This window comes from Archocentrus centrarchus, chromosome 14, assembly GCF_007364275.1.
Source record: "Archocentrus centrarchus isolate MPI-CPG fArcCen1 chromosome 14, fArcCen1, whole genome shotgun sequence".
NCBI lineage: Eukaryota > Metazoa > Chordata > Actinopteri > Cichliformes > Cichlidae > Archocentrus > Archocentrus centrarchus.
Window position 1 is genome coordinate 36334349 of NC_044359.1, and position 121896 is coordinate 36456244.

Genomic DNA, 121896 nt, shown 5'->3' on the forward strand with positions numbered 1-121896 from the left:
CTCTCCCCCCTCAGCAGATGACCCCCCATCCCTGAGCCTGGTTCTGCTGGAGGTTTCTTCCTGTTAAAAGGGAGTTTTTCCTTCCCACTGTCATGACATGCTTGATCATAGGGGGTCGTTTTGACTGTTTGTGTTTTCACTGTAATTATTGTAGGGTCTTACCTTACAATATAATGTGCCTTGAGGTGACTGTTTGTTGTGATTTGACACAATGTAAATAAAATTGAATTGAATTGAATTACCCCTCCCAATTCAAGTGCATAAACCTAGCTACAGTGGCCGCTGTAGGACAGACAACCCTGGCCGCTGTTCATCTGTAGTCACTGTAGGCTGTCAGTCTGCTGTTTACCTCAGCTGGTGTCCATGTCTATTTACTCTGGAGGAGGCTGTAAAACTTGTGAAAGGAATATTTTATGAGTGAGTGAGTCACTTGTCACTCACTTCTGTCTGACGACATCGATTCTGAGGTGAGTTGTTGAAGATTTCCTGACCTTTTCTGTCAGTAGACGCTGCTGTTTTGGCCTGTGTAGGTGCTGTTAGCCGGCGTTACTGAAACCTTCTTTGAAGTGGACCTAACATTACTGGACTGGGACACTTAACGAATAAACTCTCATACAATCTGAGAATGTAATCAAACTGTTTATCAGAGGGGAAGTGAGGTAATGCCTAACATAAGATGGCATAAGAGCTAACTTGGAATAAGATCAATGATTAACTACATGCTAAGTATTGCTAAGTATTACAAAAAACTGACTTTGGACCTGCTATTATCGATCCAGTCACATCTCATGAGACAGCTAAAGTCCCCACTGTTCACATCTTAAAGCACACACTGCAATCCATTAAAAAAAATTCTTAATCTGCAGTAGTTTCCCCTGAAATCATCATGTTCCAGCAGGCTCCTGCAACTTCTCTTCTTTCTTTGCTGCTCCTGCCTCCTGATCCAACCACCACACCTGATTTTCAGGTTTTTCTCATTATCCTGGGATTCAAATGGCCTGCTGCAACCCCCACGCTTTCCATTGTTGCCACCTCTGTGGCGTTATCTTCCTGGTGTGTGCTAAAGCTGGATCAAGAACTGAACTTGCAAACTAAGAAATCCCTGAGTTGTTTTATCTGAGAAGTAAGGACTTACCAGAAAATCTAAACTGGCCTTCAATCATCTCACTTACCTGTGAATCCGCTGCCTGTCCAGCCTCCACTGTCAAGTTTCCTCCTGGAAACTTCAGCTGCCTCCCCTCCTTTCAGGTTCACACATGAATTGCAATCCTCTAATGTTCCCCTACCTGGTCTTTGTGCTGCGGTGCTTATCAGAGTGAAACTTACCTGAATCTTGATTTCATTCTGGCTTGTGTAAATACAGAGATTAAACTAGCATTGATCTTTTTATATCTTGCATTTGAGTACATTCATTCTTGCAACTATGACAGAAATACCATAGTTATGAAGCTTTGTATCATTTGTGTGTGCATGATATTAAATGATACTAAGTGTGTGTGTGTGTGTGTGTGTGTGTGTGTGTGTGTGTGTGTGTGTGTGTGTGTGTGTGTGTGTGTGTGTGTGTGTGTGTGTGTGTGTGTGTGTGTGCACAGCAATTAAATAATAAATAAGAGTAATGTTATTTTATTGAGATTTTCTCAAGTAAAACCACTTGATAAAACAGTAGGATGGTTAAAATTTACTTTGACTAAATGCTAATGTCTTTTTATAGGGTATGAAAAAATATGATGATACAGATAATTTGATAATGAAGTGTGTTAAAATATCTGTATATATTCTTGGGAAACAAGAGCAGAATAAACTGCTATCACTGCCAGTAAAGCAAGTATAAAGTAGCAAAAAGGCAGGTGTAGCTGTTTTATAGCATGCTGCGCTCTCAGATAAAACACAGCGTTGCTAAGCAGCATGGTGTTGCACTCGATGAGCTTTTTGTTCGGCACATCTTTATGGACATTAGACTTTAATTTCATCAAAAGTTCCTGAATGTGCTCACTGAGTCTGCTCCAGTAAAAACCTAACAAGCTAATGTTACAACAAGAAAGACTGGGTTTATTGAAACATTCATTTTACAGCACAACCTCCATCAGGTCTGAGATCTGATAACGCCGTGATGCTAATGTCTCACAATGCTAATGTCTCTAGTTAAGCTAGCATTTGCTAGACCACGTGCTAGTTTATAAAAATGAATTTAATTTGCTGTGAACAAAGATTAACAAAGCTGCTGGATATGAGCACAGATGCGTTTTACTTTGAGTGACTACAGTTAACTTACCTGCACATGCTTGCACAAAGTTCTTGAGATGAGTTATTTCCACATTTTTGGCCAAAGATATGAACCATGAATCAAGACTGCATAATTTAACTTTGTGTAAATGATTCAAAATTATTCAGTTGTGCACTGAGTCATGTGGGTCTTGTTTTTCTTGTTGTTGCTGCTGTTTTTTTTCTCCTACATGACATAGTTAAATTGTAACTAGTGAGGCATGATGTGCACTTTATCGTAACTGTGATTTTCTACTTCCTACTTGCCCACAAGACTCTTCTACAGATTTACTGTTCCAATATTCCAGGGGTGCTTGGCATAGCTGACATTGTGTCAATCATATTGGCTGTTGATATTTTTAAAGACGCCTTTGTTGTCACAAGGTGACTGCCTATAGCACAGTGTGAGTACTGTGCTTTCCACTGAAGTGACTGATATACAGCTACACAACTGAAAACTATCCATGTACAAGAAAATAGCTTGAACGCTGCCTGTTTCAGTTACCACTTTACATGAAATGGTTCATTGTAACTGATACTCAGCTTAATGATTCCAGTTAACTGGAATTACGTTAGTTATCATAACTAACATAAATTGTCCATTTCAGCATAGGCACAAAAGTAAAATGAAAGGTCCACTTATTGAGGATATTTTTAATTTCATTGATATTCACGAGAATACATACACTACAATATAAAGTTACAATATAAAGTGTATTGAGGTGACTGTTGGAATTTGGTGCTACATAAATAAAACTGAATTTCATTTCATTTCATTTCATTTCCTTCTGTTAAAAAAAAACACAATCTAGATCCATCATCATTTTACACTTGTAGGCCCATCTCAAAACTCCCTTTTATTGCAAAAGTCTTTGAAAAGGTGGTTGCACACCAGCTGTTAGACTCTCTGGAGGTGAGTCTGGCTTTTGTTGAGGCCACTCTACTGACTCTGCTCTACTCAGAGTGTCAAATGACTTGTTGATCTGCACGGGTTTCAGGAGAGTCTGCAGTTTTAAGCTCAGCCTTTGACACTATTGATCACCAAGTGTTGATCCACGGGCTGAAGCACTGGGTGGGCATGTCTAGTGCAGCACTTGAATGGTTCACTTCATATCTCACTCATAGAAGTGTCTCTGTTGCCACATGTACTTACAAATCATTATCAGTCCCTCTGTCACATGGTGTTCCACAGGGTTCTGTTCTTGGTCCTATTTTATTTTCATTGTTTTGTTCCCCTTTATATCAGCTTTTGAGATCATTTACTGACATTTATTATCATTGTTATGCTGATGATATTCATCTCTATATCACTTTTACTCCTTAGTGTGTTTCTGAAGTTTTAATTGTATAGAATTGTTTGAATTGCCCAAAACACTGGATGTCAGATCATTTTCTCCAGGTGACTGAAAATACAAGAGATCCTTATTTGCGTCCCTGCCTACCTGCTCCCCCAGATCATTAGAGATTTGGGTTCACTCTCCTGTTATGTTAATACATCATTAGACACCTGGGAGTGACTTTTGATGGAGACCTCTCATTGGATGTGCATGTTAAGGGAGTGGTTAATTCTTGTTTTCAGCACCTGAGGAAATCATTTTTATCCCATTATATTTAAATCTGAGATGGTTATTCATGGTTTTATTTCATCTCACGTGGATTATTGTAACTCACTCTTCAAACTTCCTTGGATAGTCTACGGCTTGTACAGAAGGCTGCTGCAAGGCTCCTTACCAGACCCTACAAACATTCTCATGTCACACCTCTGCTGATCTCACTTCACTGGCTCCCCATTAAATTTTGATTCTAGTCAAAGTTCTGGTGTTCACCTTCAGGGATCTGCAAGGCAAAGCACACACCTACATTAGTGAACTTTTGCAGGTATATGTTACCTACAGGACTCTCAGATCAGGGCTTATTATCCACCCTCAAATCTAGACTAAAAACTCGAGTTGGCAGAGCCTTTGCAATCGTAGCCCCCACTCTTTGTAATTCTCTGCGCTCTCGTCTGTGATCTGTGAGCTCATTTATGTTTTAGTTTATGTGAAGCACCTTGTGATTTGTATCTTGAAAGGTGCTGACAAAATAAAATTATCTTCAGAAGATACGGCCTTGTATAGTTGTTGAACCTTCAGCATATAAATAGTGCAGCCTGTTTTCATTTCCCACGTGTTAATTAATGCTGTGGTGGTGGTGGTGCTCATTTATTCACAAGGTGTCCTTTGGCATCTGTACTATGGCGCACAAGCTTATGCAATTTGTGAGTCAGGTCTTTCAGTCCCAACTTGTCAATAATGAGTAGAATTACAGTTGTGATTTTACCCCAAACCAAGATCTTGTACTAAAGCTAGAGCAAAGTGGAAGGTTGTTACTATCTGTGTGAATCAGTCTCAGATCAGACTGTGAAAAGAGCAAAAGCTTCAGAATTATTTAAACTTCTTTCTTTTTATCAAATATCATTCAGATTATTAGGACAGTGGTCTAAAATTACAGAACACAAGATTACAGACCTACTCACAGACTTTCTCCTACAGCCTCCTATGCTGACAGTCACCATTTGAGAACAATAAGGTGTGGCCACACTTATCAGGTCAGCTAGAGAGGCTAATGGTGTATTGAGCAGTGGACAGGCTGTGGGTCAAGAGGCCCTGGTGGTTCAGCTGCTTCACACCTGGGGTTCAGAGGGGATGAGGTGGGCAATCTAAGCACTCCTCTTCACCATGAGGGTATACACTCAAACCTCAAAAACCTGTCTCTACAACCTTCTTATGAACCCCACCTCCAACCAAACAACTGTCACTGATGAGGCTGTAGATCAGAAGACAGCAATGGCCGTTAGCAGTCCTTTGTTCATTCCTCTTAATGACGCTCCTTTGTCTTCTCACAGATGCCTGATATTTGGGAGAATCCAAACCCCACACAACCTTTTCATATTGCTGACTGTAGGGAGTCATAATGGTGTCTCATTTAAAACGATGCACAGCCATAAATCCCCATCATAAAATCAGGCACATGTGTTTGCAATGCTAACTCAATATAAAATATCCCAATAAAATTCATCTGCCTACCAATGGAAAAACCAAACAACTAAAACAAAAGCACCACTTTAAGATTGTGATTTATTGTTATCCTCTGCAAACTATATAAACACAAACCACTTATTTGCATATTGATTTGCCATTCATGAGATGTTAATGAGCTGAGAAATGTCCCTAATTCAAAAAGCTGTCTGTGTTATTTTGATTTAATTGGGTAATGGTGCGCAGCTGCTGGACATTTTGGACTGCATAAAACTTTCAGCTGCTGGAACGTAATTTTTTTTTAGCTCCATCGTGTAAATTTGCTTCATAAACGAGGCAGAAAAAGCTGATTTTGAAAGAGGTGATGCAGATTATTTTGGGTGCTTTTTGATTAACACAAACCCAACGAGCATCAGTCGTGTTAGCTCATAAAGAAGAAAGCACAACCCTTTAACTGAAACACAGTTCACAGAAGACCTCCCTAAAAATACGAATGGAGTAGCTTTGAAGCATTGCCGCTGCCCGTTCTTCCTCAGAAGTGCTTGAACTTGGATTCCCTCACCTGGAGACACTTCCTTTAGAGGCAGGGAAGCGTGACATGACTTTGGCCCTGACCCCAGGCCCTACCTGGGTGTTTTGTTTGGAGCGGGTGGAGATCAGATGTTTCTGGTCATTACACCACCCTTCATTATGTCTCCTGTCTCATCCAAACAAACCTAATGAGACAGTGTTTAATGTCCAGAGTCCCTCCCTGCCCCTGATCTGTGTGTGTTTGGGCGCACTGAGCCAAATTACCTCAACGTCTCATTCAGTGAGGGCACCTGGGCCCCCTTGTCGCTCGGGGGAGGTTAGCTCAGGATAGGGGAATCCACTGGGAAGGTGGGGGCAAAGCTGGACCCAGCTGGAGGAAAGTAAAGAGCTAAATGCTGATGGGGTGGCTGGGATGAGAGAGGCATTTGAGTTTCAGTATGAAGGTTCTTTTGTTTGAGGACATGTGGGAGAATCCAACATAATTGTCCTGTGGAGAATGCCAGAGCTGAGTCCAAGTCTGTGATTGCTTTAAGGGCTGGAAAACCCTTAAGGCTAGAACTCTGAGGAGTCAAAAACAAATTGTGAAATGTAATAAAATAATGTAATTTAATAATTTTGTTGTTCTTGTTTAATTTTCATTTTGTTGGACTTGCATTGAGTCTCAAACTGATCAGCACCGCACCGTGTGTGTCTTCTTAAAGTAATTCTGATGATGATGCCGCCCACAATGATGCAGCAGTTAGCAGTGGTGCAATATATAAAAATTTTAACGACATGCAGCAGAGCATGTCATTCATTTTTACCTCCTCACACTCCTGCACTTCGTGTTTTGCTCTGTTAGGTGTTCGTGGTCTCTCTGTTCTCCTCTTTTCTGTCTTCTCATTCCCCTCAACCCCAAACTGGCCTCCCTCCGACACCTTGGGATTTTTTTTCTAATATTTAAGTGAGTTTTCTTCACAATATAAACCACCTTAAGATGATTGTTGATGTGAATTTGCACTATATAAATTCAGCTGAAGTTGAAATCAAAATATTGTTCATTAGCGATGGGAGGCAGCATAGGCTGACCAGATTCCAGCAAACCCGGTCACGCTCTAGCGGGATGAAGGGATTATTTGTTTGGTACAGTGTGGGATACAATAGTGTTGTGGTAGTGCTACATTTTGATATAGCTGACTTTTAAAATAGTTTTACTGTTTACATGTGACAGTCTGCACCCACGTATTCTCTTCTTCTATCATAATTCATAAAATTACAATCCTTCTGGGGTGCCAGTTTAGCTCACAGGATGAGCAGGTGACCATAAGAAGCGAGGCTAAATGCAGCGGCTGGGATGAATCTTTTCTGTTTTGTCCATCACTGCAACAACTGCACACACAGGACACACACAGCCTGTGCACTTCCAGCACCCTGAAAGCCTCTGACTGAAATGCTCGATTTTTTTTACAACCACATGACATTTTTTCCCCCCAAGTCTGGAAAAATGCCCGGTGCTATTACCACAGCCTGTTGATCTGTATGATTGGGTGTGCTGCACAGTGCAGTAAATGCTGCTTATTTCAGCCACTGTTACCTTTTCTGTCTATTAATCATCTTTGGTTTTGAGTTGAAATGCATCCATATAAATTAGCTTATCTCTTTTTGAGACTTGCATGTTCTGTATCGCTTTGTCTCCCCATGTGAATAATAAAAGTAAAAAAATTTTTTTTAAAAATTAAAACTCTTTTATGCTTCCACCATTTTTACCCACCAATAAATAGTTTTACCTTTTCTTGTGAAAGTTTCCATCATATTTCGTCAAAATTCACAAAATATTTAACTTTGAATTTTCCCAGTCGGGTGTAGGACAGGTGCACTTAACCCCTCGTGTGCACAGTTTGATTGACATCAAATGGAGCCCCTGGGGACGCAGCTTCCTCTACTTTCTTCACAGCCACAGGATGAGAGCCAGACTTTAGAAAACTGTCTGTTGCTCAGTGTTGCTGTTTGAGAAGTTTTGAAGCAATCAAAATGTAGATTATATTATATGGACACCATTGTCAAACAAAGAATGTTTAAAGAGAGATCAATTTTGTAACAACTTAACTAGGTTTGTAACACAGCTGAACTCCAGCTTGGAAAGATAAGTTGAAATGTCCAAGTCATCAGCGCTCACCAGTTCAGTAAAAAATAGAAAATGTGCTGCTCATCTTCATCTTCTGTGACAGTAAAATGTGAAGAGCAAAGTGAGGGAAGTGCTGCCAGAAAGATTTCTCTGTCTTTCATCGAGTCCCAGAGTGATTTTGCTGCCTGCTAAAAAAGGCAAGTGGCAGAGGCCTGATTTCCACCGTGTCCTTCAGACTCTGTGTCTACTGCAATCAGTATCAGGGAGGCAGCTGATGCACTGCTCATTTCACACCTATCTGGTAATGATCCAATCAGAGCTCTGAGATGATGATGACACTGAAATGGATCAAGGATGTGAAATGGCTTGTGTGAGACCCACTGCTCCCTCTTCCCTATTCATGAAAAACAGGGAAGACAAATAGATAGAAACAGACAGAGCCTGGCATCAGCTATTTTGCTTTTTTGCTGAACAACATTCGTCTGTTTTTTGCACCATTTTGAATCTGGAGACATTTCTGATCTGATGGTACAGGACCATACTGAGCTGCAAGGCTATGAGAGCTTACGGGTGATTAGGGCTCGTTTAGTGCCTCAAGCATTTAATCAATAAATCAAACTGCACGATTTATCCACTTTACAAACAATTAATTAAGTTGTGTCAAATAATTTGAACAGCATTTTGCATTTGAGGCAAAAGATGATAATGGACTTAAATTTAAAAGCATTAAAAAGAGACAGTCAAACCTCGCTGATAAATAAGATTTTTTTACTATTTATTATGATTATTATTCAGTCATGCCCAGTGTTTTATGTTGCTTCAATTCATTGTCAAGTGCAGCTTGAAGTTAGTCCTTTCAGAGCCACACTGAAATGCAGAACGGTTGATAAGAACACCTGAAAATTGAATATGATGAGCGTAGGTGTTTAGTCATTCCTAATACATGAATATTACATTTCTGCAGGATGCTCCAAATCAGTCCATGTTGAGACTTTTGAGTCTGGCTGCTGTGTGAAATGTTATTTTAACGTGTCAGTCGAAACCCTTAAAGTAAACTTGAGAAGCCGTGCAGGCAGGTGCAAATTTGATGGTCTGATTGGTGAAAATGCCATCAAATTTAAGCTGACAGGCCACACTTTAACTTCATGATCATTGTGTCGCTGAGCACATGTAAAATAATGAGTTTGGAGCACTAAGTGGGACTGCACTCAGATATGCTTAAATCAAAACACTGGAGGCCATTCCTGGCACTGTCATTAACACTGAGGCTCGTGGGTAACAGATGTGGCCTAATCAAAGATGAGCATGGAGACAAAAACAAATCTATCACCTGGCTGAAGGGGGGGATTAGTCATGCCACCTTCAACAATATAAAAATTCATTTTGGATCCTTTCATATATGACTGGTTTATAGCATCTACAAACAGATATCATTTTTTTCTAGTCAACTACCATTTTATCATAGTCAGTCATAATGAGGTCAGTGACTCTGTACTGACAATTTCAAATCTGCAGTCACAGAAGACACAAAAGCATTTGTCTTATATGAAATTAGGCAACACAAATATAATTAGATATACACTCAACCAACGGGTAATCAGCAATCAGCAAAAAAGAGCCTCGCTATAACATCCTCCTCTGTCTCTGTCAAGCCTGTTTCTTAGCAATCAGTTACAGTTGGAAAAAGCAAATCCACCCTCCGATGATAAGCCCAGGATTATGATCGCTAATTACAAAAAAAGAGGCTATTCTAACTTTAAATTCATTAGGCATCAGCAAAGCAGGCGGTACTGAAAGGTGAAGTCAGTGTCCTGAAATGTGCAAATGAAGTCCCATCTCGTTAACTTTAAGTTATGTCTGTACATGTCCCCAGGAAGTAATGGCCCTCTCTTGATGGCAGATTAACACAGATCCGCACTGTTTTGTTCAGATGTGCTTTCAGGAATTTTAAAACACAGATGAGGCCACAAAAGACTTGACCTTACTGCTATACAGCGGGAGACACACTTTTCTTATTAGGACTTTCAGAAATTCTCACTCAGATAACAGAAATAATTAACAATGACATGCCAATAACCAATCTTCAGCAACTGAATTCTCTTAATGTAAAGGAGAGTCAAGTTTCCAAGACTTGTCAGCTATAGGCTCCAGCCCCGGCATCCTAGTTGGCCCAATAGTTCAAAGGTCGCTGAATGAAGGGTTTTGTTGTCCTGCACAGTCAGACTTTTAGAGAGCTCGTGCTGCCGCGGGCATTTTAGCATCACCAGATATCTCTGTTACAGATGAAGCTTCATTCACAGACTCTGCTGTTTAAACAGTGACATTAGGAGGTAACAGTGGCTCATGATCTCTGACATATCATCTCACATAGCTTGTTTCATATTTTCTTATCTGAGCTGACATTATTATGAGTCAAAGAGCCATAATCATTTCCCTGTTACCTAGAACTGAAAGCTCAAAGACTTTTCAAGCTCAAAAGTGCACTATGTTTATTAGATAGCACCAGCATTTCCTGTGGATTATTTGGAACTCATCATATTATCCTGACAGGAAAGCTGAAAATGAGACTGTCTGATGTTTCCTGTCTCTGACCTTTAATAGACAGCCAGCCCACAGACCTCATTCAGAGAAAATCTCACTGTCCCTTTGGACAGGTCAGGACCTAGTTGACCACACACACACACACACACACACACACACACACACACACACACACACACAAGCACTGGACAGATGGCAGAGCAGGACTGAATGACCTGTAGTCCCTGAAGAAAGCCAATCAAACACTGTCACAGAGAAGATGAAGTAAATAATGTCACAATCAATCAATGGGGCTATGAAGTGACCAATTATACATTCAAAATCCAATAAAAGTTCTTGTTCACTGCCCTGTGACTGCTGTGTCATGTGCACTTTGCCCTCTGGGTGCAGCTGTGAGGAACAGCACTCCAGGCTTAGATTTATTCATCTTATGTGCTGTGATTTAGTTTTATATAAACCCTAAAATTTTGAATCAGATATACTGGATAATGACAACAATGCATTAAAGATTGACTCTGACATTCATTCTTCCATGTAGACAATGAAATATGGCATCATTACAGCACAGACATTGTCTGTGTAAGAATATCACATCTGTGTACTATTACTATTAATATTAGCCTACTATATTAAACTTTCTTCCAAACCTTGCAGATCACATTTTCAGTAATGGAGAATAAGCATAAGTCTATTTTCAGATGGTCAGTTTATACTAAAAAACACTTTCTGAATGGCAACTATATTTTTGCATTGAATTAAAATGGATTCTGCACCTTATTAAGTTTATTTCTACAAGATACTAATAACGTAACAAAAACATTTATTTGTATGTCACTTATCAAAACCAGCGTTCCAAAGTTCTTCCCAGAAACACAGAACAAAAGAACAAACAGGAGGAAATGATAAAGAAACCGCTTAAAATAGGCAAGACTCGAGTGCAGTGTCAAAATAGGAATAAGATGCAGTGTGATTCCAAGAGTAATGAATAACTTAAAATTAACATAAAACTCGAACTCTGAAACGAATAAGATGTAGTTAAGCTAAGAATGTCAAAAAATATAAAATCTATACTAAAATGTATTTTTAACAATAATTTAAAAGACGATTCAGATTTGTTAGTGGAACACTGCAGCTGACCAAGCTCCAGGAGTGACGCACTGAGGAGGAGGAAGCTGCTGCTGCTCTGGATGCTGGAGGTAGGGGCGTGGCTGCTGTGATTGACAGGTGTTCCAGCACATTGAGCTGGAGCTGTCTGCAAGCTTATTGTCTAAAGTCAGTGTTTCTCAACTGTGTTTGTGCTGCTGGTGACTTCGGGGGCATTTTTAATGGAATTATTATATTTTATAAATATTATGGCTGGCTGTGCAGTACAGGCCATGCAAGTGTGTGTGAACCTGCAGGCCACAGTTTATGAATGCAGGTATCACCATGCTTGCTACCTTTAGCTGATAACTTAGCAGTGCGTATATGGAGCAGATATGGAGATGGCCTTTTCATAACAAACCCAGAACTCTAGCACTGAAGCTTAAAAATGCAGAGTCCAATGCTACATCCACAGTCCATGAATTCATCTTATTATTTTAATCTATTTAAAGCAGTATTTACTTTCATGGAAATGGTCACCCTGCTGCATGTGAATAATCACCAGTCAAATCTGATTTTTTTTAAAAATGCCTGAAAGTTTTGCTGACTTTTCCCCAAAATAAAGTTTTAAAAAGTATTTCCCCTGCCATCATTGCTGTGGTGAGACTAGATTCAGTTTAGGATGGAAGCGGTTTCAGTGATTTGCACTGTGTGAATGGCAGCTGGGGCGCTGCTGTGTGGGGTTTGTATGTTCTCCTTGTACCTGTGTGGGTTCTCTATGGGTACCCCAGCTTCTTCCCACACACACGTGAGATAACGTGGTGATTCTAAACTGGGAGAGGATGTGAGGCAGATCAGGTGCTCAGTGTGGGGAATAAAGCACTGGATCAGTGTGTGGTTACATGTGTCCTGTAGTCTGAAGGCTTTGAGTGGTCGGTAAGAACAGAGACGCTACAAAAACGCTTTTCACTTCCGTTATTTGAGAGCATTTCCTCTTATATGCTGTCTCCCTAAATAGTGCAAGTTAAAATCTGAAACGATGGGAGCACAAAAACACGCAGCAGCAAACTGTTAACACGTTGTCACAGTCTGCATGTTGTGAGCCACCTCAGCCTTCAGTCTTATATTTATAGAAGGGTTATTATTATTATTATTATTATTGTTGTTGTTGTTGTTGTTCGGCATGGCTAAAAACCAGCTGGACTGAGAAGCCGCTGTAGCCCGTGTTCTCCCTCCAGGATCCACGCCGTGCTTTTTTCGGACCGCAGCTCCGGACGTCACTTTCCCTCCCCTCCCCTTAGCAACAGAGGCAACATGGCGGCGCCCAGTAACACGGAGCATTCTCCAGAGATATCGACGCCGTTAAAGGTACCGAAAACCGAGGTGCCATCCCCTGAATCCGAGGATTTGAGTGACAGTAATCAATATCACTCTAATCCCTCGACGCCAAATCGCTTCTCGCCTTTGAACGTGAGCTCAGGAGCTGCGGGCCGGACGGCGGCCTCATCCTCCTCCAACAGCTTCACGGCTTGCCGAGGGATGTCGTGGACGCCCTCCGAGACAAACGCCCTCATCGCGGTGTGGGGTAACGAGAGACTGACGGAGGCGAGGATGCAGCAGCTGGAGGTCGCCGGCACCGTGTTCTCTGGTAAGGCCCCGGGTCCTGCCATGTACGAGCGGGTGTCCAGAGCCCTGTCGGAGCTGGGATACGAGCGGACCCCGTCCCAGTGCCGGGAGAGGATGAAGGTAAATGAGGTTAAGAGGATGCAACAATAGCTTTAACGTCACATGTCCACCCTCCATCACCGGGACCTGGATCTGTAGCTCAGACACTTGAGCTGGAGCTGCTACCCGTTAAACTACCGTGTAGCTCACAGGCAGAAGAATAAGTCCACGTTTCACTGTGTTGTTACTGCCAAACACACGTCCGGTCTGATGAGGCTCACCTGCCGGGGGCTGGCTGCAGTCATCCCACCTCCTGCAACCCTATCATACCTAATACATTAAATCGATAAGATTAGAGTATAATTCTTCTATCTATAACCTCCTCAAAAACCAGAAATTGTTTCCTTCATTAGAGTACCAACCCTTTAATTCATCTGTCTGCCATCTGACAGATGATAAAGGTTGGACACAAGTCATTAGGAAGTTGCTTTAACAATTTATAATAATGATCACTAATATATTATAAATTGATCATTAAACTTCAGGAAAGTTTTTTTTAACTTAAACAGTGAAGTGATAATAATGTTTACCGATCATTAGTAATGGTGCCATTGATTCATGTCATTATTTTATGTGATCAAAAGGTAATTTCATCAATACGTTTTCACAAAATAATCATATCAATGATGTATTCTGTTGTGTTGTATGTAACAACAAATCCACGTCCGCTGTCAGTGCACTCCTCTGCTCTAACCAGGCGCCACAGCTGCACCATCACTGCATTATTATTATTATTATTATTACTGTTTCATCACTGAGGTCAGCGCTGCCGCTGGCTCTGCTTTCACTGCTCTGAGATCAGTTACCATCTGCGCTTTGTGTGGAAACAGCTACACGCTCACTGATGAGCTTCCCTCACCGACCCCCTGGGCCAACAAGTGTGATACAGCAAACTTTTAATAACTTGTTTATCACGTTAGCAGTGAAAGCTTCGATATCCAGTTGAATCCAACAGCCGAGCTGAGCAGGTGAAGCTGCTCTGTGTCACCTTCATTTGTCATGATTTTTGAATTCCTTGTAGAGATGATCAGTTAACCATGTCACACACTGCTCGAGCCTTTTCAACTGTGATGTCTTTATTTTCATAAATACACCGCTAAAAAAAAAGAAATTAAAGAAACACTTTTTAATCAGAGTTTAGCATTAAGTCGGGTGAACTTTTGGGATATTGATCTGGTCAGTTAAGTAGCAGAGGGGGGGTATTGATCAGAATTTGGCTTTGTTGTACTTGTATAATACACATTTGTAGCTCATTGTGGGAATCTGTAATGCAGTTCTCAGATTCATTCAGACATTTAAAATGATTCATGTTAAATTCCTGTTTTTTGAAAGTTGCAGGGAGCTCAAGTCTTTGGGTCACAAACCGATTCCCTGAATCTCTGCAGCAAAGTTAGCGTGACCCGTAGAGCCACTGTAGTAGAACTATAACTGCTGGATTTATTATTATCAGCAAATATTGGCCATTTGGCGATCTGTCTGTATTGGCATTTATAACGACTGATAAATGTACATTTAAAAAGTAAATAAGAGAGAGACTGAGACGCATCCTTCAACCATGTTCAGGGTTGACGTTGTGTAGTTTGTCCACCAGGGGGCACTCTGCAACATCCCTGTTGGCAACACAAATGTTTGGAACACCACAAACACAACAACCAGTTGATCTGAGCAGAGACCAGCAAATTGTTAACAAGTAATAAATTATTAGGGTTATGTTGATTGGTGATTGTAAATTGCCCATAGGCGTGAATGTGAGTCTGAATGGTTGCCTGTCTCCTGCCCCTCACCCTATCACAGCCATCCTGAAAAGGATAAGTGGAAGAAAATGAATGGATAGGATCGGCCTCTGGCTTGGAGATGATGAGGCCTGCTTCATGCTGGGGCTGGATCAGCCTTCGTGCTGAGGATAGGCGAGACAGGTGGTGAAGCAGGCACTGAGGTCTGGACTGGGCCTTTCAGGACCAGGGACAGGTGTAACTGGCACGGCAGCATTTATCACGACAATATTGTGAAGTCACTGAAGGAGCAGTAAAAGGTGCCGTTTCACACACCCTTATTTTTCCCTGCATTCAACCAAACTAGATTATTCATCACAGTTTCCCTGATCAGAGTCAGTCTGTGAAGAATGCAGGCACACACACACACACACACACACACACACAAAAACATACCAGCTGACTGCAGAGCATGAAGTCTGCAGCAGGTCAGCCTTTGGTGACAGTGGGTAACCCTGCAGGGAGTGTAAAAATGTTCTGACATCATTATCAAACTCTGTCAGACAGATTAGGTAATTAAAGGAAACATTGCTAAATGGCATTGTTACCATTTCCATATTTCCATAGATAAGGCTTCCTGCTGCCAGCTGCTGTGTTCACCAGGGTGACAGCTGGGTTTTAAAATGTCTTAAATATGCATTTACTAATGTCTTAAATGGAGACAGCTTATTCTTAGCTTATTCCTTGCAAGACTAAACAGCAGCAGCACACAGTTTTCACCGCTCCACACATTGGGCCATCAGCTGATCCTTTGAGACTTTTGTTGTGTGTGTAGAAATGGTTGCAGTGAGAGATGAGATCTCACTGCTGCGCTGAAGAGAGAAACATGAAGCTTGTGATATCTGTCTGAGACCTGTTCCAGTACATAAACTTAGCCTCTAGTCCAGTTATTGTAAAGCGGTGCCCCGGTGACCACTTTACAGGTTAAGGTTCAGGCATGAACTGTGAACCACAGTTCACCACATTCATGTCTCAGCTCATCTCTCTCCCCTTATTGCATCAAATAAAGATACAAACTGTCCCAAACCACACACGCCAGGATGAAGAGCTGAGTAAATTCTGTATTTATCCTCCCTTCACTAACAGACGCTGCGGCGCTGCTACAGCCGTGTAAAGGAGCATGGCATTGGCAAGAGGAAGAGCAGCTATACTATAGAGCAGCTGGAGAAGGTGTTCGGTCAGGGAGGCTGGGACTCCCAGAGCTGTGCCCCTGTGCTCATTAACAGCAGTGGGCTGTATCAGGAGATGGAGTCTGATGGCAGCACCCTGGAAGACTTCTCACAGGAGGACTGGTGCAACCAGGTGCTGGACTCAGCATTCCAGGAGGGAGACATGGAGACGGGTGAGTCCTCTGGTAGCAAGCAGATGACAGAACAGGTAGGTTTGAGCTCATGTTTGTGCTTGTTTTTCCCTCTAGAAGAAATCCAGGTGCCTAAACACAGAGTCCTACAGATACAAGCGGAGCTGTCAGAACAAACACAGTAAGCCCGCTCGACTCGAGATGTTTTCACCTTTGCAAATTTAATGTTTGATGTCAAGTTTATGCTGTAAGTTGTATAAAATAAGTACATCTTAGTGCAATTTGAGGCGAAAAAACATTATTTTGGTGTTTATGAAATCAGTCTGCATACCTTCATCATTCTTTTTCTTCTTCATTGCTTTTTTTGATACTATGCACAGAAAAAGGGACATGATGCAGACGGTCATCCGTATTCTTGAGTCTGTGCAGCTTAAGTGGGAGCACTTTCAGACGTGGACTGAATTCTCACGGCTACACCTCTCCAACAAGCTGGCCATCTTTGCCGTGGGGTACAACACGCGCTGGCGTGAGAGCGTGCGTTACCACTACGCTGAAATAAGCTCGCAGGTGCCGCTGGGTAAGAGGCTTCGCGAGTACTTCAACCCGGAGAAGCCCGAAGGCCGCATCATCATGACCAAAGTTCAGAAGATGAACTGGAAGAATGTTTACTACAAGTTCTTGGACATTACCATCAGCGAGGCTCGTTGCCTTGAGCTGCACATGGAGGTGGACTGGGTCCCTGTGTCCCAGTCAAGGGTGACAGGCTGCAGCAGAAGCACATCCCACTACCTCCTTCCTGGGGACATCCCCAAAGCATATGGACTATACGCTGTTGGCTACGAGGCAGTGTCGTCCTCTGATGGCACTCCTCAGACCTCTTCCCAGAGTGATAGTGAAGACCACAGCTTACCTCAGAGTGGGTTAGAGAATGGGGCTCAGAGTCAGTCTGATGGAGAAGGAGCAGGGCACAGTGACAGGACTGGGGCTAAAGTCACTTACTGCTACCTGGGCATAGCCGAGGACAGGACCATACACCAGTGTCTCTTTCAGCACTTTCAGGGCTCTGGCAAACACTATATCCATGGTGAGCCGTCCGCCGTGACGCGTTTCCTGCAGGAGAACTGTCACGATGCGGGAACAAGTCAGGAGGACAGTGCAGGTGAAGACTCACCTCAGCGTTTTGCCATTTACATAAAATTTATTGAGGTGGAGCTGGACTTCCTCTCAGCAGGCTCCCTGGTGGAGTGCCTCGAAACTGCTGTTGGCTATTCCTTAAAATACAACAACAAAGAAACGTTGTAACTGCCCCTCAGTGTTTCCAATTTGTACTGTTATAACTAAGTTATACAGCTAACAAGGCAGCAGAAAAGGTGTCCTTAATAAAGCATGGGTGTGGGAAATTTTCAGGGCTGCAACTAATAATTATCAGTTAATTTTCAGACTATGTTCCACTGAATTGGTCGAAGTATAAAATGTCAGAAACTTGTGAAAGCTGACCAAGGAGACAACATTTGCTTGTTTTATTAAAGGAGACCTATTCTGCTCATTTCCATGTTTTAATTGTGGGACTAGAGCAGCTTTGTATGATTCACAGTTCAAAACGATCCTCGCTCTGGTATACTGGTGCAGTTCATCCACAGGCTCTTTTAGTTCCTCCTTCAGTCCTGCTTTCTTCTGATTGGCTGCCCTTCACAGACAGAAGGTTTGAACAGCAGACGTGTGGGATTTCTGTTCTCTCAGCCAGGACTGCGTGCCTGAGACCACCAAATGAAGGCTTTCCTGCTTTTATTGACAGCTACGTGAGCTGGATTATTTAGAGCAGCTTAAAGCCTTTGGCTAACAGGAAGTATTGCACATGTGCGGACCTCATTATTTGAAACTTTGTTTGATATGAGCGTCCGCCATTCAAAGAGTACGCCTACGACAGAATATAAGGAAAGCATAAAAGGTCTCCTTTTAATAAACTGTCCATTTGACAAATAAATGCCACAAAGTATCATATTAGGAAAAAGTTTAACCATCACGTTTGAAATTTTTGTTCAAAACAGAAGTCAGAATGATTCATTATTCCAGTTATTTTCTGGAGATGCGTCTGATTTTGTTTTGGTTTCAGTTGCTCAAGCTGATATTTTTTATCAAGTCTAAAAAGAACAGTACACAGTATGGAAACATAATGTGTAGAAATGTGTACGTAAACTGTCAGAGAGCTGGTGTGTGTACTGGTTATTTTAGGCTGATGTGCACTATTTGAGGATCTGCTGCTTGTTCAGTGTAGATACATATTGCCTCATCAGGGAGTGCTTGGTTGGCAAGGTGACTATTGCAGTATGCATCTGTCTACCTCAGTAAGATGTAGCAAAAATGGCAGCAACGGGACCACAGTGTGTATTTATTTTGAAGCTGCCTTTAATTTGACTGTCGCAGTCAGGACGTGAGCGTGTCTGAGAGTGATTACTGGTGGATTTATGCCTTATGTTTTGCACATGTAACAGGGCTGCAGGTGGGGATGCTTCAATTAAAATTTCAGGTCAGAAGCAAAGAGTAAATTTTAGCAAGATAATCCATCCAGTCACCTTTCCAGACAATATGCTCCAATGGCAAAATATATTATCAGCTAAGAATCTGTATTTATGGGATATGACTGAAAGTTAAAAAAAAAAAAATTGGCTCATAAACCTTACCTGATGTAAATTTGGCTGATTTCCATTAAAGATCATTTGATCTTAGTGGTGAAGCCGGCGAGCACATGCCCATGCTGCGGTGTGGGCAGCGCAGGTTTGAGTCCCGGCCTGTCACCAGCTTGCCCGCGTGTCTTCCCCCGTATCTCCCCCCATTTCCTGTCTCTCTACTACAGGGGTGTTCAACTCCAGGCCTCGAGAGCCGGTGTCCTGCAGGTTTTAGATGTGTCCCTGATCCAACACACCTGAATCAAATGGCTGAATTACCTCCTCAGTATGCAGTCAAGTTCTCCAGAGTCCTGCTAATGACTTCTATATGTGACTCAGGTGTGCTGAAGCAGAGACACATCTAAAAGTTGCAGGACACCAGACCTGGAGGCCTGGAGTTGAATACCCCTGCTCTACTACTACGAATGAAAGCCGCTGTGGCCAAAAAAACCAAACAAATATATATAATTTTACCGGGTTTTTCCAGACAGCTTCCATCATAGCTGCTATTTGTCGATCACTCCATGGAAGTCCTGTTTTAACCACATACAGTGTCCTGACCATGAACCTCACACCTGTACAGCAAGCAAACAACCTGAGTTTCATGTGGAGGATCAGTGGTGGTGATGAGAGATGGGTCTCCAGCTGTGACCGAGCAGTTCTGGGTCCAGTCCAAAGTTCTACTGTAATGTCCTGAAGTGTCCGAGAAGAAAATTCCTCAGACAAACTTTGGTCAGCAGCTGGACCGCTCACCAGTTTTGGATCCCTACAGTTTTATCCACTTGCTAGAATGAAAGTGAAGTTGAAGGATCTTTGTTTGGACACACTGGAGGAGATCAAGCATCACCAAGGCACAAATTCAAAGTGTCAGAGCAGGAGTGGTATGGAGTGATGTTGTAAGAGCAGCTATGCACCACTGATGGAAGCCATACACTTGACAGTAGTACAAAAATGTATGTGTGCATTGTTTTGCATTGCTGGTGTTGCAGCTGTGGAAAATTGATTATTCTGTTTTTTAGGTTCACAAATAATGTTTTATTGTCATACTTGAAGATTCAGAGTGTGCAGCTGCTTCATTACAAATTAAAGACATTATTGAGAATGCGGTAGTAAAATATATAAATTCAGAAGCTACAAGTATTTCTCTCATGTAACGGCCCCTCCTGACCGCAGTAAGCAGCGAGTGATTGTAGCAGGAGTGTAAGGCAGTATGTGCCAGTGAACGGTGCTTGAAGCATCTCTAGCTGCAGCCGTATCCTTGTGGATGATTAGACACACTTTTGAGCATATTGACAAGTTACTAGCACCTCCCACATGCTGCTCTGTGGAACACTAAATGGTGCCTGTGTTTGTGAAGTCTGCTTGCAGGTATAAAGCAGGCACAAGAGCACTGCAACAATAAGACTATGAGTTGAACAGGTTAACTGATCATGACCGATCCTTTCTGAACATGATTCCTGAGGCTGTGTGCAATGTGCCAGAAGAGGACTGTGTAGAAAAGAAACAGAGAATTCCATATTGAATTGATGTATATGAAATCTACCCTATATATAGATATATATATATATTTTATTGTCAACCAAAAAAATAGAAAATATCAACATCTGTATATACTGTATACTCAAGCAAATGAACAACTGCAAGTTTGCCTGAGCTATAATGCTAGTTTACACACACACACACACACACACACATATATATATGAGAAAATAAAGTGTTGTGGAGCATTGTGGCTTTAGCAAACATGCAGTGTTTATTTGTTTGGGTGCACAGTATACAGATGAATATGATATGCTCTGTTTTGCGTTTCATTGGCTGACATCATGTCTTGTATGTGATTGTTTCAAAGTCACCGTCTTGTATGTTTACATGTTTGAAAAACAATAAAGTGGACGCTGTCATTTTCCACACAGTGAAAATGGGTTTGTGTGTGTGTTTAAGCTTCAGGTACCTTACATCTAGACTATTAGAAAAACTGATTCACCAACGATTGACGGTTGAAGGATTATGAGGTTTATGTGAGATCAAAGAGTAACAGGCAGTGAGTTTATAGATAAATATCAACTATGTTTAATTGAATGACTGAATCTTGACTTTTTCTCTTGTGTCAGTAACAAACATATTTAGCTTCTGTTTATTAAGTGAAATATTTCTACATGTACTTAATAGAATTGTTCCATAGTTTGTAAAGACATCCACGTTCTTCCTCATTCTTCTTCTACCAGAAAGCTGACATCTAGAGACATTTCTGGACAAATTTCCATCTTTTCTTAAATGCTTATCCAGTTCAAGGTCATGGTGAGTTGGAGTGTATCCCAGCTGTCATAGGGTACAAGGCAGGGGACACCCTAAACAGGTCACCAGTCTGCTACAGGGATAAAACGTGGAGCTAGGCATGCTCACATTCAGAGCCTGTGGTGGAAGCTGGAGTACGCAGAGAGAACCCATGCAGACAAAGAAGGAACATACAAACTCCACACAGATGGATTCAAGCCCAGGACCTTCTTACTGCGAGGCATCAGTGCTAACCGCTGTGCAGCCCTGGACAGTTTTCCTTCAGGATGAACTGTAGTGACTTTCTCTGACTGTTTGTTTTGAAATATAAGGGAAAGTGAAGCAGTAGTGCATGCTGAGACTTAACATGTCATTCCCCCACGTGCCCAGGAGATGGCCATAGCTAGCTATTACTGTGAAACAGCACAGTCTGGTATTCCTGATGGTAATTTCCTGTCAGTGAGAAATAACATGAAGTGGAGTCTGCTTAGAAAAGTATGAATATGTGATGACATAAAATTAGTGACACAGGTGTAAACTAGCATGCTGAAGGAGACCAAACACAAACTGACACTGTACATGTCTGTGATGTGTATGCAAAGGGATAATGCCACTGACCTTTTGCAGAGAAGCATTTGAAACTGGGACAGAATACCTAGAGACTATTCAGTGTCCAATATCTGGAAACTACAGTGCCAACTGAGCATCGTTTCAGCTTCAAATAAATGAAAGTGCCTAATTAGAGGTTTCAATTTAAAAAAAAAACAAAAAACTTGTTTTATTTATACAGAAAGGCTCCAAATCATACTAGGCCTGTACTATGTTGTCCTGTTAGATGATCAAAAAAGAGTCAAATCATGCTTGAGGGGTTCTGCTGATCGTGGTCCTCATCATTCATTTTATTCCAATACCTAAATAACAGTCTAGAATAGAAGGAGTGATACTTGGGGACACATAAGTCTGCAGGCCTGTCACAGTGAAATTTGAAATGACCAAATATTTGCATGACTGGTGAAATTCCACAGCATTCCTGCCTCTCAGCAGCCAGGAAGGAGCGCCACACTCCATTCCTGAATAGCTATAGCAACTTATTGCAACTGCAACTTCTAATTTCATGCATTGTACTTAAACTGTTGGTAATGTTCTCCTTGAATATGAATCCGGTGCTTTTTCACTTTGTGTTTTTTTTTCCATGGATAGCTCCAAAATGTACAGTGAGACACTGGCTACACTCTGGGCTGTATCTTGAATATGAAGAATGGATTTGCATCTCAATATTTTGATCTGTAAATAACACACCATTGTGCTGTTACTATGTAAGAACACATCACGGATCAACACACATCAACACAATAAAGGATCTTGGACAGTCACACATTTTTGAGTTCCTCGGGTTCTCTGCAGCACATTCAGTTTAATATTTTTTGCTCCTATTACTCAAGAACAAAACAAAAGAATAAAACTCTGAACTGCACAAATATATATGCAGATAAACTGAGATACTTGTGGATTTATTGGCAGACTGACACTCTCAAAAACATGCACCTATGGAAAGCCTTCTATGCCCCACATTTATTTTAACTTCATAAAATATTATTTTTATAAATCAGTTTTTCTGTACTTCGTGTTTTATTCTTTGGGTTTGATTAGTAGGATGTGTGGACTGGATCGAGGCAGACGTGGAGATGATTAAGGATGCAGTTATATAGGCTATATTTGAGGGGGATAAACAAAAAGCAAAATGATGACAGAGGAAAGGACATTTCTTTCGTGCATGCGTTATAGGTAATTAATTGGAGCGAGCAATACGTTTGGCCTCCAGGTGTCAGGTTTGTTTACTTTTGACCAGCTCTTTCAGTCTGTTCGGATTAGCAGCCCAGGCCAGAGTCCAGCGTGAGCCTCTCTGCTCGGCTCAAATTATTTTTGCTCCTAAATAAAAACGGGCATGTTTTGACAGCGTTTGCCTGAATGCTGTAGATTTCAGCTGGAGGCCCAGATGCAGTTTACAACAACACAACAAAATCTCAGCCCCACAAGATTTGGACTCTGCTTCTTTGGATTTAATCACAGGGGTAACCCCTGTTCACCTCTCATAATTGAGCAGTCTGCCTGCATTAGCCTCACCCTTGTTGCTGAGGCAACTGGCCAACCTCAGGAAATGAAATAAAGGGGTCTGACCACCTCAGAGAGGACAGGTCAGTCTTTCCTTCTGCAACAGGATGGTGAGCTCACCTTGGGAATTCACGTCAAGCCGAGTTCAGTCTCTCCCTCTCTGCTCTCAGACCCATGCCTCTTCACACATGATAGAGCAGGAACTGAAGATTGAAGATTTTAAAGGGGAGACGAGGGAAAAGGATGGCGCTTTGAGTGTTGGGGGGAGGTGGGCTTGAAAATAAGCTTATTGTTAGAAAAGCTTGAGTCATGGTATTTAAAACTGGCAAGGTGTAGTGTTCCTGTCTAGAATTTTCGGACTCCATTTATGTTTATGTAAGGTCTGGAAAAAGAGAGAATATCCAGGTTTCTGGGCAGAAATTCCTAGTTGATGCCAGAGGTCAGACGCGAATGGCCCGATTCTTTCAAGCTGATAGGAAGGCAGCAGTAACTCAAATAACCACTCACTCTGAACACACAACACAGTGAGCCTTCATGCGGATGGGTTACAGCAGCTAGGATGGGTTACTGAGGCTAACTCACACAGGCTCACCAAAACTGGACAACAGTAGATTAGAAAAATGTTGCCTGGTCTGATGAGTCTCGATTTCTGCTGTGACATTTGGATTGTAGGGTCCATCCTGCCTTATAGCAACAGCTCAGACCGGTGTGGAGGATATTTCATTGGCACACTATGGGCCACTATAATGTGAATCCAGCATTGTGAGCCTCCATGAGTACTGTCACTGACCATGTCTATCCCTTTATGGACACATGCCCATCTTCTGATGGCTGCTTCCAGCAGGATAATCAGCAAAACTCAAATCATCTCAAACTGGATTCTTGAGCATGGCAGTGAGTGCACTGTACTCAAATGAACAGTGACCACATCACAGTCCAACAGAGTAACTCTGGGAGGTGGAGGTCCACCCCATAAATCAGCTACAACTGAGTGACAACATAACCTAACAAGGTGTATGTACATATGTACACACACACACACACACACACACACATATATATTTATATATATATATATATATATATATATATATATATATATATATATATATATATATATATATATATATATATATATATATATATATATATATATATATATATATATATATATATATATATATATATACACAGAATTTATGATATTCTGCTCACAAATCTTTATTAATTACGTTCAAACTGATCTTCAAAATAATGCTTGAAATGCAGCTCGTACACCTGCGCCCTGCGCTGAACCCGAGAACTGCTGGAAGTGCGTGAAGCTGAATTACACAGCCAGCAAACTAACGCTTACGACTCAGTGCTTTTGTTTCAAAATAAAAGAGAGGACTTAAGGCAATGCTTCCAAGAACCTTATTTTGTTGGGGTCTCCGGAAGCTGCGCTTGATATTGACGCTGAATCTACAGCTGTGACGCGGAGGTGGCACCTCTGTCTCTCTCTCTCTCTCTGTGTCTCTGAGGAAAGGACACGGGATGACAACTTGGAGAGTTACAACCGACTAGTCTCCGTGTCGGTAAGGAGGGAATTGTAGATGCGTTTAAAGGAGGACAAGAAGAGTCTTGGATGACCTTTAGTGTCGGGGCTGATCCAGTTTACACCTCACTTTATTCCCATCGCTCCACCAAGTCAGAAAAGAGGATTCGCAGGGCAGCGGGATAAGACGACTTCCACACCTCCCTCACCTGAAGTGTCCCTTACCGTCCTCGGCCAGCGCGTGGAGACTGAAGGAAAACCCGCTCGACAGACTTGAAGAGCTTCATTTGCCTGAGGCGCAGCGCTCATATAAGCCGGGTGAAGGACAGTAACAACGGAGAAGTGGCTGCACCAACCATGGGAGTCTCCACCACTACTTCGAGGAAACTTCCTCTGCTCTGCTTTACCTTTCTGTGCGGGCTCTCAGGTCAGCTTCCTCACCTGTTTATGGGATTGTGTTGGTTTGTTTGTTTGTTTGTTTGTTTCCCACCTGTTCAGGAGCGCATGCACGCCTTATAACTTTTTATTTCAGACCTTGAAAATAATGTCCCCAACAACACCACCACATTTTCACCCATCCTGTTAGCAAATCATATCGAAGCAATATAAAGTACATTATTATGAGAGTTTTACTGACGGAAACCCACTTTGTGCTGATTCGAGTCATAATCAGAAACCTGTAAGTAATGAGAGCAGTGGCTGCTTCTGGGGGGTTCTCTCTGTATGTGTGCCAGAGGATGAAGGGCTGGATTTCAAACTTAAACACCTGTTTGTTTTTCACGGGATTTGAAACAAGTGTGTTACACATGATTATGTCTTCCAGGGCAGAATAATCCCTTTATAGCTGCTGCAACACTGGCTCAGCCGTCACTCTCTCTAGCAATGTATTAAACTCCTACTTTCACTCAAAGCTGTACAGTACAAGCAGCCTACTTTTCCATCTCTTTGATTTAGAAATTGGGGCACGCTACAGCTGCACGAGTATTTTGCAAACGTTTTGGGGAGTAAGAAATGTTTAAATGATTCATTTCGGTAAAACTCTTTAATGGCAGTACCTAGAGGGGAGTATTTTTTTTTTTTTTTGCATTTCACAAAACTAGAATATTAATATTTCTTGAGTTTTGTACAATATCTTCTTCAGACAGTGACTGGAGTTCATATAAGGCACTTCCAGTTCAGTATTCATTCCAGGAACTGCTGAATGTTCATCAGCTCTTGTCTCAGTTTAACCCTCATCAACAACAGAGACTATTTTTTTTATGACAGTGATGAAAGTTTTTGCTCGGCTGCAGACTGCTCTCATGAGCCGCCTGCTCTCATATGGAAAAACAGGAGATATTTATTTAAGTTGCAGAGCCCCATCTGCTCCAGGTGAGTGCCTGTCACTTCTAGGAGTCAGGGTGGTGACTTTGCTCTGTGAGACATGAAAGCATGTGAGAGCAGCACATTTTGCCTGAGTTTGCGCTCAGCTGCCCGTAGAGCTTATGTGTGTTTTTTAGTGCTGTTGCCAAAATAATCACAAAATTCCTGACACAGACAATCTCAGGCTGGTGAGAGTCTCACTGAGGGAGGAGTATTACCTGAGTAATTTTGCACCATCCAGGTCCTCTGTGATGACACAGTGATTTAAGGCCTTTCAAGGAGTGATTGCCAGCAAGATGTCCAACTAATCTGTTTTATCAGCAGGCTAGGATTCGGTGTCACAGGACAACAGGAAGATACGAGCATAGTAGCTGGCCTTGACCTCAGTGTTTGACTCACCATCAATCGCTCTGCAGGTGTGTCCTGAAAACACTGAGCAGACACTGAGAGGAAATGTTCATGAATAGCAGCACCCTGTGGCAACAGGAAAACTGTGAGCTCCTTGAGTCCCTGATGTTAGAGCAGGAAGTGAGCAAACTTCCTCCCACAAACAAGATAGTGGTTCACTTAAAAAATCCTGAGCAGTGGAGAATGTTATCAGACTCAAAAGCAGCTGCTGAGTTAAAAACACATGATTTCACCAGTGTCCACCAGTATCCGGGTGGTGTACAGTACTTCTTGCCATCTAGGCTACCAAGACAAGAAGGTGATGGAGCCCCAAAGAATTTCTATGACAATATATGACCAGCACCAGTAGTGATATTAGCCAGTTTGCTAACAGATGCAGATTTCTTTGGGCAGCCGTTGCTGTTAAAACCACATTATTCGTTTTGTGGTGTTGTGTAGTGTTTAGGTGTGTTAAACTGTTGTATTCACTGTAGACGACTGTAGTGTTCTGTGAAGTCAGAGGCAACAAGTTTCAGATGTTCACATGTGTAATGGAAGGTTTTTAGATTCTGCTGCTTCTCTGTGTCATGATGACCTCAGTGAATGGAGCTGAATATTGTTTTATCCTGTCTCCATTTAATCTTTCAGATATGAAACATATTGATGTATTTTTGGCACAGAATGCTCTGATTGTATTTTGTAGCCACTTTGTTACAGAATACAGTTTTGTAACCAGCGTTTGAGGCGGCTGTGGCTCAGGAGGTAGAGCAGGCCTTCTACTAACTAGAAGGCTGGTGGTTCTAATCCCTGGCTGCTTCAGTCTGTGTGCCAAAGTATCCTTGGGCACGATGCTGAACCCCAAGCTGCTCTCGATGCATTCATTGGAGTTTGATTGTGTGTGTGAATGTTAGATAGATGTAGAGAGTGCTTGAATGAATGTGAGTATGATACATAAGATAAGTGAGCATGTCTTGCCTTTTAACCATTAACATTTGTCCTCAGTGCTCTTACAGTTTAAAGTATTTTGAGGTACAGCAGCTTGTTACAGATTTCACTTGTCTTCAGTGCCTTCATGTAATTCCAGACTGATTCTGTGATGCTGAGATCAGGGCTTGGCTGGGGCCATACCATCTGTTTGCAGGACTTCTTATTCTTCTTGTGGCTGAAGTTAGGCCTTTATGACTCAGGCTGGGCTCATTGTCCTGCTGCAGCATAAACCTTGGAGCCATTAATTCATGATTTTTGGTGAATTATTAATCAAGAATGACAAACATGCGATCATCACAGGTTGAGATTTTGTTGTCCTACATTATAGCAGATTGAATATTTTGGGTGTTTTGATGAAAACGAGGCACCACCTAAGACTCAAATGGATGATCTAGGAAGGTTTAGCATTTTTCACGCTTTCTAATCATCTGAAGTCTAAGTCATCATAGGCGGTAACCCAAACCTGTATTCTCAAGAAGGGTAAAATGGACTCTTTTGGAACAAATGTAAATCTGTTGTGTTGCGTGTCAGGCAGAATGATTGTTGTCCTTGTTCCCTGATTTCCACGAACATTTAATAAAAACAAAAGCTACACATTCTGATTGCCTCGGGTTAGAGCTGGTGTTAGCGTTAGGGTTGGGGTCATCACCGCTAACAACTTAGACCTCAGAGGGTTAAAGTAATCGAGACCAGTCATCTGCAAAGTCAGTCAAATTTTTCCTCACACATTTACAGTACCTCTGAGAAAACAATTATCTGCCAGCTCGACAAAAATCAGCCCGTGAGGTGTGCTGTGCTCTTCTGTCCTTCAGGTGGAAACAAGTAACACACACACATTTGTAATAGTAAGAGCATCTGAAACAGAATCAGGTTTACCATGTGGTGCATCGCTGGACTTAAACGTTGTCCTCTGTTTAATTCTGTGTTACTTTTCTTAATTAAATATGACACTTAACTTCCCACTTAGCAGTTGTATCTTTTCATATTAAGCTTTTCTAGCCTTAACAGTGTTTCTCAGTCACAGAAACTCATTAAGATCGTCTCAGTGAAATTGTGTTTGGGTCAGCTAATTTGATTATATTAGCTTAGGTTCAGCAGGCAGTGTGCCTGATTATTCACTTGTTTCTAATTGCTTAAATTAATTTGCCTTCTTGTCTTTTGCTCTGAGGTAAGTTGTGACAGTTGGCAGTTTAATCTTTTTTCTGGTCTTACGTCCATTCTCACCACTAAAAGTCCTTGTTGTGCGTATTTTGCCTTTTATCCTTATGTGGTATGTGGTTCACACCCCTGCATTCGTGTTATGGAGGCATCCTGATGAGGAACGCTGTTACAGATTCAGGCAAAAAGTCACCTTTAATGTCAGATTGCATGTTTCTGTACTGACACTTGTGTCCCCAACGTGGAAACCTGGACACTATTTCCAGATGTTTCCAGCACCAGTAAGATGGACTGTGTGCAATTGAAAGAAGGACTATTTTAGCTTGTCCCAGCATCAGCACTGTGCTCCTGCACTAGATTTACATGAGTACACACAATAATCTTAAAGCTTGATGTCACTTATCAGAGACCAGCGGCAGGGATGTATGAGCCGTGTCTTATCTCTTCACCAACTGCTGTACAATTACTCTTGTATTCTGGACACACCATCTGGCCAGAGAGAACATCTTCATTTGTTTTCCAGGTGTGTCCCGTGATGGACTTTAGTTATTTAACAAGGTCAATCCATACAAGCTTCAAAAAGCTCTGTTGGGAGGCGGGGCAGCGGTGCTCTCACTGCTGATAACTGTCAGTGATTTATAATAGTACGCGAGAGTGTTGCAATGATTATTAGTAGCATGTTTTATTTTAAAGTGGGGCCACTCTGGGCTCTGAACCCTCCCACTTTGTAAGATCACAGGTACTGAAGCTTGGTGAACCAGCGCACTTTATGTGTGACAATACAACAGTGTTAGTTTCAAGTTTCCTTCCCTGTTGTTACCATGTTAAAGCGTCATTTAAAAATGTGGTTTTTTTTACCTTTAGACAATGAAAAGCTGAGCCACGCAATGCAGTCTGTCCAACTTAGAACTATGGCTTTATCTCTAATTGCCTGTTTTTAGAATGAAACCAAATGGATGTGCGGCAAAGCCCCTTTTCCACTCTGAGCCGGGATTACAGTGGTCTGCTCATGTCTGTTTCCCCAGCAACTGGTGCAATTTTGATTTCAGGTTGAAGATTGAGGGATTTATCAGTACATAATGACACACATGCAACAGTACACTCTTTTCTCTTTTGTAAGGTAGTTTGTTGTCCAATTGTCAGTCTGTGCAAGTTTGCCAGTGCGTCTTGTAATCCTTCATATTTATACTCACTTGCACCCTGTCCAAAGCCCAGGAGGACAAGAACCTAAATGGAGATTAGTTCAGATTCAATCTCACAGTTTCACAGGGCAATATATCATGTCCCAAAAAAGCCACAGTGCACACTCAGTCTTTCAGCCTCTGTGCCATGAATGCAAGAAACAATGCATACAAGAAATATTCTTTTCTGTCTCTCTGCAATTGTTTTAATAATCTTTGTTCTCATTTTATGTCTTTGTCATGGTGCATGTCTTTGTGATCCTTATGACCTGAATTTCATCCATCCATTCTCTTCTGCTTATCCTGTTCAGGGTCATGGGGGGGGCTCAGTGTCTTGAGTCTAAAGGTGCAGGCATGGATTTAAATGCCCCTGCATGGCACACAAAAGCCTTCTCTTCTTCTCTGAATGTGGCATTTTTTTGTATGTGGCTGATCTCTAGCCACATGCATAAAATGTGATTAGTAGGAAGGGAGATGTACTTTCCAGCCACTGTATTCAAATATGGTGGGGCAACGTGGCGGGTTTCAACAAATCGCTCCTATGTATTTTTAATGGATTCATTAAAAGTTTATGAGAATGCGTCAATTTGTTTGAACGTGTAATTACACACTAATTTATGTAAATTTATCTATTATCTTTTTATCTATTAAATAATCTTAAAAAATTACTGACTGTACCTTTAAGTCTGCTACTTTTTGTTCTTATTTTGCACATTTTTTTTGTTTTGTGTCTGTGTTGTCATCAGTGTTGCAATGTAACAGAGTTACAGTTATTGTCACATGTGTTCTTACTTGGGCAGCACGGTGGCGCAGTGGTTAGCACTGCTGCCTCACAGTTAGAATACCATCTGAAAGGCCTGGGTTTGATTCCACCTTGGCCCAGGCCTCTCCCTCTCTCTGTGTGGAGTTTGCATGTTCTCCCCGTGCTTGCGTGGGTTTCCTCTGGGTACTCCGGTTTCCTCCCACATTCCAAAGACATGCGCTTACTGGGGTTAGGTTAATTGGCTAATCTAAATTGGCCATAGGTGTGAATGTGAGTGTGAAAGGTTGTTTGTCTCTCTGTTTTGGCCCTGCGACAGGCTGGCGACCTGTTCAGGGTGTAACCTGCCTCTCGCGCTATGACAGCTGGGATAGGCTCCAGCTCCCCCGCGACCCTGAACAGGATGAGCGGAAGCGAATGGATGGATGGATGGATGGTGTTCTTACTTGTGCTACAAAGGTACTTCAGTTACCTGCACGATGGGTGGACCTAACAAACCAAACCGTTTTCTTCCTGTGCACTTCCACTACAATGAGCTTCTTGTCCTTTTGTGCAGAGAGGAGAAAAATGCTGGAACATCCGTAACTTTTGATGAAGGGAGAGCTGGGCATTACTTTCATTTTTAATGCACGAGAGTAGAAGTAATTAAGTAACATACTGCATTACTTTTAAGAACAGTAACGAGTGTAATATGTGTGTGTAATACATTGACCCCAACATTGGTTGTCATTCTCTATAGCTTTGTTGTTTTTTTTTTTCTCTCAGTGGTCATTTAGCATGTCTCCAGAATTAATTTTCTTATCTTTGTGTGAACAAGAAATGTTAACATTCACTTCAGACAGACACTCTGGCATTGATGCCCCAATCCCAGCCTTATGCTTATACTGCAATTAAGTCTGGGGTCATGTAAACACCTTAATCTAATTATATTAGCGTAATTAAAGGCCCGTTCACGGGATTAGTGCTGTGATTAAAGAATGTGGAGCAGTGCAGTATTAGCTGCATTTTTAAGGGCTGCGTTGACCTGTAAAGACCATGCTCTGGCCGGCCACTGGAGGTTTGATGAGTTCAAACTCCTGCCCCACATTTGCCGAGTTACTACTATTTTTAAGTCCATACAAACAGTCATACTTTTAGTCACAATAGTGATACAGTGTGGGAAAGAGACAAAGGACTAATGCAGCTAGGCCTGTGTCATGTTACTTGGAAATGTGTGCATGGGGACACTTAAAGACGGGAATTTGTTCTCAAAAAAGAAAATGGGAATAGCAGATGATAAATGTACAGTGAAATGTGGTGCAACCATGACATTTACTGTATGTGGCAAGTGTGCCTTTCCTGGGTTTTCAGTGACGTCTCTTCTTCATCCATGGACCCAGAAGGAAGAAGACCTCCTTTCTGGGGTCATGAGAAAAGCACTTGCTGACTTTCCCAACGATCAGCCCCGGCCTGGGGACTCTTAAAGGTATAGACACCCAGACTAATTCGTCTTCTTCTGTCTTTTTCTCCCTGTCTCTACCTTTTATTCGTTCTTGACAGGAAACCAGGATAGAGTGACTGTTATGGTGTTGTTTTTTTTTTCCTGCTATGAGAGAACATGCCTGCAAATTCTGATGGCAATCTTGTGTGGACAATAAACACTTCATGTATTGTTTTGGAGATGGGCTATAAAAAGCAAGTTCTTTCCAGCTGATGTTTGCAATTGGAAATTCACAGACTCAGAAACCCTCTGTGTATACATAAATGTAAGTCATAGAATTTATTTTTAGAGGAATTATGTTGGTTTTTCTAGGTTCATAATAACAGTATGTGCTGTGGAATTAAAAACACATTGCAGACTGCAGTGTCAGCCTCATACCCACCATTAAATTCAGGGTTGCCTGTGATGCTGCTATAGTCAGGCTTTGACAGCATACTAACTAATGACTATTTACAGCCGAGGGAGCCACAGGAGGCTTATCTGGTGGTTCTTAAGGCCAGTCTGGCTGCTTTGCTGGGTATTCTCTCTCTACTACCAGCACATCGGCAGTCTGATGTAAAAAGCCACTAACAATTAACTGATAATTAACTAGTTCACTGAGACGGGCTCTGCTAATTGGTGAAAGACCATAAATTAAAGCTGTGTGTGAATACCTCTGGCTCAGGTTCAGATGGTCAGGATTTTCATTTCAGGCTTGTAAGTTTAGCTGAAAGCAACAAAACACTTTCAACACATTAACACACAACATCCGCGTGTAGAATCTGTTCTCTTTATGACCATTTTAGGAGCAGTAACTAGTGAGGCATAATCAAATAAATCCAGATGTGTTAGCCTGTACCTTAAAAATACGTGTCCACTCAATTCATCACATTTCACTTATGGCATACATTTATAATGCAGCAACAGCAAACCCACTGCTGAACTACAACACATCAATGAAAGCAGAAAACAGCATGCTTATCGCACAAAATGACATCATTTTGTAATCATTTTATTTGTTTATGCAGATATGTACCTATGCCTTAAAGGGACATCTTTTGGTTTCACTGCAGTGTGTGCACTTGCAGAAGCAGGGAGAAGGTAGATTACTGTATTTTAATATTTAAAAAAAAAAAACCCTCTCAGCTTCTTATAAACATAGTTGTCACAGTTATCTAATGAGGTTTGAAAGGGTCTCCTAAGGCCAAGGTTTGTTGAATTTTCTCAGCCCACAGGCACCAAAGATGGCGTACAAAGAGCCCTGACTTGGTCGGAGGCTCCAAGCCAGTCTACCCCACCGTGAGCAAATATAGCTTGCTTCCAGTGCTGCTAACAGATGTTGCAACCAGAATTTGTCAACAACCACACATGGTCTTGACCCGTCCTTGAGTACAAATAAAGGGGAAGTCAATAAAGCAGTGCACAGATGGGAATGAAGGCATGAGCTTAGACAAGATTTACCATGTTAAATTATTCTCAGTTGAAGGTGCTTAAGTGGGGGTGGGGGTTAGAGGTCGATGCTCTTGCAACTTTGTGGGCTCTGACATAATCCTGGTTTTCTTCTTGAAGTGTTAGGGCAGCTCATATTCACACTCTGTCAGTCATATATTCATTTGGGAGCACTGGTATTATTTTTTACTTTAATTTTCTTTCATATATCTCATCTGCAATGAGCCACCAAATGAGACTTTTTGTGTGTAACACTGCATGCAGGTCAGTTAGTATTGTGTTTTCCTCAGGGGACCAGTTTTCATGCTGTTCCCTTCCTGCTCTTATGGATGATGGTTTTCCATAGAAAGTGAGTTCTCAGCATGTGACTTTGATTTGTGATATTGTTGTGTTTAGGCACGACGTGGACTCAGCAGGGTTTCACAAAAGAATTTTGATTTGCAGGGGTAGCTGTCATTTATTTTCTATATTACTATATATTTTATATTACAATATAGTATTTAAGACTGAAACATATTGAAACATATGGCGCTCGCCTTGCAGCCGGAAGGTTGCAAGTTCGACCCCTCTCCCTGCGCTGTGTTGTGTCCTTGGGGAAGACACTTAAACCACATTACCTAACGTAGCGCCAGTCTCTGGCTGCACGACCGCAGATGCTCGTCTCTGGATGAGTGATCTGGAACGATCATTTCATTGTGTGCCTTGTGCGAGTTGAATCTAATCTAATATGCATTAAATCTGAATCAGTGACGTTTCTCCTTAAAAAGTGACATGCAATTCTGATTTATTACTTTATGAAGAAAAGTCACCCAGCTTTTTGCCCCGCCGTGCATTCTTTTCCCATTTCAATGTTCTTTTTCCATTTTTAATATTTACCAACTGTGATAGTGTTGCTTGTATGGATTTTTTCATTTGTGGGTATGTGTGTGCTGTGCTATAGTACAAGAACTCATGTTGGTACGGTCAGGGATGTAGGTTTGAATTAGTGCATCTCTTGTGTGAACTTTACTAAACCACATATCAGCAACACAGCGCTGGTTGCTAGCAGGAGAGCTAACGTAGCATGGAGGAAGCTAAGAGCAAAGCCACAGCAGTTTAGAAGTGTCTCACTCTCACTACTCCAACAGCTTTGATTTGAGTTTATGCAGCAGTTTTTAATTTAACCGCCAACTGGTCAAGTGAGTGAAAAACCGAAAAGCTGACACAGCGACCAGAGCAGTGCACATCCACATGCCGTGTGTGTGTGTGTGTGTGTGTGTGAGGATGGATGAGAGAGGAGAAAGCAGCACAATTGTAAACACAGGAGTATACAATAGAAATGAGACTAGGAAAAATAAATTAATTTATTAATTAATTCTTATTAATTAAATAATAAAAAATGACCAACATAAATACATTTTTAAAACTTGTAATTCTGCTGCCAGCATTAGTTGGCAGCAGAATTTAAATGTCTAGTCAATTAGTCACACAAAACCCTGTTACAGACACGCTTCTCACAGTCAAGCCCACAGTGAAGGAGTGAGCTCAGCTTCTGTAAATACAGGACAGATTGAGGTGTGGTAAGAAAGGGAGATTTTAATTTTGGATGATATGATCCATTAAAATCTGTTGAGATGTGCTGTTACATTGATCTGTATCATCGACTTGGGACATACTAACAGCACTTCAGTGAGAAAAGTCACATTTGAAACAATTTCTTGCAGCAGTGAAACATAGTTCGGTGAATGGGATCTGACTTTGTCCCTCCCTGCAGATGAGTAAATATACCTACAGGTGGATTCTGGGGTAGTGAAAGGGTTAAAATAGCAGGCAGCAGTGATACTGACATCTCAGAGGCAGAAATTCTGCAGAAATTCTGCAGCTTAAATAGACCAACAAACTGGGAGAGTGTGTTTGGTATATGACGTGAGGGGAGAGAGGTTCTGTGTATGACGCGGTGCAGCTGGAGTTGTTTGCCTAAACTAACTCGCAGTCTTTGCTCCATTAGCAGCTCTACGCATTTGCCCTGCAGAGCCATTAACACATTTCCAGCCATGCATCTTCTTAAAAACAGCCTCATCAATTCACGATTGCACAGAGCCTATCCCAGCTGGCACAGGGTGAGAGGCAGGACAGTCACCAGTCTGTTGCAGCACCTTACCACATATTATAATTGAAAATTTATAGTTTCATTTGACAGGGAGTTACCCTGAACTGATTTGATACCTACTGTAGTATATAGATTGCAACAAAGTAACCCATGTGTGTCTTGATCATTGTTTGTGATGCTTCACCGAGATGTTATATCTACAGAACACACGTATGGACAGACAGAGGCACTGACACCTGTGTGAAGAGAGCACTTACTCCAACCTTATCAAAGTTATAATTGCAGTGTCTCAGTGGAAGTCAGATGGAGTAATTGTGTAAGAGGTGACACCGGCAGCTATGTGGAAAAAGTCATTATAGTCACATTATTAAGCTGGAGCCTTCAGGGCGTCAGAGGCTGCACTGATGTTCTCAGCGAGGCAGAAAAAGTGAAGCCGCTCTGTTAGAAAGAGAGTGGGAGGAGCAGGAAGGGTTTCTGCCTCCGGTCTCTTCGGACACCTCTCAGGATTAAATATCATTCATCAGTTTGATGTTCAGTGCTATTTTTTTTTTTTTGTTAACATGACTTTTCATAATCCTCTGTCATCTACCGATTTCAGTGCTTTTCCTAGAATTAAACGTATCAGCACCAGAGAAAAGCTGTAAACTTTAGATGACACATAAAACATGCAAAAAGAGATGCAGAATTTTGCTTAAGAATAATCTGGTAGCTTATGGTTGTGTTGCATAATGCAGCACCGCAGTGACCCTGTTCTCCATTTGTATATCCGCCATCAAACAAAAGAAGTAAAACAACCAATAAATACAATAATCTGGGAAATGCAGAAAAGTGTGTGAGTGGAGTTCAGAGGCAAAGACTTTGAACCCTACCTGCATACGGTGCAAATATAGCACCGCGGTGCTTTACACCAGGCCCGTGGCAGCTCACAGCGGCACTCACATTCTTGGTACTGTTGGATTGCTGTGAACTTCAGCGCTCTGAAACTGTTCTGAAAGGTGCATTAAGAAAGGTGTCAGTAATGATGAGCACTGGTGTGCATGAAAGACTAGATATATATTTATGAATAATAATAATGGCCAATAATCAACAGTTCTGTCAGTAAGGTTAAACAATGTCACATCTCTCCTGAGGGCTCATTTGTAAACTACAGCAGTGGTCTCAGCACACGTAGAGCTCAGCTTCCTGTGGTGCTATGGCCACGCGCAGGGAAAAGCTCTGTTGATCACATTGTTTCATTGGTTTGTGTGTGTGATGTTCCAGAGGGCAGAACCTGCTGTTCTTCTGCCCCATCACTGCCCCACAAGTCATTAATAACATTTTGATGTTGCTGGTTATTGACAGAACAAGAATAAAATATTTGTTTATGGATCTCCTTTATTGTTCAATAGTTTTTAAGCTCACAGACAAATCCCTGTGCCTTTTATCAGCATTATTAAATCTTCCTCCCCCTCCTCTCTCTTCTTGCCCTTTTCATCTTGTTGTCTAGTCCTCCTCCTCTTTTCTTCTTCTTCTCCTTCAGCCCATCTCTCCTGAGGGCTGCAGCTCAAGCATCTCATCAGCATCAGTATCTCGGGTCAGCCGGGAGGATTAGAGTGAGGGGCTTACAATATCTGTGTAGTGTGCATGCATGTGTGTATGTGTTTTTGCACATATCATATATGCACATATTCCTCCTCCATTCTTTAACTTGGTGTTTTATGTCTTTTTAAGCCCACATAACTATAACTTTAGTACTGAGTGTGAGATATGTATCCAGCCCTTCATCTACACTTCTTCTTTTCTTTAAATCATTCCTCCTTCCATCTCTGTGTTTTTCTTCTTTCTTCACAACTCCTCTCCTCCCAGGGTGGTGCACACACACACACACACACACACACACACACACACACACAAAACTACTCTCAGGAGAGAGCTCAGTTGATGTCATTATCTCCCATAATAGCTCAGAGGTGCCCCCCCACACACTTTCTAGAAACCTCACCATGCTCCACCATATACAGCATAATTGCTCTTTATTAAAAAATATCACCTGCACTATTACCATACCCTGGACTATCTTGGCTAATTCACCTCCACACACAGATAACCATGATGTGTTTTTAGCTGCTAATAAACTCTTTTTTTTTTAAACGTGTAAGGGGATCTCCGCCAACACTGTCATAATTGGATTTCTCTTTCTTCATTTTCAGTCCAAGTGACAACAGCCCTCTGAGAAAACATGGTTGCTGTCATCAGATTAAGTGCCAAAATGCTTTTAACAAACTCTAATTCAGTCAAGTCCACTGTCATCAAAATCATTTTGATTTCTGCAGTAATTTGCAGTAATCTGCAGTAATTTTGGCAGCTTGGCTCAGTTTGCTTTTTCATAATTACACAGTGAAGTGTGTGTGTGTGTGTGTGTGTGTGGGGGGGGGGGGGGGGGGGGGGGGGGTCAGAGCAGGCGTCAGTGACAGCAGATACGACACTGACTATGAAGAGCTGCATACAGAAGGGTTGCAAAGTAGCAGTGCACATGCAGCCGTGTGCAGGCTAAAGCAACCTAAATATCGTGGTCTCAGCAGAGCCATCAGCTGATGTGGGCTTTATTGAGATCGGCTAATTTGTCAGGACACTGATGGTGATCAGCACAAATCACAATTAATTGGCAACAGGCTATTAAGATGAGCTAGCCAATTCTTTCAGAAGTAAAGATTGGGTTTAAAACTCTTTGAAACCAGCCTTCAAATCCGAAATCCTCCTTCGATCATGAACAAACTTTGCTACATTACAGAACTCATGGTCCTGCTGCACCCTAGCTCTTTTTAGAGGATTCTTACTTATCCTCATAAGGTTAGATGCAAATAAGTGAATATCATCCCTATCTCACAATGGTAAAGAATCCTTTTTACTTTACTTTACTTTTACTTTATGATACTTTATTGATCCCACAGTGGGGAAATTACAGTTAACAGAACACCCATCCAAGAGATAGGTGAACTGTGGCCATGCTGCCCCCCTTCTGGAGGCGCTGCCAGTTTTACAAAATCCTGGATCCAGATTGTGTTTTGGATCACCACCAACAACAAATTTTCATCCAAATGCATTCATAATATTCTGAAAAGTGCTATATAAGAACTAGTCCATTTACCATAAGTAAATGATAGATAGGTACAAACCATCAGGAGCTGCTGGATCGGTGATGCGTTGATGTGACAGTGCTGCAAAAAACGATTGTTAAGTTTATGGAAACTGGTATTTGGGTTTGAAGATGTTTTTCTCCAATGTTCGAGGGCAGAGTTTGTGTTTCAGGTCAGCCCAAACACGTAATTATGAAAATTAAGAAACACGTCATTCAAATTGAATTTGATTCAATTCAGTTTTATTTATATAGTGCCAAATCAGAGCAAACAGATGCATAATATGTAAGGTAAAGACCCTACAAGAATACAGAGAAAACCCAACAGCCAAAACGACCCCCTATGAGCAGCACTTGGTGACAGTGGGAAGGAAAAACTCCCTTTAACAGGAAGAAACCTCCATCAGAACCAGGCTCAGGGAGGGGGGGTCATCTGCTGAGGGGGGAGAGAGAAACAGGACAGAAGGCATGCTGTGGAAGAGAGCCAGAGATTAATAATAACTAATGAACTGCTGACTACTTTGTTAAAGTCCACTGTCCACCTCACTTCCTCCTTTGCTTTTGTTGATATTACTCCGGCTTCTAAGAGAATTTTAACTTTACCATTAATTTATGTTGTTTTGTTTCATATTATCATTATCAGATAATTTCTGATGTTAGGACAGTATCCATAATTGCTACAGTTAGGGCGGTTTGCCAACACATGTTTTGGGGTAAACAACTGAGGGGCGGTTTTATTTGGCACAATTAATAGCGTTTCTTTCCTCATAGCAATCCCTTTGCTTCTCGTATTTCTAAAGCATTCCCTTTGCTTTTAGTAAATGTCTGCTTTTAGTTGCTTTTGGTAAATCTCACAGCGAACTTAGATCAGCTGCTCATGTCCCGTTGGCCTCGCATGCAACCATTGTTAAGTGTGAGAATAGACAAGGGTCTGTTGCTCTCTGAAAGGCTCGATCAGTTTCCTTGCAGTGAATGTCTGACGGAAACTCTATTTTGTGATTCTCCAAGCTGAGAACAATGGTATATAAGCTGAAGTGCAGCCATGAGACAGGAAAGTACAGAGGAAATACTAACTGTAACAGAATGTGATGTATTGCATTCTGTTATCCTAAATGTCTCTGTTGCCTTTGCTGTGTCTCCTGCTGCCAGACACACACACACACACACACACACAGATACACGCTCCTCCTACTACTCCTTCATTGATCTCTGTTCTCATGTATCTGTACTCCTGTACACAAGCTGTGAAGTACAGTACAGCAGAGGCATGGAATAATATATAATCTCCTCTTCACATGTTTTGAAGAGGTGGAAGTCTCTGATCCGAATGCTAAACAGGATCTATCAGGATTAAGTCCAGGTTGGAGGCAGTTTAGCTTATTGCTGACTCCATTTCACTACTGGGAATTTGGAAGTGTTTGCTACATGAACCACAAAGTGACAGAATACTCTCATGTCGCGTTGCTGGGCCTTTTTTCCCCTCTTTTTTAGAAAATGCCAGCAGACAGAAAGCCTTTCAGCTGAGTGTCATTGATGTTTGGAGCATTCATTAGTGACTGGTCATTATGTTCACTGATTTCCTGAGGCCAACCATCCGCGAGAGTCCATTAACTTCAGACATTAGAGTAATTAGCCAAAGTGCTCACTTTTTGTGCAGATATTATCAATTGAAGGATTGTGTATGTGGATGTATGCATTGGTGTCCTGAAGCATTTGGGATTCTACATTAGGTAGGCAATTGACCTCTTGCTGCTATCTTTCTGTGTGTGGTTCCATATTATCCCAACAGAGCGACTCTCTTTCAGAGTGCAGACTTGCGTGTGGCACCGAGAGTTTCCAGGAGTAAAGTGAAAGGCAGAGGTTTCATCTATCGGCCCCCTCTCCTGTGGAACCGGCGCTCACTCAGTTTGGGTTCAGGATTTTTGATAAAGCTTATAATTTAACCATACCCTGAACCATGGGTCACCTGAACCATCCTTTAGTTAAGTTATCGTGAAATTAATTGCCTTAGTTAACCATCTCTTAGCCTCTGACTATTGGGGGACTTCCCATGATGCGTTGAGCACTCGTCCTGCACCTCCCACTTTTTACTTTCACATGTTATTAACTGTGCCTTCTCGCTGCTGTAGTTTGTGTTCTGTCTTGTTCTTGGTCTCTCCGTGCTCCTCTTTTCTGTCTTGTCTTTTCCGGTTGTGGCAGATATCCGTCCCTCCCTAAGTTTGCTCTCTTTCTGTTAAATGGGAGTTCCTCCTCTTCACTCTCGCTGAGCGCTGCTTATAAGGGATCTGCAGATTGTTGGATTCTCTCTAATATTGTAAACTCTTTACCTTGCACTATAAGGCACCTTGAGTTGATAAGGATCATGTCATCCAATATATATCCTTAAATGACTTCATCACACTGTCATGTGAAATGAAAATCTTCATTTGGAAGCAACATTTTATTTTTAAATTGGTCTTCATTCTCCCTTAATATTGTCGGACACCCGTGCTCGGTTTCCGTGGCACTCCTGCCACTTCCCTGGATGAGGACAGTTTGATTGTGATGGCAGATCCATATATCCCCACCCCCTCCATTGGCGTGCTTGTCTCACTTTAACACACACCCTCTGGGAGGACGAAAGGCAAGCCTCGTCTGATCCGTAATCGCTCTCTCGAGCTGCCCCCCCCGCTCCCTGTGCGCCTCCTCCACTATCACAATCATCTTGAGAATAACTTTACAGATTCCATTTAATAACAGCTTCGGCACGCATATGGAACCCACAGAGGAATACGAGCTTCTGTCTCATCTCCCCCTCCTGACACTACCTGTCAGTGAGCAAGACATCACACAGCAAGGCACAGGAGAAATGATCAGAACTCCCCTTAACCACCAAAACCTGTCGCTCATCTGTCTTTTACCTCTTCCCTGTGTTAAAAATAGGCCCAAGCTGTCAAGTGCCAACCACAGTTTTTTTTCCTTTCTTTGTTTCCCTTTCCCTCTTTTACTCCCTTGTTTCAACTTTGCATCATTTGCTGGCTGTAGCACTTTCCCTGGTCATTCGGAGCCATGTGAGTGAACAGGGCACAGCTTGTCAGTAAACTGTTTTCCCATTTTCTTCATGTCATTCACAGCTGTGAATGTCTGCTTGTCAAAGCGATATACAAAAAAGGATAAACAGAAGTCCAACAGGGTCGCGGCCCTAAAAAAGGTCCTTTTCTTCTTACATTCTACAGCTGGCATCACAACATTTCAAAGATCACAAACCAAAGATGATGCAGCTGATTTGGAGGGGACTGGTGTAAACATGCAGCTCCCCACAGATATAAAGTTGCAGATTAAAATAATGAAGGAATGTTGCTGCTTTCATCAGGATAGATGGTGATCAGACTGCCCTTCATCAAACTTTTGTTTATGTTTTTCCAGCAGAGGTTAGAAGGGGAGTTATGCAATCAATAGCTGGTACAGTACAAGCAACATGCAGAACGTTTGATAAGAATGGAGCCTGTTTTTTCTGATGTACCGAAGACCTTCACACAACGCTCGTGTACAGACACAAACTCATGCGCTCACACACACAGAATCTGGATCTTTGATTGTTATCAGTAATGGAGGGCTCGTTTATCTTCTCCCCAGTGTTTGATGAATGGGTTATGTAAATAGTTGATACTGAAAATGTGTGTGTGTGTGATTAAGTTTACGTGGCTTTGGAAATTAACTTTGCGTTTTTAGAGAAACATCTCTGCAAGGACCTTCAAATGTTTTTTGAACTTCCTGATTTCTTCTGTGGTCAGATTTTGAGAAATCCATAATCTCTGTGTTTTTGGGAAGGGGGGGGGGGGGGTTTTGTTTGTTTGTTTTTGTTTCTTTAAAACAAGAATTTCAGTTTTATCTGAATGTAGAAGCAGGAAATTAGAGGTCATCCAGGCCTTCATGTCTTTAAGACATTCCTGCAGTTTAACTAATTGATGTGCATCATCTGGCTTCATTGATAGATAAAGCTGAGTATCATCTGCATAACAATGAAAATTGATGCAATGTTTTCTAATAATACTGCCTGAGGGAAGTGTCCATCATCCATGCTGACCTCCCCAATGTGAACAATGCATGCTGCAAATGTAGCATGTTACACGAGAACAAACATTAACGTGTATTTCCCTATAAAAGTTTCACTGTAGCATATCACTAATATTTATTACTAGATGAGGTTGCTAATGCATGTTAGCACTTTGCTTGCTGGTAGATGGATTGGGCCTTCTGTTGGTTAGATGGTATACTTTCTTATTGTCAGGTGAGTAAATGAGAGTGAGTGAAGTAATTCCTCCCAGCCTAGTTTAACTCAGTGGGGTGATGTCAGCCCAAGGTTATGCATGCTAAGTTGGTGCATGACACAACCCAGTGCTTTTCAATAAAGCATAAACCCACAGAGAAGAGAAAACTGAAGACATAAATGGAACATAAGAATGAAAGTATGGAGTATATTAAATGTTGCAGTAGATGTAACTGGAGGACAGGAGAATAGGTGAGACACAGTGTACATTACAATTGTAAACCACTTGATCCTGCACATGGATGGCAAAATATACAGCAGGTGAAAAAAACAAGTGAAGGTGGTTGCTGTAAAGGTGGCTGAGGTTCATATCAGTATTGATATGGAGCCATATTACGTGGAAGGTGAGTAGAGGTCTGCAAATTAGTTGAGATCTGAGTAGTAACAGGTGGAGGCTGAATCGCATATTATGGACCTCCTGAATTGGTGGTATTGTGGGTTAAAGCTGTGGGTTGGTTGGGAGGAGGGTGGAGTTATATAGACTCCTGGGTGTGGCCACAAGATTGACAAGTGACAGGATGTGATGTATGCAGACTGAGGTGAAGTCAGAAAGGGTTTAAAAGGTTGACGGTACTGGTATTAGTCAACTTTTTCTACTGTAGATGATCATGGAGAGGTCATTGGATCTGTAGCAGCTGAAATATGAAGTATCAAATGGGAATACTAAAGTACAAGTACCTCAACAGCGTAGTTAAGTACTTTGTTGAAATCATGTATTTCCAGAGCTTTTAAATATGTCTTATTCTTATTCAGTCATCATGGAGATGGTTTAGCTGTGATAATGAAACCTAAATCTGGGACTCCTGTTATCCAGCACTCATATCAGGAGGGAGATGGTCAAGGATGATCTCTGGCAGTGGATGCGGTGGCCTCCTTAATCTTTCTTTGGCCATCCGCTCACTTCTTCCCAGAGGATGCTGTAAGCAGTTTTGGTGTTTTGACAGCTGATGTCTGATTTCAGTGTTCTCTCTGGAATTAGCCCAGGGTAGCAAGAGTCTTCTGTGTGATCTTAGATTTATAGCATGTATCAGATGAGGCCATGAATACAGTCATTGTTTACGACTTCTAAAACTTAAACATCGCACTTGCAAAATAAAAAAGTTTTGATATGACAGTGCTGTGATCCAGGTTTGGGTGGATTTAGGTCAAAAAAGAAATTAATCAGGTTGCAGAAAATTCATAAACTTGTTACAAAGAATGCTTGGCTGACTGTTGATTTGTTCTTAACACTTACTTTAAGATATTAAATATTAAAACATGGCACTGGATAAATATATATATATATATATATATATATATATATATATATATATATATATATATATATATATATATATATATATATATATATATATATATATATATATATATATATATATATATATATATATATATATATATATATATTAGGGGTGGGACTCGATTAAAAAAATTAATCGAATTAATTACAAGCTTTGTAATTAATTAATCGAAATTAATCGCATTTTAATCGCATTTCAATATTTGACATGAGAAATATTAATTTAGGTTTGGTTGATGAATGAATCAATATAGTACATAAGCTTAAACTTCAAAATGTTGTTTATTTTCCCACCAGTCTACTACACAGACCAATGAAGGGTGGAAGTGCTCCTGTGATAAGCAAACTCCTGAAATTAAAGTTAAGCATCATAAGTGGATAGTTTTATTCAACATTAATGTCTCACTTGTTATAGTTGGAAATTAATCATTCTCTCAGCTGTATTCCTTGATGTTGAAATGTGTTCTGCTTGTTTTAACAGCTTATTTTAAATTAAAGACTTAAAATTAAACCACAAAAAGGAGAAAAAGTTCGTTCTCCGTTTAACAGCTGTTTTTACACAGCTGTGCTTCACACTCACGGTTGCTAGGCGACATGAGCTACACAGAGGTGACGGCAGCTGATATGAAGGCTAGCTGCTCACTTCCGGCCTTTGTGGTGTTCGTGGGCTGCGAAAGACGTGGGCCGGGTCCTTCGCAGGATGCGGCCCCTAATTTGGACATTGTGCGTCGATATAATCTGTATGCCGGGAACTCGTGCACTGAGAAACGTTCCACGGTGCAAAGTGCGATTAAAATGCGTTAAAAATTTTAACGCGTTAATTTCCCCGTAATTAATTAATCGAAATTAACGCGTTAAAGTCCCACCCCTAATATATATGTATATATATGTATGTATATACAGTACAAGAGTAAGTAAGACTTTACTTCTAAACAGCTGGGATTCATTGGGAGTTTTGGAATTAGTGGATCTTAAGCACTTCTGGAGGTGACCTCCAGGTGGTTGAGCTGTCTTGGCAGAAACATAGTTCACATTTTACCTGAGCCAGAAGAAAGGTGTGACAGGAGCATCTTCATGCTGAGACAGAACGAGAGCTTTAGAAAAGGAGAAAAAGCGAGCAAGTAGCTGGATGAGAAGTAGGTAGATGAGGCAAAGAAAGATAAGGAAGATTTAGTCTGGAGTCGAGAGGTGGAGGGGAGGGCATGGAACGAGAGAGACGTGAGAAAGTGAAGGAGAGAATGCGTACAAATGAAGAGTGCAGCAGATAGGGCCAGATACTGAGCTGGAGATTTGGTGGTTTAATCGAGTCAGTGAGGATTAGAGCCGGATTATGTAGGAATTGTGACATAGCAGCAAATTAGCCTGGTAGCTTTAATCTGAGAGGCGGGTAAAGCCAAAGTACTTGACCAGAAGGCACTGTGTGTGTGTGTATGTGTGCATGTCTGTGTGTGATATAAAATTGGGTGACATTGTTTATGGTGTCAGTTAAAACATACTGCATGCATGTAGAAAGCACCAGAGGAGCAACTGGGGGGTCAAGAGCCCACACGTCACCCTCACCACCTCAGTCCCATGCCAGTCTGAGGTTCTCTGAAGCTTTTTGCTGATGGTTCCAAGGACAGAAATGCAGTTTTTCCAGTACATGCCAGTCAGGGGATTCGCACCAGTCATAAACCCTCTTCTTGTCCTCTAGACCACCACTCCCATAATGCATCATACAAGTAATCTAGTAAATCAGAAGAACAGTAATAATGAAATTAAAGGGATTACTAATATACAGACAATACAGTGTTGTTATGAGAGCAAAAGGACTCACTGACTGCTTCGATGTGGGTGAAAATGAGGTAACTAATATGACAATGACCTTATTGGCTTTACTCTTACTTCATCAGCCTTAGGAGTGAGAGGCAGAGTGAGAGAGTGATCCCATCTGTTAAGTTGTTTCCAGGACAAATTAAAGTTTATTTATTTGTTTATTTTACTCCATTTGAGAATGCATGTAGGAAACTCCCCTCGGAAAGCTTTTCCCTGACCGCTGAGCTGTAAAGGCTCAGAGACAGCAGAAATTACCATCCAGTGAAGACCTAAACAAAAGCGAGTAGTTCCAGTCCTGTGAGCAGTCCAGCCCCAATGAAACCTGATCAGAGCAGGTAGGTCAGGCACCCATGAAGGCAGAAACAGTCCAGTGAGTCTTCTGTAGCTGGTGTAATCAGCAATGACACGCTGTACACGCATACATGCAGGCTCGTGGCAGCTCCCACCTGAGTGTTTTATACACACACGCGCGCACACACACACACATACCTCTGGTACACTGTACTAGATTTATTAGGTTTATTGATTGTGAGTGAGAAAATAAACCCTTCCACCTGCTCACCCCAGCTGCTGCTTGTGTGTAAATGAGGACAGAGGGGTGCAAAGGAGAGATAACCATCAGACTTATGACTTATTAATATCTCAAAGATATGTGTAGTGTGCAAGTTCCTTACATAAGAGTTCATTTCCAGCCAGCAGTAGCACCTTGGACTTTATGCTTTGCTTTAGTCCCCAGAGTCGCGGCTGCCTTGTGTCCGTTTGAATTACAGTCCGTTCACCTGAACTCGGCACATTTGTTTCAAGCCCCAGTGCTGTGCTGGAGTCGCTAACAGGCTGCAGACATCTTCACATATTTGCACACATCACGACACACACTCTGCACCACGGGGGCTTGTGTGTAGTTGTTTTATAAGACCGTGTCGGTACTTAATAACTGCTCAACAAATGCTTTTGTCAGTTTGCTGTACCGATCATTTTTACCTTTGTGCAGGCAGAGACACTATTCTCCATATGTTGAGCCAGAAAAATCACTGCAGTGATTTTCTACTTACAGTATGCAGCATATCATTCCTTACAAACAGCAAACAACATGCGTTTATGCATATATAAATGCACAGTTATACTCATATTGGTTGCTGGTTGTGAAGCAGAGAGTACAGAACTAACCTGAACTTTGGAAAACACTTTTCAACAGATAAAGAAATTCTTCCCTTTATTTTTCACAGTGTAGCTGAGTTACGATTGCATTGCTCTGTGGACAGGAGGAATGATTACAGCGACCTCTCTCCAGCTGTACATGACAGATAAGCATTGTATTTAGGTAGACATGAAGAAAAGAGTGAAACTGCTGATAGAACTTTTTCTTCAGTTATGTGGTGTATTTCCAGCTGAAGCCATATATGTGATGGATGTGTAGTCGCAGGAGACATTCAGATGAAATCTCTCAGCTTTGGACCATTTCTAAGTGGGTGAAGAAAGTGTTGGAAGGCACTGCTGGCCTCCAGCCACACGTCCCTCACTTGAGTATGATCGCAAATTCTCCTTAATAATATATTTTCTTTATCACTATGATTCCTCATTCAAGGGATTGTACAGGGAGGGTGGTCAGCACCAAAAACTGGCACAGTCCAGTGTAGCTCAGCCTTTGTACAGGGGAGCTGATGGAGGACATGTTGATAATTATACAAGTTCTCTTAGACCACAATGCATCAGAAAAAACACACAAAATAAGACCAAAGAGCTGTGTGTAGTGCAGTTGTGGGACAGCTAAGCTACAATTATTACTCTTATATCTAAAATTTAATCTAATAGATTTAAAACCATTTTTTAAAAATGTTTCCTTCTTAATTCTCAAAACCAAAGTACATTTTTCTATCGCAGAAATAAGAAGCTGGCAGACTGCTTCATGTGGGATCCAGCTGTCATGTGTGTGTTGTCACAGTCGCCTTTCATGTGTTCAGGGCTGCAGTGTTTGTATGGATGTGTTTATGGCGAGTGCCATGCAAATGCAGCAGAGGACTAAGAGAGCTCGTGTGCTCACAATGTAATCTGACAGAATGTGGAGTTTTTCTTTTTCCAGCTTTTAACTAAGACACAGCTGAACTGCTGAAGGCTAGTTCACTGCCCTTCCCCAAAGAGTGCCAAATTTCTTTTTCTGGGCAGCAAATTCCTGCGTTCTTTTTTAAGGGTTCATCTTAAAACCAGGGCTGTGGTGTCCCAACAGGATGAATGTTATCCCGTGATACTCTATAACTGTATAAAATGAACATATGTGCTTGAAGCATGGATATAATGTACGTATATATCACAGGGCCTTGTCGTCTGTCTCTACTTGCTGTTTGTCTTCATTGGTGATTTGTTTATTCAGCAGTGGAGCAAAGTCATGCCTGCCGCACTTGGGACCCGCTGGGCAGATCAAGTGCAAACAACTGACTTCTGAGTCCAGAGCAGGATATCGCTATCACCTCCACTCATCGCATAATTAAAGCCCCTCCTCCCACCAGGGCTCCAGCGGTTCTGGACGATATGAGAGGAGATGCAGAGACTGTGAAGCCTCTGAACACTGAATGGCTTTTTTAGAAGGGACAGCGACATCCTGTTGAGTCCAGAGTGCTTGGTTCCTTGGAAGAAGAGTGTTTTGCATTATGCATGGCGGTTGTTATTTTCATCACATGGTGCTGTCAGGCATCATTGTTGTTCCTGCTCTGTCAGCACAAATTGCAGTGTGTTCACAGATTGCTGCTGTGGCGTCTACTTTAACCCTCTCCCTGTCTCACTCTCTCTGTTTCATTCCCTCTGTACTTTATTTCACCAGAGTATGGGAGCGGCGCTTGAGGACCCACTGGGTCCATTAACTGGTCCTGTCTTCAGAGTGGTGGCTTCGGGTTTGGGGAGAGGAAGGGGTTTTAAAATGTTGAGCTGGTTGTTGTGACAAAGTCGGCCCTCACTGTCAGACCACTCAAGAGAATGAGAGGGAGAAAGTGGCCCTGCTCTGGAGCACATGCATTATTTCACACAGCAAGTGACAGCCCAGCACACAGGCACAAATGTCAACAAACGCTGGGGTGTCAGCAAGAGGTGTGTGTGTGTGTGTGTGTGTGTGTGTGTGTGTGTGTGTGTGTGTGTGTGTGTGTGTGTGTGTGTGTGTGTGTGTGTGTTTCCAGCTTTATGTCATGGCCGCTGTGAAAGCTCCCAGTGTCCAGTATCCCTCACAGCCAAATAACCTGGATTAAGATCGGACCGGATTTAGAGAAGCTGTTCTTAAGGCTATATTTTTATTTAAAAAAAAACTGCATGTGTCGGAGCTCTTTAGAGGGCACAGATAACGTGATGCACAAGACAAGAAGCAGAAAGTCAGTGTTTGTTGTTCTATAACTTGTGTATTTCCTATAGGATGGCAAACGTATTTGTAAAAACTGCTCTAGAACTAACTGTGATAGTGACAGCTATCAGGACCTGTGCTGGTTAATAAAGTCCCATCACAGCAACACAATCCCAGCAATGCTCGTGTGGACCCACAGTGGACAGTTGTGAGTGAACTGTTGGGCTGTATGAACATTGTAAATTTGAGGGTTTTTTTTATTTTTCTTTGAGTGTCGTGGTTTACATCTTTGACTAACAAGCATTTGAATTCAGTTTGAATGTGTCTCTTTGGTCACTACACAACCAAGAAAGAGACTTGAAATAGCAGGAAATACAACCTTCTGGTAGGTACGGGGGGGTGGGGGGTTATTCCCATATTTTCTAAATGAATCTTGCCTGTTTGACCTGTGCTCACAGCTTCAACTAGTTTTGTCAGCAAATCCATCCCATGGTCTGATATTCACTAGACCTTGAGCACCACAGTGCTTCTATTTTCTTATTTGCTCCCCATTCAATTTAAAAGCTGCTGATAAAGACACAGGGAACTCGGCAGGAAGAGTGGGAAGAAAAAAATTGCAAGATAGAGGAAATATACATGTACCGAAAATCACATTCAGAAGAAAGATGGACGCTGTCTGTCTCACTGTCATTGCCGATTAGTCAGGAACGACTATGCGCTTTCATGCACGCCTGCTTAGATGTGTGTATTTGCGCACGTTGCCCTACTTGTGTGTGTTTGTGCATTACTTCCTAGCCCAGTTCCTCTCTCCCCTCCTGACATTCCACTTCCTGTCAGCCTGGCGCTCCCAGATAAGGCCTTCCACTACATTCTTCCTTCCTGTCGTTGCTCCCCTCACCATCCAACACCAATTCCAGCCCACAGTGATCAATCCCACTGATAACAGTTAACCGCCAAAACAAATAATGTCTTCTCCACACCTCAATACAAAGACAGAGGCTTGCTGGTGAAAAGCAGAATCTGTTGCAGTCGCAGGGTGGAGAAAATAATAACCCATGTTGAGCATATGGTGGAGAATGAAGTGACTCGAGTCTGCTGCTCGTACCAAGCACGGATCTCTAAGTTGTAATCTTTTGTGGTTGGTGGGTATATTAAGGTGCAGCAAGGCTTCAGCTCGGAACCTGAGCTAGCGGATGCTCAATCAGGGAGTGTTCATTTAGCCAGCATGTAGCTGGTGCCACGCCCCATCCTTCCTATAACTGAATCACTGCTGCTGAGAGGTCAGAGGGGTCAGAGAGTATTTGAAGCTGTCTATCTTTCATTTCTAAGTGTACAGGTTCTTAGTAACTGAAGCTTGACCCTATTGTCTGCTGCCCTGAGGGAGTCTAGGTGGCAGCGCTGGCTGTGGTGCACACAATGACTTGATTTAAAAAGAGGCTCTTACCTGGAACAGCATTGACTGCTTTAACCTTCCTCCTCTTTTACAATGGGATCAAACATGAGCTGTAAGAGAAGAGTGAGTGCTGTGTGAGGACTTGACTTGTGTGATGTTTCCTTATAGAAGAAAAAACAGGTGAAATGTATGAAGCGTGCAGCAAAATTAGCTTCCCTTCATTACTTGTTCCATAAGTCATCTGTAATGGCTTACAGATGTGCAAATGCAGATGAGTCTGGAACTTTGCTCAAGAGGATATGTTTTATTGTCTGCTCAAACAGTGTGCAATAATGTGAGTAATCTCAAATATTGCACCGATATCTTATTGTGAAATTTGGTCTATTTTTTTATAGTTTCTGCCAGGAAGGTTCTTAAGAAAGACAGTGGGGTGGAGGGCACTGTCATTTTCCAGTAAAGTGATGTAGTCATCAGCAACAGAGCACCGACTTATGGTGAATATCTTTTATTAATTTTATATCTTCTTCAAGCTGTTTTTATCGGTGTAAAATGGCTAACTTACTGGTTATAACTTTTGGATAAAACACATCCGGTTTGCTGAAGCTCGACAGGGTTCAGCTTAGGTAATACACTGACAGAAAACCAGGTCCTGACCCGTTTACAGCTGTTCTACATGTGTGAGGGTATAATGAAAAGCTTTTTAGCAGTGCTCCATAATTACACTGAAGGGCTTAAGTATTGATCCCAATAAAATAACAGTGCAACAGTACAAAACAGTGTATGAAAATAAATAAGATCTATGAATTTTATTGCAGTCGTGGCAATGTCATAATTACCCATTTAGCTGCTTCCAGAATTAGTTTGACTTCTTTCTGCCCTTTTGTAATGAGGTTTAAGTAAAGATACGGTCGCGTTTCATTCACAGAAGAACCTCATTTAGCAGAAAGTCATTCACATTTTGCCTCCTGCAGCTTAATGTTGTTGCCACAGTCGCCTTCTGTGTGTTCAGCAGACAGCAGACGGGACATCTGCTCATGCTGACAGAAAAGATCACATCATACCAGCTCTCACATAACCTCATGGGTTACCTGTGGGTCTGCGCTTCTGATTTTAAAGCACAGGCCACAAACTCTGGCCTATGAATCCTTTGTACTAAGACCTTGGAAACCTAACCTTTCAGAAAGGTTCCTTGCAGGGAAGATCGATTTCACCCTTAACATTACTTGGTAAGACCTACTTCAGCAGATATTATTGTTTTTTAGCTGCGCCGTTGTCCTGTGTTTTGCACTAATTGTACAGAACACAGATTATATTAAAAAAAACGGATAAATCTGCACGCTAAAGGCAAAGTGTTGCTGATGTTGCAGGTGAGAGCAGCGCTTAGAGTCTGCCAAAAGAACAGATTCATTTCTATCATCTTCAACAACTGATGGTTATTCCTGCTTAACATGGGCAAGAGCATTACAATGCAATAAGTGCTTTAATACACAGAAGTCATGTGACATCAACAACATGGATGCCAATAAAGTTTTGTTTAAGCTAGAAAAAAAGGTGCCAACTCTTATTTAAAGAGGTTTGAACACTTGGAGCATAAATACTGCATTCATACTTTTGAATCTTGTTAATGATGACTGACTTTCACTTTATGTTTAATGCTTGTGAACATATTCTTTCATGTAACTCATGTTCAAAGCCCGTCTCCTGATGTCGAGCTGACATTTGAGGCTGCCTGATGATTGATGATGCTTGGCAACACAAACACTGCTAATAATTTGTCACTTGGCTTCATTGGTGACACGTTTACTCTCGGTCACCTTTATTTATAGCCCGTTGCATAGTTTCGTCAGTTCCGTGTGTTAGCAGGTGGATGTCAGTGTACAGTTCGGTGTTGCTGTGTGTGTGTGTGTGTGTGTGTGTGTGTGTGTGTGTGTGTGTATCTCACACCTAGTCTGTCTGCCGCTGCCATCCCTCTGCTCCAGCTCCAGATGTGCGTGTATCTTTGGAGAGTCTTACCATAAGCACTGCTTTTGAACATTGATGGGATTATGAGTGTTGAAGCTTACCTCGTGCTTGCTGCTTTGCCATCTAACCCAGTCAACTGAGTGCAGCAGAGATGAGAAGAAAAACTACCATGCAAACACTTCCGTCCTCATATACACACAGGCCATATATATTCAGACTGAGGGGACTCATGGCGCAACATCTGAATCATAATCATAATTGGAAGGTCGGTGGTTCGATTCCTGGCTGCTCCAGCCTGCATGGTAAAATATCTTTGGGCAAGATACTGAACCCTGAGTTGCTCTCTGATGTGCTCACTTAGGTGTGCATGTTTGAATGGGTGAATAAATGTTGCATACAGTGCTTCGTGTGCTCAGGCAGAGTAGAAAAGCACTTCCAGTCCATTTGCTGAACGTTGATTCAGATTCAGTCCAAAGTGACTGACACCAGTTACTTAATTGTCAAAAAAGTTGCCAGTCTGCTCCATGTTGAACAGAAGGCCAAAAGGTGGAGTGTATGCTTCACAGCAGTTTGCATATTAATGCTCAGCAGGTAGCACTGCATGATGATAGAAACAGGAAGCTTCCACTGACTTTAGTGTTAAGCCGTGAAGATTTGAGTGTGAACCTATCAGAATTAGCTTGAATCAACACACAAACCTGTGGGTTCCCACACTGCAGAGACCTGAGCCTGCTATTTCAGAGACATGAGGAAATCCAAAGCTAAATGTTTAAAAAGAATATGTATTTTTTCAGAAATGCTTCAATTATGATGCAGATTTATACAAACATTTGTGGGAAGACTAGACATAAACATGACAAATTTAAAATTATGGAATAAAGTGCCGTATACTGTGTCACTTATGTGTATAGGGCCATTAGTGCCAGTAATGGCTGGCTTTATGTCAGTAATAGGGGCTATAGCATAATTATAATCTCTCTAGCAACAGCAATAATTTCAGTATAATTATAGGTTCATTCAGTGGGTTTGTTCTGTAATAGATTCATAAACTGCTGTTATAGCAGTAATGATGACCCCCTCCCTCCAAACCACCACCCAGCAGGTCACAGCAGCCACACGCAAGACACAATTGCTATTATTACAATACATTTTTCCTACATTATGTTATAGGGACTAATTATGATATATGAGTCACAGCCGCTCTTGAACTCAGTCACTGAAAGACAAACAGTGTTTGCAGGCCTTGACTTCAGACAGCATCAGTCAGGATAGTTATGTTTTATGTTCATTGCCAAAATGATTTCTGACAACCGCAAAATCCTCTGGACGCAGCGATAACATCACCGACTGAAGACTGACGGAGCCAAAAATGCAACGCCAGGAAATTCATTCTGTTTGGATTTTCATGAGTCTGATTTACTGTTTCTAAACAAGACTGGCAGCCAAAAAAGGCTATTATGATTATTTTGTTGCAGGCAGCACAGTGGTGCGGTGGTTAGCGCCACTGCTGCCTCACAGTTAGAATACCATCTGAAAGGCCTGGGTTCGATTCCTCTCTCTGTGTGGAGTTTGCATGTTCTCCCCGTGTCTGTGTGGGTTTCCTCCCACAGTCCAATGACATGCAGTTACTGGGGTTAGGTTAATTGGTGATTCTAAATTGCCCATAGGTGTGAATGGTTGTCTGACTCTCTGTGTTAGCCCTGAGACAGGCTGGCGACCTGTACAGGGTGTACCCTGCCTCTCGCCCTATGTCAGCTGGGATAGGCTCCAGTGCGGGGAAGTGGATGGATGGATGGATCTTTAGTTGCCATAAGTGTCAGTTTGATATTTTACTGTTTTAATATCAGAAAAGTTACACTTTAGTTAAAGCATCAATGCAGGAAGTACATGAAGCAAAAATGATTCAACAGTAAAATAACTGAACTCCACCTCAGTAGTCTGTGATGGTGGTGGAGAGCACTGCCTAACACGTCATTCCAAAACTCCCATAGGTCTTCACCTGGGGAGGCCACATAATTGTCATTTACTGAGTCCAATGAACACGGACACTATCAGCATGAAAAACACTGCTCCTGTCTTTATAGCTCCATACCCATACCAGAAATTTGTCATATTTTATTAACTCGTGCTTTATGTTTAAAATCTTAATCTGCAGTATGACTAGCAACACTTCCCAGCTTTTAGCTTAGATGCAGTAACAACAACAACAACAACAGTAATAAACTAGAAGCACTCAGAGAGCGCAAACCTCCGCCAAGGCCATAGGGTCACTGAAGCTGTAATACGTGTATCTAAATACTGTGAAATAATCTTTCATCTTTCCCAGACAACAATAACCCCCTATCCCGCAATAGTGAAGAATCCTTTTAAAAAAATTCCTGGATCCAGATCGTGATCCGGATCACCGCCAAAATCTAATCACTTGTTCCTCTTGTCATTTCCAACCACTCCACAAAATTTCGAAAAAATCGAAATCCGTTCATAACTTTTGGAGTAATCGTGCTGACATACAAACAGACAGACAAACAAACCAACGCGACCGCAAACATAACCTCCTTGTTGGAGGTAATAATGCATTTTATTTAAGGGTGCCTGTCGAAGCCTTCAAAGATAGATCTTTGGATGCCTCACAAGATGCATTCTTAGTTTATCAAGATGAATAAAGTTAAAAAAAAAACTCTAACAAGACCTAAATTCCAATGAGAGGTTTATACAAAAAAAAAAGGGGGGGATTCAAATCAATGCAAAATTTGGTGTAGGTGTCACCATTAGAGTCAGGATGAGATTAGACTCTCTTCCACAGTGCCCCCCCCCAAGCAGATGACCCCCCCTCCCTGAGCCTGGTTCTGCTGGAGGTTTCTTCCTGTTAAAAGGGAGTTTCTCCTTCCCACTGTCACTAAGTGCTGCTCATAGGGGGTCGTTTTTACTGTTGGGTTTTCTCTGTATTATTGTAGGGTCTTTATCTTACAATATAAAGCACCTTGAGGCGACTGTTTGCTGCGATTTGGCGCTATATAAATAAAATTGAACTGAATTGAATAGATTGGATACGTATAACCGGCAAACAGGGATAACTCCTCTGGTTGTATAAAGTCAGTAGGAAAACAATCCTTTACTATGACCTCAGTAAACATTTTCCTAATCTCTCAGTTGGTAGTTTTTTATGAAAAAGGAGGGTAAACAGGGAGTGCCTATCTTTTGATTTACAAGCCCATCGCTCTGTTACTCAGACCCAGCCAAAACAGTCTGAACAGTTTTAAAACAGCAGGCCTCTGCTTCAGGCTTTTCACAACAGGACCTCACTAACCATTCAATGTCATTGCAGTGGCAACATCCATCTTTTATTTACAGTATATGTTTTTGAGTCACAATAGAAGAAGGTGGAGAGAGAGAGTCAGTATTTCAGATATGCCGAGAGAGAGGATAGCAGAGATGGAAATGCTGAAGATTAAAGGAGCAGTAGCTTGAAATATAAGCACTCAAGAATCCTGTGCAAAAGCACTGTTTACTTGTTTGCTTCTGTTTTAGCTGGTAGCAATAAATCGTGGTCAGTAGCGTTCCCAGAGGAGTGAAGTGAACTTTACACTTATGGCCTGCAGGTGAAAGCCATACTGAATCCTCTGAGTGAGGAACACGTCAGGTCAGGTTTTCCTTTTGGCCGCATGATGCATCTGCTTGTAGATTAAAGTTTGTTCTTTACTGTCACCTCCAAAGCCGGTTACAGTAAAATCCAAATAGATAGCGCTTCTATCCCAGGTTTAAGGCTTTTAAAAGTTTGGCAAGCAGACAGTACAGAAAAGACAGTTCCTGACTGAAAGAAAATGAGCTTTGAAATCAGGTTGTTTAATACCAGCAACAATGCAGCTCTCTCCATTATGCTCTCAGAAGAATGAGAGGAGCTAAATCTGCTTCCAAGCTGTGAGGAAGGGTACCGTGTGCTCTAGATGTCCGGTTGCATATTTGCGTCTGAAATTTCTATCTTTGGCCTTCATTCCTGGCCCTCTGCCAACAGAGAGCTGACACTGAGCAAACTGCTATTTTTCCATAAACATTTCCTCCCAGTTCAGAGACTTCGCTTTATCAGATGAACGACCCTCTAAATAATCCATCCACAAGTGGCTCTTTGAGAGCTTAAATACCCAAAGGACTGTGACTCCTCTGTTTTCTCACTGTCTCAGCAGATAACCTCAGCCTTTTTATTGCCTCAGTCTTCAGGTGCTTTTCTTATTCTGAGGATGGATTTTCAACTTAGGAACAATTTATACAAAACATTTCAGTTGTATTTGGGCTGTAAAGAGCAAAATAAGTGTTTCCTCTGAGGACTGTGAACTTTTGGCTGTCACTTCCTGCCTCTTTGTTTTTGATGCCCCCCACCCCCCTCACCCCTCACCCTGTATGCTCTCTCTGGGATCGTGTGTTCACTAATTAGGATATGCAGTGTGTTCTGTAAGAGGGGAAGACAGGATGTTTTCGGTCGATGCTGGGGGTGCCTGAATATAGTACAGTACAGCTGAATGAATGTCTATCAGTCAGCTGTTAGTTTACCTATTGGCACTAACATCAACCAGCTTGACTAGCACTTTGCATAGTTAACTCATATTTTTGGGATACTAATTTTGACTTTAACAAAAGAGGCTTAAACTAAATGCTCTCACCAGAAAAAATGAACAGCAAAAAAAAAAAGATTTTTTAATGTTTCAAATCTGTGTGAGTGTAGCGTTTTTCTTTTTTCAATAAACACTCTGATCCAGCCCTTAATAAAGACCTGTCTCAGGCTCTGGTCCCATCACCAGGACTCATTTTCATGTTCTCCATATGTTGTCCACAACTGTTACTACTCGTAATGATAGAATCCAGAAAATACACTTTGATTTGTTGCTTGAATCAATGGTGGAAAAGATGACTTTCTTTTATCGCTGCCGTTTCAGGTCAAATTAGCACGTTAAGTTCTTTGACATCTTCAGTTAGCGCCACCAAATAGCCGCCCCCCACCCACTACCCTTCTGTGTTATCTCTGTGTCAAAACAAGATGAATGCCTCCTGCTGCAGAGCCCTTATCTTTGATTCTGAGCATCGTCCTTTCCTCTCTCCTTCCTTGCCTCTGTCAAGGGTGTGCAAGACTACGCTCTTAATTATGGAAAAACCCATTTTCAACACCAAAGAGTTACATCTTAAAAGATGTGCAACACTTATAATAAGCACTTAAAGTAAGATAGAAGCTGTAAATCCTAATAAGAGGAAAGTGTCAGAATCTCACAGTCCTTTAGGAAATTTAATGAGCTTGCAGGAAGGAGCCAATCATGATGATTAGAATCAGACTGTCCTAGAGCTGTCTTTACTTCACACACCTGATTTCTGTGGTTTGGCTCACTAATAAGACAGGTGGGTTTGTCTCTCTCTCACACACACACACACACACACACACACACACACACACACACACACACACACACAGACCTAACAATCCAAATATCAGCATCTGCTGCTGCTAGTTCTGAGAGCAGGGAGGCGGTCCTAATGCAGGGTGTGCATTGCACCATGGGAGGACCAAATGGCGTCATTGTGGACCATGTCCGCTCCTTCAGTGCCAGACAAGCTGCTTTCATTTCCCCAAAATCCCAGTCTTTCTTCTGCTCTTGTGTCTGTTAAAGCATATTGCTGTGCAGCCCGCTCTTCCCCAAAGGTCAGCTGAATTCCTGCTCCTCTCTTTGCTCTTTCTGATGAAAGCGTTTTGCAAGAGTTAAAAGTGAAACTTTGATCATCAACATATCTAATCAGTTTCACTTCAGTTTGTGCTGTCTGAGAGCTCTGTGCTCAGCTGGCATCAGCACGAATGCATTATGGATCAAGTGCTGAGATAACACAGCAGCTGAAGACACACACACACAACACACTCACTCCACACAGCATGTAGTAGAGAAACGTGCACATGTCTGTTTACACATGTAGCTGTCCTTACTTTTTACATACTTCCAACCAGGCCACTACATTCCTTTAATGGCATCCACACACACACACACACACACACACACACACACACACACACACACACACACACACACACACACACACACACACACACACACACACACACACACACACACACACACACCACATCATACCAAAATGTTTTCCCATGGATAAAAGTTGAAAAGTGAGGCTGAATCTAAGATTGAAGGCTGGTAGGTCTTTATGTCAACACACTCTTTCTCTCCAAGCTTTTTGCTCTCTCTCTCACACACACACACACACACACACATGAGGTCAGGTTATATTCTTGGTTAGAGGAGGGAGAAGTGTGGTGTGGAATAACTCTAGGCTGGATTCACCGTGTTCCCGTGGTGTCCTGAGCAGATCATGTCACCTTTCATCTCTCCGTACCGCCCAGTTTGAGGCCCTGGACAAATCAAATGTGTTTACTGTGTGTGTGTGTCTGTGTGGAATACTCTGAGGTTTGATATGCGGTCTTTTTCTGCATTCTGACTGCTGATGACAGTTCTGTGTCCTGCTGCTCAGATCTAAACATGAACACAGGAAATGTTACCTCAGGCCTCTGCATTTTTCAAAGTGACACTGATTAACCCGGCGAGGCACCACAGTCACATGCAAACCGACGTATATTTGTCCGTCCAGATGGCAGCTTATGCACAATGTCACATGTTAACTCTTAATTTGTTATATGCAGCACGAGTTCCTAATGGATTTATGCATGCTGGACTGGACTGTAAAGGCCATATTCCAGTCTGTACATGTTCTCCATTGGTTTTCTTGTCTGTGGGGGTTCTTATGAAACCTGCACTTGTGCTTTGTGCAAGTAGTTGCTTGTTTATGTGATGTGTTTCTGGGAACTGTCATAATGCTAAATTGGCCATTCATACGTCCAGCAAGGGGAGATTTAATAAGGATAACTTGTCACGCCTGCAAGTAATTGTGTTCTTCTTTTTCCTGGACCTGGCAAAGGAAAAAAAAGGAAAAACTGTTATTTGGTAAGCATATGCACTGGCTTGTAGTGTATTTCATTGTAAGCCATGTGTCAGGAAGTCAGGTGGAATGTCATAATTGAGGCCTTTAATAGATCTAGTTGGAAAATATTGTGTGAGTGTCAATTCGAGAAGCCAAGAACAATTCAATTCAATTTTATTTATATGGCGCCAAATCACAGCAAACAGTCGCCTCGAGACACTTTTTATTGTAAAGACCCTACAATAATTACAGACAAAGGTCCCAACGTTGCCCACTCTGTGAGGCAAAAGCCAGAGGTGGCAAAAATACATTCTGTAATTCAGCAGAAGTACATACTTGAGTTAAAAAATACTAAAAAAAATACTAAAATTTGAAGTACAGATTCAACTTCTTGACTCTAATAAAAGTGAAAAAGTACAGGCTCTGAAATGACCCCAAAGTAAAAAAGTAGCTCTTTGAAGGACATTTCTATCAGCTATTAGCAAAGCTAACTGAACCTCGTGCTATATTAATGTAGTAATAAAACAACATTATTACAGGGGAAAACGGAGTCATAAGAGCTTGAAAAAAAGGTGACTGGACTTCTTTAAGTCTTTGGGGACATTTCACCTTCACCTTCGATACTTCCCACCTCTGAAATACTGCAGTAGCATTTCTTTGAAGGCAAATAATTGTTTATAGTTGGAACAATAAATGTATTGTTCCAAATATAAACAGTACAAACGGTTATGTAAATGGTTACAGTTCAGCCTTAAGGGTTTTTCTATTATTCTTTATAAAACAGCATTTGCTACCCATAAGCAAAGGTCAATGAGTCATTATTCAAATATGGGAGTAGTCCGCCAGCTGAGAGTGTGTTAAAGGCTGTTGGTGACTCCAAGTGGACAACTTCCTGTCTGACCCTGAATCCTGGACTTCACTTTAATGCTACCAACCAAGACAAACAGACTAATCCTGGAATAAAGCTCCATCACAGCGCTATCAGCACGCCCAGCTTTTTCCTCCCTGCCGTCATCGACACAATGCAGAGGAAGTGTGTGTGTGTGTGTGTGTGTGTGTGTGTGTGTGTGTGTGTGTGTGTGTGTGTGTGTGTGTGTGTGTGTGTGTGTGTGTGTGTGTGATTGTATCTTTGAAGGGGTCGTAGGCTGTGATTTTTTTTTTCTTCACATATATACATATATGTATATTTTGGTGGATGATGTGAACGTTTCCTTCTTTTAAAAGGTCGTTCAGTCCTGCAGAATTGTAATCAGTGACAGCACAGTTATTTTCCATCCATCCATCCATCCATTTTCTTCCGCTTATCCGGGGCCGGGTCGCGGGGGCAGAAGCCTAAGCAGAGAAGCCCAGGCTTCCCTCTCCCCAGCCACCTCCTCCAGCTCATCCGGAGGGACCCCAAGGCGTTCCCAGGCCAGCCGAGATACATAATCTCTCCAGCGTGTCCTGGGTCTACCACGGGGCCTCTTCCCGGTGGGACATGCCCGGAACACCTCACCCAGGAGGCGGCCAGGAGGCATCCTAATCAGATGCCCGAGCCACCTCAACTGGCTCCTTTCGATGTGGAGGAGCAGCGGCTCTACTCTGAGCCCCTCCCGGATGGCCGCACTCCTCACCTTATCTCTAAGGGAAAGGCCAGCCACCCTTCGAAGGAAACTCATTTCTGCTGCTTGTATTCGCGATCTTATTCTTTCGGTCACTACCCAAAGCTCGTGACCATAGGTGAGGGTAGGAACGTAGATCGACCGGTAAATCGAGAGCTTCGCTTTTACGCTAAGCTCCCTCTTCACCACGACGGACCGGTGCAGCGTCCGCATCACTGCAGAAGCAGCCCCGATCCGCCTGTCGATCTCCCGTTCCCTTCTCCCATCACTCGTGAACAAGACCCCGAGATACTTAAACTCCTCCACTTGAGGCAAGAACTCGTTCCTGAGCCGGAGATGGCACTCCACCCTTTTCCGGCTGAGGACCATGGCCTCAGACTTAGAGGTGCTGATTCTCATGCCAGCCGCTTCACACTCGGCTGCGAACCGTTCCACTGCGAGCTGGAGGCCCCCCCCTGATGAAGCCAACAGAACCGCATCATCTGCAAAAAGCAGAGATGAGACTCTGAGGCCACCAAGGAAGAAGCCTTCCGCCACCTGGCTACGCCTAGAAATTCTGTCCATAAAAATTATGAACAGAATCGGTGACAAAGGGCAGCCCTGGCGGAGTCCAACACCCACAGGAAACAAATCCGACTTATTACCGGCTATACGGACCAAGCTCTCACTGTGGTTGTACAAGGACTGAATGGCCCGCAACAATGGGCCAGACACCCCATACTCCCGCAGAACCTCCCAAAGGACACCCCGAGGGACACGGTCAAATGCCTTCTCCAAGTCCACAAAGCACATGTAGACTGGTTGGGCAAACTCCCACGCACACTCGAATATCCTTGAGAGGATAAAGAGCTGGTCCAGCGTTCCACGACCAGGACGAAAACCGCATTGTTCCTCCTGAATCCGAGGTTCGACTAACGGACGCACCCTCCTTTCCAGCACCCTGGCATAGACCTTACCGGGGAGGCTGAGTAGTGTGATACCCCGAAAGTTGGAGCACACCCTCCGGTCTCCCTTCTTAAAGATAGGGACCACCACCCCGGTCTGCCAATCCAATGGCACTGCCCCAGATCTCCACGCGATGTTGCAGAGGCGTGTCAACCAATTCCTCCGTGAATCGCCACCTTATCGTGGTGGAGGGGTTTGTGTGTCCCAGTGATCCCAGGAGCTATGTTGTCTGGGGGCTTGTCCCCCTGGTAGGGTCTCCCATGGCAAACTGGTCCTGGGTGAGGGTCCAGACAAAGAGCGGTTCAGAAGACCCTTATGAGTGAAAAAACAAGGGAACAGTTTACCCTGCCCGGGATAGGGTTACCGGGGCCCCACCCTGGAGCCAGGCCTGGGGAGGGAGCTCGAGGGAGAGCGTCTGGTGGCCAGGCATTAGCCCGTGGTGCTTGGCCGGGCGCAGCCCGAAGAGGTTACATGGGCCCGCCCTCCTGCAGGCCCACCACCCGCAGGAGGTGTCGTAGGGGTCGGGTGCAGTGTGTGTCGGGCGGTGGCCGAGGGCGGAGGCCCTGGCGGACCGATCCCCGGCTATCGAAACTGGCTATTGGGACATGGAATGTCACCTCTCTGGTGGGGAAGGAGCCTGAGCTAGTGCGTGAGGTTGAGAGATACCAGCTAGATATAGTTGGGCTCACCTCTACGCATGGCCTGGGCTCTGGAACCAGTCTCCTGGAGAAGGGCTGGACTCTGTTCCAGTCTGGAGTTGCCCTCGGTGAGAGGCGGCGAGCTGGGGTGGGTATTCTTGAACTTCCCCCTGCTTGCTGCCTGTACGTCGGAGTTTTCACCGGTGGACGAGAGGGTAGTTTCCCTGCGCCTTCGGGCTGGGGAACGGGTCCTGACTGTTGTTTGCGCTTATGCGCCGAATGACAGTTCAGGGTACCCACCGTTTTTGGAGTTGCTGGGTGGGGTGCTGGAGAGTGCTCCATCTGGTGACTCCATAGTCTTGCTGGGAGACTTCAACGCTCACGTGGGCAATGACAGTGAGACCTGGAGGGGCGTGATTGGGAGGAACGGCCTGCCCGATCTGAACCCGAATGGTGTTTTGTTATTGGACTTCTGTGCAAACCACAGTTTGTCCATAACAAACACCGTGTTCGAACACAAGGATGTCCATAAGTGCACATGGCACCAGGACACCCTAGGTCGCAGGTCGATGATCGATTTTGTAATCGTATCATCAGATCTGCGGCCGTATGTTCTGGACACTCGGGTGAAGAGAGGAGCTGAGCTGTCAACTGATCACCACCTGGTGGTGAGTTGGATCAGGTGGCGGGGGAAGATGCTGGACAGACCTGGCACACCTAAACGTATTGTGAGGGTGCGCTGGGAACGCCTGGCAGAAGCCCCAGTCCGGGAGATCTTCAACTCCCACCTCCGGCAGAACTTCGACAGCATTCCGAGGGAGGCTGAGGACATTGAGTCCGAATGGACCATGTTCCGCACCTCCATTGTTGAGGCTGCTGCTCAGAGCTGTGGCTGCAAGGTGGTTGGTGCCTGTCGTGGTGGTAACCCCCGAACCAGATGGTGGTCACCGGAGGTGAAGGGAGCCATCAAGCTGAAGAAAGAGTCTTATCGGGCTTGGTTAGCCTGTGGGACTCCGGAGGCAGCTGACAGGTATCGACAGGCCAAGCAGAATGCAGCTCGGGTAGTGGCCAAAGCAAAAACTCGAGTGTGGGAGGAGTTCGGTGAGGCTATGGAAAAAGACTTTCGGACGGCATCGAAGCGATTCTGGCAAACCGTCAGGCGACTCAGGAGGGGAAAGCAGTGCTTCACTCACACTGTTTATAGTGCGGGGGGGGGGTGCTGCTGACTTCAACTGAGGCTATAGTCGGACGGTGGAAGGAATACTTCGAGGACCTTCTGAATCCCACTGACACGCCTTCTGTAGTGGAAGCAGAGTCTGGGGATGAGGGGGATGACTTGACCATCACTGGGGGTGAGGTCACTGAGGTAGTTAAACAACTCCTTGGTGGCAGGGCCCCTGGGGTGGACGAGATTCGCCCTGAGTTCCTGAAGGCTCTGGATGTTGTAGGACAGTTATTTTCGACTGTTCCTTTTTTTCTATTTTTTCTCAAACTGGAGTGGAATTTGGGTTCCATTGTTTTCTGTCTCCAGATAAGAAGAACCGTGTCAGATTGATGAGGCTGCCTTTTTTATCTGCAGTATATGTTTAATAAGAGCTTAAAGTTCTGTCATTTGGCAGTTATTTAGTCATTTCTCCTCTGCAGCAGTTCCCACGATGCTTCGATCAGATGGAAGGAAGCTCCAATTAACCAGAGCTGTCACTGTTCTTGCTAAAAGCTTAGCTGCTATCAAAAACCTGCACATCACATCATAAGCCCTGCTACGAAACATTAGAACAGAGAATTATGTCACAAACTGTGTGTTTAGCAGCTATGAATTCAGCTTTCTCAGTTCTAATGAGAACAGAAAATATTATAAGACCTGCCTTCTGTAAAATATTATGTCCTGATTATCTACATATGTGTGACCCCTCAACCAGGCATTTATGGTGAAAATCATTTGTCACACAATGTAGTGTGCAGGAAGATTTTATATATATATATGTGTGTGTGTGTGTGTGTGTGTGTGTGTCACAGGCAAATTGTCATTTTAGACTGTAGACAATGGGAGTTTGATTTTGTTGGGCATATAATTTCAGGTCAGTAGTATACAGTAAGTTTAAAATGTCAAATGTTAAAATAGTAATGGTAATTTATGACTGGTACATTTTCATGGGCAATGTGGCATTTTAGTCATTAATTAAAATGCCACATTGCCCATTGTCACACTATCAGCATGTTTTACACCTGGTCTCCTCGCTGTGTTTTATGAAATAAAAGTCACTGCGGACTTTTTTAGTATTAAACCAGATTACCATTTTCCCTACCTTCACAAAGAGCTGCTAAATATAACACATTAAACAAAATATCCATAGTGTGACAATGGATAGTTTGGTTTTAAAAATGCATCAGTGAGCACTTTGATGATACATTAAAGTGACAGTGTGTAAACCTTTCACTGTAATATGTCAGTAGATTGCAGATTGCTGTCAGCTCAGTTCTGCTTTCTTACCCCTCCCAGTTCAAGTGCATGTGGTCCTAAATCCGATACGTATCCGATCTTTTCAAATGCGACCTGAGTGTGTACGGCCAGGTCGGATTTATCCGACCTGTACATCACTGATATTCGACAAACGTCACTATTCTGCGTCCCGTTACGCAGACGCGGGAAGAATAACGTGTGACTTCCGCAAACACTGAGCGACATGTGACGTTATTGCGTCCTCTACTACGCATGCGGGACGCTTTCAGGTTCGTCTGCTGTTCACACACAGATCACATCCAAGTCGCATATATTTGGAAATGTGAACGACCACGCAAAAGAAAAAAAAACAGATTTCACAAAAAATCGGAATTGGGTCACTTCAGGCTCCAGTGTGAACGAAGCCTTAGTTACGGTGGCTGCTATAGGACATGTTTCAATCAGCCCTGGAATTTTATGCTTATTCTGTCAGTCCACTGTTTACCTCACTGTGCACCTTTATTTATTCTGAAGGAGGCTGGAAAAGTGAAGCTCACGACTGACAGACATAGTGACGTGAGTTGTTGAGGACATGCTGAACTTTTCTGTCGGTAAGCGCCGCTGTTTTTCCCACTGTTAGCTACTGTTAGCTGCTGTTAGTGAAACTTTATGTGAATATGGATTCTGACTCTTAGTGGATAAACTTTTAGATGATGTGAAAATGTAATCAAACTATTTATTTAAGTGTGATTTTTAGGGCACACAGTGTTAGCTTATAACCAGCTGTTGTTGTTTAGCCTGCCTGTTGTTGACTATCTGGAGATGAGAGAGTCGCATGTCTAATCTGAGGAAAATACAAAATTGTGACAATAATTGGGAACATGCACGTGTTTGTATGTTAGATCCCTGACTTCATTTCAGGAGATGAGGTTTGAGGTGAGCATTTATTAAGATGCTGATGGTGTTTCTTTCCTTCGTGTTTTCACTTCTTTGGTGAAGGGGACCCCTTCTCAGATCATAAAACACAGGTATGATCCTCTCATAAGTTAGCATAGTGAACTGTACACAGAGAATATAGGGCAGCTGTAGCTCAGGTCCTCCTGTCCATGTGTCAAAATATCCTCAATCAAGATTCTGAACCCAGAGTTGCCCCTGATACATCCATGTGTGTGTGTGTGTGTGTGTGTGTGTGTGTGTGTGTGTGTGTGTGTGTGTGTGTGTGTGTGTGTGTGTGTGTGTGTGTGTGTGTGAGAGAGAATGTGTGTTATTGGGTGAATGAAACTTGTAGTAGAAAAGAGTTTGAGTGCTCAAATTGAGTAGAAAGGCGCTATACCAGTGTCTTTACTGGAAAATCATGACATAATTCTGTCATGATTTCCATGACAGAATTATGCCCGTTTTTAAAACAGCGCTCTGCCTCAGGGCCCAAGGATGGCAATCATCCAATTTTGATTTTAAACCTTCCCTTGTCCACAGAGATGTCTCCAGATTCCTGGAAAGCTTTGATGATATTGCGTACTGTAGATGATGGGAAGTGAAAAGTCTTCACAATTTTATGTTAAGGAACATTATTCTGAAATTATTCCATAATTTGCAGATGTAGGTTTTTGCAGACTGGTGAAACTCTGCCCATCTGTACTCAGTCATACTGACCTGTTGCCAGGTAACTTAATTAGTTGCAAAATGTTTGTCCATATGTTTCTTTTTTCAGATGTGTTGCTACCAGAAAATTCAAAATAAGATGTTTTTCATGAAATACTAAAATATTGCAGTTGTTTTGTGAGATTTGTGAATCATTGCATTATGTTTTTATTTACATTTTATACAGAATCCTACATTTTTTTGGGATGGAGCTTGTACCTTACAATTACCAGCATGTCATAGGCACTCTGTGAGAAAGCCAGAGTACCTGCAGGAAACCCATGCGGGCATTTGGAGAACATGCAAACTTCACATAGAAGTAAAGGCACAGATCAAATTTGTCTATCACAGGTGCTCAGCTGGCCAACTGTTGAGATTGTACCCCACCTTTTACCCTTTCACAACTGGGCACCAGGATTGGTGACCCTAAGTAGTTAAGAAGATGATGGATGGATGGATGGTTCACCTTCTGTATTCCTGCTATTACATTCTACTATTACTATTATAGTATATTAGTTGGAGTATTTTACCTTTTGAAAATTGTTGGTTCACACATCTGTCAAATGATTAATACCAAAGCTGACTTCCAATCTGGCCACACTGATGCAAACCAGCGAGTGATCGTGGTGCACAGCCACTGATGACAGACTAAGTGTGTTAAAGTATGAGCAGTGAAGGGATCCAGGTGTAAACCCAGAAACCTGATCACTTGTATTCCTTTAAAAGTGACTGCTAACAATGTCTGATGATATTTAGCTGTAATCACACTGACGTCAGTGTTGTTAGCTTTAGTGTGTTGGCATACAAACACAGTACAGCTGAAACCTTTTAGTGTGTAAACAGTTTGGCAGGTCAGCCAAACCAAGGACATATTGTGTATAAGCTGAGTCCTCCATATAATTTACATTTGTTCATTCTCATTAGCCAACTAGTTTTTCACTATAGCCTCATTAGAGGCTATAGTGAATTAATAAAGTTAAGTAAATAAAATCTTACCATTTATAGATGATTTTGACTTTTGATTATTATTTTCTATAGATATGACAGTGTGGTGGTTACCATGAGTTCTTCTGGCAGACTGACGTTCTGCCATCAACAGTGATATGACTTGTTACAGCCAGCTTCCCATCAACAACCTTAAGGCTTGTTTATGAAACAGAATCATATCAGAAGGGAAATATGAAAGAACAGATTTCATTGGCTAAAGGTTGCTGCGATGAACACTTCATCCTTAACTAGTTTTTCATGCACTGCAGTTACAGTAAGCACTCTCTGATCCTGGTGACTTCAAGTACAAATACTTTAAAAAGTACTGAAGGTCACACATGCTGATACATGCTCTCAAGGACAATGCAGAAGGACAGCAGGAGAACATATTAACTGTGTCTCTTTATAATTAGCAGTCAGAACACAGGCTGCATAAGAATTCAGTTTGCATCCCCAGATGTGTTTGCAGCTGGTGATGGAGACGGTACGAGTCCAGGATCATGGATATGTATGGTAGGTAGTTTGAAGGCATATACATAAACCCTCCTGGCCTTTCACTATCTCTGTTCTACCAATTAAGGAGCTACTTTTGTCCTCCTCTCTTCTGTCACTCTCAGGGCATCCAGCCTTTTGAGTGGCTGGTAGTTTGGCTGCTGAAAGAAGGAGATGACACAGTCCTCTCTCTAGCATTCCCAGCACTGTGTGTCTGCTTTAATTACCCTGTGAGGAGCGGCACTCGCACAGTTATCAGATGATGAGCTCTGCCTCAGTCTGTGGCTCTGAGCCCTCGGTGTGATTGAGAAATAGTGTGTGTAAAAACTCTTAAATTTCTATTTTTCTGAGGACTGGATGGGCTGAGTAGTGAGAATCAGAAGAATACTTCTCATTTTAATGAGATGATTTGGGATTATTTCTCTGTATGTGAGGTGAATAGAGCAAAGCCATTGGTTTGGAGAGAGGGGACCTTTTTGCTTTGGATCTTCTTTGTCTCTGATTGATGGCCTGTTTTGAATGTTTTGAGGATACTGGACATCTTAAATTTAATTTTAAAAAACTCAGCATGGATTCACTTTTTAGTTTCCTCCTTGAATTTCTTCTTAAAGTATTCTAAAAGAATTTAGATCAGATGTTTGGACTGTGCCACTGCTTCTGTCTTTTTCTTCTCATCTTACTCACATCTATTATTCATGGTGCTTTTGTTCTTTCTGTGCATTAATGTGCTGCTAATGTTACACTTTACAAAAAGCCTCTGGATCTCAGTGGAACTGGCCAATACAATACTTAAATGTGGAAAAAAACCTCATTTTTCTGTCTTGTTGAACACACCACATCTGTTCAGTCAGTATCAGTAATAACCGTATGTGTCAAAGCGTGATTTCCTTCAAGTTTAAAAGCACCGTTGTGGGAAATACTGATACAATCGTTTGTTACTGCTTTGTTGCAGGCCTGGTGGATCATATTATAGTTGTCTGTTTTCAAAAGCAAAACTGCGCAGTTTTGCTTTTCTGTTTTATAAACAAAAATATTATTTATGCTGCCGTTTTTCTCATTTTCGCATATGCAGATTTTTTTAAGTTGGAGAATGCATCAGCGTTAGTCATACTTTTGTTGAAAATATGCAATATGTAAGTGCAGACTGTTCTTGTTGGTTAAGTTTCTTTAAAATATGAGCTATCACCTATTAATACACCGGGACAGGGAAGAGTTTACAAATTAGAGGTGAGGCCATGAAAGACGAAGTGAAAGCATTTTCCTCGTGTCACGTTTGCTGTGAATGTGTGAAGTGACCAAATTCAGTACAAAGTAAAAAGGGAATGTTAATGTGCTTGTTTTAGCACTATTATATGGTTTAAGTGATGAATGACTAAAGATTTGTATGCAGTGAAACCTGAGAATTATTTGAATGCATGTATTTACATTATTCACATGTGAAGAACATGTGAATGTTTGCAGTTATCATTATTTTTCCTCCCACTTTGGTCCCAGATACAAGCAGTTTGTCAGCTCGAGTTTATAGCTTGCTTTTGGACCTCATGAGGCAACAGCTTCAACCCTGGGTCACTAAAACATCACCTGTTAGCAGCTTATACTTGACTGCACCTGTTCTGGAGCAGGTTATGTTCCTGATCATCATGTTCTGGCCACTGCTTCTTCTTTTTTTTTTTTTTTTTTGCTGCTGGTGTCGTGTAACGCTGTGTGTGCAGGTGGAGACAGACACTGAAGACAGACTTAAACACTGGATCTCAGCTTTTATTGCTGGAAAACACAGGGAACAGACTGGGCAGGCCAGCAGCAAAAGCTAATCACAGAGGGAAAGCACACAGCGGGGGCAACGCTATGACGACATCACGACAAGAACAAAGTGAAAACACAGACAGTATACACACAGGCACAAGGACCAAAGACTTACCAAGATAAAACAGGAAGTAACCTAACATGATACATGCAGACTTGACACCTAGGCAGACTGACACACACAGAGGGGATCTAAACATAACTAACCACCCGACTACAACACAGACTGACATGAGACGGGGAAGCAAGTAAACAGGGAAGACACAGACACCTGAAACACAACACCGGAGACTTGATAGAGGAGGGATAACAGACACCAGCACACAGAAACACAGGGAAACCAGAAGAACCTACAAACAACTACACAAGAGGAACATAAAACACTGGGCTGCCGGCCCAGGACCAGGACAGCTGTCTGCAATGCAGTTTTATTGTTCTCTGCAAAACTGAGACCATTAAAGTCCTGTAGGCTACTTTTTATAAGCCTACTTTCTGGTTTGTTCTGTATTCTTAGTCAGCATTTTCCCAGCTTTCTGTCACTGACTGCAGCAACTGTGTTACTTTTAGCCTGGATTATATTTTACAATTCCACTTTGGCTTAATATTTTAGTTTTCACTTCATGTGAATATTATACAGCTCTAGACTTGTCAGTATTGATCATTTGATGCCATGGAGGGACTACGAAACTGCCAGTAGCTTCTTGGTGCCAGATACCAGATGTAGGAATCTTTACAGGTGTTGTCGAGTCCATGTTTGGGTGCTTGGACAAAGGACCTCCAGCATTTTGGGCAGGGCGGTTATAATCTTTTAGCTCGTTGGTTTTGTTTGAAGGAATATTTATGATAATGCAAAATACTTTAACACAGGAAACGAGGCAGCGTGAGCAGTTGCTGCCAGCTCCCCCATGTTTGGAATGAACACATACTGTATTGACAGGTATGTGAAGTCAGTAGTTTTAAGCAGTTGTTGAGAATGTAAGCCTAAGTTAATTTACAACTCTTGATATCAGCTGTTTAGTTGTACATATCAGACCAGATGTCTCTTGACAGGTGTCGACTATATAGACATATAGCACCGACAGAGCCAAGCTGCACCTTACTGCAGGGGAAACACGTCAGTAAGAAATAGCTCTCACAGTGTGTTTTTGGGACCAAATTAATGTTTTCCATTGGCCTAAAAGCATCTGCTACACCTCACATCAGCTTCTTCACATATAAAGGCAAACAGGAAAGACTTTCAACCGGATGGCATGCATTTATCTTCTAATCTGACTCCTCATCTTTAAGATTTTTGCTCCTACTCTATAGACAGCGGAACCACCAATCCAACCTCAGATCTACAGAAACTGATAGAAGCCTTATCAGGGGAGGTTCATCTCCATGAGAAAGAGCATGACATTGCATCTCCACCCGTCCCCCAGAGACAGGGTTCAGAGGGCTTCCATGGGGACATCTTTAGAACACTGGACTCCTTGTCACTCCTGATCATCCATATCCAAGATCTCAATTCCATCTTCTGCCACTCTTGCTTTCATGGAGTTACTTCTTCAAGTTAGACACTATGAACAGATGTATTTGATTGTAAGATGTAATTGCAATAGAGGCATCGCTTACCTTTGACACTCAGTTTCTCTTCTTCTGTAGCTCACTTGCTCTTGCACTTTACCCAAAGCAGCTGATAAGATGACAGGAAGCAAATGACCCACTCCACCCGTATTTCAGCATGAAATACGTTAGTTAAGGTCATCCTTATCAAAGCCTGCTTGGCTTCCGCTTTATCTACAGTGAGGCCTGTAGAAGTAAACAGGCATCAGTCCGAAGGGTTTCCTGTAATTAGCCGACTAGCACATGCAGGAACTCACACACTGCACACTATTTTCATCAAAGCAAAGACTCTGGCTCTGAGGTTCGACTGAAGCATCTGATGACAGTTTCAGCTGAGGTTTTAGTCATAGTGTCTGAGACTGCATTCACTTATGTATTTTTATGTCTGCATTTAACCATCATTTAATCCGGGGTGGCTGTGGCTCAGGAGGTAGAGCAGGTCATCTTCTAATCGGAAGGTTGGTGGTTCAATTCCTGGCTGCTCCAGTCTGCATACAAAGGTATACTTGTGCAAGATACTGAACCCCAAGTTGCTCCCTGATGTCGGAGTATGAATGTGTGTGAATGTTAGATAGTAAGCACTTGGCTGCAGATGTGAATGGGTAAATGCAAAGTGGTGGTGCTGCATAATAAACTAGACTGATTTTCCATTCACCAGGGGTGACTAACAGTCACTAATTGGCATTACACTGTAATGCCAATTAGTTGACAGTTGACAAGCTGTCACGGCCATGCAGGCAGACTTTGAATTCAACTGGATCCACTCACCCAGTTTAATTTTGTGTGTGTGTGTGTGTGTGTGTGTGTGTGTGGGGGGGGGGGGGGGCAGTTCTATTAAAATAACAAAAATTTAGAAGATAAAGCATCAAATGTGCAGTCTTTACTGTGGCTTTTCCCAAATATGTGCTGCACCATTGTTGTGCAGTGTTCTCCACCAGGCAGGAATTTGTCTGTAGCTCACAGAGAGCCTGAGAACACATTAACACAATCTATTAAAACAAGAGTAAAACACAGTGCTTCAGTTAGCGTAAAGTCTTGCTTTATTATTTTTCAAGTGAAAAAAAAGGAACTATTTTTATTTAGCTGATGCACGATGAGTGTTTGTTCAGATTTTGTAGGTATTAGTTTGTATAGAGAAAGAAAAATGATTAAAATATATACATAGTTATAAACTTCAGTTATACAGATCACTAGTTTTGATAGTTTGTACCTTTTCAGTGTTGTTATCAGCAGGACTATAGCACACAGGCACCATGTCACTATCCACCTTCCAGTGCGTTGTCTGCACATAGTGAAGGAACTGTAAAAGTACACACTTACCTGTTGAGACAGAAAGATGAATTAAAGCTGGTCCAGCTAACCATGAAACACCTTGTTATATCAGACTTAGTGAAATAGCACTATTAGATCCAGTGAGACCCATCCAGACCTCATTACTTCCTTCAGCGAACACGCTCCCATCTCCCATGCCATCAGTCACCATGGAATATTTAAAGCCAATTGTCATGAAGCCTGCAGAGTGGATTTCAGACCTGCCACAGTGGGAGAGATTGTGAATCACTGACCAAATTAAGAGTGAATGTTATGAATGTGATTCCCTGTGGCCTTGTTCATTTCTCTATTTTTCCTGCCTTTTTCCAGCTCTCCATACATTTTTTATTTTATTTTTTTATTTCCACTGTAGTGCACTCTCATTGGAATCAGGAAGGATTTCTGTCAGGAAATCTTCTTAAAGCAGCACTTGGCAAGATTTTTATGGTGGGAAAACGCCCATGTGATCAGGCTAAATCGTGAAGAGCTGCTCATCCACACTAACGAGGAGCTGAAAATTTGGCCCATTTTCCCCCAATGAAATGTTTGTGTCGGGTTATCCCTGCTGGGAAGTCTTGTGTGCAGAAGTCTTACTCCAAAGATTTGAAAGGATTTGGGCTAGGTGTTTTCTCAAACTTCTTAGCTTTAAAAGAAAACTTAGCCACTGCTGGGTTTTCTGATTTCTGTAAAATAGAACACTTTCCACAGTTGCATACTATTCTGTGATCTAGCTTTACATCTGTTCTAAATATAAACCTTGCCAGACCTCTTGTTGCTGCTTTAGCTTTAGTAAAATCTTCTCTGTCCCAGAGATTCTCCTTTTCTCTTCCTTCCCTTCATCCCGTCTGTGAGACATGCAGCAGCCTCTCAGTGGAGTCCCTTACAAGCTTAAAGCAATCATCAGAGAACCACTCCACAGTGACTCATTGCATTTATGTTTAAGCCTCTTTCTGTCATCTCTTCATGTCCACTGATCCAACCATCCATCCATCAGTCAGCACCTCTCCAAACAACAGGTCTGCCTCACTGTTTCAGCAAATCTTCTTAGCGCCTAAAAAGAGCCATTGACACAATGAATCTCTCCTTCTCTTGTTTTCTCCTCTCACCCTTTTTTTAGCAACATTTATTCTTACACTAGCCTTCCTCTTCATCCTCTTATCCACTCTCTCTCATGCCTTCATTAGTGTGATTCTTTGTTAGAAGCAGTGTTCCCAAAGGAGGATAGCCTACACATTCTCTCATCCCTGTCACTTATCTGCTCCATCCCTCTCCACAGTGACAGAGAAACTGATGCCTACACCTCCTCTCTGTAGAGACCTCTTTGCAAGGTGTATTCTCATTTCACCTGTATAAATTAGAGCTGCAGAAGCAAGAAAGCATAAGAGATGTCAAGGTCATGCACTTCACGCTATGACTGATTTTGATTGGTTGCAAAAGCTTTGCCATCTTTTATAATTGGTTTCACCTCACTGTTTAGCTTTCTGTAGCTTTCAGCCACGGGGGGGGTGCGACCTGGCAGAGACTAGCTGGTGAATATAGAAAAGTGTTCACGGTTTGTTTCTGTTGCTCCCAAGTGGCCTTAATGCAGTTAATTGACAATAAAGAATGAAAAGCCCAAATACTCAGTATAAAAAATGTATAAAAAACTAAAATCAGTAGGTTTTCTGAGGTCAGGTTCAAATTCTGGTAGCCTGAAGAAACTATTTCAGTAGTGAGGATTTTAATAAACACGCGTCATGTGCCTTGGCATCCAGGTTTCTGCTTTGGAAGGCTTAGCCAGGGCAGCAGTAGTGAGGAGCTTCATCTAAATGATGGTACTAATTAGCAGGAAGGTACTGCTGTGCACTACATTGATGCAGGCTAATCCATTATGCATGGCTCGCATGAGTGTGTAAACAGCTCGTTTCAAAATGTCTATTTGCAAGTGCAGTGTGGGGGATGAAGAGTGTTCATGTAAGTGGTCGTCGCTGCTAAGATTTCCCTCTTTTCATTGGACATTCATGTCAATAACACACACACAGGAACCCCATCAGTTTTTTATAATGTGCCTACACCTTTCACATTTCTACATGCCATGGTTTCTGATGAGTACACACACGCACACACACTGTAGGGCTGGCAGCCATGTCCCAGGTGCGCCTGTCCTCAGTGTTGGTTAAAAGGAGGATCATTTGAGGACTACGGTCTGAAAGGTGACCCTCTCCTCTAGATACGAGCAGTAGAAGTGTTCCAATTCAGTTGAGTTCAGTTTCATTTGCCAATTCATGGCAACAGCTGCCTCGAGGCCCTTTATATTGTAAGCTAAAGACCCTAAAACCCCAATAATCACACAATCCTCTATGAGCAAGCACCTGGTGACAGTAGGAAACCCCCAGCAGGCTAAGCACTGCAGTATAATTATGGTTATGGGATGGTTCAGGGTCACATGATCCAGCCCTAACTATAAAAAAGTAAAGTTTTAAGTCTAATCTTAAAAGTAGGCAGCGTGTCTGTCCCACCGAATCCAATCTGGGAGTTTGTTCCACAGGAGAAGGGTCTGATAGCTGAAGACCTGCCTCCTATTCTACTTTAGCATATGACTGTGATAAGATACTTTCTGCTGGCTAGTACCATGATTCAAACCATCCTCATTTTATAGGAGAGGCTGACATTCTCCAGAGAAAAGCTTTGATTACAGTAAACACAAATTACACACAGTCAGCTACTGAGGATTACAGCCTCTGTCATATGTCTCATATTTATCACCTACTTGAATGAATATGTTACACAATAAATAATAATAATGTCACTTAAATATGTAAGTATAAACATGTAGTTCAGTTATTATTTTTCTCATTTATTTCTGTGCTGCAGTTGTGTTTTGGCGCTCTGCTGCCTCTCTGTGGCCGTAAATGCACATTACATCTGACGGTGACAGTTCAGCTTCTCGTTTCATCCTTTAAAGCCTCCAATCAGAAAATCAGTTCTTATATCACATAATTAAAAGAAAGACAGTGAATACAAACATTTTGAAAGACTTAACCATGAAATATGGAATGTTGGTGCATAACCAAAACATATTTTCAAAATAGCATACCTGTTTCTTTTGACTAATTATTTATACAGGTTTCATATAGATGAGGATGTTTTATAATGTCTCGGGTAGATGCAGTGGATGCAGAGAGGTAAAAAGTGAGGTATTCCTGACAGTGTCAGAGGTTCATTGTCAGACACAACAGCTCAGGAATGCTAACTGTGCAGTTTTAGGTGACATATTAAATATGAGAGATAAAAAACAATCCAAAGCATGTTCCCTGCAGCAGCTTCAGTGGTACAAATAGCTTAAAGTGAATAACATGATGATAACCTGATCATGAATTTTTTTTCCCTGTCTTCCTTCATCCAGGTATATGGGCCAAAATTGTTGCGCCCCAATCCAAAATAGAAGCGATTAAGGGTCAGTACGTGGAGCTGAGGGCTTCGTACACCGGCAGCGACCCCAACACCAACACCATCATCTGGAACTTTGGTGTTGGCAGCACCCAGCTGGTAAGGAAATAAATACACTTAGAAATAATGTTTGCTGTGCTCATGCTGTTAATCTGGTAAAGCTCTTACTTTGTAAACCCTTAGAAATTAATCCAAGGAAAAAAAAGGGTTAAAGCTTTCTTTATATGAGCTGTGTGTGTGTGTGTGTGTGTGTGTGTGTGTGTGTGTGTGTGTGTGTGTGTGTGTGTGTGTGTGTGTGTGTGTGTGTGTGTGTGTGTGTGTGTGTGTGTGTGTGTGTGTTTGTGTTTTTCCACATCAGAGTTTGAAGTAATTGTTTCAGTAAGTAAGCCCACCTGAATGCAACACTTTTTTACATCATCTCGAGGCCTGACTGTGGGCCAGCTTACATATCCACCCAGGTGACATCACTGAGCTGAGCAGATGGATGGCCCCAAAAGAGGATCACAATCAAATAGAAAGAGGGGGAGAAAGAGAACTCAGAGAGAGGGAAAAGAGGCAGTGGAGTCAGAGAGTTTTTGTTGTTTTTTTGGACGGCGGCTCACCGTCTCACTCTGCTTTACTGTTTGCAGCCAAAAAATGAATGAAAAGAACAAATCAGAACTGCTGCAGTCTCTGCAGAGAGCTTTATGTTAGACTGTTGTACCGCCAAGTGGCTAAAGTGAGGTATTCCCCTCTGACACAGTAACTAAAATTTGAAAAATGATGTTTGCTAATATCAGTTTTCTCTGTGTGATATAATCATCCAGTAATATGGAGAAAATCATTAAAAGAACGTGTTGTACGTGTTTCCAGCTCCTTAGTTGAGTTTTGTAGTTTTGTGTGATTATCATAAATATGTGTACGTGAGTCTTGCAGCCACTTCATCCTCTTTCTGAAACTTCAATGTTCGTTTCTTCTGATTGGTTACAGTGTGGGGACACCTTTACCTTTTACTGTATTTTAGCATTTTCTACCCCAGAGATTTTTTAAGTTGTTACTGCGGCACATTCATTGAAGAGGATGTTTAATCTTACATGATTAAAATATGTGTTTGTGTGCTGAGTTTGTGTTACATTTAATTAGGGAGAGTGACAGCTAAGAACTTTTAATCATGGTTCAATAACATTAGTGCCTTAGTGCCAATAAGACCAAATCTCTGATGGACAAGAAGGGGGCATGTACCTATTCCCTGTTATTTCTCTCTGCAGTCATTTATAACCTAGGTGCAAAAAGTTGGGACGCTGTGTAAAATATAAATGAAAACAGAATGCAATAATTTGCAAATCTTATAAACCTATATTTTATTCACAATTAAACATAGAAAACATATCAAATGTCTAAACTGAGAAAATGTACTGAGAAAATGTTGGGACGGGGCAACAAAGGCTGTAAAAGTAAGTGGTACTAAAATGAAACAGTTTGAAACTAATTAGTTTAATTGACAACAGGTCAGTAACATGATTGTATTTTTTATAAAAAAGCATCTCAGAGAGGCAGATTTCTCAGAAGTAAAGATCAACCGTTTTTTTTACAGAACCTTTGTTGTTTAAAAAAAACTGTGTCTAAAAATTGTGTAACAATTTTAAAATGTTCCTCAATGTAAAATTCTGAAGTCTTATCATCTAGAGTACATCTCATCGTGTACATATCAAAAGATTCTGAGAATCTGGAGAAATCTCTGTGCACAAGCAACAAGGCTGAAAATCACTATTGGAGAGCTGTAATCTTTGGGCCTTCAGGTGTCACTGCTTTACAACCAGCTGTAATTCTGTCTTGGGAATCACTGCATGGGCTCAGGAACACTTCCAGAATTCACTGTCTGTGAGCACTGTTCGGTGTGCCATCCATGAATACGGGATAAAGCTCTTTCTTGCACAATAGAAGTCATATGTGAACACGATCCAGGAACGCTGCTGTCTTATCTGTGCCAAAAGTTCATTTTAAAGGGAATGAGGCAAAGTGGAAAACAGTTTTTTGTGGTCAGACAAATCTCTCTGTGTTAGCCCTGGTAATGGAGAAAACTAAGTATCTTCAGTTACTGAAACTCTGTTACTAGTACATTCAACTTAAATCTTTCATTCCATTCCAAAAGGGCCTCAAGTACAATGAACATAGTCCACTGCACTTATTCAACTAATACTTAATTACTTAAAAAATTTAAGGCAACGAGTTACCTTGTTTTGTTTTTTTTAAAGTAGATTCACCTTATCTGGGTGTATGGCAGGGAATAAACCACATCACCAACTACAGAGGCAGCACCATCTCTACTGTTAAAGCCGATGCTTCACTGGCTGAGGAACTAAACAATTGGCCATCAACCCCTCCCCCAGCCTATAGCAGCCTTACTACCTCACTGACCCTTCACCAGCATGAGGCATGAGCTCAGGTTAGTAAACCCAAGGAAAGCGGCTGGTCCATATGGGATACCTGGTAAGGTACTGGTAGCATGCACATACAAAATCCCCACAGCATTTGATCCCCATCAGTTTGCCTACAGGGCAAACCACTCCACCGAGGACGCCATCATCCTCCCCCTCCAATCGACGCTGAGCCACCTGGAACAACCCGAGACCTATGTCTATAATTCAGCCTTCAATACAATCATCCTGGACATTCTCATTAAAAAAACTGCTGGACCTGCATCTCCCCACCTCCACCTGCGCATGGATAAAGAACTTCACTGACAGACCACAGTCAGCGAGGCTGGGCTCTCACCTATCATCCACGTGGCGCGTAGCCAACAACCTACTGCTGAACACCTCAAAAGCCAAGGAGATCATTGTAGACTTCCGAAGGACCAGAGTGAACCACACCCCTCTCTACATCAATGGGGATGTGGTGGAGACAGTGGCCTCCTTCAGATTCCACATATCAGAGAAGCTGACCTGGTCTGTCAACACCAATGCAGTGATGGCAAAGGCCCAGCAGAGATTACACTTCCTGACGGTCCTCAGGAAGAACAAACTGGATCAGAGGTTGTTGGTGACCTTCTACTGATCCACCATCGAGAGTGTGATCGCATACTGCATCTCTGCCTGGTACGCTGGGAGCTCGGCTGTAGACAGACATGCTCTCCAGTGGATCATAAACACAGCCCAGAAAATTGTTGGCTGCCCTCCATGGTGCAGTTTGCTGGCTTCAGATGCCTGAGAATGTCCACGACAATTCTCAATGATCCCTCCCACCCCGCGCATCACCTGTTTGAACAGTTGCCTTCTGGCAAACGATTTAGGTCAACGAAAGCCCGCACATCCAGGCTAAGAAATGGTTTCTTCCCATGAGCCATCAGAACATTAAACCACTGAAATGGATGTTCACTCTGACAGTGTCTCCATCATGTGAATTGTGCAGTACTTCTGATTATACTCTCTGCAATACCTACCAAACAGTTGCTAACACACATCTATACCCATACCACTCATACACATCCATACTCATATTCCTGATAAGTATATTTATTATTGTGATATTTTCCTTAGCTGTGTAAATAAAATTCCTTAGTTGTGTAAATATAACTTAAACATATGCGTACAATGTGTTTTATGTCTTATTTATTCTATTCTGCTTTTATATACTTTATATGTCGCACAATGGTAAATGGACTAGTTCTTATATAGCGCTTTTCTACTCTATCTGAGCACTCAAAGCACTTATACAACATGTTTACATTTACAGTTTCACACAAGCACTTCCATGATTAACTAAGCTAAGCGCTTTTATTATCTAACATTCACGCTCCAACGCTTGCATCGGAGAGCAACTTGGGGTTCAGTATCTTGCCCAAGGATACATTGGCATGCAGCCTGGAGTAGCCAGGAATTGAACTGCCGGCCTTCTGATCAGTAGGTGACCAATGGGAGAAGCACCTGCAATTTCATTATATGTGACATATAATGACAATAAAGCTGTTCTATTTTATTACTGTTAGCATAGTTTGCATTTTTGGATCAGTTTCCACCTTGTGTTCTGCTGCACATCATTATCACAGATTCAAAGCACTTCTTAAAGCCATCCAAACACTGATCACTGGTCAACAACAAATTTGTTGTCTGTGTTTTTTCAGCTCATTTAGGACGAATCTGATGCGCTGAATCCAAAAATCACATTGGTTTTGCTCAATCAGGTCAAGTTTTTGAGCTATGGCCACATGTCGTTTTTTACGTTTTTGTTCACATGTACGCATGTGTGGAGCATTTTAGAAGAAGTTGGTGGGGTAAAATGCGATGTCGAATAATTGTTTTGATTGGAAATGATTACTTTAATGACAAGAAGTATTCAGGTCCGATAGTTCTGGGTGATTATGTTGAAAAGGGATCAGTTTGAAGTCATAAAACCTCAAAGTCTTCCAAAAATTGGTGCGGCAAAGCATAAAGTTGGTGGATCAAAACTAAAGTTAATGGGGAAGCCGCCCCACGAAGTGTATAGGAAAGTTTGCCTCTGTACCCATCGCTCACTCAACTACACTGAAGGAGAAGTATTAAGCGGTGAAATATGTGCTGGAGAAAATTGGTTATGATCAGCATAAGTGGTTTATTTGTGTTGACCTGAAGATGGTGAACTTTTTGTTGGGACAACAGTCTGTCTTCACCAAGTACCCATGTTTTCTGTGCATGTGGGATAGTAGGGACCGTGCTCAGCATTACACGAAGAAGGACTGGCCTGTGCGGGAGGAATTGGTGCCTTGCAAAGAAAGGAACATCATCAACGACCCTCTGGTGGACAGAGACAGAATACTCTTCCCACCACTGCACATCAAGCTCGGCTTAATGAAGCAGTTCACCAAGGCTCTGGACAAGGATGGTGACTGTTTCACTTACTTGTGCCAGGCTTTTCCAGGATTGACCATGGAGAAGTTGAAAGCTGGCATCTTTGACGATCCTCAGATCCGTCAGCTCATCAGAGATCCAGAGTTCGAAAACTCAGTGAACGAAGTGGAACTGGAAGCGTGGAAGGCATTTGATCTGGTAGTGAAGAACTTTCTTGGCAACAATAAGGCCAGAAACTACGCAGAACTTGTCAACAACATGCTGACTGCTTTCAGAAACCTGGACTGTAACATGAGCGTCAAGATGCACTACCTATTTTCACATATGGTCCGGTTTCCTGAGAACCTGGGTTCAATGAGTGACGAGCAGGGGGAGAGATTCCATCAGGACATGAAAGAGATGGAGTCCCTGCCGCTGGGCATTCCAGGAGTTCGAAGAAATGGAAGTTCAAGCCCTGAAGTTTGAACAATGGTGAAGCAACATGCAATTTATGTGTACTTACCTTTAATCATTGCCCACCATTCAGTTTACAGTAATCAATGTTTCTATCAGGTAATCAATATATATTGTTGGAAAAACATTTTTTTCTTTTAAAAACATATTTAGGATGATATGTGTTGACAAAAATCAGCTGATAATGCCACAAAAATGTAATCGATTTTGTCACAAGATCTGATTTGTTTTCAAATCAACTTAGCACAAAAACCTAACCTGATGGAGAAAAACGGATGCTATTTCCTGATTCAGCAGTGCAAAAATACCATAAATCAGTTGTAGAAATCTAGACAACATTCAAAAAGTAAAAAATTGTTGCCCAGTGTAATATAATACAAATCTTAATTGTTAATTCCACACTACCAAGATAGCAGAGCTCATCCTCCCTTAGACTGATCAAACCCACTGCCACAAAGAGCACTTCAGGAAGTTTCTATAAAATTGTACAATCATTTTTAAGCAAGAACATTTAAAATATTTCTGCATTAAACCTTCTTGCTACAGGAATGTCTTAAAAACATTAAGGCCTGAATGACCTCTAATTTCCTCCTTCTTAATTCAGATAAAACTGAAGTTCTTTTACTGTAGAAACATGGTGTCGAACCAGATACTTACTCTGGATGGCATTACTTTGGCCTCCAGTAACACTGTGAGAAATCTTGGAGTCATTTTTGACCAGGATATGTCCTTCAATGCACATATTAAACAAATATGTAGGGCCACTTTTTTGCATTTGCGCAATATTTCTAAAATTAGAAACATCCTTTCTCAGAGTGATGCTGAAAAGCTCATTCATGCATTTATTACTTCTAGGCTGGACTATTGTAATTCATTATTTTCAGGCTGTCCTAAAAGCTCCCTGAAAAGCCTTCAGCTGATCCAAAATGCTGCAGCTAGAGTACTGACAGGGACTAGAAAGAGAGAGCAGATTTCTCCCATATTGGCTTCTCTTCATTGGCTCCCTGTTAAATCTAGAATAGAATTTAAAATCCTTCTCCTCACATACAAGGTCTTGAATAATCAGGCCCCATCTTATCTCAAAGACCTCATAGTACCGTATCACCCCAACAGAGCACTTCGCTCTCAGACTGCTGGCTTACTTGTGGTTCCTAGGATACTTAAGAGTAGAATGGGAGGCAGAGCCTTCAGCTTTCAGGCCCCTCTTCTGTGGAACCAGCTCCCAGCTTGGATTCAGGAGACAGACACCCTCTCTATTTTTAAGATTAGGCTTAAAACTTTCCTTTATGATAAAGCTTATAGTTAGGGCTGGATCAGGTGACCCTGAACCCTCCCTTAGTTATGCTGCTATAGGCCTAGGCTGCTGGGGGGGGTCCCACAATGCACTGTTTCTTTTCATTCACCTTATTTATTTTGTCTATACTCCACTCTGCATTTAATCATTAATTGTTATTAATCTCTGGCTCTCCCCCCTCTCAGCAGATGACCCCCCCCCCCTCCGTGAGCCTGGTTCTGCTGGAGGTTTCTTCCTGTTAAAATACAAATAAAATTGAATTAAATTGAATTTGCTGTTGTTTTTTTTAGATTTATTGTGCACAAATTAAGTATTAATGTCATTTGCATTACTGTTTGCTAGAATTCTGTTTTGCACAATCTCAGTCCAAATTTTTTCTTTTTTTTAACCTTCCTTTTATTTTTATTTTATTACTCTGGTATAAAAAAAATGCACTGCCTCACATTATAAGGCCTTCACTGTGAGCCATGTGGTACTTTTAACAATGTTGTTTGTATTGTACTATTTTATTTGTATCTAGCTAGTTAGCTAAAATGTAACTAGCTAACTACATTGGGTGGCTGTAGCTCAGGAGGTAGAGGAGGTCATCTACTAATCGGAAGGTTGGCGGTTTGATCCTGGCTCCAGTGTGCATGCCAAAGTGTCCCCGGGCAAGATACTGAACCCCAAGTTGATCTCCAAGTATGAGTATGAATGTGTGTGAATGAGGCATGTTGTTCTATAGAAGAACCAGATCGAATGTGCAGAAGATGATTGCATGAGAAGACTTTATCAGTAGAAACAAATTAGTTTCATGTAACTCTCAAACAATCACAATTTTCTAAGCAGGAGATGCCGGGATTACAAATGTCAGGGATAAACGCCACATCCATCACACTGATGTGGATGGCAGTGAAGCAGTGTCCTCTGTCATGCGCAGATGTGGACAAATACATGTTGTCGTGCTTACTGCAAAAAAAAAAAAAAATTAAACCTCTTTAATCTTCTGTTTTTGTTTCATGTGCTGCTTGTTCAGGAACAGGTCATCAGCTACAGCACAAATGTCGTGAATGAGGTTAGCGAACGGTTTAAGGGCCGCGTTGGTTTCCTCAATAAAATGCCCTCACAGGATGTGTCGATCTACATCAACAACACCCAGGAGTCAGATTCAGGGAGCTTTGCCTGCCAGGTTATAAATCCTGGTCTTATTGCTCTGTTTACGCTGGATGTGAAGGGTAAAAAACTCACCTGTCTCACACCTGTAATTTTCAGATTCAGTGTGAAACAGTGAAACAGAAAATCTCACAACAAACATTTCTGCAATCCTCTCCCCTCAGTCCCTCCTTCTACTCCAAAGTGCTTTCTGTCAGGGAAGCCGGTGCCGAAAGGAAACGTCACTCTGAACTGCGTGTCCAGCTCTGGGAAACCCGTCCCTGTGTACAAGTGGAAGAAAACCAGCCCCACCTCTGAGGTCTTCTTCTCGCCCATGCTCAGTGAGTGCACGGAAAGAAAGACTTTTTATTTTTTCCATCACTGAGTTTATTGAAATCTGATAATTGTGTATTGGTAGAAAAAGCGGTCTCCACACTGTCTTTCAGAATACTCAGAGCATATTTCAAAATAGAGGTGCAATAATTTTCAGTAATAGCAGGAGACGTACTGGGTAACTGATATATTCCAACTAGAATTCTTGCCGATTCCTATATTGGACTGATTCGATCTGGCTTTTATGGAAAATGATATAAATTGTGTAATGAAAAAGGTTTTCAGCAGCCTTTTGTGAAAGAAATCATGTTAAAGGAATGTTATAGTTATAAGTTGCTCTTGATAACAGAAAAGATTGGGCATGTAATCTCAATTCATCTTCAATATGTGTTCTCTTAATTAATTGGGTTCATTCTTTTCCTGCAGCTTAATAAACAACTGCCTTGTTGTGTCCCAGCAACACATCAAAGACTGCATACTTACATTTGTGTAAATCCCCTCACACCCCAACCAAATAGCTGTTCAGCTGGCAGATGGCTGCCACTGTGCTCCCCTTCCTCGCCCTGATCTTTCTGTCATAAGGATCATCTGAATAGCTCTTTGTCTGGCCCCTCACCCATGACCAATTTGCCTTGGGAGACCCTACCAGGGGGCAAAAGCCCCCAGACCACATACCCCCTGGGATCACCGGGATGCACAAACCCCTTCACCACAATAAGGTGGTGATTCATGGAGGGGCATGCTTGGGTTCTTTCTCCAATACTGTAGCATCTTTAACATTCATTATAAACTGCCTTGAGGTAACTATTATTTCTAACTGGCATCATATACAGTAGGGGAATTAAATTCAATGAAAGTGTATGTCTAATATATGTAGCATATGGCTGCCCCTCATAGGTGCTCATTGGGGATCATGTGAGTCTTTACCTTTCAGTGTAAAGCAGTGAGCTGGAACTATACAAATAAAGCTGAATTTAATTAAGCTGAATTGAATTGGCTTATTAAAATATTTTTAAATGTTTTCTTATGGATGATAATAAACTAATCAATGAAGCACGGTGTAGGAATTTGATCAATTCAGTTCAGTTTTATTTATATAGCAACAATCACTCAAGGTGTTTTATATCGTAAGGTGAAGACCCTACAATAATAAATCAGTGATTTAACAGCATACTCCCCACTAATACTTATTTTTCCTTAGTCAGTGTTATTAATAGATGACAATCATAGCCACAGCCAAACATTAAAGATGAATTATCATCTGGAGAGTAGATTTATCAATAGTTTAAATATAGCGTATGTCTTCATGTCTTCAGAGCAAAGCGATGCAATCATCTCTAGACTAGCATGCTGTCCTGTATGCGCCCGCATGCCCCTGTGTGTGCATATGTATCTATAAATACACAGTGAATATGTGTCTGCATGCGTGTTTGACTGTAGTTCTGTGAACTGCTGTTTTAGATGAGAAAACTGGCATCCTGAAGCTGAACAACCTGAGCAGCAACATGTCGGGGATATATGAGTGCACAGCCAACAACTCGGCGGGGTTCCAGACCTGCGTCATCGCCCTGGAGATTGCCACCTGTACGCAGCAAGTGTAACTCTGGTTACAGTTTATTAATAAGAACATACAATAAGGTTGTGGTGTCTGTTGGCAGGCTGATCATTGGGACCCAGTATGTGTTTGTGTAATTGTTGTTCCACATTCTGGAGTGGAGAAGGAAATCCATGGTCATGCAGGTATCTGTATCACCATAAAGTGGAGACAAAACACAGACTTCAGATCAGCCTGGACAATCTCAGAAACTCTGGAATCTCTACGTGTCACACTGGACTCGTAGCCGCTGCTTTACCAGAGGGACAAACCTGACCTATAAACAGGTCACATGACCCATATAGTCACATACGCTGTTATCGAACAGTCACACTCAGCACAAACAGCACCTATCAGTGTAGCCTTAGCTTCAATTCACATCTCTCTATTAGTTCTGCTGTACAACAACATCAGATCCTGCTAATTCCACCAAGATCATATCAGCCTGAGGGTTCAAGTAACTTGAATTCAACTCATTTGACGATTACATTTGCCTCTTATAACGGCTGAGGCTTCATAAGAAAACTGCATACGCAACAAAATATGTGATAAATCAATATAAGTGACTTTCACAGCTTCAAAGTTAAAGAATCCCTGTTTGCTAAGTCTGCTGCATTTTACTTATAAAACGTTATATAAAAAATTCTTTGATGTAATGATTGTATGTCCCATGATTGCAGCCAGTAAAGCGGGGGTGATTGTTGGTGCCACCATTGGCTCAGTGGCCGCCTTCATCTTCCTCCTGCTTTTGTGCCTCGCTTTTGTCTTCATGAAGAGGAGGAGAGACAACGAGGATGACATGGCCAATGAAATCAAGTGAGTCCTTGTGGCTTAAATCCAAGCAGAATTTGATCATTTTAGAAAGAAGCGCATTAGTTTGAAGTGAGGCCTAATGTACAGACAACCTTTCATATTCACATTAAAACGCCAACAACCAATTTAGACTCATCAATTAACCTAAATCTGTTTGGACAAACAAACGCTGTCGTTTCAGAATGAGCTGCAGTTTTGGTAGATCAGCCCCTCGTAATGCTGATTTATTGATAAAACATATATTTAAATGGCTTCAGCCTGCCCGCAGTTGCTGCCACCTCTGCAAGCCACATTACATCCCATCTCCACCCCAATGTCATAACTGCTGTCACCGATGCCTGATTTGTTCTGAAATATCAGCCTGCTTTTGACACTAGTGGTCCTGACTGAAATGTACTTTACATATTCATTATTTATGTTTATTTAAATCAAATGAACAGAAACTGTGCTGGCCGAAGGTTCCGGTGTACTACTAGATGGGGATGCTTTCCTTTGTCAGAGTTTTAGTTTCTGCTGCTTTTTAATCAAATCCATTTTGGCCCTTTGCAGATGATGCAGGGTTTATTTTTGGACTGGATGAATTGCACTGGAATGCACATTTTGGTGTTGCACATTTCTGAAGCTAAGCTGATTATGATATCACTGGCACTGGGTGTCTGTTTTTGAGGGGTTGCTGCTTCTTGCACCTTCCATCGACTCAATGCTTTTGTTTTGCCCGTGTCAGAGGAGAGCGCCTGTTTAAGAACCCTGCTTTTTCAGATCATGTGATATCAAAAACTAACTACCATATTCCATTACAGTGTTACTATAGTCTAATTATGCATTTTTAAAAGTAATCTCTGCCATTCCACCTTAATATCTGTCTGTCCTCCAGGGAGGATGCTCAGGCTCCCAAGCGTGTGTCATGGGCTAAGAGTGGCATGGGCTCTGACATCATCTCCAAGAATGGCACCCTGTCCTCCATCGCCTCCAGCCCCCACCACAAAGAGCCCTCCCACCAGCACAGCAACCACCACCACCACCACCTGCAGCAGTACCCGCAGCGCCCCCCCTCTGACACTGCATCCATCATCACCCCCACAGGCAGCACTGCCGGCTACAGGCCGTCCCGCCACCAGGGGGCCTCCACCCCCACTCATTACAGCTACAACAACAACACCACCCTGCCACGCGAACAGCCACTGTTGTCTGATGGCGGCAGCAATGGCGGCTCCGTGCCCAGGCCCGAGCGCTACACCCAGCTGCCCCAGGCCCAGGCAGTGCCGCAAACATACAGCCACCCTCAGCTGCAGCTCCAGACTGCGCCGTCCCCGCCACCGCTGCCCACCTCCACCATCATGGCCTCCAACATCACCCGCATGGGAGGCGTGCCTATTATGGTTCCTGCACAGAACCAAGCAGGGTCACTGGTCTAACATTAACTAAAGGAATACCGCCCCTTTAAATTTTTCAAAGGGATTTCATTACTGTTTAGGGACAAATTCAATAAATGAGAAGGTTATTTGCTGATGCCAACAAGCTCTCAGACACACTGTTTACTTGCTTTAATTATACTTAAGTCTTTTATATTCTGTATGCACTGTAAACATTTGAAATTATGTATAGATTTGATTTTCATACATTTGCCCACTGTCCTCTTTTCTACTTTATCAATGCATTTTTAATGTTTTTGTTTTTTAATATTTCGATTTTGAAATGTAATTTCTTCCAAACTCTTTTCTTCCTGCCATTCATGAACAGCAGCTGGATCATCACAGAAGGCATTCCCATTCCCATTCCCAGTCTCATGGAAAGACAGAGTGCCAGTGTGCTACACTTTACCTTCATTTAGAGAAGCTACCTGAAGAACTCAGAGGTCATTATTATTCTGATAGGGGAATGTTGCTCAGTAATCGTGGGTTTACTGTAAAGAGATCTGTGTATTAGGTGTATTTCAGCAGCAGATTTATGAAAAGAAAGAGAAAACAGCATAATGTGTTGTGTGTTATGATAAAGTTTGGCTTTGCAAAGTATCCTAATCCTTTTTTTAATTCTTTTATCTTCTGACTTCACTTCTGCGGGGTTTTCAGCTTATAAAATGCTTTTAGACTCAGTTCTTTAAAAACAGATTAGCAAAAGCTTCTTATCATATTGAGCTCTATTCAGAACTGCAGTGTAGTGACTTTGCTATTATGCGAGTCCCCTCTTGAGTTGTAATAATTTAGAGTGGCCTGCAGCATTCATATTGTAAATATGATGTTTATTTTGGGGGTAGATGTGTGATAGATAGCATAGCACAGCCTGTATGGAACATAATGTAAAGACATATTTGAGACATATTCACCATTTGGACTTATTCTTCTAGACTTTGTGGCACAGAGACCCTACAGCATCAGAGTCACAGTCCCTTCAGACCAAACGCCTGGTGACTGTGAGGATGAAGCTCTCCTCTTTAACAGAGTGGGAGGGAGCAGGCTCAGGGAGTGGAAGCTGTCTTCCGTGGCCAGTAGGGGGGAGAGAAAACCGAAGCCATACACAACGCACGATATTAGACAAATAGCAGAGCAGCAGCAGTTAGTAGATTTTCTAGTTAGAAGGTTGAAAGAATAAATTTGCAACAACCTCCAACAGAACTCTTCCACAATTAGTTGGATGGTGAGGAAAGCAGAGGATTGGAAAGAGATCAGCTAGCAGCATCGCACCAGGCTCAGAACCAGGCTCTGCAACTGATGCCTCCCAAAATGTACCCCCACATTCCCAGTGGCCATTAGTATAATCAATAGTATGATTATTAAATTCCTTGAAAATTCACAGTAGTGGCTGTACGATAACGTGTAGTAAATCTGAGAAAATCCTATAGTTTCTGTACACAGGTATATCCAGTGTACTGCTCAGCATTAGAGTCTTTCGTGTTTTATTGACATAAGTATTACAAATGCTGCTGGACTTTTGACCTTTTCACACTTTCTTCTCTCCTTCAGGCACAAATTTGCGCCAGAATTTTCTTTTGCTTCTAATTTGAAATAGATGGTTCAAATTTGGTTCAAACAATATATTCTATTTCTGTGAACATGTTTTGAATAAAAACTGCTGTGAGTGAGGAACTGGCATGTAAAACCCACGTCAGTAAGAATGTATCCAAATGGTTACAGTAATTTTACTACACGTACACTGAATGATTCCAGAACTTCCTTTTGAAAGTTAGGAACTAAAAGTATTTATTATATTTTCACATATTGGGGCCATGATTTGGAAAAGAAAGGAAAAATGTTGGTGTTCTGCTGTATTGTCATTACACTGGAGCATATGTTTGTTGTTCAGGCTTTTTGTTAATGTGCGCAGATATTTTTACATTTGATTATATTAGATTCTGAAATGAAGCCTGAAGATGCTGAAGGAAAAAACACAAGTTAAAAGTTTAATGTACAAACCACATGTGAATATAAGCTCGAGACCAGAGGCAAATCGAAGGGTTTCATGAAGAGAGAGAGAAAGAGAGGAAATCTGGTTGATGGGCAGGAGTGTCCTTTACAAGTGTACATTATGAACATTAAAATGTATTCAACACAAGCCTTTATTTTTATATCGTATATGTATAAAAGCACATGAGAAAAACTGATAAATGTTTTCTGAACTAAAGAAGTGCTCACTATCACACTGAGTTATAAACCAGCGTGGATTGTATAACTGCTGTGGACAAACTGGTGGCCAAACATGCTTATTTATACAGAAGGCCTAAACTGTAGACAGTAATATGCAGCGTGCACTTGTGTCCTCCATATTTATGTTCATTGAACATGCCTTGTATTATATTTTCAATTAAAATACAAACGATCAGTTGTGAGATTTGTTTTTTGTATTGTTTGTTTTCAAAGTGACAATTGTTTTTGTCATTTTAAATCCTCGGTATGCTCAAAATCAGGATCTTGGAGCCAAATTATACTTCATCCTGTTGGATGAGCTATTGCAAGGGTTCAGACTGAGAGGGAAAGGCTCCTCGCCCTACGGTTGCCTAAGCCGGTGGTTCGAACTATGCAGGAGTCTCATGCACCATCCACTAGGACTGCATACTTGTACCACTGGGGGCTTTTTGGCACTTGATGGGTGGGTCACCAGATGGGTCCCCATAAAGCTGCAGTGCAGGGCATCCTGTAGGTCCTGCAGTCCCCGCTGCAGGCAGGCAAATCTGTTATTACCCTGTGAGGTATGCTGGTAGCAATTAAGGTGACTATTGGTCACTTGGCCCTCAATGAGGATGAATCATTACTGATCTTCTGATTTCTTAAGGGTGCCCAGAGGCTTACAATTCACAGGTCTGGACCCTCAGTAGGACTTGGATTTAGTTCTTGGAGCATGTAGTTCTTTTGTCCTGTCTCTCACCCCCAACTGGTCACAGCAGATGACCGCCCCTCCCTGATCCTGGTTCTGCTGGAGGTTTCTTCCTGCTAAAAGGGAGGTTGTCCTTCCCACTGCCACCAAGTAAATGGTAAATGGACTATTAATTATATCAAAGCATTTTATCCAACATGTTTGCATACATTCATACAAGCACTTTTTTTCTACATCTAAGTGCTTTCTATCTGTCTAACATTTGCATACAGATTCACTCTGATGAATATATTGGGAGCAACTCGAGGGTTCAGTATCTTGCCCAAAGATACTTTGGCATGCAGACTGGAGCAGCCAGAAATCAAACCACCAACCTTGCAATTAGTAGATGACCTGCTCTGCCTCTTGAGCCACAGCCAGCCCTATGCTTGCTCATGGGGGAGTCGTCTGATTGTTGAGGTTTTCTCTGTATTATTGCAGAGCCTTTACCTTACAATACAAAGTGCCTTGAGGCAACTGTTTGTTATGATTTGGTGCTATATAAATAAAATTGAATTAAAAACATAATAGCTATTTTGGTGCAAAAAAGGAATAATGGACATTTTCTATTGTTTTACAATAAAAAGTTAGAAAATAACACTTGCTTGTCAAAGACCAAAATCGTGTCACATAGCATAACTGAGTTTGCTATCATAGCAAAGTGAGAAAAAGAGAAAGCAGGCACCAGATAACTTCCAAAATAATAATAAACTAATTTTCTATGCTATGCTATGAGCAGGAACATTGCCCACCATCATTTAGACACATTAGCAGCAGTTTTATTACGCATTATGTTAAAGTGCTTATAGAAGAAACTCAGCCATTTGGCAGCAACCTTGAAACGCCTTCAGGCATTTATTATGAAGTATTATCTAAATTCATTTCAACACTCCCTGGAAGATTAGAAACTACAATCTTATACTAAAACATATTTCTGATCTTGAGGAAATGAAAATTTTAGTTGGTGTGTTTTTCATAAGTTACACAAAATTTAATCTTTGAAGGAAAAGACTGAAATTAAACAAAATATAACTCATGTAACCGACCAAGAGTCATCACACAATCTGCTAAACAGAGAGAAGCACATGAACACACCATTAGGGTACAATGTTTATTAGAATTTGCAATTAGCGATGTAACATTCACCTACATGACACAAAGGAAGTCATAAATATGCTAATATGCACACGTTTATTGAAATGAGCTTCTTTCATCAGGGATGATATCCAAGGAAATTTAGTGATATGCCTCCATGGAGCTGAACAGGGTGGAATGCACAGATGCCTGTCACTCTGATGACACAGTAAATAAAAGTACAAAATAAACAGAGTTCATATCAAATATTTAGATACACATAAAAAGAAATTAGAAAAAGTCAGAAGAGCACTGGATAATTAGTGAAAGAAAAAGTAAAGAAACAAGCTTTGTAATGCACTGCACTGCACTGCACCTGTAATAGTATTGTGTTTCCTTTTATTCACATGCAGTTACAGTGCTAAGTTGGCAGATAAAGGTGCATGGCTTTTGTATTCAAATGAATCATTTTTCATCAGAAACCATACAAGGAGGTGTGTGTGGATGCAGTATGCCATTTAATTTGTCTGACAGTGTAGTCCTTATGAATCAGTGAACAAAACCATCGTTGGTTAAGAGGTCAGATTATGAATAAGAGTCAAAAACCTGGAAACAATGAAAGTCTGTTAAATACAAATAAAAGAAAACACAGTAAAATAATGAAGGAAAAGAAAGCAGCGATAACTCTGTATCACTGCACCAAAGTGGTGTCGTGATCATTAATAGCATGTCATGCTCCATTAGTGAAGTCTGTTAAAGTGGGAATCAGCCGTTCCACTTGTTATTCGGAGGGACGTCATTTTGTGGCCTGAGCTTGATGTGCAGGGAAGGGAGGAAGTGAGCTCAGCGAAAGGCAGTAGTCATAGTTGAGGTGAATACGATAATGTTGATGGTGAGGATCCATGGTTGATAATGGTAAAAGAGGGGAGGTCATGCAGCTTGAACCAGAGGAGCGTAAGGTTAGAAATGCCCTTGGAGAAGGAGTTTTCCATCCTACTGTTAGCTCTGGCTTGGTGGTGCTTTAGGTTGGACACAAGACTGGAGAGGAAGAAATAACAAAGTGTCTTGATATAGTTTTGCAAAATCCAGAAGTTCAGATAGGCAATATTCCATGTGTTTACCTTTTAATATGTAGTCAGTCAGCAGTGTAGGCACCTTCTCACTGTCCTCCTTTATGGCATAGAGTACTACATGCAAAAAGCAGACAATGAAGCTTAATCTACCAACTCTGCCTGTGTACTTATTTTTGATTTGTCTCTATAATTCAGATGTTCTGCTCTGGTCTTACTTTTTGTGAGCATTTGCAGGTCTTCCACAGATGGAGGGGTGCTTTTCTTCTCATACGGAATAACCGTGTTTAGGTACTGCAGCAGAGTCAAGGACAGTCAGAAGGGTTTCTATTACTAACCACTGCTAATTATTATATCAAAATTACACAATGCTAAAAAAAGAAATCAACTTTCATAAATGCTAATTAGTCACTTTCTCCCAAAGAAAATTAACAGCAGTTAAATTATTGGAAATATTAATTGTGAAGCAGAAACCACCAGGTGTTTTAGTTAGCTTAGCTTAGCTTAATCTGGGGAGAGGGGAGGAATAACTGGCCTCTGTAAAAGCTACCATAAGCATAACTAATAATGATCAATACTTTTTAAATACTTTTTCAACCTTTGGAGCAATATTTGCTTTTGCTATACTTTAATTGTATCGAGTACATTTAAGCTAATAAGCTGTTGGTTGTAGCTTCATATTCCAATCAACATGAGAGTGGTACCAATCTGTACAGCTACTTTTCCTAAATGTTGTGCAGTTCTGCTAAATTACCATGTACCCTGGTAAGACGTGAGCCACCTTCATGCTACTGGTAAACCCAGAGTTAACCCTGAAGTTACCCGGATAAGCACAAACCCTGCTTCATAGTACAGTAATCCCTCACCTATCGCAGGTGTTACGTTCCAGGACAACCAGCGATAAGTGAAAATCCGCAAAGTAGGGACGCTATATTTATTTTAATACTTATACATTATTTTAGTAGTTATAAACTATTTTAGGTTTTTATAAACCCTCCCCACACACTTATACACCAAATATATACATTACTGTACAACACGTACTACGCATGTGAATAACGAGTACCGCAAAAACCCGCGAAACAGCGAAAATACCGCAATAAATATTTTACACTAATATTGATTGAAAACCCGCGAAGTAGCGAGGGATTACTGTACAGCCCTCTGACCGCAAACCCTTGAACCTGAACCATCTATCATTCCAAACCAATCAAAACACTTAGGGAGCCTATAAAAGACATTTCTTGCAGTATTTTGCATATCATGCATGCTACCAACATACATAATAGTGACCATTATCACAAATGAACTTCTTACCAAATGAAGAAAAATCTACAGCACTGATGAGCCAAAACATTATGACTGTGCAACATTCATTTGATTCTCCACATGCCACCAAAACAGTTCCAACCCAGCAAGACATGCACTCTGCAAGAGCTCTGACTGGACTCTATTCTCTTTCTCTTGAAGTGGAATTTCAAATGAAAAAACTTTGGCAAGCTGCTGCTAAGAAATTTCTGCACTCAATGTTGGAACCATTGACATTAGTGTCTCTGAGCAGCTACTACAATAAAGCTGTCACCATTTTGATAAAACATGAGTGATGCCATCCATGAATATCCATGAATACTACCACAACGTGGTGTGCAATTCTGACTAGTATTTGCTTCTCAAACCAGCCACAATATGATCCAGTTCCTAAGAAGCACAGAGTCAGAAATGGCTTCACACTGATGCTGTCCTGTTGTATGAGCTGCAAAGTGCTGTACTTCCAAATCACAGTTTGTCTTCAAGCACATCTCCCAGATGTTTGACTGAAACCAGAGTGTACTTTTTCTGCTGAAGTGTTAAGAAACAGGACTCTGCCCAGAGCATTGTGCACCCTCCACCTGCTTGTCTTCTTTCCACAGTGCAGTCTCTCAGTTCAGCCCAGCTAGGCTCGCCTATTTCCCTTGCATCAGTGAACCTTGGGAAGCCAAAACCCTGCATCTGGCTCCAGCTGCTGGGTGCAGCTGCTGTCCAGAGGCACCTAACAGGCAGGAGGTTCTCTTACACAGTCGACTGGCCATCTTTACGCCTATCCATTTCTCCCACATTCCACTGGCTGACTGAAGAACCAACTGTTTACTTACATCATTACATAATTTGTTCCATCTGTGAGCATTCATAATAGTTTGGCTCATCTGTGAATCTGCATGTATTTTATTTTTATTTTTACTTTAAATTTCTGAACACTTTTTGAGTTTAAAACTCATGAGAGTGTATTCAGAGATATTAAACCTTACCTGCTTGTCATTCCCTGTGCTTCCAAATGTCTGTCTGATGCCTGTCTGCAGAATGTTGGAAAGCCCCTCCATGCTGAAACGCTGTAGGTCACACACACACACACACACACACACACACACACACACACACACACACACACACACACACACACACACACACACACACACAAAATAATATTATTTTTATCACAAATGACCAATTTCTATAACAAAATTAGTGTTTTAATCAAAATAAAAGACGCTCTGAAATGATGAAGCACAGTTCTGACCCTTCAGCAGACCTCAGCATTGTATCATTGCACAATTTATTGTGTATACTGCATCTGCATCATTAAGCCATTCATATTACTTCAGTAATAGAGACTTAGGTACCAGCAGTCAGACTGCTGCTGCTACTTTGAATGCAGGGAAATCCATTAGGCAGTTTCTCTGTTACTGGACAGGACTGGACTGGGCTATTACTGTACACAGATGATGGGTCACAGCCACTTTATAATCTTTCCTGGAAGATATATTAGAGGCTAATGGCCTTTAAGATCCATTATGCTAACAGTTAGAGAGGTGGAAAAAAGGAAAAGCTTTCAGGCACTATGAATTACCTTTATGTAATTTCCACTGATAGGATTAAGAAAGGGTGCTACACGTTTATAAACATACCTCACTGACAAAAAATATTGTTATATCATTAACATTAGTGACGGTGGTGAAAGCACAAGTTTGCGGGCCAAAGATATACTCACCTTGACGAGCATGGTCCCCGTCTTCTGGCCTGTGGAGCTGGGGCTGCCTCCGTTCACAGGCCCCGTCCCTCCCGCCTGCAGGCTCAGGGCCTTGTCCCGACGTCTGCGTTTGCTGCTGTCTCGTTGCTCCTTCTGCCTGTTCTGCACTTCCATTAGTGCTGTGATGAATGTGTTCTTCACCTCCTTCTCAAACTCCAGCTCATCACGACGAGCCAGCTGGCTGACAAGCTCCTCTGAGTACTCACGGATGGCGACTTCCACCCGGTGCAGCAGTTCAACAAGTGCTGAGCTGGGCATCAGGCTCAGGCCTGCAGGATGGAAGGATGAAAGTTGATGTGAGAGGGGAAAGGGTGTGGGAATCCTTTAGAGTTCATCAGGATGCCAACAGCAAACTGATATTCTTTAACCAGAGTCTGATTTCACCATAACGCTGCTTGGAATCTGTGACACTGTGACAATATCAATACTGTGATTATGCAGTAAAGGAGTATAAGTGAAGGAGACAGTATTTTGTAAAAACACAGTTGATATGATGTAATCATTGATGCCTAAAGACATTATCTGTGGCTGCTCATAATGGTTTTGTTCATCTGGGAAGTTTTTAGAATTATAAATTTGATCATGTAAATGTAAAATGCATGCTGTGGCTGGTGTGTGCAACAGAGAAAACAATATTATATTACACTCACACTAGATATATTAATATGACTTCCACTTACTGCTAGTACAATTTGATAAATGGGACTATATTCTTGAATTATTTTGTGCACTGTGCAGGCTAGTTTAGTGCAACAGCATCATGAAAGGTGTACTTGAGTGGAAAGCCAGGTATATCAGGTTTCTGTAGTTAACTGCAGAGGAAAATACTATAACTTTAAGAAGTCATGCAATAATAAAACCTATACATGAATTAGTCAATGTTAATACCAATACCTAATGTTTAGTGATGACCCTTTTTTTTATTTACGTGTCTCTCAAATTTAATTAAACAATAAAAACAAGGGCTGTTTAATTAAGCACAAATTTCCCCCAAATACTGTCAGATTCATTTTATCTGTATCAGTAATACTTCATTTTAATGGAATGTATTTCTCCTTTCCTAAAAAACTGCAGTTAATTCTTTAATCCCCATATTTGTGTGTTATTCCACTTTACCTACATTTAAGTACCAATAAGGAGCAGGTCAGTATTTACTTAGTACCTGATTCATAAAGCAAAATTACAGAATAAAGCAAAACCTGCATTTAGAGAGTGTTATATAAAAAAGAAGCAGATGTGAACAAAACAGCTGGTCTTTTCATGGCTGTTAAACATCAAGTGTTTCCAACACTTTGGTATATGTGACCCCCTTAAAGGAAGGCAGTTTGTATGGCCCATATTGTACAGATTGATCATGAATTGTGTGACGCACAGTCATGGGGGGATTTTTGTTTTGCTCATTCTTCAGGATGCTTTTGGGCAGAAGAAAAGACAAAAATTAGGCAAATTATTCCATCTAAAAACAGAATAATTTTGTTTTACAGTTGAATTTGCATGTTTTTTTGTTTATTTGTTTACTTGTTAAGAACCACTGAACCTAAGTATGTAAAGGTGAGAACCTTGGATTTTTTTCCTTATATAATCAAACAACTGCCAGTTAGGTCATTACAATATAGAAGTGAATCTAAACTTAAACATGAACATATCTACACTGGCTCCCAGTGTATGTCCAGTACCAACTGAAAGTTTGGACTGGTACTGTATGCATCTGTAACCACTTCTCAGCGGTGCGAGAAGAATTAAACATTTTTCTGAAGTAAAAGTAGAAATGAAAATAGCTGTTAACAAATAAAACATGCAGGCAGCATTCAGGTACAATGGCCAATCAAGGGAAATATTAATTTTCTTATTTAGTAGACTGTATGGTGGCTTAATTTACTGTATAACAATTGTACATTACATCATTCTTGACATGATGACGATAAAAATCCAGATCAGTACAGTAAGTAACTATAGCCATCAGCTACATGGGGCGAGGTAGAAAGTACACTGGAAATACCTGTAGCTTTCCTGAATTACATTAATTAGTTAACTTTACTTGGGAATGAAGAATCTATGTTTATTTTACTAGCTTTTATTAAGTTACTGTATGGTGAAAATAAAAGTTTACTCATTGTTTTGGGGTGATGTTAGCTTTAAGTAACAACAAAAGAAACAAAGACACTGTTTCTGTACATTGTCATTATTATGCAGATGATACCCAGCTTTATCTATCCATGAAGCCAGATGACAGATTAGTTGAAGCCAGATCAATTGTCAATCAATTAGTTAACCTGCAGGAATGTCTTAAAGACATTAAGGCCTGGATGACCTCTAATTTCCTGCTTCTAAATTCAGATCAAACTGAAGTTCTTGTACTCGGCCCCACAAATCTTAGAAACATGGTGTCTAAGCAGATACTTACTCTGGATGGCATTACTTTGGCCTCCAGTAACACTCTGACTCAATTTTGACATATCTACATAAACATGTAGGACCGCTTCTTGCATTTGTGCAATAATGTCTAAAATTCAAAACATTCTGTCTCAGAGTGATGCTGAAAAGCTAATTCATGCATTTATTACTTCTAGGCTGGATTATTGTAATTCATTATTATCAGGCTGTCCTAAAAGCTCCCTGAAAAGCCTTCAGCTGATCCAAAATGCTGCAGCTAGAGTACTGACAGGGACTAGAAAGAGAGAGCAGATTTCTCCCATATTGGCTTCTCTTCATTGGCTCCCTGTTAAATCTAGAATAGAATTTAAAACCCTTCTCCTCACATACAAGGTCTTGAATAATCAGGCCCCATCTTATCTCAAAGACCTCATAGTACCCTATCACCCCAACAGAGCACTTCTCTCTCAGACTGCTGGCTTACTTGTGGTTCCTCGGATACTTAAGAGTACAATGGGAGGCAGAGCCTTCAGCTTTCAGGCCCCTCTTCTGTGGAACCAGCTCCCAGCTTGGATTCAGGAGACAGACACCCTCTCTATTTTTAAGATTAGGCTTAAAACGTTCCTTTATGATCAAGCTTATAGTTAGGGCTGGATCAGGTGACCCTGAACCATCAGTTGTTACACATAAATAGGCCTATAGGCTGCTGAGGGGTTCCCGTGATGCACTCTGCATTTAATCATTAGTTATTATTAATCTCTCTCTTCCACAGCATGTCTTTTGTCCTGCATCTCTCCTCTCACCCCCAACTAGTCACAGCAGATACCTGCCCCTCCCTGAGCCTGGTTCTACTGAGGTTCTTGTTAAAAGAGAGGTTTTCCTTCCCACTGTCACCAAGTACTTGCTCATACATGCTCATATAACATGTGCACAACTTGCAAGATGAATTGTTATTGCAACTGAGAGTCAGTTGTCCCAGAACATTATATCCTTGCCATCAATATAAATGGCCTTCGTGTTGGAACTTCCATGAAAAGGATGATGATCATTTTCATGCTCTGATTTAAGGCAATGACCATTATCAGGAGAGTCCCACCTTTGATATATTGCTTTTAGTATGAAATGAGGAGGATTACATAAGTGAAAAACAAATAAATAACCAGAAGCATAGATTATTCTCAGCTTTACCCTCATAGGAGCAGTTGTTGTTTGAAGCCTGTGACAGCTGCCTGATCTCCTCTAGCAGGGACGAACTGGTCCTGGTGGAGCAGTGACTGACCTCTTCTTCATCCTCCTCCTCAGTTTCACCAGGATCTGGAGAATTCTCCATCATTTCAACTATCTCCTCAATGACCTTGAAGACAGAAATAGATAGAGGTGTGTGGGTTGATAGGAAAAAGATTAGGAGGCAGGTAACGACACCCATCCATTTATTAGTATCCACTCTAAATTGCTCTTTTATAAGAAACATTTCATGTAAGATCCTCACTGGTTTTTTTCAAAGGCTGTAGCAAAGATGCAGGCTACAGATGCTTTAAATTAGGCATTGGCCTAAATACCTCTATGACTGGGGAACAGTACACTCCACACAGAGTAGTTTTATTGGAATGATAAAACATTAGAGATTAACTGGGTGGAATTCAGTGAACTACCTAAATAAGAATGCAACTTCCAATCATACAATATTTGGTGTTTTCAGGGTCATCTTTTTATGCTGATGTACATGCACAGATGTATATGTCCATTAATTCATCAGAGCTCTCATAGTAGCTGGACTCTGACTATAGAATAACTTTATTTTGTTTTATGTAATATTACGATAGTCCAGAGACATGCAGTTAGTGGGGTTAGGTTAATTGGTGATTCTAAATTGTCCATAGGTGCGAATGGTCGTCTGTCTCTCTGTGTTAGCCCTGCAACAGGCTGGTCACCTGTACAGGGTGTACCCTGCCTCTCGCCCTATGACAGCTGGGATAGGCTCCAGGCCTCCCACAACCCTGCAGGGGATAAGTGGAAGAGGATGGATGGATGGATGGATGGATGGATGGATGATGATATCAGCTATATGTCAACTCAATTCTATGCCCAATGAGACAATCTCTGAGATGAAATGTTGTGACCACTCACCATCACAGAATATCTTCTGTGTTCATCATTGACAATGATCATCTTTTAACAGATCCTGTCTCAGAGTGAAACTGAAAATCCTTCTCCTCACATAAGGTCTTGAATAATCAGGCCCCATCTTATCTCAAAGACCTCATAGTACCGTATCACACCAACAGAGCACTTCTCTCTCAGACTGCTGGCTTACTTGTGGTTCCTAGGATACTTAAGAGTAGAATGGGAGGCAGAGCCTTCAGCTTTCAGGCCCCTCTTCTGTGGAACCAGCTTCCAGCTTGGATTCAGGAGACAGACACCCTCTCTATTTTTAAGATTAGGCTTAAAACTTTCCTTTATGATCAAGCTTATAGTTAGGGCTGGATCAGGTGACCCTGAACCCTCCCTTGGTTACGCTGCAATAGGCCTAGGCTGCTGGGGGGTTTCCATGAAGAACAATAAGGTTACCCTACATTATAAAGCACCTTGAGGTGACTGTTGTGATTTGGCGCTATATACATAAAAGTGAATTGATCTAAATTGAATCATTAATTATAATTAATCTCTGTCTCTCTTCCACAGTAGGGTTTAATCCCGGGATCCGGGATTCCCGGGAAATGCGATCAGAACCATTTCCCGTTTCCCGGGAAACGTTAGACGGGAAACCGGGAAAAAAGTCGCGCGCGTCGATTTGACTTTCAGAAAGAAAAGAAAGCTTCAGAAAGTTAAATTTAAGGAAATATTGAGAGAAGGGTTCGTTTAATGCGAAAAGCATTACTCTTCATTTCAGGCACGTTCAGCCTCCGTTTAAGGCTTCAGCCTTCATCTCAAGCGTTTTAATAGAGGTATTACACAGTTGTACTTTTTTCCTCTTTAATTTGTTGAAATCGTAGGCAATGTGTTTACCCTGAGGTATTTTGTATTATATAATTTTATATTATTATATATTGTTATATTGCATTATATAGCCTATAAAATATGCCTGCCCTGAACAATAAAGAAATATCTGTTTAACTTCGAGTGTTTCTTTTCCTCGTTTGCAGCCGCTTACTAACAATCATGAATTAGGATACGGGCCTAATGTGTGAAGAAATTATCATGAAATAGATTGCTTTAACATATTTCGCTTTTAAAATGGAGTTGAGTAAAATGTATATTTTTTAGGCTATAAGGATTGGCCAGTTTTTCAATAGACGATTCACAGCGAACCTACTTTAACCCTCAGACACGGTGTTATAAATTTGCTGTTGCCAGAATGGCAATGACCAAGTCGTAGTGCATTACTCAAGGCCCTGTGTTATGCCATATTATAGTGAAGTACGGTAGTTAACTTTTCAATGACTATTACAGCGTTCCACTGGTGGAGATATAGTGCAACAGATGTCGCCACGACAGCGTGGCTGAGCCTTTATCAATGCTGTGGAGATGAACCGTATTGTTTTGCACCAGCAATTGTAAAATATCTTGGTATAATTCCATGTACAATGGAGGAATATTCTTATTATATTTGTTAAGGGAATGTTGAGGAACGATACAACACCGCATAGCTCGAGCACTCGAATGTCCAGATGTAGGTTTTATTGCGTTAATCAAGCCGACGTTGCCCCCTACTGGGCATAACAGGACATAGCTGGAAAGCTACCTCTACAATATCAGAATAGGTTAAGGCCGACACAGGCTACAGAAGGCCTAATTAAAATAAAAAAATAAATAAACTTTTTCCCGGGATTCCCGGGAAATGGCTCGTCATTTCCCGGGATTTGATTCATGTCATTTTCGGGAAAAATATTAAACCCTATTCCACAGTGTGTCTTTTGTCCTGTCTCATGGGGGGGGGGGGGGGGGGGGGGGGGGGGGGGGGGGGGGGGGGGGGGCTCTGTATGATTGTAGTGTCTTTACAATATAAAGCACCTTGTGGCAACTGTTGTTGTGATTTGGCACAACACAAGATGATAAGGACTTAAAAGGATTTTTCTCATGACGCAGACAAACACACACACACACACACACACACACGCACACACACACACACACACACACACACACGCACACACACACACACACACACACACACGCACGCACACACACACACACACACTCAAACCTGATCTGCTGTAATAAGAGGCTCTTCATTCAGGCAGTTGGCATTGTCATTCTTCTCGTTCATCTCCTCCTCCTCTTTTTCATGAATCTGCAAAATGTGAAACCAGACGACGTTAACGATGCCAACAGATTACTATGGAGAGGCATCATATGTTGCCTTCTTTGCATTAGAATAATAAATAAAAATATGCAGTGATTTTGTAAAAGAACTAAAATCAGTGTGTTTCAATGAGAGCTCATTCTGGGGTTACACTCATGTCAAAGTCTTATGCTTTAATATTTAAAAGGTTTTACATAATTTACTGATACATTACATTACTATTACTTTTTTTAAAAAATGCCCTTTTCATTGTTAAAATATGTAAATGGATGATATCCTATTTACATGGGGAATTGATTTAGTAGAGGAGGAGGATAGAGACACTACCAGTAAGCTTAATACAAAAAGGAAAGTTTTAAGCCTAATCTTAAAAATAGAGAGGGTGTCTGTGTCCTGAACCCAAACTGGGAGCTGGTTCCACAGGAGAGGGGCTGAAAGCTGAAGGCTCTGCCTCCCATTCTACTTTGGGAACTCTATGAACCTGCAGACTGAGAGTGAAGTGATCTATAAGTGTAGTATGATACCACAGTGTACCTGATGATTCAGCACTTTGTATGCGAGGAAAATGACTTTACGTTCAGTTCTGGATTTAAAAGGGAAACAGTGAAGAGAAACTAATAACAATATGATCTGTATAATCAGTGTTTTTGAGATAAAGTTTTGAGAATAATGCTGCCAATTACCTTATTAGACAGATTACTGTGAAATTCTCTGCTAGACATCATGGCTAATAGCAGAACTGTAATGGTCCTCTGACTTTTCATATAGCACCACCACATACAAATACATGTAATGTCATCTATTAAAATATATCCATTTTTTGAAATATCTTTACTTGGTGAAAATTTCCTGAAACTGACATTTCTGTCAACTTTGTGTGAAATGAATAGACTACTATTACAGAGAAATCCAAGCCAAGTTCGAGTAGAAAAACTTTAAGAAAGTTCTGCTGTTCAAAAAAAAATCTTTGAATGATTTTCTCAAGGATTTTAGAAACAAACAGCAGGTTAGCAATGGGTCTAAAATTTTATGAAGAATTCAAACCTGTTTCATTAATCAGCGGGTGCACCACTGCGTTTTCAAAGTGATCAAATATAGCAGAGGAGGGGGCTGGAATTGAGGGGTCATGCACAGATGGTAATATAGAGGCCCTGAGTGAAAATATTCAGCTGATAAAAAAGGGAAGGAACTCTTCACAGAGAGCTGAGGTGCCATCAATACAGTTACCCTGAACATGAGACAGAGTCAATTTTTTTTTTAATAGAACCCGAAGATTGTTGCAGTTTTCCAGCATGAGGTCTATAAAATATTTTATTTTGGCCCCTTTCACAGACTTTTGATAGTGACTCCACAGGTCCCTTTATATGAGGAGCAAATACTGCAGTTTGTCCTTTTCCCACATGCACTCAGCTTTTTGGCACTGGCATCTACTGTAGCCTCCAACTCAGGTCATTTATCCAAGGCTCAGATTTAATTTTAGGCCACCTGATTTTCAGTGGAGCCACCAAGTCCAGAGCAGCTTCACTAGTGGAATCCAGCCATGAACCAATTTCCTCAGTACCATGGTGCATGGGAATGACGCAGCTCTGAAAAGCAGCTGAGAACACGGGTTTGACAGGATCACGTACCAGAGAAATGTCAAATAAAACAGGCATGTGATCTGGAAACACAGCATCACATATTTGTGCATTCAAAACAGATAAACCAACAGACAAAACCATGTCAAGAATGTGTCCACACTCTTGTGTAGGACCAGACATGGACTATACAAAATTAAGAGTCAATGATATCTAAGAAGTCCATGGCCATAGGCATGTGTGAACAACACACACGGACATTAAAATCACCAACAATAAGGACTCGGCCATATTTTGGCATGATTTGAGCCAGAAAGTCTGAAAAATCAGTGGTAAGGCCTGGGGGTTAGTTAGCAGCTGTCTATAAAAGGCTGCCAGTGAACATCAAGGGCTGTTGCTGGAACCCTGTCCCACCACTGGGCTACATTGTTTTATTTCATGTTATGTTTTGTGTCTGTCAATGTCTGTGAATAAACCCCTGATGGGTCAGCACCTCATCTCTGCCTCAAGCCTACGGGCCACGCTAACACTGGCCCTCACCGGCCCAAACATCGCCTAGACTGCTAAGTGTCTGCTGTCCAGCTGTATCTGACAGGCAGTTAAGGGAGTGGAGGAGGAGGGAGACATCTGCTGAATGCCAGGCCAGTCAAGGTTGGTCAAGCGTGCTTTCAAGTGTCAGCATTAAATTAAGCTTTTAAAAGCAGGAACCAGTCATTCTCTCCATTTTACCACATCAAGATGAAAAATGAAAAATGATGACTGGATTTGCCTTTAAGAAAAACATCATACTTTTTCTTACAAACACGTTAGATGAAAATTAGTGAATTTAGTTAACCAATCATGAATTTCGATGTTCCTTCATCACTACAAAGAAAGGTGTGACTGTGAGAGCTATTTCCTGGGGTTGTGAATGTGAATTTTCTGGGTCAGGCATTTCATGTTAGCATGAAATGTGTAAACAAACATTAGAGTAGACCAGAGAATTAGCTGTCCATTCATTCAGCACAGTTTCTAGCAGCCATATTACACCATAGTTTATAGGATGGTGAGCTGAATACTGTACATATGGTTTGAATTCAGTTCACTTCAATTCACTTACAGTACATTTATATTTAATACTAGTTTACAACAGCAATCATCTCAAGGTGTATAGAAATGCTATAAAACAATTCCTAGCAAAACAAATGATTATTGTAGACCAATCTGAAAAAAAAAAACCAAAAAACATATAGAGTGATAAAAAGTGACATGTACCTCCTGGTCAGAAATATTGCCGTTGAGTCCTTCTGAGCCAGTGCCGTCCCAGGTGGAGATGTAGTTGTCAGTTAGAGCATCCCACACACTGCAAAACAACACAGACCCATGTAAGCAATGCAAACTTGCACAAGCAAATAATGAACAGCAGTATAAAGACACAATCTTTGCCAACTATTTTAAGCTGTTTCACAAATGAACTGTGGGAATAGATTTGTTTTTCTGAATCTACTCGTCCCTGTCTTCAGCAGCCTGCAACTCAGTCAATATTTCATTGTGGTAATGATGGTGGTCAATGTGTGGAGTTCAATGCTGCAGAGGAACAATGCACTATAGAAAAGAAGTACAGCTTACTACTCGTTAATCGGTATCCTTAGCAGAGATTTAGATAAAGTTCCTCACATCATTGTGCAAGTGTTCTCCAACTGGAACCTGGAGCGAGCGTCCGTCTGAGGAGGAGTGACATAAAACTGGGAGAGAAGTGTCCTTTGTGTGTGTGTGTGTGTGTGTGTGTGTGTGTGTGTGTGTGTGTGTGTGTGTGTGTGTGTGTGTGTGTGTGTGTGTGTGTGTGTGTGTGTGTGTGTGTTTTCATTCGCTCAGAGGTTGGCTTGGGCCTGTTGCCCTGCTCCCAGTGGCACTGCCCCTGCCCACTTACACAGTGGACCCCATTGAGATGGCAGCTTACCTCACCAGTCATGCCTGCATGTCATGGCTGCACACAGCACGCCAAAGTTTCCATCCACAGATAAGAAAAAAGAGGGAATTTACTAAATTAAAAAAGAGGCCATAGTTTCCCTATAACTTAACAAAGCCTCATGATACCATTCTGCCTCATGCCTGTGATGTACTTTTTTAGGAGGAAGATCGGAATTTTCAGCTTATGATGATTAGGATTCTTAACAGGACTGGTTGCATAGTTTGCTGTTCTATATTAATGAGGTATTACACTGCAAAGCAATTTTAACCATTTATTTGTATTGCTTTAAAACTAAAGAGCTTAAATTCTGCATGCAGAAACAAAAGTTTATAACTGTCAACAATTCAATTCAATTCAATTTTATTTATATAGCGCCAAATCACAACAAACAGTCGCCTGAAGGCACTTTGTATTGTAGGTAAAGACCCTACAATAATACAGAGAAAACAATCAAACTGTAGGCACATAAAAGTGGCTGCAACAAACATCATCTTAAAGAAGACTGTTACTGTGTAGGTAACATGCTGCAACAATGTACAGTGAAGTGTATTTTCTAACCTTTGGACATCTATTTTGCTACATGGTATTAAGAACCTTCTGAACAACAAGTCATGCTATGGATTTCTCTGACATACCAGATTTTTAACTACAGGGTCCTAATATATTGGCACAGGATACAGTCTGACCATGATATACTGGTCAGACTTTATCCAGTAATAATATATTGTTACAGGAACAGGTGGTATGTCTGACTGAAATGTATATGTACTGGTTTGGGTGAAAATGGGATAATGGATACACTGTATAAATACACTGTGATTTCTATTTGAACAATAGCAATATTGGGTATTGGTACTGGAGGGGCACATGTAGCAACAACAACACAAACAACACCAACAAAAAAAACATAAAATATAACACAAATCTACTTCTCACTCCCTGGTGATGGTGGTGTGTGTCCGGTCCTCTACCAGAAGCTTGGGAGTTTGAGGGTTCTGTGCAGTTTCATATATCTGAGTGCATTGTTATTGGATCGTTACGGCATTGTGTCACTTCCTGTTCCTATGTACAGTGGTGTTATTCTGCAGGTTAATCTGTGTAGCTCATTTGATTACCAATGCTATCAATGTTATCTGAAGCATACTTTCAGTTGAATCACCTGCAAATTATATTCATAGTATTCACTCACTGTGTCTTTAGGGATTCACTAGCTTGTGTACCTATTAGCTTAGCTCTTAGCCGAATCACTAACAGACTGGCTTCTTTATCTATTTCTCCTGCACTTCCCTGCTCAGTGTCTCACACAGAAGAAATCCTGAAACTGCTGGCTAAGAACAAACATTTAGTAAAATTATCATTGTTGTTGGCTGTAATGACACCTGGTTGCATCAATCCCCTATCCAGAGTTGACACCAGGAAGCTGAGTTGTAGTCATACACTCCTCTCTCTGCAGCTTCTCTCCTATTGTCACCTCCCCTAAACCCCATCCCCATAGAGACTAGGTGCTCTCAGACCACCCCAATCAACAATATATATATATTTGTCTCTGGAGCTTGAAAAAGGCGACTGGACTTCTTTTTGTTTCTTGAAGACGTTTCACCTCTCATCCGAAAGGCTTCTTCAGTTCTCAACCAAATGGTGGAGAGACCCAGGTATTTAAACCCCTGTGGGCGTAGTCCCACAGGGGGTTTACCGGAAGCCCACACACACAGACCAGTATCTCCTCTTTGACTCCCACCACCCTCTGGAACACAAACTTGGGGTGATCAGGACCCTACAACACCGTGCGGAAAGTGTTCCCTCTAAGGCAGAAGGGAAGCATAAGGAACACACACACATTAAGAAAGCCCTCAAAACATGCGGTTACCCCAACTGGGCCTTCATCAAATCAGCTAAGATGCACAGGAATGAAGGCCAAACACAAACTACAGAGAATAGGAAGGACAAGAGGAACAACATTGTCATCCCATATGTGTCAGGCTTGTCAGAGAAACTCAGAAGAATTTTCTCCAAGCATGACATCTCAGTATACTTCAAACCAAGTCACACCCTAAGACAAAAACTGGTTCATCCCAAGGACAAACCCGCCAAACACAAGATCAGCGATGTAGTGTATGCTGTTCAGGGCAGTGAAGAGTGCTCGGACCTCTACATTGGTGAAACCAAACAGCCTCTTCACAAACGAATGGCACAACATAGAAGAGCCACTTCGACAGGACAAGATTCAGCAGTACATCTGCATCTGAAGAAAAAAGGGCACTCTTTTGAGGATGCCAATGTTCACATTTTGGACAGGGAAAACAGATGGTTTGAAAGAGGAGTGAAAGAAGCCATCTATGTCCACTGTGAACAACCATCATTGAACAGAGGAGGTGGATTACGTCACCAACTTTCCCCCGCTTACAGTGCTGTCCTGAGCTCCCTTCCCAGACGTCTCAACCCCCATTCACACCTTTGTTCCAGTGACCTCAATAGGCCACAGGAAACAATGGAGCGGAGTCCTAAGTTGGTTTCAACTGAAACCACTGATTAAATATGACCCACGCCCCCTTCACACCTGGGCACATGTGTTCAGCACATGATCAATAGAGGGTCATAACCACCTCCAGGGGACTACGCCCACAGGGGTTTAAATACCTGGGTCTCTCCACCATTTGGTTGAGAACTGAAGAAGCCTTTCGGATGAGAGGTGAAACGTCTTCAAGAAACAAAAAGAAGTCCAGTCGCCTTTTTCAAGCTCCAGAGACTACTATGACCTGGATAACTGAGAATCTACACAGACATATTGCCTTGCACTTTGGGAGGAACACCCTTCAATTGGTGCGGGAGTATGAAAGGGACTCAAGAAAGCTAGCGGACTACAGGAACCACCTTCGTTTCAACTTGAGATGCAGACAGTCCAGACTGGTTCCCAAGAGTTTGCACCTTGGGTCCACAGTAAAAGGACATAGAGCTGACCAAATTCTATGGAGAGCACAGAACCACCTTTTAAGTGAAAGGATAAGACAGGTCCATTTCACCATAGATGCACTCCAGAACAAAATCCACCAGACTCAGCAGAAACTCTCATCACTCTTACCTCACTCCATCGCAGAAGAAGTTTCTACATTTGTGGACAAAGCCCAGCTCGCACAACACATCAAAGGCAAGGAAAGACAACTACGTAAATTTCAAACTCTGCAAACCAAGGCATACCATTCATCTGTTAACAAACAGGACGACACGATAAGCAATGGAAACCAAGGAAAGTGGGTGAAGAACCTATCAGACAGGGTCCTCACCAAACCAGAAGAAAATGTGCTAGCCAAAGGACTCAACTTTGCCATAGCCCCACAACAGCTTCCTATAGTAGACCTCATCACAGCAACAGAAACCGCTATAAGAAATAACAAACTTTCTCATCCTGTAGCAGAACAGATCAGGATGAAAGTTTCAGCCACTCTCGCCAGTGCAAGACTTCCTCCATCCAACCTCACCATTCAGGAGAAGAAGGCCATCACAGCCCTAAGCAAGGATCAAAACATCACCATACTGCCAGCCGACAAGGGGAGGTGCACGGTTGTGCTGAATTCATCGGATTACCACAACAAAATTACTACACTCCTCAGTGACAACAATACTTATGAGGTCTTGAGACGTGATCCCACAAGCAACTACAAGAAAAAAGTTGTTTGCTGCCTGCAACAACTTGAAAAGGAAAAAGCCATTGACCGCCCCACTTACTACCGCCTGTACCCTGGAGAAGCCACTCCATGCATTTATGGACTCCCAAAGATCCACAAAGAAGGAGTCCCACTTCGACCCATTATCAGCAGTATAAACTCGGTCACCTACAACATTTCCAAACACCTCGCCACCATCTTATCACCGCTTGTTGGCATCACACCCCACCACATTGAAAACTCTACAGATTTTACTAACAAGGTCCAGAATCTTGTACTGGATCCAGATGAAACCATGGTGTCCTTTGATGTGGTTTCACTTTTCACTTGCATACCTACAACTGAGGCAGTGGAGACCGTCAGAAGACGACTACAGGAAGACGATTCCCTACTGAACAGAACCAGCTTCACCCCAGATCAGATTTGTGCACTTTTAGATCTCTGCCTTACCACAACATATTTTAAATACAATGATGGATTCTACAGACAGAAGCATGGATGTGCCATGGGCTCCCCAGTGTCTCCCATTGTAGCCAACCTTTACATGGAGGAAGTGGAAAGTAAAGCTCTTGGTTCTTTCAAAGGGATGGCACCTAGCCACTGGTACAGATATGTAGATGACACCTGGGTCAAAATCAAAACCCAAGAAGTAGAAGCCTTCACTCGTCACATTAACTCAGTGGATAAATACATACGTTTTACCAGGGAGGACACCAGAGATAACAAGTTACCATTCCTGGACTGTGCGGTGCTTATCGAGGAAGATGGAAGCCTCAACATTGAAGTTTACCGGAAGCCCACACACACAGACCAGTATCTCCTCTTTGACTCCCACCACCCTCTGGAACACAAACTTGGGGTGATCAGGACCCTACAACACCGTGCGGAAAGTGTTCCCTCTAAGGCAGAAGGGAAGCATAAGGAACACACACACATTAAGAAAGCCCTCAAAACATGCGGTTACCCCAACTGGGCCTTCATCAAATCAGCTAAGATGCACAGGAATGAAGGCCAAACACAAACTACAGAGAATGGGAAGGACAAGAGGAACAACATTGTCATCCCATATGTGTCAGGCTTGTCAGAGAAACTCAGAAGAATTTTCTCCAAGCATGACATCCCAGTATACTTCAAACCAAGTCACACCCTAAGACAAAAACTGGTTCATCCCAAGGACAAACCCGCCAAACACAAGATCAGCGATGTAGTGTATGCTGTTCAGTGCAGTGAAGAGTGCTCGGACCTCTACATTGGTGAAACCAAACAGCCTCTTCACAAACGAATGGCACAACATAGAAGAGCCACTTCGACAGGACAAGATTCAGCAGTACATCTGCATCTGAAGAAAAAAGGGCACTCTTTTGAGGATGCCAATGTTCACATTTTGGACAGGGAAAACAGATGGTTTGAAAGAGGAGTGAAAGAAGCCATCTATGTCCACTGTGAACAACCATCATTGAACAGAGGAGGTGGATTACGTCACCAACTTTCCCCCGCTTACAGTGCTGTCCTGAGCTCCCTTCCCAGACGTCTCAACCCCCATTCACACCTTTGTTCCAGTGACCTCAATAGGCCACAGGAAACAATGGAGCGGAGTCCTAAGTTGGTTTCAACTGAAACCACTGATTAAATATGACCCACGCCCCCTTCACACCTGGGCACATGTGTTCAGCACATGATCAATAGAGGGTCATAACCACCTCCAGGGGACTACGCCCACAGGGGTTTAAATACCTGGGTCTCTCCACCATTTGGTTGAGAACTGAAGAAGCCTTTCGGATGAGAGGTGAAACGTCTTCAAGAAACAAAAAGAAGTCCAGTCGCCTTTTTCAAGCTCCAGAGACTACTATGACCTGGATAACTGAGAATCTACACAGACATAATATATATATATATCACAAAGAAATAACAATATTGCATCCTCAACTGCACTAAAGAGTAAAACTGCTAAATGTGGATTATTAAAACATTAGATCTTCCTCTTCTAAGTCCCCATTATTAAATTATTTAATAATTATCTAATAATATTGATTTATTCTGCTTTCATCTCTGTTCTTGTCCTGTTGGACCTCAGTGCAGCTTTGATACTGTTGACCATAACATTTTATTACAGAGATTAGAGCATACTATAGGTATTAAAGGTACTGCACTGCAGTGGTTTGAATCATATTTATCTAATAGACTCCAATTTGTTCATGTAAATGGGGAGTCTTCTTCACACACTAAGGTTAATTATGGAGTTCCACAGGGTTCTGTGCTAGGACCAATTCTATTTACATTATACATGCTTCCCTTAGGCAGTATTATTAGAAAGTATTGCATCAATTTTCATTGTTATGCAGATGATACTCAGCTTTACCTATCAATGAAGCCAGATGACACACATCAATTAGTTAAACTGCAGGAATGTCTTAAAGACATTAAGGCCTGGATGACCTCTAATTTCCTGCTTCTAAATTCAGATCAAACTGAAGTTCTTGTACTGAGCCCTAGAAATCTTAGAAACATGGTGTCAAAGCAGATACTTACTCTGGATGGCATTACTTTGGCCTCCAGTAACACTGTGAGAAATCTTGGAGTCATTTTTGACCAGGATATGTCCTTCAATGCACATATTAAACAAATATGCAGGACCGCTTTTTTGCATTTGCGCAATATTTCTAAAATTAGAAACATCCTTTCTCAGAGTGATGCTGAAAAGCTCATTCATGCATTTATTACTTCTAGGCTGGACTATTGTAATTCATTATTATCAGGCTGTCCTAAAAGCTCCCTGAAAAGCCTTCAGCTGATCCAAAATGCTGCAGCTAGAATACTGACAGGGACTAGAAAGAGAGAGCAGATTTCTCCCATATTGGCTTCTCTTCATTGGCTCCCTGTTAAATCTAGAATAGAATTTAAAATCATTCTCCTCATATACAAGGTCTTGAATAATCAGGCCCCATCTTATCTCAAAGACCTCATAGTCCCATATCACCCCAACAGAGCACTTCACTCTCAGACTGCTGGCTTACTTGTGGTTCCTAGGATACTTAAGAGTAGAATGGGAGGCAGAGCCTTCAGCTTTCAGGCCCATCTTCTGTGGAACCAGCTCCCAGCTTGGATTCAGGAGACAGACACCCTCTCTATTTTTAAGATTAGGATTAAAACTTTCCTTTATGATCAAGCTTATAGTTAGGGCTGGATCAGGTGACCCTGAACCCTCCCTTAGTTATGCTGCTATAGGCCTAGGTTGCTGGGGGGGGGTTCCCATAATGCACTGTTTCTTTTCATTCAGCTTATTTACTTTGTTTATACTCCACTCTGTATTTAATCATTAATTGTTATTAATCTCTGGTTCTCTTCCACAGCATGTCTTTTCTTTCCCCTCAGCCCAGATGGTCACAGCAGATGACCCCCCCCCCCTCCCTGAGCCTGGTTCTGATGGAGGTTTCTTCCTGTTAAAAGGGAGTTTTTCCTTCTCACTGTCGCCAAGTGCTGCTCATAGGGGGTCGTTTTGATACAAAGCGCCTTGAGGCGACTGTTTGTTGTGATCTGGCACTATATGAATAAAATTGAATTGAATTGAATTGAAAGGCATTTGACTGCATCCTTCAGGGTATTTTTATGGGGGAATGCTGCGAGAGTATGGGGTGTACAGCCCATTGTTAAGGCCCATTTATTCCCTGTACAACCGCAGCGAGAACTTGGTCCGTATTGCCGGCAATAAGTTGGACTCATTTCCTGTGGGTGTTGGACTTTGTCAGGGCTGCCCTGTGTCACAGGTTCTCTTCATAATTTGTATGTATGTATGTATGTATTAACTATGGATGGATGGATGGATGAAAGGGTGGGTGGATGGATTACACAGAAGTGGAGCATACATTTCATTACAGTAGAAGTCTTTGAGAAAATTATGTAACTAAGTTCAAGTAAGCGATTTCCTCTGCTGTTATCATCTTCAGTATCTTGTGCCAACACACATTGTGTCTGTAAGTCCGTAAGTTCCCTGTAATTATGTGTAATTATACGTATTTTATAGGGATGTACCCTGTAAGCAAATTTAGGTTCTGCTTAATTTCTGGGTAATTTACCCGAAAAACCATCAATATTAATTTAGATTAAAAAAAAATAAAAACAATGTTACCCAATGTTAAATCGTAAGCATGCTGTACTTTTCTGGGTGCAGGCCATTCTGGACTTTTAGATGTGTTTAAATTATATTTTATGTCTTTCATACAGTATTTATCATGTTGTGGTGCATGACAGATGTGCTACTATTACTATTACTATTACTATTACTATTTTTATTTTACCAATGTGATAAGGACTAATCTGCCTTTTAAACATACTTAAAAATATAAATGCGGTATTAATTTGCAGGCCTATGTGATTTCATAATGATGAAGTAAAGTTCTTTTTCTTTTGCCTTCAGTTCAAACTGTCAAAATGAATGTAACACAGAAATTACGCAGAATTTAAATTTTGTTACAGGTTACGTCCCTGTAAAATACCTCTAAGTTGTCATGCTTTCAAGGCCAAACGGATCAGTGCACTAATTTCACAATGACACTTGGATTAAAAATGCTGAAGTTAGCATGAACATGAATGTATTTCCCCTATGCTGGCATTGTTACACTGACTTCCTCAGCTGTATAGGATCAATTTTAAAATGCACCTCCAGTGCACCTCTGAATCACCTCTAAAGCTCAGGAAGCAACACAAGTCTGTTTATTCTGTTTAGAAACTGTGCTGTGAAAATGTGTGTTTTTACATGTGCCAAGGGCAGTGCTGGTAAGCAGATTTCCTGTTAGTCTGGCTATCTGGCTGCTAGCTATAGCTTTACACAATACTTCAAATGATACCACTCTATTCATGTAATGCTGTCCCCACAGTGTATTTTCCTATAAATTAAAGTAAGGAATTCAAATGAAGTAAACCTAACATAACCAGTGCCAACCACATCAAAAACCAGAGCAGCACATAAACAGCACATGCTGCATGCGTAACACATGGTTGGTCATCTGGCCCACAGGGAGTGGAACACCATGTTACAAAGCTGTCCCGTTGTGTTTGCTGGCCTGCAGCCACACAAGAGGAATCATGCTGTTTAATATTCTACTTCAGCTTGTCGGACTCGCTCATAGCTGCATTTCAGATCAGGCAACGCCAAGGATTACTCCATAATGTGACAGAGTGTTTTTAACCAAGCTGCAGATTTAGACTGGTGATTAATTCTGTTGGTCTGTGAGCTTCTTTGCTCCTGTATGACATAACAAAATACAAACCTTCCAGTTTCATTAATGGCAGTACCGTCTGTTCGAGGGACAAAACCTTGTGAGGAACTTGGAACAGTTGGTATGTCTGACTGAATGTATTTATACTGGTTTCCTTATTTGTGACACTACAGATCAGTATATCAGGCAACCCACTGCTTTGTGTTTTGTGCTCTGTATTCAGTTATTCATCAATGAAAGTAATTTTTATTATTATATATTTTTTTTCACCAGAAATTAATCACTGTTCAAAGTCACATAATCCTTTCCAAAAACTCTGCTGTCACACCTACAGTCAGGCTATATTTAGCACGATTCAGAGAACGCCTCCAAAGCTGCTAGCAAGAGGAGGAGGCTCTGGCAGTCAGCTGGAGGAGAGGTAGAGACTAGGACAGAGCCAAAGCCAACTGAGGCGTACAACACTGCACACTGAATAATTCAGCATGCAGCCTGACATGGTGGAGCAGGGGAGGGTGGGGTCACGCTGCTGATTGACTGCATGTTTGGGGATGTTGTGGTCTGTGTGTGGAAATGTTTTGGCTTTTGTTGCAGGCTGCCAAGCCGTTGTTTCAGCCTCCAGTGTGTGTTGTGAATGGCAAGAATGGCAGCATAATGAGCATGTTGCTAAGTAGTTAATATGAAGGGCTGGAAGAATTGGTTCGTTTTTACGATGCCTGCCGATAATCTGCCTCCTGTATTTCTTTAGGAGGCTGAGCCATGTTTCTGAAAAATGTGAAATTCTTTCAGATACTTTCTGTGTCAATAAAGCTGTACCATATATTGACCTTCCAGCTTCCAGAAGAACTTCCAGCAGAGATCCTGCAGGTCCACCACATTCAATTTAAGACTTTTTTTTAAGTCTGTCTTAAAGACATAGAATGTAGATTAATAAATACCATCTGAAGTAAAGAAAGTCCAAATAGAAAACCAGCTGAGACAAAATACAAATCTACTACAATATTATATTTATTTTAATGATTCCTAATTTTAATAGTAAATGACAAATCTAACACCTAAAAACATCAGGCAGGACAGAATATTTAAGACTTTCACAAAGATTCAGAGAAATTTTACTAATTACATTTAAAGCTTACTTAATACGTTAAAAGGCCATTTTTAAAACTGGATTCAGGGCTTTTTAAGCATTTTCAGATGTCGTGTCCTCAGCTGCAGATCCCCTCTCCAATAACTAATAATCTAATAAAGTCTCTGTCTATAACTTGCTTAACCCTCTGGAGTCTTGGCCCCAGTTTTATTTTAGATGGATCTCTTTTTGGACAAATTCAGTTCCATAAGATGCAATTCAATTTTATTTTATTTATATAGCGCCAAATCACAACAAACAGTCGTCTCAAGGCGCTTTGTATTGTAGGTAAAGACCCGACAATAATACAGAGAAACCCAACAGTCAAAACGACCCCCTATGAGCAGCACTTGGTGTCAGTGGGAAGGATTTATTTAAGACCCCATGTGATTGCTTATGTGAAAAAATGATTTTAAATTCTATTCTAGATTTAACAGGGAGCCAATGAAGAGAAGCCAATATGGGAGAAATCTGCTCTCTCTTTCTAGTCCCTGTCAGTACTCTAGCTGCAGCATTTTGGATCAGCTGAAGGCTTTTCAGACTTCTCATACAAGCAAGCAACTCAGCATAACCCGTGCTATTTGAACACATACTATCAGAAAAAAGTACACGATTACTTTAGGAGTAAAACAGCTCGTTACTGGGTGGCCCTCTAAAATGACCACAATCATAATGAGAAGACCGTCTCCACTAGTTTTTAAAGGCAGTTCAGATGGTTAGGAATTGGTGGTCCAAGTTAACCCCACACAGTTCATTCTAGTTCACAGAGTTTCCAACCACAGCTGGGAACATTGCAGGTTTGAAAACAGTATTTATTGGATTTTAGTGGTTTTACTGTTCTGAATGTTCTTATGGTTTGTGCAGCAGCCCCCCCCCCCCCCCTCCCCCGATAACTGAATCCAGGGAGATAAAGAAAGAAAGAACCTTGAAAAGATACAATAAGAGGTGACTATTATTTAAGCCTAAAAGCCTAAAGGATTCCAATAAGCACATCAGTCACTTACTCTTCATCTTGCAGTCGCTCCTCATCCTCCTGGTTGTGTGACTGGTTGCGTATAGGTGCCAGGCCCTCCGTCTTGGTGTTGTAATTGTGGAAGCACACGTTGAGCTTCTCATCAAACTCGTTCACTAGGTCCTCCATTGACTTGAAGCTCATCATCTCAGAGAAGTTTTCCAGTTCGGAGAAGTCCTCACGGGTGATGGAGGCCAGGGGGACAGTGGTGGTGGTGGTAGTGGTGGAGTAGGAGGAGTGGTTGACAAGGCTTTGGTCCATCTCATCCATCCTACAGGGCCGGAGGTCCTCAAACTCCTCATCTAAGCACACAAGAGGGGCTTCCATAGTGTCCCCTGTTGAGTTAATGTGTGAGTCCTGCAAACAGAGTCATACAGCGTTTAATGAACCCAGTTTGCTCATTTTTGAAGGAGTTTTAAATTCAGGACATTTTAAGTGTGGGCATCAGTCTCTTAATGAGCCAAGGCCACAAAGCTCAAAAGGCTTTCACGATTTTGATCAGTCCCCATCTGCCTGATTATGCAGTACCCCAGAAGGATTTATGTGGCCTAGCCTAAATCATGCCTGTCTGTCCTCATGTGGAATGGCACCAGCATGTCTAGACAAAGAGGAGATAGAGGTGGATGTGCCAGAAGGGGACCAGGTCCCGGGGGGAACCAAACCAGTTCTCTTTAATGGTCAACCACAGTTAATTGAGTTCACCAACAGGGATTTAATTGATGAGGTGTTCAAGATTCTGGGATGTGAAATTATAGAACCATTTATCAAAATAAATTACAAAGCAGCTTTGTTTGATATATATTTAATAATTCTAATGATGCTTTAAGAACTAAGAGCTTGCAGTAGCAAACATAAACGCATATACTATAATAATATACTATAACATCCACATAATACTGTAAATTGTTTCATCTCATTCTGTTGTCTTAGCCTCATTATTTCATTATTTTATATAGTGTGTACTAAAAGGGAGAAAACCATGAGAGCTGCATTATTGTTGTTTTTCTTAATTAGGATGTTCCCTGTCTATTATGGTTTTCCCCTCAAATTAATGGTTTAATAAGTGTTCCAGAGTTAGTGTTTAATGCCAAACTGAATCTCAAAAACAAAACGCATTTCAACACTTCAGTTAACTTGACTCGAGAGTAAAATCAGTGTACACTGATCATTAGGGGTTATTAGAGGGAATTAAAACGAACTGTTAAAAAAATTAGTTAAAAATACACTTCAGAAAAAAAATGTCTAAAACAACATCATGTCCCTACAAAACTAACTAATGTAAAAATGTTGGGGGAAAAAATTACTTTGGGCAAATTTGTCAAAGTAAAACGACATGCTGATGGTCATTTTTAATTGACTGTTATGGTAGTATCTGTAGTTTAAGTTTCATAAAACCTTAGCGAGTGAAGGGTGCTGACCTGCAAAATCATCCCAGCACTCGTTCTTGGGAGGACAGTTGCTGCAATACGTCTTTTCTGAGAAGTTGTGCTTTGCTCAGGCGGCCTGGCGCACTGTCAGACAGTAGTGAGGACTAATTTTGCTCCTTTGTGCTTTGCTGGACTGGCGTAAATGGATGAGTACAGAGAAGTCCATTTAAAAACAAGCTTGTGCGAGCCTCTTAATTCTCATCACTGCACTCAGCAAAGTGCTGCGGCCGGATATCGCCTTTCAGAATCTCTCCTTTGCTTTCTTACTCTCCTCACTGTGCAGCTCTTATTTTGTTTAATTCTTGTTTCAATCCACACAGAAGCCGAGGATCCCCCCCCCACCACCACCACAGACACACACACAATCCAACTCTTCAGCCCCTGTCTTATGTGACAGTGACTGACAACTTGTGTCCATCAATAGGCCCAGTTAAGTTGATTTGTTCTCCCAAATAAGGAACACAGACATGGAAATTAGTGGCTGACTCAAACCTTGCCATGGGGACTCTGTAGGAAGAATTGATGCACTGCTGCTTGAAAATTTGGCAGCCTGAGACCAAAAATTGCAAATTAAATTTCTTAAGAGCACATTCCCATCATGCTGTACGCTTTCTGCTTACTGCTGGGTCAGTTTAATCAGCTGCACATGGAATATTTTCTTAAGGTCTGAGGTATGAATTCACAGCATCCTCGACAGTGGAGATGGTGTAGAGATGGAGCTGTCACAGATGTGCAGGTATGTGTGTGTTGCGGTGTGTATCTGTGTGTCAGCTTTTTTTGTATGTGACCTTCACAGAGAGTGGTAGTGGTCTCAGGTGTGCCTGTTTGCATGCAGGTATGGACTGTGCCAATTGCAGATATTCATATCAAACAACAGCTCTCTCACTGAGTTTTTATTTTTTTCTTTTTTTGTCAAAAGAACCTTTTTTACTCCTAATGTTTTTCTTTATTCTTTTAAACATTTTTAAATAATGCCACATTTGATGCTATTAAAATCAATAGGCTGTTGTGTATTAAGAACATGGAATGAAATGGTTGCTCACATCTTACAAAATAAGCCTCATTCTCACAAAGCATTTATTTAATCCTGTAAAAAAAGTCAGATCAATGCATTTTATCCCACATAAATAGACCTGGAAAGGATTCCTTTTCAAATCAGTATTGATTGCCGTGACAGAAATGGAAATCAAGCAAGTGCATGTCATCAGCTCATCAGAGGGAGGAAAAAAAAAAAGAGGGAATGGGGGAGGGAGAGGAGAGAGGAAACCATGGTTACAAGGCAAGGATGGAGGCAAGATGCACACAGGGGTCTGGAATAACTGGAAGTACTGGAAGAACGGACGGCAGGATTAGAGTGCAGACAAGAAGACAGATTACCTGCAGTCAGAGGAGCCGTTTCTTGTTCTGGCTTGGTGTGTAGGCAGGATCTTCTCAGAGGAGAACTGGCACCTCCCTTCACAGCAAAACCCAGTGATGAGCAGCAGTAGTCACATTCATTCCGGGGTAAAAAGACAGAGAGAGAGGAGAAATCAGTGAGGTAAAGATGGCAGTGTGGTGTGAGCTTTGGTCTGTATCCCTTCCCTCACCCGTTAGCCCACAGCCACCCTTATCTGTCCTCCTACAGCCCGTTGTTTTCCAATCAATAGGCAGCCAGCCCAGCTCGCTCGGAGCCTGCGCACTGCCAGGCCCTGTGACGATATCAGCCCTCCCCACCCTCCCCACACTTTCTTCCCTCACTGTCCTCTCTTTCTCTCTTTGTCCCAGCCCCTTCCTGCCCTCCCTGCCTGCCAGCATTAATTCCCTAATATTCATGAAGAGGGAAGGAGGGGAGGAAAGGGGTTTTGGTAGGAGATGGAGTTAGTAGCAAGGTAGCCCACTGTGTACTTACAGTGTGAGCAGCTTTTCTTTTGTTGTCTGCTTTATCATCCTGCCCTGGACCTGAAACACTCATAGGAAAATGTGTTTTTTGAGCCTGTAAATAAAAGAAAAAAATCTTGAGGCGAGCTCTGAGTTGGACAAACTTAATAAAGACATGTACGGCTTTATTTTCAAACAACTGATGGTGGAAATGTAAAAGAAAATACAAAAACAGACACACTGAGCCATACGCTGCATATAAGCCAGTAACTCTTAAGTTTACTCATTTATATTCTCCCTGCTGAGTCAACATACGCACACACATTATATATATATAAAATATTTTTTTTTTCAATATATATATATATATTTAGTTTTAAATTTGTTAATTTCCCCGTAATTAATGAATCGAAATTAACGCGTTAAAGTCCCATATAAATATATATATATATATATATATATATATATATATACACACACAAGCAAGTTCTCTTTTGTCTTTGAACTGTTCCAGAATTCAGAGTCACAGTGGAGTTTTTTTTTGTCAAACTTATCTGTTTTAAGATGAGCTGAGCTGGGAAGCTCTGGAAGAA

The 121896-nt window shown here is 41.7% G+C and overlaps 3 protein-coding genes across 6 annotated transcripts; 2 read left to right on the forward strand and 1 right to left on the reverse strand.

The window, feature by feature from the left end:
• The first annotated feature begins 12849 nt into the window (after nucleotides 1-12849).
• Nucleotides 12850-19161, forward strand: msantd2 (Myb/SANT DNA binding domain containing 2). Its single transcript, XM_030746821.1, has 4 exons — nucleotides 12850-13284; nucleotides 16122-16377; nucleotides 16453-16516; nucleotides 16716-19161. The coding sequence occupies exons 1-4, from the start codon at nucleotides 12853-12855 to the stop codon at nucleotides 17635-17637; spliced, it is 1674 nt and encodes a 557-aa protein (XP_030602681.1). The 5' UTR covers nucleotides 12850-12852; the 3' UTR covers nucleotides 17638-19161.
• A 5752-nt stretch (nucleotides 19162-24913) lies between these two features.
• esama (endothelial cell adhesion molecule a) lies at nucleotides 24914-91070 on the forward strand. 3 transcript variants are annotated; one of them, XM_030747169.1, is made up of 8 exons: nucleotides 24914-25348; nucleotides 76781-76923; nucleotides 84392-84590; nucleotides 84693-84848; nucleotides 86302-86424; nucleotides 87115-87250; nucleotides 88122-88674; nucleotides 89831-91070. In XM_030747169.1, exons 1-7 carry the CDS (start codon nucleotides 25279-25281, stop codon nucleotides 88660-88662), a joined length of 1368 nt encoding a protein of 455 aa, XP_030603029.1. In that variant the 5' UTR covers nucleotides 24914-25278; the 3' UTR covers nucleotides 88663-88674; nucleotides 89831-91070. The 3 variants fall into 3 exon arrangements, with proteins under 3 accessions (XP_030603029.1, XP_030603030.1, XP_030603028.1); XM_030747170.1 differs by having other exon boundaries at nucleotides 88122-88212; nucleotides 88369-91070; XM_030747168.1 differs by having other exon boundaries at nucleotides 88122-91070.
• Nucleotides 91071-92691: 1621 nt separating this feature from the next.
• On the reverse strand, nucleotides 92692-121142 carry fez1 (fasciculation and elongation protein zeta 1 (zygin I)). 2 transcript variants are annotated; one of them, XM_030746599.1, is made up of 11 exons: nucleotides 121033-121142; nucleotides 120824-120899; nucleotides 118012-118376; nucleotides 106310-106397; nucleotides 103380-103466; nucleotides 100364-100529; nucleotides 96764-97071; nucleotides 96024-96104; nucleotides 93957-94032; nucleotides 93790-93855; nucleotides 92692-93706 (listed from the first exon to the last, which is right to left on the reverse strand). In XM_030746599.1, the coding sequence occupies exons 3-11, from the start codon at nucleotides 118344-118346 to the stop codon at nucleotides 93690-93692; spliced, it is 1224 nt and encodes a 407-aa protein (XP_030602459.1). In that variant the 5' UTR covers nucleotides 118347-118376; nucleotides 120824-120899; nucleotides 121033-121142; the 3' UTR covers nucleotides 92692-93689. The 2 variants fall into 2 exon arrangements, with proteins under 2 accessions (XP_030602459.1, XP_030602461.1); XM_030746601.1 differs by lacking the exon at nucleotides 103380-103466 and having other exon boundaries at nucleotides 120824-121115.
• Between the last annotated feature and the right edge of the window lie 754 nt (nucleotides 121143-121896).

Bases quoted from the DNA above. Each gene is read 5' to 3' on its own strand.
- msantd2 (XM_030746821.1), top strand. From the start codon at position 12,853: ATGGCGGCGCCCAGTAACACGGAGCATTCTCCAGAGATATCGACGCCG. The intron at 13,285-16,121 runs GTAAATGAGGTT...CTTCACTAACAG, and splicing joins AGTGCCGGGAGAGGATGAAG to ACGCTGCGGCGCTGCTACAG. The intron at 16,378-16,452 runs GTGAGTCCTCTG...TTTTCCCTCTAG, and splicing joins GGAGGGAGACATGGAGACGG to AAGAAATCCAGGTGCCTAAA.
- esama (XM_030747168.1), top strand. From the start codon at position 25,279: ATGGGAGTCTCCACCACTACTTCGAGGAAACTTCCTCTGCTCTGCTTT. The intron at 84,849-86,301 runs GTGAGTGCACGG...CTGCTGTTTTAG, and splicing joins CTTCTTCTCGCCCATGCTCA to ATGAGAAAACTGGCATCCTG. The intron at 87,251-88,121 runs GTGAGTCCTTGT...TCTGTCCTCCAG, and splicing joins GACATGGCCAATGAAATCAA to GGAGGATGCTCAGGCTCCCA.
- fez1 (XM_030746599.1), bottom strand. From the start codon at position 118,346: ATGGAAGCCCCTCTTGTGTGCTTAGATGAGGAGTTTGAGGACCTCCGG. The intron at 100,530-103,379 runs GTTTGAGTGTGT...TCTGTCTTCAAG, and splicing joins CTCTTATTACAGCAGATCAG to GTCATTGAGGAGATAGTTGA. The intron at 96,105-96,763 runs GTGAGTATATCT...TGTGACCTACAG, and splicing joins CGGGGACCATGCTCGTCAAG to CGTTTCAGCATGGAGGGGCT.